The 144179-nt window shown below is 44.9% G+C and overlaps 1 protein-coding gene across 1 annotated transcript; it reads right to left on the reverse strand.

Moving 5' to 3' along the window:
- Window positions 1-49561: 49561 nt before the first annotated feature.
- LOC144781719 (N-acetyllactosaminide beta-1,3-N-acetylglucosaminyltransferase 2-like) lies at window positions 49562-116894 on the reverse strand. The gene is made up of 2 exons (XM_078660695.1): window positions 116628-116894; window positions 49562-52400 (listed from the first exon to the last, which is right to left on the reverse strand). The coding sequence occupies exon 2, from the start codon at window positions 52389-52391 to the stop codon at window positions 51189-51191; it is 1203 nt and encodes a 400-aa protein (XP_078516821.1). The 5' UTR covers window positions 52392-52400; window positions 116628-116894; the 3' UTR covers window positions 49562-51188.
- Window positions 116895-144179: the final 27285 nt, after the last annotated feature.

The raw sequence follows: 144179 nt of genomic DNA on the forward strand, positions 1-144179 counted from the left end.
TACCAGGGTGTGGACGTGACCTGAGTGAAGATGGCAGGCTGGGATGTATAGCTGAAAATTCTGTCTTAAAAAAGTAGGTCCTATACCATGAGTAGCTTTAAAAGCTATACAGAGAGCTTTGAACTCAATCCGGCTCTCCACTGGTAGCCAGTGTAACTCTTTGAGTACCGGGAAGCCAGATTTATGTTTTGGGATGTTCAGCAAAAGGCGAGCAATGGCATTTTGCACAATCTGCAACTTGGCCGAGCATTTCTTTTGAAGATTCGTGAATAAACCATTACATTAGTCGGCTCTAGATAACACAACAGCCGAGATCACTAGCTTCCGCAGGTCCACTGGAATAAATGGAAGAATACTTCTAGGTAGTTTTATTGTATCGAAGGAGATGGATGTAACTTGGTTAGCATGGCCTTCAAAGGAAAGCATGGAGTCAAACATTACTCCGAGATTCTTTACCTTATTTTAAGGACTCGGTAACGAGCCCAACTTCGTGGGCCAAAGAGCCGGAGACCAAAAATTAGTGTGTTTGCCAAAGAGTAAGACTTCAGTTTTAGTAGAGTTCAATTTCAGACAATTGGTGGCCATCCAGTCTTCAACCTGGCGAAGACGCGTATGGAACTGTGCTGCTGTGTCAGCCGGTGAGCCTGTCACTGAGACCAGAATCTGGCTATCATCTGTGTAAGAAATAGCAGAGAAGCCCAGAGATCTAATTAGCCTAGCCAGTGGAGCAACATAGATATTAAAAAGAGTAGGGTTCAACGAAGAGCCCTGTGGTACTCCACATGGCAGGGTGAAATGCAGTACTTAAATTCTGATAGAGCAACAAACTGTTCCCGCCCGGATAGAAATGATTTAAGTAAAGCTAGCGCTTTCCCTTTAATCCCAATCCCCTCCAAGACTTCCAGTAGTTTATGGTGGTCCACAGTATCAAAAACGGCAGAGAGGTCAAGCAGTACAAGTGCTGCATTGCCTCATGCATCAACAGTCTGTCTGATCAGTTCGGAGGTCGATATTAGTGCCAGTTCGGTACTGTGGTGCTTTCTAAAACCAAACTGAGTGGCGTCCAGGAAGGCGTGCCTCTCAATATAGTCAGATATGACACTGTTCATGGCTCTTTCTACCATTTCTGCAGGAAAGGGGAGTCCGGAGATAGTGTGGTAATTACTAGGATCTGCCCCATCTAAATTTGCTTTCTTTAAGAGGGGGAGATAGATGCCAATTTCCAGTTAGTGGGGAAAATACCAGTGGAGAACATTTGATTAAAAATTGCAGCCAAATGAAAGGCAAAAGCTTCTGGTAGAAGGTGGAATATTCTGGGGGACATGGATCCAGAGGGGAGCCGGATTTGGTAAATAATAGTAGATTGGTGACTTCATCAGTAGTTTAAGAAGGAAAAGAAATTGTACATGTTAATGTTGGGACCAGTGTCTCTAGTATGTATTTTCACAATTGACTTTTGTTTAAAGTATCACAAATTCGTACAAATTCACCATAACATTGCTTAATGTTGTGAAATTAAGAACAAGTGGGCATATGTAGGCATATATACAGTTTCTCAACACGTATATTTACATTTAAATTTTGCGCAGTAGCGCTAACTCGTACAAATGCTCCATATCACTGCATGTTATTCTGTGACTAAGCCCAAGTGGGCATTTACAAGCTTAATGCGTATTTTCAAAATCCTACCCACTTTCTTTCTGTACAGTGCTCAAAACGTAAAAAAGTAAAACCAAACTTGACATACAAATTACATAAAAATCATTTTTTGGGTTCATGGAGGACACACTCTAGCACATATGTGCGCAAAATTAAAATGTAAATATACGTGTTGAGAAACGGTATATATGCCCACATATGCCCACTTGTACTTAATTGCCCAACATTAAGCAATGTTATGGTGCATTTGTACAAATTTGTGATGCTGTAAACAAAAGTAAATTGTGAAAATACATACTAGAGACACTGGTCCCAATATTAACATGTACAATAGCATAATGAGGCGATGTATGAATTAACATTTGGTGAATGTGCAAGCAGTAGTAAAAGTACAATAGTTTAATGTGTGTAAGATTATAGAAATGCATCAATCTCAAATGATTTGGGGTGCGTTCTGGTACAAAAAGAATAGGAAAATTATAATCACTATGATTGAAAACAATCATAATTTATGTAAAAACTACAAGTCTTTCTTCACTATCACTCAGGGTGGTAGTTGTCACTTGATTGTACACAAAGAGAACTTTAAATTGGTGATTGTGTGTATGCCTCGGCATTGGTGAACAAGGCTGCTGGGCAGCCGAAATGCGTTAAATGGTGGTTGAATAAAGGCTTTCAAAAGCAACTTCACGTGGCGTTGCCATCTTTGCCAAAGGGAATACTTTGATATATATATATATATATATATATATTTCTGCTTCCTTCTCACGCCAGACCCTGCACTCCAGCACGGGTGCTTGTTCGCGGAGGGCATGCCCCGCAATCTATCCAAGCTTCCAACTTCTTATTTTACAAAAGAAGAAACAGCACTCTCGGGAGGAGGATCAAGAATTTTATTAGACCCTCTGAGCACCAGACGCGTTTCGGCTACTGCCTTTGTTAATAGTACTATTGACAAAGGCAGTAGCCGAAACGCATCTGGTGCTCAGAGGGTCTAATAAAATTCTTGATCCTCCTCCCGAGAGTGCTGTTTCTTCTTTTGTAAAATAAGAAGTTGGAAGCTTGGATATATATATATATATATATATATATTCACTGAAAAAAACATAGGTTTTAGGCACGAAATAGTTAGAAATTAGCATTTAAAAAACCTTAGTAATTCATTGAAAAAAACATAGATTTCAGGGACGTTATAGTTAGTTGGACATTTCACTCATACAAAACCATAGAAATTCCCCCGTTATAGTTAGTTCAGCTAACTATAACTCGCGCCCCCGCAATGCACATATCACATCATTCATGACATGGTCAGTGACATCACTGATGACATCACAAATGACATCACTGATTACATCATCCACGTGATAATACAATGCATCTCCTCACACTGTAATATAACCTTTGATACACCCATTCTAAAATATAGACCACCATTTTTGAAACCATAGACACACCAAAACCAGTTACTACATACCACTCACTGATTCTTAGGTCTACACACACATCCACTCATTCACCCATACAATAACTCATACATACAGTCACTCATCAATACAACACTATCATATGCACTCATACACCCATACAGACACTCACACACCGCCATGGAGTTACTCACACACCTAGTCAGTCATGCAAAGAATCAATCACACTCCCATTTTCTCATCTATACAGTTATACATACACTACTTCATTTATTCAAACATACTAACACATACTTACTCTCTTATACAATGTTATGTTATGTTATGTTATCTTTGCTTATATAGCGCATGGCTGCCCCAGCACCAGGAAGTCCCAGCGCTTGCAGACAAACCAGGCAGCAATCACTGATACAAGTACACACTCATCCATACAGCCATATACCAAATTGTATCCCTCACACTGGCGAAAAAGCTTCTAAGCTTGTTGCTGCTGCTGATGGTCATGGGTTCAAAGCCTGTAATATCTTGGAGGGCGAAGCCAAGCCCAAAGCTCCTACTATAGCTCTGCTTTGTTTAAAGAGATCCAATTAAGAGTCAGGGTTCTTCCATAAATGCTAATTAAAATGCATATATTCTAACAGAGCCTGCAGATGCCAGAAATCCCTGCAATGTACACGGAGCATACAGGGGAATCTGCTGTGTCCACCACTGCCTGCATTGATTGTTTGGGAATAAAAAAAATGGTCCGTGACCAATGCTTAACCAAGAATTAAATTCAATTTAGCAATGTGTGTTGTGTACAAATTAACAACACTAGTATCATATACTCACAAGTTTCTTCATGCATGCATTAAATACCTCTTTATGCATGTACATTTCAAGAGAATACTCAGACGAGAAGAACATTTTTTAGCCCAATTATATTCAAAATTATATCCACATTTATTTTGAATATGTATTAAATTATTTTCAATAGACATAGGTTGCGCGCAGAAGGGGAAAAGGGTAGTGGAGTAGTGGTGGCGGGTAGTGAAAAGTGCAAATCATAGGATTAAGAAAGAACAGATAGAGACTTTTGATACACTGGTAAATAAAGACCAGACAATGTTGACCTGTCCAATGGTAGACTTTCATTTACATGTACTCTGTAAATTGGTATATGCACTCAATGCATTTTTAAGATATAGCAGATGGATAAATGGTACAGGTCTACGCTCTTCCGAATCCCCCCTCTTTGCATCAGTCGAGTCGAAACGTCGACGCTCTTCCCAACTAGACCTGTACCATTTATCCATCTACTATATCTTAAAAATGCATTGAGTGCATATAACAATTGGGTCCTGGGCACTGAAAAATGACATATGTCTTATTAACATGTATCATATCCTATTCCCAAATACATTTAAGTTAGAGTTTCCAGCTTACCTTTCCAAACCATTCTAGTGTGAAGGGGAGCCGCGACTACCCAAAGATAACCCCAAGTGCTATGACTCTCCAGTTTGTTTCTCAGCTTTTCCTCCTTCAGCACCCACAAAAAGGGTGTTGGTGGCTCATGCAAAGCTCTTGTATGGAAAGTTAATGAATGGGTCTTCAAAAGCAACATCAGTGAAAAAAGGAACATGGGAAACTCAAAAAATCCCAAAAATGCAAGTACAAATAAAATAAGTTTGGGCTTTCACAGTGTAAAGATTTAGGCCCCTATGTGTAAGTTGTGCGATTTCCTTTTAGGAAATCGCAATTTAGATTTCCTAAATTGCGATTTTCTAATAGCGATTGCAACTCCTTTGGAATGGCTATTAGAAAATCGGAATTTTCTGTACATTCCAATTTGCGATTCACAAATAGCAATTTCTTTGCATTACCTATTTAGGAACGGCAAAATTGAAATTTCGTACATTTGGGCCTTGGTCTCCTGCTGTAGAATAAGGGTAACAGGTATGTCAGTCGGAAAGCAAAGAGATCCATATGATAAAGACTCCATTTCTTTGTTATACTGGAGAATAAAGGTGAGTTCCGTTTCCTTTCACTGGAATCCTGAAGAAGATGAGCGTTCCAGTCCACTATAGTGTTCTGTTTGCCTGAAAGATAAATGGCCATCACTGATATGTTCTGGGTCAGACAAAAGTGCCAAAAACCTTGGTAATTTCTGCAACACGGATTTTATGCCTTCAAGGTGGTTGATATGTTGAACCTCTGAGAAGTTGTCCACTTTTAGAAGAATACATCAACTGGTCCACTGAGGGGAGAAGGATCCGTTTGCGAATGGTCGTGTCAATAGTTTGAGCTGTGAAGGAAAACTCATAACTTTACCATATACCTCCCAATGTCAAGTTCCTGCAACTCCTGCAGCAGCTGAGGCAGCTCACCTCTAACTCTCTTACCATGTCCAGAAGGAGGCCAAAAACAGCCCTCATCTCAACCATCGAGGTGATCCAGGCACCACTGTAGTACTTGATAAACTTCTGCTTATAAACTAGGAGACCAAGCAGTCTGGCAGGTCAGCAAAGAGTGATAGACTTCTCACTCAGATCTTTGCAAATCTCCCTTTTTATAACTTGGACCTTGTGAACAGGAAGATTTAAGGTAGCAGAGACGGAGTCTATTGCGAACCACAGAAAGGACATTTGTCTGGAATGGTTAAAGTCTGACTTGGGAAGATTCAGGGTGAATCCCAACACTTCCACAAGAGCATTAGTCAAGTTTAACTGCTGTTTTAGTAGTTGTGGATTCGAAGCTGTGGTAAGAATGTTGGCAAAGACAACTGGCTGTCAAAAGCTCTACTAATAGCTTGAGAAACTTGTTGAAATACCAAGGAGCCGCTCAAAGCCCAAAGGGGAATGATACACATTCGTAAGTGGTCCTCTGCCATTGGACTTTGGAGTAGCGTAGAGACGTTTTGGAGATGTTTGCAAGAGCTACGACTTTTGGAACAGGCTCTTGACCTCATCGATAAGGCGTGGTAAGAGGCAACTCACAAGTGATACAAATCGGCCAGGAACAGGTGGTTATGCTGGTGCCTGGAAAGGAGTCTGGATTCCGTGGCAGCTGATATACCAAGTATTTCTAACTTTCTAGCATCCTCTCCTCTGAAGGATTATCATACAGAACAATAAATGCATACAAATTAGTCATCTCTGCTGGTCACGTCCCTTTAACCAACAGGCCTATTGGAGATAACTCCTTAATTTCCAAACTCTTAAGAGGTATCAGACCCAAGTTTACTAGCTTGTGGAATGTTTCAGAGTTTTTTTTAATTCCTTCATAATTGGCCTAATAACTCTTTCCTGTTTAGGAAACAACTCTGCTAAATTAGCTTTGCTTCTGTGTTTAGTTTCCTGTAAAAGTGTGCCTGATGTTCTAAGTTGGCTAGTAGTTAATTTACCCCAGGAGTTTCCTTAGTAATTTGCAAAAGGACCAAATTGGCCACCACACGTCTCTTTTCTAGATTTTTGCAAATTATGTGTGGCTCACTGCTTTTAAAAATATGAAAGTGTCACCTCACCTTTGAGATCTTTTCCTACAGGACAACTATTGATGTCTCTAATACATCCCCATGGCCCTGTTTGTTACCCAACTCTCTCTCTCGCTGGATCAAATATATTTTATTGGAAGTAGGCACTGACACCTCTATGTTTGGTGCCCAGTGTTTAAGATGAGCAATGGCTTCAAAATCTTTCAATGTGCGATGTCATTTGGAAGACATTATTTGCATGATGGACTGGTCATCAGTTTCAGTTTTTAAGGAGTTCTGTTACAAACCAGTAAGTAACACTTTTTGCATGATTGTTGATAAGCTTTCAATATCCATATCCAAAGCCTCTGGTCCCAACATAAAATTGAATATTATATAGCATTCATTAACAATAATTTTCAATTCTATTAAGGAAACAGAGGCAAGAATTATCCCACCCAAGATGTTAAATTTGTTATTTAATCTGTAATAATAACAAATTGTCTGTTTACCCTACCTGTAATTACTGACTTAATTATATATGAATGGATGACCACTTAGGGCAAGATGTAGGTGGCCAAATACCGAGCGCTAATGCTGAAATTCGCAGAATTTCAGTGTTTGCGATCGCTATTTGGCTGCGAGCAGTGTAGGTGAGTTTAAACCTACTAGCAAAATAAGGAATCGCAAAATTGCGATTCCTTATTTTGCTCTTGCATTTAAGGAATCATAAATTACGATTCCTTAAATACAATGTATGTAGCACAAAAGAAAGTGCACTTTAGCCTTAAGGAATTGGTAATTACCATCAACTTCAAGTTGGTGGTAATTAGTTATTTCCTTTAAAAAAGCACTTTTTGCTTTTTTAAATGTGCCATGTGGCACACATTCATGCCCTTAAGGAAAGTATGTGCGCCACATGTGCACACATGCACATTCAGGGGTGCAACAGGGTGTCCTTTTGACACCCTGGCACCCATTTGCGATTCTTTAATAGCGAATCGCAAATAGTGAATATCTTCCAATTCATTCCTATGGGCCTCCTAGCCCATAGGAATGAATGCTATGATTACGTATGGTAATCCTCATTACTCTTAGTCCTACTCGTCCTCGACCCAGTCATTACTCATGAGGTATTCCATAGACAGGAAACAAAACAGGAAACGCTTTTAGGCTCCAACCCCCTCCTGCCAGGTGCTATATCATGCCCAACCACCAGAAGCACATACTGACACACCAAGCAACAAAGGCCTGGACAGGGAGGGAGGGTGGGAAGTATGACTGGGTCGAGGACGAGTAGGACTAAGAGTAATGAGGATTACCATACGTAATCATAGCATTACCTCTACGTCCCTCGTCCTCGACCCAGTCATTACTCATGAGGCATACCAAAGCAACGCCCAAACAGGCCTTTGGCAACCCTAACACAGCAAAACACAGACCAGACACAAAGGAGTGCAGCAAGTGAAAACTTTAAATACACAAACAGAACTCAGAGCGGAGGGGGAACCCCCACAGCTTGCAACACCCCACTACCAAAATTGGTCCGGTCAGACAGGGCACAATTCAATCGATAGTGCCTCACAAACGTGGACTCGGAGGCCCAGGTACCAGCACGACAAATCTCATCAAGAGACACACCATGGCAAGCAGCCCAGGAGGCAGACACGCCCCGAGTGGAACGCGCCTGAACACCCGCCAGACAAGGCAGACCAGCACCACGATAGGCAAGAGTGATGACAGCCTTAATCCAGCGACCCAAGGTGAGCCTGGAAGCAGCTTTACCCTTACCAGCCAAACCAAAGGTGACAAAGAGAGAGTCAGAAGAGCAAAACACCCCAGAAGGAGCCACATAAATGGACAAGGCACGCCTCAGGTCCAAAGAATGAAGCAACAGCTCAGAAGGGGAAGAAGGAGAAGGGCACAAAGAAGGAAGAACCAGCTCCTGAGAGGAATGGAAACGGGAGCGGACCTTGGGGACAAAACCAAGATCCAAAGAGAGCACAACAGCGTCATCCAGAAAACGCAAAAACGGGGGGGAACAACGCAGGGCCGTAAGCTCCCCCAACCGCCTCGCAGAAGTTATGGCCACCAGAAAAGCCACCTTGTAGGACAGAAATTTAAGGTCCACAGTCTCCAAAGGTTCAAAGGGGGAAGACTGCAAAACACCCAACACCAGCGAGAGATCCCAAGGGGGGACCAGAGAACGAACAGAAGGGGTAGAAAGAGAAAAACTACGAAACAGACGAGAAACCAAAAGGCCATCTGAAGTAAGAAAAGAATCCGGGTCCCGGAAGGCCCGGATAGCAGCCCACTGGCCCCTCAAGGTAGACACAGCAAAGCGCTTCTGAAAGCCATCCAGAAAAAACTGAAGGATAGAAGACACAGGGCAAGAGGTAGGAGACAAACCAGAAGAGGAACACCACCCCGAGAAGGAAGACCAGTGCTTCGAGTAAGAAGACAAAGTAGACGGCCTACGAGAGGCCTGCATCACAGAAATGATGTGGTCGGGCAGACCACGGACCCCAAGAGACAACCGTTCAACCTCCAGACCGCCAAGGAGAGGGGAACCAGAAGAAGGGACGGGGACCTCAGAGGAGAGGGGTAGCGGGGCAGAAGCCAAGGAGGGCCCACCGCTAGGCCCAGCAGCAGAGGAAACCAGGACCTCCTCTGCCAGTGCGGAAGAACAGCCACCACCTGAGCCCCCTCCCGCTGAACCTTCAGCAAGAAGGCAGGAATCAGAGGAAAGGGAGGAAAGGCATAAAGAAGCCAAGGAGGCCACCGGAGAGACAAGGCATCCACTCCCCAGGCACCCACCTCCGGAGACCTGGAGCAGAACAGGGGAACCAGGGCATTGGACCGGGAGGCGAACAAGTCCAGACAAGGAGTCCCGAACCTCAGGCAAAGCAAGCGAAAAGTCCGGGGAGCCAGGCACAGGGACAGAGACGAAGGAAACCTCCGGCTCAAAGAATCCGCCACCATGTTGTCCACACCCCAAATATGCTGAGCCGACAGGGCCAGAAGATTCTCCTCCGCCCAGTACGAAATGGAGCAGGCCACCAGGTTCAGGGAAGAACTGCGGGTCCCGCCATGGTGATTGATGTAGGCCACAGACACCGTGTTGTCCGATCTCACCAGGACATGGCAACCCCTCAGACGAAGATGGAAAAAGCGGAGCGCGGTCTCCACCGCAGACAACTCCCTCCAGTTGGATGACCTGCGAGACTCCGACGGGAGCCAACGAGCCTGAACAGCCCAATGGTCCAGAGTCGCCCCCCAGCCGGAAGCGCTGGCATCCGTGGTCACAACCAGAGGAGGAGGCAGATGGAACAACATCCCCACTGAAAGGTGGAAAGGATCCAGCCACCACTGAAGAGCAGACACAATGTCCAGAGTCACAGGCACAGGAACCGCATAATCCAGGACAGGAAAGGGAACCCACCGCTGCACATGCCACAGCAGAGGGCGAAGATGAACCCTGGCCCAGGGCACGGTGAAGACAGAAGCAGCCATGTGGCCCTGAACCTCCAGCCACTGAAGGAGGGGAGCCGAGGGCCGTGACAACAACTTCCTTAGCAAAGACTGAAGGCGACAAATCCGGGCCTCCGGCAGGAACACTTTGCCCAACACAGAATCGAACACAGCACCGATGAAGGTCCTCCGAGTGGCAGGCTCCAGGTGGCACTTCGGCAAGTTGATTAAGAACCCGTGATCCCTGAGCGTAGACATGGTCAAGAGAAGGTGGCGAGACATGATCTCCAGGGACGGAGCCTAAACCATCCAATCGTCTAGGTACGGGAACACCAACACCCCCAGGAGATGGAGATGGGCCACCAAGGGAGCCACCACCTTGGTGAACACCCTGGGGGCGGACCGAAGACCAAAGGGAAGGACGCAGAACTGCCAGTGCTGGCCCTCCAGGCAGAAGCGCAGGAAACGCTGATCCCTCACCGCCACCGGGACGTGGAGGTACGCATCCTGGAGGTCCAGAGTGGAGAACACCCATCCCACTTGGATCAGCGGGATAACCTTCTGGAGAGTCTCCATCTTGAACGGGATCTTCCTCACGAACAAGTTCAGACCCCGAAGGTTGATGACCACCCGGAATCCTCCCGTTATCTTCGGCACCACAAAGACGATGGAGTAGACGCCCAATCCCCTCTCTGCCAGCGGAACAGGGACAACTGCAATCTTGCTGACAAAAGAACGAACCCCGTCCGACAAGGCCAGACGGCGGGATGCATCCCGAGGAGAAGGGGTCACCACCACCCCGGAGGGGGGGGGGGACAGGAACTTGATCCGGTAGCCCCTTAACAGGACATCCAGCACCCATCTGCCGGAGGTCGTCAGGCGCCAAGCAGGAAGGAACAGGCGGAACCTCCCACCAACCAGGGGCGGACCACCAGCGAGAACGTCCCCCAGGCTGGCATAGTCAGGAACGCTGCGGACCAGATCCACCACCCCTCTGGGACTTCTTCTGAAACTTCCGTGGAAAAGACCGGCCAGCGCCATGCTGACTCTGAAACGACGACTGTCGAAATCTGGAAGGCTGGCGGAAAGACCTGGCACCAGAGAAGGAGGAACCCCTACGGGGCGGAAGATCACGAAAGGATAAAGAATGCTTGCGCTCCTTGAAGACCTTATGCAGTTTCTCCTCCAGCGAGTCACCAAACAGACGGGCACCAGTGAAAGGCAGCCGCAAAGCCATGGAACGCTGGGCCGCATCCGTCTTCCAATCCCTCAGCAACAGGTTACGACGGGCAGCCACAGAGGAACCACAGGACATAGCAGAAGCCCTCACAGAATCAAAGGCGATCTCGGACAAGAACTCCGCCTGGCGCTCCATAGGCTCCAGTAATTCCAGGATAAGGCGTTTAATCCTATCATCACCAACCCCCTTGGCACGCTTCACAGGAGGAGGAGATGAGGACCCACTGGAATCCGAGGAAGATGGAGGCACAGGAGAGGAATGCTTCCTCTTGCGAAGATGCTTGCCCATGACTAACCAAAGCACAAAGCAGGACTGAAGGAAAAAAACACAAGAGCATACACAAAGCACCCCCCAGAGGTACATATATATATATATATATATATATATATATATATAAATAAAAGGGCACACCCCAATTAACCCCCCAAAGGGAGGACCGGGATAGGCCAAAAAAAACGCGAAAGAGAGCCCCAGAAAGCAAACAGGGAGGCAAGGCCCCACCCCCCCACCAACCAACAGGCCAGGCCGGAGAAGAGGGAGGGACAGGAAACATAAAAGTGCAGAACAGCCGCGCGCCGCAACCATGCACTACTGACCGAATCGTAAAGTGGAAGGCCCACGCGGGAAGCATGGGTGCCGAAAACGCCCAGGGCCCGCGGCGGTGCACCAAAAATCACCCCAACTACCGGAGCGCCCGGAGCCCACCCGGGCGTCCGTCCATTGCGAGGTCAGGCAGGAAATGCTCCACAGCGCATGCGCTAAACAACGCATCGCGAGAGGAGGCCGGGAAGTCACAGAAAGAGGAAGCCCGGCCCCAGGAAACCGGGAGGACAGAGCCGGCCGCAGGGACACAGCGAGCACCAAACGACCCCCGCCCCCACAGCACAGAGGACGGGAACGGGGGGCAGAAAACGGAGAGGAGGGCGCACAGAAAACAGCGCTCCCAAAGTAAGCATCCCACAGAGAAAAACACCCCCGGGCCCCCACAACCACAGAGAGGCCCGGAGGGAGGGGGAGGGGGGAAAGAAACACCCCGGGGAGGAGCGGGTAGAAGCAGACCAGCGCTCCCCACCCCTACCTGGCAGCAGTGCAAGGAGCCAGAAGACATCAGGAGCAGGAAAACCAGGAACGAAGCCGAAGAAGGAAGACCAGAGAAGCCCAGCAGCTCAGGTCAACCAATCCAAGGAGGAGACAGGGAAGCCCAGCAGCCCCACTCCAAAGAATCCCACGAAGGTCCATGGGAGCCTCCCAGAGCCCAGCAGAGGAGGAACCTCAGGACAAAGATGGAGGTAAGTGCCCGGCACCCACCCCAGCGTCTCCCATCAAGTAATCCACCGACAGGAAACAAAACAGGATGTGCTTCTGGTGGTTGGGCATGATATAGCACCTGGCAGGAGGGGGGGGTGGAGCCTAAAAGCGTTTCCTGTTTTGTTTCCTATCTATGGAATACCTCATGAGTAATAACTGGGTCGAGGACGAGGGACGTAGAGGTTATGGCTAGGTAGCCCTTATTAGCGAATCTTTGGTTTTTTTATGAAGAAAAACGTAAGAAATTTTTTTTTTTTAATATTATATTTGTTATTTATGTATGTTTTGCAAATACAACTGTAAAATTCAATGAAAATGAAATATATATAAAAATAATGAAAAGGAATTTTGATATGTGATGAAAAAAACTGAATAAAAACAAAATATATTTTGAATAAAATAGTGTACCCGTGTTGATTAGAAATGATCTTTTGAAAATATTTGAACAATGTCGATTAATAAGTAAGGTTGTGGCCGTGAGGGAATTATTTTGTACTAGGAGTTATTTCATCAACAGATTCAGACTTTGGATCAGTACCTCGCAACAAGAAAAGGAAGTTTACGTAAGCATTTGTCTGTTTATATGGATGCCAGCCTTATGATTAGTGGGTGGTTCTCTTTGTTGATGGTCCTGTTTCTTACCCAACTCTCTCTCACTGGATCAAATATATTTTATTAGAAGTAGGCATTGAAATCTATATGTTTGGTGCTCACTCTTTAAGAGGAGCAATGGCTTTAAAATCTTTCAAAGTGGGAGGCCATTTGTAAGACACTATTTGCATGATGGACTGGTCATTGGTGTCAGTTTTTAATAAGTTCTGAATGTCTGTTAGGTTAGGGAGCTCCCAGTATCATTCCAAGGTTTGGCGGGCTATCACCATGAGAGGGAGTTGGAATCAATTTGGCGTGACAATCGCTCACAGCTCCTCTCTGGCCCTGTTAAGCCAAAATCTCTACACTCTGCACATGTAACTTTTTTGTACCACATGGCCTCCCTGGAACATTACCAGCACTGTTCTAGATATGGGAGAAATCAGGTGTTAGGGAGCAGCTCTGCGTACAGACTAGGGGCTAGATGTAGGTAAATCTAAATTACCGAATCATAAATACCGAATTTTACCGATTCGGTATTTATGAATCGGTAACTTAGATGTAGATAAAAAATCAGTAATTTTTACCGATTCGGTAAGATTCGGTATTTACCGAATCGGTAAATACCGATTCCGTATTTGCTATTGAATCCTATGGGCCTTGAAGCCCATAGGATTTATTAGCAAATACCGATTCGGTATTTACCGAATCGGTAAAAATACTGAATTGCAAAGGGGGACAGGGTGTCACTTTGACACCCTGTTGCACCCCTGTAACTGGCTTGTGCGCCATGTGGCACACATACATGCCCTTAGGGCATGTCTGTGTGCCACATGGCACAGGTGTACATGCACAGATGTGCATGTACACAAAAATTCGTAATTTACCATGCAATTGTATTGCATGGTAAATAACGAATCCTAAGCCCTGTTGCAATGTAAAATGTGCTACCTACATAGCAAAATACATATTCGGTAATTTTACCGAATGGTAAATTTACCGAATCGGTAAAATTTACAGAATCGGTAAATTTACCGATTCTGTAATTTTACAGATTCGGTAAAATTACCGATTCGGTAAAATTACCGAATAGGTACGTTTTTTGAGCCCCTACATCTCCATAGCCCTTTACCGGTCGGAAACGGCCGAAAATCGGTATTTTCGTCCGTTTCCGACCGCTAAAGGGCTACCTACATCTTGCCCTAAGGGTCATGGGCACCCTTCCCTAGCAGGTTGGTGTCGCATGTGGGGTTTAATTTTCTTGAACATTAGGTTAACCAATTTCATGTTATTTATTGAATCAATTAAATCAATGTCCTGACGTAGGCAAGTGATTGATGTGGAGTTTATGCATTTAAGGCAAAGGAGATTGCATTTTCTCTCTTTATGCTTCTCTCCCACAGGTCAACCATACATTTTGTAGATCTTCGTTTGCACAACAGCTGCATTGCAGCAAAACTAAGCTTTCAACATAATTCCTGGAACCAAAACTACTCCAAACCATCTAGCAGGTTAAGCGTTTCCTACCTTGGAGACATATCCAGATCAATCTTATATATTGCTTAATTTCAGCTGGTGCTTTCTGGTGCTTGCCACAGGCACTTAATCGTCAACACTGGCGCTTATAGCGCAAATTTGACCCAAAGGTATTGGAGCGCTTTTCATGAGCACCAGTTAAGGGCCCATTCCTTTTTGGTAGGCATGAGTAGATTAAGTGATTTGTACGGTTTAATTTGGCAATTTATGAAGCGCAAACAAATGGCCAACGCCGTCAAGGCACTTAATGGAGTTAGTCTGCAGAGGAAGGAAAAAAGAATCCTAAAGGAGTTGTTACAAGGCAAAGAGCCAGGTCTTCACGGTCTTACAAAAAGGCAGGTGGGCTTCGAGGCAATAGATTGAGTAAGGAAGAGTGTTCCAGAGCTTGAATGCAGCCACAGCAAAAGCTCTACCTCCCCATCTTGCCCTGCAGAACTTGAGAATAACCAGCAGATTTTTCCAGCAGAGCCCATTTGTGTAAATAGTATGTATCTTTGAGACAGGTTCTTAATTCCCCCAGGGCCTATATTGTGAAATACATTATGAACAATACATAAGGCTTTGAAAAAGATTAATTTAGTGGCTGGAAGCCATTGCAGTTTCTGAGTCGCAGCAGAGACTGAGTGAAATTTAGGAAGATCAACAATGAGTCTTGCTGCCGCATGCTGGACGAGCTGCAGCTTGGATATGGCTGTCTTATTAATGTCCAGGTAGAGTGCATTACAGTGATCCATCCTGGATGTTATCAATGCCATGGCCACTTGTTTGCATGCAGAGAAGAAGAGAAAATGAAACACCTTCCTAAGGGTCTTAATCACTGAGAACCCGGATGATACCGTCCTGCTAACCTTGAGATTGAAGGACAAGATGTTTTCCACCAGAACAAGATTTTTGCGGTGTCAACATGCTTGGGAAGTTGACCCAGCATTTCCGGCCACCAGGAATGGGTCCAAAAGGACGGTTGACTACCAAATATCAGAACCTCAGTTTTATCACCATTGAGTCTGATGTCGTTTTTTACCAACCAGATGGTCACAGCCTGCATGTAGTCCTTACAGTTGATGGCGGAAGCCTCCATGTCCTTCGTAATAGACACAATTATTTGTGTGTCTTCAGGATAGGATAAAGCCTGTAACCCAAAATATCTAATCAGTTTGGCCAGTGGGGAGTCATATAGGTCAAACAGTGTGTGGCTCAGGTATTAGCCTTGAGGAACCCCACTATGAGAGCAGCGTAGAACTGGTCCATCAACATTGTGTGTGATCTATCCATCAGAAAGGATTACAGGAGCTTCAGGGCTGAATCTGTGATCCCAATTTTGTGCAAATGGTCAACCAGCCGGATAGGAGAGATGGTGTCAAAGGCTGCAGATAGATCCAACAGGATCAGCACTTCAGCCTGTCCAGCATCCACCATGGAACGTGTGTGATTAAACGCAGATAACAGCGTGGTCTCAGTCCCATAGCTACTCCTAAATCCAAACTGGGACTTATCCATCAGGTGTTGTTGTTCCAAATAAGCCACCAACTGGATATTTAGATGTTTCTCCAAAATAGTACTCGAAACCGGCATCAGAGAAATGGGCCGATAGTTTTTCAAACCTGACGGGTCCAAATACATTTTTTTAAGCAGGGGAATAACGATCGCAGTTTTCCAGCTTTGGGCGCAACATCCAAAAGAGATAGCCTTATTAAGAGTTGCTGTAAGGTGAGGAATCATGATATCCGCTCCCAACTGCATCAGTTTAGGAGAGCAGAGTTCAAGTCTGGAGCCTGATTTACCACTTCAAAGAAGCTGTTCAGTCAATTCGCGGATCAGCGTGGAAAAGGCGGGAAGAAAGGAATCCCTAGTCTTGAACTATAAAGGGCTAGAGGCTGCATAGATATTCTCTTGAGCAGAAATGGAGGGATCAGAGTTAGGACTGTGCAAGGTAGAGTAGATATCCAGTACTTTGGAGTGAAAATATTTTGACATACCATTACAGAAGGTATGAGAACTCTCTCGGTAGTGCCAATAAAAGATCAATACATTTGAAAAGATCTCTGGAAGAGTTGGCAGATGTCATCTTCTTATTGCAGTAAAGAGCTTTCTCTAGCCTAATGGGTGCTTTATATTCTGCTGGGAGGTACTTATAACTAGCTTTTTCGAGCGGTTCATAGCATTTCTGCCATGCATACTCTTGGTGGCGATAGGCTTGTCTAAGTATTCTTAGCTTCTTTGAGAAGAGATCAGCCTCTTCCTACAAACATAGGAGACTTTAAGCAGCAGTGCAAGAGAGTCAATGGCTAGTGTGAGCCTCGAAGAAAACCAGATTAGTGTTGTTATGGTCTGTCCAGTAATAAGTCTTAAGAGCCCGTAAAAATAACTAATGTCTTTCCAATTCCTTTTGAGCACTTTATTGCTACCCCCATGGTCAGTTTCGTGTGTAGTGGGAAAGGAAAGGGAACATCATGGTGGTCTGACCAAATGAGGGGAAGGGGTTCATCAACCCTAAGACAGTGGCCATTGGAGAAAATGCAGTCACAAATATGACTTGCTTCATGGGCAGCTGTTCTTACTATTTGTTCAAGTCTACAGCATAACAGCATAACAGCATAACTTTCCAAAGTTTGCTGTCTAAAAAAGAAAGCAAAAATCTCCCATAAGGGGGAAGTTTGATTTCCCATGATAGGGTTCAATTAAGCGAGAAAACTCCAAGGTGAAAGGGGACCTAGGTCCCGGAGGCCAATAGACAAGAATTCCAGAAAATGATTCAGTCGGGGGAACTTTTAGAGAGAAGTATAGTGCTTCACCCTGAGTCGTAAGGATGGACCAGTATAAAGAGTTTTGTATATAATGGCCAGTCCCCCCTACTCTGCCGGTTCTGTCAAGTCGGGTGATGGTGTAGCCTGGAGGAATGAAATCCACCAAGTCAGGGCCCGATGAGTCCTAAGCGCAGGTCTCCGTGACGAAGACCCGTCCGGCTCATGGAACATTAAGTCAGCCACCTCAATTTTATTTTTAATCAGCAATCTGGCATTAATGTGAAATCCAGGGTAGGTATTCTCGCCCACAGAAAAGGGGAGAGAGGTGACCTGAGAGATTGTAGAACCCGGTACCAAAGGGGTAAACTGAAAGTTGCTAACAGGACAGCAGATGACATTGTCAGTCAAAGATTCTCCAAAGCTAAGGGGGGAGTGACAAGCAGCAATATTACCCTGTTTCCACACTTTGAGGAGCTGCTCTCTGGAATAGGTAAGGGTGGAGGCCTTTCCATGGTAAAAGAACTAGAGGTCCTGGTGCACGGCGCAGTAAAGGTACAGACAAGCTAGCCTTTGGTGCACCAGAGTCGCGCCCGTGGCGCGGCCCTCCAAGCATGAGAATTTATATCGTTCCCCCCTATCACAAGTTTTTAAAACGACAACAATGGTTCTGTTGGGGATCACACTTAAATCGAAAGAGGTATTGAATACATGAATAGAACAATATATCAGGTGAAGGATATATCAGAAAACAAACACTGACCACAATGGAAGATAAAGGTGAAGCTTTAGTATTAACCTTTTAGCAGATTAATTCAAAATGCATTTGACAAGCTGTCAGAAACAAACCACACAAGGACTGAATATACATTGAGTGAGTGAGTCGTGACTGGTGACTGAGTGCTCAAAATGATTAAACAAGAACCAAACTAATCATACATATAGACGAAACATTACATCAAACGTATCCACTGTAAATTACAATAGTCTAAGACGGATAAATTATTTCTTTAGTTCGTTGAGACTCTGTATGGATGGATACATAGACAGAACGTCGACGTTTCGACCATAGACGGAATACGCTGATTTATGTGCATCTATGGCGGGTCTTCATCAGGACTGCAAGGAGGTAGGACAGCCTTAATAAAGGTAGGTGTATCATCCGACCGTTCTTCAACTTTGGGGAGGAGAATGTCAGCCGACAAACTCCAAAGGCATGAATGGCTCAAGAATTTCTTGTATACTTATTTGCAATCTTCAATTCCAGCCGGTGGGAAGATCGTGTGGGGTGGTGCCGCCGTGGCGATCACTCTAGCGGCAGCGGGGACGTCTCAATCCGTCTGTGTGATTCAGAGTCTGACCCCATACCACGAGGCTGCTAACTCAGCCAGAAGTGCACCTGAATATAGCAGTAAGGCTCCACTTCCCTCCACTCAATTGGCACAAAACGGCGCATCAGACCGGGAAAGGGGCATAGGTAGAATGAACTTAATTAAGAAGAACACACCAAGAGTGCTAGTCCTTAACAGTAATGCAACGCAATTAAAAAGATTAAAATACTCTGCTTGGAGCATAGATCACACATGAGCACACAAGCAGCATACCCTCAGGCTACCCGATAACTGATTTTTCCAGAATCAAAGGATGTTGAGCCTACACAGAGACTCAAACCAGGTTCCATAGCTTGAGAGTCATCAGCTCTGCCCATTACGTCACATCCTTTCCCCATTCGCAGGGTTTCATGGTTAGCAGTTGGCTCTGTTATAGGTGACGCTCAGTGGAGCAATGGGCTGGTGCAAGCTGCCTCCTGACAAAAGCCCCGGCACTTATTTTTTCACAAGTTAACCACTTATCTAAAGTCACATATTGCACTACAACAACAGTACACTTTACACTCATCTGCAGGCACAATCGTGCGTAGGACTGATTTGCCTATGGCTGGATCCAAACTGGAATGGCACGATGAGCAAAAAAACGATGGATCTAGGCCCAGATCTCTGTACTGGGCTAAATGTATGACATTGTTCTGCATTCTGTCCATAAATTGTTCTTTTTGCATTTGTCACCCCGAGTTGGACAGGTATGCCCAGATGTGAGTCCCGTGCTCTCCATGCCACTGGAGTTAAGCTATCCTGGCTGATGAGGGTTGAAACCCCGAAACCAGTCCTAGGATGCTTGTTTCCAGTTCCGGGAGAACCTGGCCTGGCAGTTCGGGCTGGGCTGTTCTCATTGGGCGCAGGGTCAGAACTGATTTGCATATGGCTGGATCCAAACTGGAATGGCATGGTGAGCAAAAAAACTATGGTTCTAGGCCCAGTTCTCTGTACTGGGGTGGCTGTATGACATTGTTCTGCATTCTGTCCCTCAATTGTTCTTTTTGCAACACAATTGTTCTTTTTACAACAATCATGCGTACAACATGATTCAGGTAGCTGCTGTGTAAACTTGTCTTATGTCTCCAAGTATATATTAAAGCTGCTCAGAATTTCATTTTGAAAAAATACTGTAGAAATACTGCCTAGATAGCAGACAACTACCTCTACCTCTGCTGGCATAGCCTGCCTTCTGTCCTGTTCAGTAGGGTTGAGTGAGTTACTTGTTGGGAAATCTCAGACCCAGGCCCACATTGGCCACCAGACGTGTCTCTTTTTCAGCTTTTTGCAAATTATGTGTGGATCACTGTCTCTGACAATATGAAAGTGTCAACTCACCTTTGGGATCTTCTCCTACAAGATGTTTATTGATGTCTCTAGTACACCCTCATGGTGCTATTTCTTACCCAACTCTCTCGCTGGATCAAATAGATTTTATTGGAAGTATGCATTGACACCTCTATGTTTGATGCCCAGTCTTTAACACCTTGGCTGCTAAGGCTTTTCCCGCTGGGTGCTGAAAGCTCCAAATTTGCCTTGTTCATGACAAGGTCAGCTCGTCATAAGCACAGGTCCAGTAAACTGCATGACGAGCTGACCTTGTCATTAGCATGGAAGTGGTTAAGAAGAGCAATGGCTTCAAAATCGTTCAATGTGGAAGTTCATTTGGAATACATTATTCGCAAGATGGACTTGTCATCAGTTTCAGTTGTTTAGGAGTTCTGTTGCAAACCAGTAAGTAATTCTTTTTGCATGGTTGTTGATAAGCTTTGAACTTGCATAATCCAAAGCCTCTCGTCCTGACATATTATTGAATATATAGCATTCATTAACAAGAATTGTCAATTCTATTAAGGAAATGGAGGTGAGAATTATCCCACCCACTAGGTTAAAATTGTTAAATAAACTGTAAAAAATAATTGTCTGTTTACCCTACCCATACTCACTGCACTCATTATATATGAATGGATGGATGACCACTTAGAGGTTTTTTTCTTCGGTTTCAGAGCAGAAGGAGTCATTTCATCAACAGATTCAGACTTTGTATCATTACCTAGCAATAATAAAAGGAAGTTTATACAATCATTTGCCTGTTTATATGGAGACCAGCCTTAAGATTGGTGATGGATCTCTTTGTGGATAGGACCTGTAGTTTGATTTCATTGAATTATGGGTATTGAAGTTTGTGTCTTTTTATACCCTTCTTTCTCTATAAATATTTACATGGCTGCTATGTGAAATAAAGTAGAGGAAAGGCTGCATACCCCTTATTTATTTATTTATTTATTTCGCATACTTTTATAGCGCAGACCTGTCACCCAGAGGGCATCCTGGCGCTTTGATCAGAGAACCCATCGCACCAGACTAGAGCAGACGCGCAGCCATTACTTAGGAAAGAGATGAGTTTTTAAGGCTTTCCTGAATGGAAGATAGTCCTTGCAGCTCCTGAGAGTGAGTGGGAGAGAATTCCACAATTTAGCTGCCGCCACTCTAAACGAGCGGCCGCCCATCCTCACTCTTTGAAACCTGGGCACCACTAGAAGGTGAGCCGATGACGACCGCAGAAGCCGTGGGGCAGAATACCATGCAAACATGTTTTGTAGTGGAAGGGGGCCTAAAAGGTGAACCGCTCTAAATACCAAACAGGCCGCTTTGAATTGGACCCGTAGATCTACCGGGAGCCAGTGCAAGTCACGAAGCGCCAGAGTAGAGGAGCTGGATCTGGGACGTGAAAGGGCCAGTTTGGCAGCCATATTCTGCACCCTCTGCAGTTTCCCAATCAGATTTTTTGGGGCCCCCAAAAGGAGGCCGTTACAATAATCCAGCCGACTTAAAATAGTCCCGCGGACTACCTCCGGCCTGGATCGAGCAGGAAGCAGAGGCAAAACTCTGCGGAGCATGCGGAGCAGCATCATACATGTTCCCGTGGTTTTGTTAACATGTAGGTCAAGTTGTAAATTAGGGCCGAACATGACCCCTAAATTACGGGCTGACTCCGATGCCGACACCGGTTCGGAAAAAGTGCTGGGCCAGAAGTCGGTGGGTAAAGCCCGCGGGATCCGATCCGTGGAACAGTGGAGCACCTCCGTCTTCGAGCTATTAAATTGCAAAGAATTTGCTTGAAGCCAATCCGCTGTAGCTGCCATGCAGCGATGGAAGGTGTTCAGCGAGATTGCATTGCTTCCTTCCAAGGAAAACACCAGCTGAGTGTCATCGGCATAATTAAATGCCGAGACCCCAAAAGATTTTATTAGCTGGACAAGTGGACGGAGGTACAGGTTAAACAATAACGGGCTGATGGCCGAGCCCTGTGGCACCCCCTGTCCGATTTTCCTTGGCTCCGAGCTGAAAGGCGGAAGTGACACCAACTGTTGCCTGCCCTCGAGGTATGACATTAGCCAGTCTCTGGCCCCCTCGCAAATCCCGCACTCTTCCAGCCTCTGAACCAGGGTCCGATGGCAGACCGTGTCGAACGCGGCCGACATGTCGAGCAGCACCAGAAAGGCTGCCCGACCACTGTCAACACGCGAACGCAGGTTATCCAACACGGTCACAAGTGCGGTCTCCGTCCCGTGACCAGGTCGGAAGCCAAACTGGGCCTCATCGAACCACCCAATGTGTTCCAGATAGCCGGAGAGAGAGCGAGTTACCCATTTCTCCAAGATCTTGATTGGAAAGGGGAGCAAGGAAATCGGCCTGTAGTTGGAAAGGACAGCTGGATCCAGGGTTGACTTTTTTAGCAGAGGCGACACCACTGCTAATTTCCAGCAGCCCGGAACAGAAGCCGATTCCAGAGATTGGCGACAGATTGAAAACAGAGGCCCTTGACTGTGTGTCCTTAATAGAATAGAAATGTGTTGTTCCCAAATGCAATACAATTTTCAATTACCATTCAAGTGCATGCACTTTTGCGTTCCGCACAGGTGCACAATGCCCATTGGGAAGCCCAAACCTCAAAAAAGCGACGGGGAAAGCAGTGCATCTGCTCTTCTGCCAGCAAGAATTCCCCACTCCTTCCTTCACCCTCCTTACCAGTTCCCTCCAACTGCATCTTAGAACACACTTTTACCACAGTCCCCTGCACACGGTTACCATCTGAAAACAGCTGGCGCTTAATATGTGATTTAAACCCCATACCGAATACCATCAGGTAAATTCAGGTCTGCAGAGTCATTCGCAATTCATTCAGGGATATCTTGTAATTGTACAGTACTTGTGAGTTGTTACAGCACAAACCGCACCGGTTTTCCTGTCTCCAAGGTGCTCTGGCATTCGTTTATGCTGGCTACGCCCACAGACACACCCTGTATGCTGCCCTTCTAAGAGGATTGACCAGCGCGTCTGCACAGTGCTTCTTGCGCTAATATCCACTATACTGCCACACCGGTGCCCTTTTTTCCCTGTAAACTGCATCCAGGGGCCATCATTTGGCGGTGCCTGGCTCCCTTATTATCGCACCATGCTGGGTGTAATTGGCTAATTGTAATGTTTGTATGCTTTCAAATTTTTCACTTTTAATTTCGTTTTTGTTTTTACTTTCGCTAGTAGCCCCACCTGTAGAAGAGCCTACAGGGGTGAGGAAGGTTGTTTTGTTCTTTTGCTCCCCCGTCCCCCAGCCCCGGTTTCCCACCTTCAAGGCCCTCTGGCATTCGTTTAGGTTGCCATGCCGCCGTCCATGTCCACAGCCATGCCCCAGCTGGCCATGCTCCATATGCTTGACCTCTTAGGGGAATAACCAGCGCGTCCATGCAGCGTTCCCTGCACTAACATTCTCTACTAGACTGCCAAACTGACACCTTTGTTGGGTTGGTGGACACCAGATTGCTTCATTATTTTTCCCCCACCTGTTTTCTCAATTCCAAGGTGATCTGGTATTCATTTAGGCTTGCCACACTTACAGCCACACCCGTATGCCAGCCTTCTTAGAAGACCAACCAGCGAGTCCAGGCGTGCCCCTGGCATGCCAAAGGCTAGCCCGTCTGTGCCTGTACAGCACCAAGCACCAGTACATTTGTCCTCCCAGAGGCTTACCACAGGCTCCGGCAGCCCCCTCGTTGTGGGGGCCCCCTCAACACACAGTACAGTAATTGTCAGCAAAGTCTGTGCACCACGCTGGGACTTAGTTTAAATGTTATGCTCCATTCCCCTCAAATAAATGAAATACTACATGGTGTGCCTCAGGGTGGGGCCAAGGGTGGGGCCATGCTTTATTGACAGCACTTTCATAGTGACTGCGGTAAGTAAGTACAGTAAGCTGTTATTATATTTTGCTGGTCTCCAACTCGGAAGACAGCAGTTGGGTTGGGGAATACATTTTCTTGCCCCAGTGCTTTTCTGCTGCCACAGGTTGTGTCTCTTGCATGTACTTGTTGCAGTATATTGTGCATGATTCATCTGTAGTGCTGCACCACAGATTTGATAGAGGTTAGAATGCGCTGTTATTTGGCTCCTTTGAGCTCTCAGAGGTTTTGGTCCAGGTTGGGGACAAGCATCTCTGTGATCTGCTTTGTAGGGGCGACAGCTTGTGAGATTAGGGGGAACAGCTCCTGTAGTCAACACATCTTTATAGCTTCCCTCCAGCCCAGAGAGCACAGAGGCACGTGGAACCCCTCACCTCAATAGTAAAATTACAAACACAAAAGTATTTGTGGGAGTAACTCCTTTCACAAGTCAAAAGCCAACTATTGTGAATTGCACAAGGGAAACTGTCACGCGTAAACTACTTCTATAAAACTGTGTCGCTGTGTATGAAATTCAAACGGGCCCTGTCTTCAAATAACAGTCCAGAATTTGTACCCGCGGGCTCACTGCCATGCACTGGTGAAAGTTTACAAGGTTTTGGAATTCACAATATTTTCATGGTTACATCTGGAAAGTAGTTTCAACTTCCCAGACATTATTCTCCAAAGGTTTTGTGAGCTCCATTTTTCATGCAAGAATATACAAAAGTATCTAAAAAAAAATAAAGCAAGTGCAAATGTGGTTGCGCTTTATTTTTTCTCCACGGGGAGAATATTTTTCCCCAAGATGAAGCCCCTTCCCCGCACCCACACCATTTCTTTGGAGTGGAGGGTCTTCACTTCCCAGGCTGGGAAGGGAGTTATTCATCCAGCTCCAATCTCCCACTGTTCCCAGAGTGAGATGCAGCCGGTTTGTGGCCACTAAGTTCGCACCATTGAATGCTCACTTCCTACATGCAAATACATTTCTGAGTAAGTAAGTCAATAGAAACAACTAATTTAAGAGATATAAAACGATTGTCCCATTCAAAATGTGTTTTCTGCTCTAAAGAAACATTTTAATTCACGCACGGTGCTGTAGCCAACTTGAGCCAGAAGAGACATCACGTTTTTGAATTTACAGTCTAAAGCTTTTTAAAGACGTGACAATGGCCTCTGCAGCTGTCCTGTATTTTTTGCGATATACCAAGCTTTCTTAGGCAAGGCTTTTGCTATGCAAACATTTTACATGCAGCTCAGTCTAGCCTGCATGCAGCCCTGGAAGGGCATTGGATTGATTGATGTGTTTTTTTAGTGGAGGAACCAGTGACTCCGGTCGCTGCAATAAAGGGAAGGGGGTGTGTGGGGTTCCTATGGGGGTTGTGATGCACTGTTGCTTTTTTTGGGTTGCTTGCTGCTTATTAGGTCCATCGGAGCGGGTCCCCGCCTCTGTATGTGTAGGCAGTCTTTTGCTAGGGCCTCCTTTGCTTTCCCCAGGTCACAATTGCTGCCTCTTATTAAGTTGCTATTACTGGATGAGAGATTGTTGCAACCAATTAAGGGCCGATGCCAGAGACGTTTGAAGGCTTGGGCAATGTGGGCTCTAGCCTAGGGCTCCAGCCTTTCAGGGGGCCCCTGATAGAACCAGCTCTGTTCTGTAGAGTCTTGCTTGCTTGATGGCTTTGAATGATTCTTAATCAGATTGATTTGAATACCATTTTCCTTTGCCTTATTTTCATTGTGGGTGATATGTGTGTCCAGGGCTTTAAGTGGGCTGGGTCCTGGCGGTGCTGAGCACTGGCAGTTTTTAAAAGGCGACCTTGAAACAGGTCCCTAACGGGCTCTGTTTTGCGTACTCACACTGCTCACTTCTCACTACTGGAGAAGTTATTGCATGACGTCATGCCAGGTGAGCGTTGTAGGGTTAGGGAAATCCTTTAAAGAGAGTCATTTTCTCTCTGGATTTCTCTTCTCTTTTTAAAACGCAGGAGCAGCAAAATCATTGTGGTGTCACCAGAGCTTTAAGTGGCAGCTTTTTCAATATTATATACAACAAGCCATAGTTGTTACCTATTTATCTTATGCAACTAACAACCATTGACAAAGCCAATATTCCTGACTTGCTGTAGGTATGATGTTACTTGTATCATATCTGGATGCAATGACAGAAACAGCAAAATACAAGTCGGGTGGCACACTATGCTAAGCACAGATTTTTAGCTTATGTGTGTTTAAACCACGTCCTTAATTACATCGGCCACACCCCTTTGAGAGAACCTCTAGTTTTTTCATCCCACTTAAAGCCCTGTGTGTGTGTCTATTACATTTTATAGGGAAATGTTGTTTTTATGTTTTATGCAACATACATAAAATAGTTTCTTTAGAATCAAATCATGACCTCACATATGGGAAATGGGAGTGTGTCACAGAGATTATTTCTAATAATATTAGCAAGCAGCTGCTGTGTTACAATATTGAAAACACACATCGCTGTCCCTGAATATTACATGTAAACACATTTAGAATTTGGACAAGTGGTTTGTGCTCTGTCAATAACTTGGTCAAACAGGGCATAAAAAGCTGAAATAGAATCATAAATGCAAAACTGTTCCTTACAGGGGCCCCCAAAATATGCTTGGCACAGGGCCCAGAAAATCCTTAGGATGTCCCTGATGCCCCCATCTGCGAATATGATGGCCCCAATTACCACATGTGCTGGCACGTCTAGGCCCATGGAAAGACATTTTATGTACAAAGTTCAGAAAAAAAGGAAATTATAGCAAAGCTACAGAATGTGTAAACTCTGTATAAGTGTTTCTGAGGTTATATGAAATGCTACAGGCACTGTACATCAGTTCTCTTTGTAATACAAGTGTGCTCACATCACATTCCCTCGATGTGAAATATTACCTTAGGAAAAGAGCATAATGATGCAGAAATGAACCCTACATCAACAGATGTACTTCATCCACACATCTCGTAGTAAATAAAGGTTGATGAATTCTGATTTGCCCAAAATTCACAGAATTCAGAGTTGGTTGAACCCACAAAGCCTTTTCCAAATGCGACATTGAGGTTTGTGGGTGTGTGACATGGGGAGTGGACAGTCTGTCATTTATTTTAATATGTCTTACACTACTCTAACATGCAAGATAAACTGGCAGTATTCAGAAGTACCACACACACTATTGATTGCACTAACTTCCTCATTCGTAGACTGCTTAATGTCAAAATAGCAAATATTTCATGTCATCAAGAATAGTACCTTTAATGGATGGTATAGCCCTCTAGGGCTGGCTATAAGGATATAGTAATCCCAAGCTGAACTTTTGGTTGGGACAGATCACAACACAGTCGGCTTTACCATTTAAGTCCCCAATAGGAGTAATGGCTATTCTAATTTTCCTAAAACCATAAAGAAGCACCCCTGGCAGAAAGTTGATGGTGCAGGATTGGATCAGTTATTAAACTAACGGTATCCAGATTTAAATGGAAACATCGATGTTGCCATCAGCAACTTTACCAATTGGCTGGAATCAGCCTTGAGGCACATACCTTACAGAACTCTTAAATGCTTCTGTAAATCCCCCACTGCCCCTTGCTATTCTTCTGACCTGAAAAAGCTAAAACAAAAATGTAGAGCATTTGAAAGAAAGTGGCAAACTGACTATAGCGAAGAGAAAAAAGCACAGTATATAACTGCAATAGATGCGTATAAAATACTGATCGTGGCTGAGAAATGCAAATATTTTACAGAAAAAATTTGTTCTGCTAAGGAATTGTTTAGGACAGTTATTGCCATAACCAACCATAATAAAAAACAATCTTTTCCAGCTAAACAAGAGTTCTGCAACAGGCTAGCAAAATACTTCCAGGCAAAGGTATCAGTGATTTACAACAAATTTTTCTCTCTATCTAATGGGCTTTGCTCAGACATGACTTCAGGTTTCATTTCCTCCTCCCAAGAGCCTATAAATGATGCAGTACCAAGCCAGGTTCTTTTGGTCCATTTCACCCCCTTTTCAGAGGACAGGACATTGAGTCTTTTGGAGACCACCATATCAGGAAATCCACTGGACCCTTGTCCACCTTCAGTCCTGCATTTGGTATCTAATACGGTGGCTAAACAGCTTACTATAAAGGTTTAATAAAGTTCTGACATCAGGTAATTTCTTGGCGGAATCGAAACAGGCTTCAATCTGCCCATTGCTAAAAAGCCTTCTTGGACCCCAGTGATATGAACAACTATAGACCTATTTCCAGACTACCTTTACCAGTTTATATTCTGGAGAAAGCACTCAATGCTGACCTCATGGCTTTTATTGATTCTCATAGCATCTTGGACTCCTCTCAGCATGAGTTTAGTTCTTCCCATTATACCGAATCTGCACAGCTGGTTACCACCGAAGAGATTCGGAGACAGGGGTACTAGGGGCAAGGGCTGCACTGATTTTTTTCAACCTCTCTGCCACGTTTGATGCAGTGAATCACCCGCAGTTAATCAGCCGGCTAGAGGGGATCGGGGTTAGAGGCACAGCCCTAGACATCCTTCGTTCTTTTCATGCATGTAGGAAACAAGGTGTGACCTTAGGCGAGTTTACCTCTGATCCTTTCAACTTGCCATGTGGGGTACCTCAGGGCTCCTCACTTTTGCCCATGCTCTTCAACATCTATGTCATTCCTTTAGCCAAACTTATTATATCTTATGGCTTCGCCATTGTGTCTTATGAAGATGACACACAAATTGTGATATCCATCTCCTCAGATGTCAATGGCGTAGCCTCCAAGTTTAAGATTATTTGTCCAACAATGTTGCCTGAATGCAAGAAAATTGTTCAAAATGGAAGTCCAAAAAAACAGAAGTTATGCTCTTCAGCTCCAAGAACTCTTTTTGGAACAACGCTTGGTGGCCTTCCTCTGCAGGCGCTCTCCCCTGTCCAGTTCAAAAAGTATAATATCTTGGGGAATGGTTTGATGAACAGCTTTATTTTTCAGACCAAATAAATAAAGTGACATTGTCCTGCTTCCACCTTCTTAGGACTTTGAGGAAGGTTCCTTTCATTCCTGTAGACATGCATAAGTTATTTGTTGTCGCGCTAGTCTTGTCACAAATTGACTCCTGCAATGCATTTTATCTGGACATACAGAACAGGCTACAGCAATAACTTCAGCCACTTAAAAACACAGCTGCACACCTTCTTTTGAAGATTATGAAGTTTGTCTCAATCTCCAAAGGCATGAGTGGTCTTCATTGGTTGCTGGTGACCGAAAGAATCAGATTTAAGGCCCTCCGCATCATCCACAGAGCCCTGTACAATGGAGATACTGCATTTTTTTAGAAACAACTCTCTTGGCATGTGCCGATTTGGAACTTAAGATAAGGCACTGCAAAACTCGTAGCTGACCCTAGAATCAGGAAAAGCAAGATGGGGAGGGAAAAGCTTCTCTTTTCTGGCCTGCCAGCTGTGGAACTCTCTGCCTTTTGCTCTGAGATCCCAGCACAACCTATCTTTCTTTAGAAAACTAGTAAATACGTGGTTTCTTTTTATTTCCTCTCTGTAGTCGGATTCCTAATTCTTCTTCTGTTCTTTTAGCAGGAACATGTAGCGCTAAGGCGTCTTGCCAATTGTGCTATAGATCACTTTTTTACTTATTTACTTACTGGCTGGTAATTACTTGGGTTGTTGCAGGGATTCTGTTTGGAAACAGAACTGTGCCTTTTGAGAACAGGACGTCAGAATGTAGAAACTGAGCCTCTCTACTACATCAGTACCTCTATGCCCAAATCCGACTAGCTCACAATGCCTCATCTGAACTCCTAACCTTCCACCGTAACAAATAATTTCAGCAAACCTAGAACATGAACCTCTAGTCCCCAAGGGAACCGTGGAAACAGGTCATAGCCTTTGCTTCTCATTCATGCATGTCCCTAGTATAACAAGAAAAGACACAAAGGAAGTTTACAATATATTTATTGAAACTATAGTAGTATATTTTGAAACAGGCGTGCTGCGATTAGTAGACAAATACAACTGAGCACCGTAATCCACAATACTAGAAGACTGTATACAATGAAAAGCCCAGCCATTGAAACTAATATATCTATCTAGGCCTATCCTCACCATTTGAGCACAGGGATATATTAGTGATCTCTTAAATTAGCAGCGGACCCCATACCTGGTATGAGTAGTTAGGTGGTTTGCATCATAGTGTAAACAAAGTTTAAGCAAGGCTGCTGCCTCTGTTCCAAAACTGATCTCTCTGCTGTAATTATCTCCACTGCTCTCCAAGGAGCTGAGACACAGTTTATATGAGGAGAGCTATTGTGTTAGAAAACTGCAGCTGTGCGCCTGAGTTCAGTCTAAAAACATTAGATGTTGCTGACCGGGCACAAGAAAACAGTACACTATGTTGTTCGACCTTTTAAGAAATGTTCAGACTGAATCCGAAGACGAGTCACTGAATAACATATAATATGCGCAGCATATTTCTAAAATAATATCCCGTCACAAAAACAAATATATTATGTATGGCTGTGCAAAGCAAATGCAGCCTAAAGTTACTAATACAAGCAACTAAGGGAGAACCAAGGTTGGTCCAGAAGAGGAAATACTACATGGCGGAGTTTGCACACTGGCCAATACTGTGAAACTTGTAAGCATAGCTATAGTGGGCTACTTAGAGTGCCTGGGAAAAGATCAACAGGGATGAAAGGTCTGGTTATCACGTCCCATCACATCTGAAAAACATATTTCTATTCCACTTGAAAGCTTGTGTTCTTAATGCTACAGTAATTTCTAGATTGAACTATGCCAATGCTTGCTACATTGATTTTCCTGAATCATCTATTTTAAAGCTTCAAGATTTTCAGAATATGGCAGCATGACTTGCCATGAATTTCAGGAAATTTCATAGGTTCTCCGAGGCTCACCATAAGCTGCCCTGGATGCCGGTTTCTAAAAGGATCTATCATAAGGCACTCCACTTTGCCCACAGAACCTATTATGAAGTAGGGCCCATGCTGCTTATGTGTTAGCTTCCAAATCTGATCCCTTAATTTTAGACATTTCTCCATTCTATCACTTCCCCGAATTAGAAAAACTTGGTGGTGGCTGGTTTAGAGCTGGAGATTTCATCTCTATTGTTGCTTCCTCTAGTTGGAACAGTGGCATAATGAAACTTGAAGGGCTGCCCCTGCGAAGTACATGGAGCCACCCGGCCCACCACCTACCACTTTGCCCCACCGCCGAAAAATCTGGTATATTTTGATTTGAACCCGCCGACATTTAATGAAATGCTTCTATATTGCCTTGCTCAAAGTTCTAATGAGAAAGTGGCAAAACACTCTTAACATTTAAAACTAAGCCATTTGTAACATTGTCAAGAGCAGATTATTTATCTGAGACAGCAATCAGAACAATGTCAAGGAGCGGTCCTGTTGTCTCAGTAACTGCCTATAGCTGAAGGACAAAGAACAACTATGTAGGGTCTGAATTAGAATTTATATTGATGGACAATAACTTGAAACTGTTCCAGCAGCTCTATGGAAATGATTGTCATCATTAATGCCAACTGCTGAGAAAAATACCTGGAGTGTTTTTCAAATTTAAGGAAGCCAGGCAGTGTTGTGTTCCATCATTACCACCCACTTGACCTCAGGACTCTAAGACACTATGCTGGGTTAACATTATTTACATTCTGTTACTCCCTCAGGAGTGCCCAAGATCATTCAACTTATTTCTTGTGATTTTTCTGGAAAAATAACATAGGACATGGAAATTATTATCTCCCGTGTAAATGATAAATACTTTTTTTTTAAACATGCATTTGATTATAATTAAGGCTTTGTTACGCTGCTCATCTGGTTGTACCATTCTTGATGACATGAAGCATATTTGCTATTTTGACATTAGGCAGTCTACGAATGAGGAAATTAGTGCAATGAATAGTAAGTAAGTAAAAGTAAGCTTTCAAAATAATTCCTGGCACCAAAACTATTCCAAAAAATCTACAAGATTAAGCGTTTCCCACCCCGGAGACACATCCAGATCAATTTTAAACAGTGCTTAATTTGAGCCGGTGGTTTCCGGTGCTCGGCACTCGCACCTCATCGTCAACGCCGGCTCTTATAGCGCAAACTTGACCCAAAAGTATTGGAGCGCTTTTCATGAACACCAGGTAAGGACACATTTATTATTGGTAGGTACGGGGAGATTAAGTTATTTGCCCAGAATCACAGGGTGTTAATCCTACGCAGAGACTCGAACATGGTCCCGCAGCTCGAAAGCCAGCAGCTCTGGACATTATGCCACATCCTCTCCCGCTTGTAGGGTTTCATGGTTAGTAGTTGGGTCTGCTATAGGCGGTGCTAATAGGAGCAATGGGCTGGTGCAAGCTGCCTCCTGACAAGAGCCCCCGCATTTAATTTTTTCACAAATTAACCACTGATCTAAACTCACATATTGCACTACATCAACAGTACATTTTACACTTAACTGCAGGCACAATCATGCGTACAACATGACTCTAAGTCAGGTAGTTGCTGTGTTAACTTGTGTTGTGTCTTATGTCTCAAAGTATATCTTAAAGCTGTTCAGAATTTTCTTTTGGGAAAAATACTGTAGAACTACTGCCTGTATCTCAGACAACTACCTCTACCTCTGTAGGCACAGCCTGCCCTCTCTCCTGTTTAGCTGAGTTCACCACGTTGCTTGCTGGGAATTCTCAGACTCCTCCCCCCAATATGGACTAGAATGCACCACTGCACACAAGTGGATCTTTCTGATGATGGAAGTAAAAATGTTTTGTTAGCTCATTATCATTTCACAGAACAAACTTTCAGGAGTTGCCAAAAAGGGCGTTTGTCTCGCAATAACTTTCTAAAACGCTTTATATTGAAATCTGTGGAAGCTGCTATTTGGCTGTCAGATCACTCATTGCCTATTTTACAGATCTTTGCTGGTACACTATAAACATTGTCAAATTCACTAAAACAGGTTTATGGTAACCTTATCTGGTTTGACCAAAGTTTGAAATGCCAATTTATCCCTCTGTATCGGCTCTAAGGATAGCTCTGCCCCATAGTTTGAAGTGTTCCCCCCCTCACCCCAAAATTTGTGTCTGGTTTGCACCTCGTGCTCCATGCGTTTCAGTGGCTACATTAGAGTGCGACATGCCTTTAATTAATCACATCACACCGATATGATCGAAAAATGGCATGCATCGATAGCTGTGTGGCAGACGCAGGAAATACAAAGGAGATTTTCAGTTTATTTATTATTAAATATAATGCAGCTCTGTGTATGTACTTAGTAACATGAAAGTGGCATTTTCACTAAGGCCGCCATGTTGTACGAGCACAGCATGCCTAAGCTCCTTTGAAAGTATTTCTGTCACCATTTGAATGTGGCAGCCATGGCTGAGTCAGGCCGTCTTATATATGCATGAGGACCATGGGTGGTAAGCAGTGAGGCCGCTGTAGAGATTTCCTTTGCATGTTGGTGGCCACAGATTCGGCTTTAACCCCCTGGCTGCGGCCGGAATTCTGCACCTGTGCAGCACATTCCGATTGCGGGCGTGGTCATGACGGCTCCCGGCCGTCATCAGCACACGCCCACCGTAACTGACGACAACCGGGAGCCGTCATCAGCACCGAAGGGGTTAAAGCAGAAAACTCCTGTGACTCTAAATAGCTAAAAACTAAATGAATCGATGGCTGTTCTGCAGGCTGAACCAAAGTGTGCACGGCATTGCTATAGCATAACGGAAATTGCCGCCCTCCTACGATGCCCCCCCCACCGCAGAGGTACGAAAGTACCCCATAGCTCACAGACATTCATTGGCCTCGGACTGAATGTGGCCACTTGAAGGGTTGGGCTGCAGGAGCCTGTGATACACCCCTGGACATTGGCAAGAAGACGAGTCACCGAAGTGGGTGGTTGGTCCATTCTGTGTTTGCGGACTGCTGAACAGAGCCAACATTTGAACAGCACTCTGAGCTATGGCTAAACGATGCTGACCTAATTCCTATTTATGTATCAAATTATATATATATATATATATATATATATTTTTTTTTTTTATTTTATTTTAAATATAAGCTTTTTTTTGTCGCTTACAAAAGGCTGGTAGACAGCTAAAAGACCTAAAAAAAATTAAAGCACTCCTCCAGACAGAAGCAATAATATATTTTTTTTAAAACCTAGATACTGAGAGGAATGTCCAGAAGGCTGTGGAGATGACCCTTGCTTACCAAAGGGATAAGAGGTTTCAAAATGTGATTAAAAACGGTGTATGAACGACCTTAGTCATGGTTGAAAACTGCTTTAGGTTTTTGCATTAGTGAACTCCTCAGTCGTGGTGTGGGTGGAACAAGATCTCTTCCAAAATGGTTAATATTATCTTCAGGGCTGCAGCTATGGAGAGGCCTGTGAGGGCCGGGTCGGCATATATAAATGTTTGCGCCCCACTCCCCCAAATGAAACGGGCTGCTTGCAGAGTTTCAGGTGGAAAGTGTATTTATTTAAATGAAGTGGATTCACCTTTGAATACATATAGCAACCCACTAAAGAAAAGCAGAGGACCTGCTCGTCCACAATGGGTGCTACTGTTGCCGTTTTGGGAGTGCAACTACTTGACAACGCAGAAGGGTCCTTTTTTTTTTTTTTTTTTTAGTTCAATAAGTTTATTAGGATTAAACGAGCATACAAACATTTGAATAACATAAAGGTGATACATATGAGGGAAAATATGAATTCATCATGAGTTATTACTGACATATAATATAATGTGGAAACCAAAAAACCGTGATCCAGATCAGAGGTATCACCATGGGGTAAAAAAGAGATTTGAGAGAGAGAAGAAAAAAGAACAGAAAGAAACAACGCAGAAGGGTCCTAAGAGCTTTCCAGTGTGACGTAGGGTTCATCTGAGTTAGAGGTGCATTCAGGGCTGGCTTGAGTGCTGGTGGTGCCCAGTGCGACAATCATTTTTGGTGCCCTCACACTCCATGACCGCCTCCTCGGATTCTCTAACTGCCACTGGGCAAAAGTGCCCCTCATCTCCCCAATCATAAATTATTGCTAAACACAGTGCCCCAGGGTTGGATTGGTATCAAAAATCGGCCCGGGCATACCAAAACAAAGTGGCCCACATTTGCGTATTGCCTTTCTGCACAACACTGCTTCAGCAAAGTTGTATAAAAAAAAGGGGGTGGGGGGCAGGTTTTATTAACTTCACTTAGATAAAAAGAAAATGCACAGATGAGTTCACACTGCTGAGCCATACATGAATGAAAGTGAGACCACTTCTTCCGAGGCCCCCTGCCCCTGCTGAATCAGCATACATTAATGGGCGGCGTCAGCTTGGCAGGGTGGGTAATCGGCATTGTCCGAGGGGCCTCAGGCAAATGCCAGCTGGTTGGCCGTTTTTTCACATGGAGATAGCATCACATTTGCCTGCCCATGGGCTGCTGCAGCCTTAGAGGAAGATAGGAGCCCATTACAATTAAGTGCAGATAATGTCTGGCTTATTGTCTTATGGAGTAAGACAATGAGCCAAAATGAGCAGGCACTGCATGTGGTGGGTCTTCTCGTGTCCGGAGTCTCTCAGCATGACAGTGAGGCCACTGGGAGTGGATGAGCTCTTTTTGAGCATCACAGTTAGCAGTAATATTACCTGGGGGTGGGGTGAAAGGGGCTATACAGGTAGACAGATTATGTAACTATGAGGGGACTCCTGTTCACCTGAAAAAAAAAAACCGCATACAACAAAAATGAGCAAAAAGAAAAAAAAATGTTGACAATACAAAACTTTTCTTTTTAAACATTACTCTAAAAAACGTTGATTCTGGGCCACAATGACAAAGGGAAGGGAAAATAGACATAACAAGGTAGTAACAAAATCACTGATCACTGGCGATAAAGGTATAATCTATAGCTCACTATGTAACATCCTGCATGTAAATCTGGACAGACAGCGCTTAGAGACCCCTGTGGTTATAACGCGCCATATAAATTAAATAAATAAATAAATAAATAGCGGATCGACTGCCTCGGCCAGTAACAGTAGGATTCCGAATGGTTATGTTATTTATCAGACCATGGGCATCCAATAAATTCCTTTCCAAGATAGATTTAGAAAGGATTGATCCTGGTTTATCACAGTTGTCACTAACAAAGTCTACCAAAGTAAAGAGGAACAATTGTCCCAAGTTTTCTGGAACAAAATAACATGAAACAATGTAATGAAGTCTTCCCATAATGGATCAGTGCATTTTGGATTCAAGCTCCCGCCCAGGTAAAAGTATAAAATTACATTAAACAAGATTGGTAAACACATCAGAATCGCTTGTACACATTAGTCATAGCTCTAAGATCACCAGTGATGTTAAAATTGTTTGCTTGTAAAAACTTTATTTCGGCCGTTCAGGCCATAAAAGTGCATAAAAGACAATTCCCAAGTATATACACAATGTATACAGCAATTACATTTTCATAGTGTATGCACGGTCAAAAACACATACTACCAAGTTCAGTTTCTAAAAACAAAAAAAAAAGAGCCGGACAAAAAATTGTTAATAGAGTTAATATTAATACCAATAGAAAAATGTTCCCCTACCGAGGTATCTGAACAAGACAGATTATTTGGACAGAGCATCTAGAGCAATGATCGATGCAGATCTACTAAGGAATGGCAAGCCAATAAGTAGAATCTACACCTTCTAAAGGGAAAAGAAGAGTTAGAAACGGCAGTTGTTGATGACGGTTTTTATCACAGAAGGAATTTCTTAGGTCAACGGATGTTTTGCCAAACCACTGGGTTTATAAAAAAAAATGCGTAAAAACTTTTTCTATTACGTTGATCAACACAGACCCGGGCCTGAAATAAGTGGTATCATATTAGTATCACGAAAATTAATTATTACAGACATTGTTGCAATATTTAACAGATCCTTCAAATCCATCCAACCCTTCAGACAAAGGCAATGTTATCCGCCAAATGAGTGCCCACATCGGTCTGTTTCTGTAACCAAGGAAGAGTTTTATTTTTCAGTTGGTGAAAATACTTTTTTTCCCAGAATCTAGGGAGTGAACATTGGTTAAAACTATAACAAAGAAAGCTGCAACAGAAAGTAAGTTTACTATAACAGGGTTGCAATTACTACCCTCTTGGTAGTAGTGGAAATTGAGGTTATTGCTACAAGCAGCGCAAAATTAGAATAAAGACACGTTTCTTTAGGTTGCAGCATCATAGCAGACTTTATAGTCTTAGGGGACTGCCACAGTCAAAGGCCCAGACCGAATGTGTACATTAGGTGGGGCCCTTCATGTTATTATACCAGTAGAGCGACTAGTCACGCTATCAGTTTTGGCTTCTATTAGGGCCAACCATTGATGAAGGCAGTCAAAAGATGGTTTAAATGCAGCGAATATACTGGATATCAGCTTAATCTATCAACATGACCCTCAAAGCTGCAAACTGGGTCAGTTAGATAGTGAAAGTTAAATCAGCATTAAGAACATCAGTAATTACTATAGAAGCGTCATAGCCCTATTGAAATACCTGGTCTAAAACCACCTAGAGACCACCTTCTTAATTTCGATACACAGGAAACACAGGGTTTGGGGGACAAATATATCTTCCTGGGGTCTACACACGAAGATGTGATGTACTTACAATATTTGAGGAACCCTCTGTGGTACCAATACTCGTCAAGAGCTACTGAGGCATTTCTTTCTCAGGAATTTGAGAGCCCAAACAGCCAGTGCTAAAAAAGTATTGTTTAGAGCAGGCAGAAGGACGATTCTTGAAACAAGTTGTATTAGTCAATCCTCCATCTCATTGTTCACCTGGGGCTTGCCTAATCTCTCAGACCATCTCACCGCCTCACAAATGTGCCTTCTCATTTGTAGTCCTATGTGAGACAGCACGCTCCTGGCAGACTCTGCCTTGAGGGTCTGCCTGACTTCTGGTGTCTTGTTCTGGGTCTCTGCATACCGTTTTGGTCACTCTCCTCAGGTATGCCCTCATTGGGTCAGCAAGGACAACCTCCATCATTGAGGAAATTCCTTCAGTCCACACCCCAGTGTCGCTGCATCACTGCTATCAACTGGTTGAACTTCCTGCTGTGGCTTCAGGTGGAAGCACAGAGCACACCACCCTGCCTCTTTAATATCTCATGTGATATCCTATGACCCACACATTTCAGGTCACAATTGCTTAGCACCTCCGACTCGTCTGTTTTCAGACACCACACACAGTGGAGTTCAGCAGTACGACTTCTTTGATGGCAGTTCCCAATCTAGATCAGCATAGGGGGAGAAAAATGATGGTCTGGAATGCAGCCCGAGTGACCACCAGTGGCTGAGAAGAATTCAAGCATTCTTTCAATCGCCTTATAGTTTTTATCTGTAGAAGCCCCAAGTGTGATGGGTGTGATGGCATGCTCTCTATGACCAAGGATTCAAGTTATACTTCACCGACAAGACCAAACTAAGTTGAAACCGGCCTGAGGTTACTTGTGTTCCCATGTGGAGCAGGTTTGACCGGGATTAACTGTTCCGACTGGAGCAAAGACTGATTTGCATTTGTAACTTCACTGTCTCGAGTGGCGTATTGGGTGAAAAAGAATGGTCTGGAATGCAGCACCGATAGAGCCCGTTGAGGTTAATTCAAGCATTCCTCCAATCACATTGTTTTTACTGTTGAGTGGCGAATAGCACCAAAGCACATTTGCTTAGCTCTACAACATGACACACATTTATTTCTGTAAAAAAACACAAAGAAAAAAAACAAGCAAGCATTGGCATAGCCAATAGGTCTCGCCTTTGGGCCTTATAAGTATTTAGTTATGCAGCACAATATCCTTCATGCAACATCAACTGTTGCATGGCTAAACACTTATAAGGTCGCAAAGGCGAGACCTATTGGCTATGCCAATAGGTCTTGCCTTTGGAACCTTAGCAGTATTTAGCCATGCAGCATATTATCCTGGGTGCTACAACATCTATTGTTGCTTCACGTCACTGCTGAACAGCCACACACAACCAAGGATGAGCTTTCGTGCTATTTAATTCCTCTGTGAGTATTAGTGCATGTTAAGATTTGCACCTTCACCCATTAATCCTCACTATATACAAGGAAGTTCAGCGGTCTGCAGAACTGTAACAAGCAGGGATACTGGAGAGCTTCGAGGCTGTGCAGCGGCACTCACTCTGTGTAGGAAGCTGGTGGTAAAACAGGAGTTGAAGCTACACTACTGCAGCTCCATGGCTATATTACCTTCTTTATATTTACACCTTCGGTGGCCTCAAATCAGTGATCCACATTCTAATATAAAGATCTTATTGAGCATTTGATGCTGGCTGAGCAGGGTGTGGGAGGTGAAGGAGTGCTAGCAGAGACAGGTGGGAGGAATGTCAAGGGTGTTTGCTCCCTATGGCTTGCTGAATAGCTTCCCCCCAATGCTTGCAGCAGTAAAGTTTTACAGGAGGCAGTGGTTGCGGGAGAACTGGGCAGCAGATGGCAGCTGCAGTGGATGCTGGGCACTGCATGTTGAGTAAGTGATATGTTGAACATCAGAGAAGCAGATGGGCACTCTGAATAGATAGAAAGGCCTGTGAAGAATGAGGCTAGCCCTGATGTGAGGTATAAACGGAGCATCTCAGCCACCACTGCTAGGGATGCTGGGAGCTCTAAATGTTAAATGAGCAGCAGAGCGGCCGGCGAACATTCTGAATGGAGGGAGAGTAAGCTCTCTCCTGTGGCATATAGGGTGGTTTTTGTATTTGTGCAACTCAATAACCTCGTCATATATATGCTGAAATCACACTGTGCACTTCCACAGTTACTCACAGGCAATGAATAATTATATTGAGAACCATTAAGTCTATTATGCGAATTACACTTGTGAGTTGTCTGTGTGAAAACTATAAGTACGGTATGCCCTCGTGTTCAAAAGTCATGCCAATAGATTGCTCGCTGTATTTTCCATACCTTTTCTGAAGGGATGCGATGGAGTTTGCAGGCACAGCACATGCAGCCATGGCGTCCACTCCGATTCTCAGGTCCCTCCTAAACATTTTCTGTTCGAATAAGTTTTCCTCAAGGGAAAATTAGGAGTAAATCATATTATGGAGAAAACAAAAATCGGACGGAATACATACACGCCAATATTTGGGAAATGAGCTCTGTTAAAACAAAAAAAATCGCCTAGGGTTGTCCCTTGAAAGGCCCATTACAGTTTACCTAATTGGAGCTGGTAAGCTGATCTGTGACGGTGCCATCCAGGGCTGGCTGCACCGAGCACCGGGGGTTTCCCCAGGAGGCTGGAAGGGTGGGGGCTGGTTTTCTTACTGGGGGAGGGGCTGTTTTGCAGAGGTGCTACAATAGCATCCCCTAGTCGCAAAAGCAGCAAGCAGACATTGCCAGCCTCCCGGGGGCCAGGCTGGGCTTTGACAGGGGCTGGTCCAAGAAAATTGCCAGGGCTCCTTTGGGTTCCCAGTCCGGCCCTGGTGCCATCAGCCGTCTCATTGCCAGCTGAAGAGAAAATTAATTTAAAAGAAGAGGTGGCTCTGTGCAGAGTGACACTTAGAAAGACCAGGCAGAATAAACAGGCTGACTGTCAATTATTGGTCAAAGGAGTAAACTCAAAAAATCAGTTAGGAGAGCCTAATTGCATCCAATTCAGTCATGCAGACTGAAAAAAACCATATCCCTTAAGACGCAGTTTCATTTTCAGTACGAACCAGAGAGAAAGGGAAAATAATGGTGGCTCTGGAGGAAAAATGAAAAGACTGCATAAAAGGCCTGACAGCTCCCTTTAATAGGCCGAAAGAGCAAACAGAGTGGTTAGGATGGAAGCGGTTGACAGTCTGTGATGAAAGAAGTGACACGGAGGGGGGTTAAACGAGAGAGAGATATGTTATACTATGAATAAAATGACACTGCGTGAGTGAGAACGCTGTCGGGGGCAGGGAGGCTGCAGAGAAGAAGGGCAGTGTGTGATGAAAGGAGGGCGGGGTAAGGAGCAGAAGAGGCCGAGCGCTGTTATTGTTATACCATCTTCTAACGGCTATGATGTGCTTCCGGGAGCTAGCTGATGAGTAGAAAGCAGGAGGGAAAGTAAACAAGCATTGGCATAGCCAATAGGTCTTGCTTTTGGGACCTTATAAGTATTTAGTTATGCAGCAAATTATCCTTGGTGCAACAACATCAACTGTTGCATGGCTAAACACATAAGGTCCCAAAGGAAAGTCCTATTGGCTATGCCAATGCTTGTTCCTTTGAGCCATAGTTCGACATTATTCAGTGATTTTGACAGGACTCGGTGTCCGTTGATAAAATGTCTTCATTGGTGGCTAAGTGGAAGTGAAACCGCTGATAACTGGCCGCTACGGTGCAGCGTTTGGTGAGCAGCGAGACAGGAACGCATCTCCCCGCTGCACATAACGGTTAAGGAGCACGCCTTTAATATAACACTCTCCGAGATGTACCCGAGGCGGTAAGATAGACGACCGCCTTAAGCAGCTTAAGCATGCCTTCATTGGTGTTTCAGCATGCCAATGTAAATGCACTAATAATGTTAGCCTATATAAATATTTCTTAAATATTCATACAGTATGCTTGTGTTTGTAGGTTCACTCATTGCTTTAAACATACAAAAATAAGTGTATTCACACGAATATGTCTCCTCTGTATGGTTACATCGGTCTGTTATTTTGTGGTTAAGTTTGCACTGTCTAAATCTACATGTACGCATGCATACACACATTATATACATATTTACATCATTAAAATATGTAGCTTAACATGTTCAACACTTTGATACTGTCATGCCTTGACCCTCCAAATTATCCTTCAAGGCACAAGGGAATGAATAAGTAGAACCATCGCATTGAATATAAGAGGAGCAAAACCTTAAAAGTTTGAGAGATATGTTGTAGGTAGAAACACGTGTGAAGAGAGATGGAGGGTGGTAATATGTTTGCATTCAGAGATGCTGTAGAGTTGTCTGTGGTCGATTACCAGTGCTTTATTTGTGCAGATGTTTGCTTGTGTTTGGCACAGACACATTAAAAAAATAAAAATTGGCACATATTCACGACAGCCTGTTCCAGCCTCAGCCTATTTTTTTAAAAGAGCGCAGGAGCAAAGTGCTTGCAATCTGATATGAATTAAAAATACACAAAAATGCTATAAAAGATAAATCAATTTTATTCCCAGGCTGCACTGTAGGGGATAGCCTGAGCTTAAACACGTTGATCAATTAATAAGTCTATTCTGGTTTTTAAGGCACGGCGTAAACAAAAAACAAATCTAACGGCTAATGGTCTCCTATGCAGACCTAATAAAAAAATAGTACTTCTAATTGAATGACAAACAACAGATAAAGTCAGTAATTACCAGGTTCTCCAATAAGTGGCACAATGCCAGATGCAACGTATTTCATGTAATCATGGGTAAGAGTGGATATTAGCTAGGTCATGGCGATGCATCCTGTCTCGGCCTCCCTGATAAGGGCCTAGTAAACAAACCTGTACTAAAAGATGGGTTGACAATACATGTGTGACAGGAAAAACGCGCAGTATGGCAGCCTGACATATAAAGGCGAATGCTAGACACGACGTGTGGTCAGCGGGGAGTATGCAGAGGGCATGCGAGTAAAGCAATGATCAGAAATTGGAGTGTGGAAACTATGTAGTGAAACGTTGGGTGCCCAGGACATTAGTAGGACAGAAGACAGACTGGCCGAGTGAGTAGGGCAGTCATGGATTCGTGAAAAAAGTGAATGCGCGAGTGTGGCGCAACCAGGGTGCAAAAGGTAAAGGTGAATGGATCCCGGGCAGAGAGAAAATGAAAATAAAACGGTGCTGGCAGACATTTGTCCTCCTTAACACGTGGGTGACAGACAGTAGAAGCGGAGCACTAACAAAGTGTGGAAAGTAAAGAAACAGAAGGGCAAAGGGAGTGGAGACGACCGCTTTAACCGTGCAGGCAGGCAATGGACTTCCTTGACATATGGGTTACAAACCATATATGCAGGGAGCTCACCGGGTATGAAAAAGTGAATACACAGAAAGCAAAGAAACGTAATGGAAAGTGTAACCATGCAGGCAGGCAATTCTCCTTCTTCACACATAGGTTACAAACAGTGTATGCAGGGCGCTTAGTGTGGATAAAAACCGACCAATGGCGTGTGTGCTCGGCATATAAATAACGTGCCAGCAGGTAAGACCGATAAAATGTAAAAATATACCGTAACCTGGAATTAGGGACCAGAAACAGAGAAGAACTGTTAAAAAGGTGTTCGGCCATAAAGCACTGCAATGCCCGATGTAAATGCAGGATCGTACACGTGGACGGCAAAGGGCCATGGACGGCAAAGGGCAAGGTGCATCCGATAGGACCCGTGCAGGGCGTATCAGGATAAATACCTTAAGCAAAGTTAGTCAGGGTCCAGGACCTGGATCCAAGGTCAGAACCAGCCAAGTGACCGCAAAGCATCCTATTTGTACTAATATGCAACGCGGGAATCCAAGTATAGAGACAGAAGAATGACGGCCGGGGGCGTGCAGTGGCTCGTGGAAACCGGGATGAATCCACTCTCTATTCGTCCTGCGTGGGATCCATATAATAGAGTCTCAGCTAGCATAGCCCCCCCTGTGCGGCAAAAAAGGGGTCATGAATGGGCTAATGTGAACAGAAACGGCAGTGAGACCCGTGATAAGATGATGTAGGGGGCAATAAAAAAGTTTCTGCAACCAACATGACCATGTGTCGAAACAAATCCAACAGTCAATGAAATGAGATGTGGACAGCCAAATGTAAACAAAGTGTACCAAGCGCTGTTGTAGTGAAAATGGCGCTAGGAATCCCCAGCACATACATAGATGTGTGTAGAGGTTGAACCCACACTGACAATGTTAAGACAAGCGCTAAAACACAAGTGCTCTTTGGTAGTTGAGGTTCCTGTGACCAGAGTTCCCAAAGTCATGCCAGGAATTAGGTTTCTCCATGTAATGAGACAGAGGGTAGGCTTACTTAGAAAATGGGAAAAGCAGGGTTGGGAGGGAGGCGTGGATCGGCCCTGGGAGATCAAGTACCTCTGTAGGCACGTGGGAGAGGAGGTCACAGCAGATTAGGCGAATATGATCTAGGAGAGCAAAAGAAACAAACACTGATCTGAACAAGCGCGTAGAGTGGCCCCTGCTCTACCCCGCCCACTTCTCCAATGAGCACGTGGAAGGGGGTAGGAAGAGCAGAGAGCAAGGGGGTGGAGGATTCACGCGCTGTAAGGCTTAATGAGCCATGAAAGAAAGGCAGATGGCGGCTGCACGCGTCCCTGCGCATAACAGCAAGCTTGAGGCCAGCAAAAACCTTTGGTAGCACTTTCAAAACCCACTTACTAAAAGTCTCGCAGAGCAGCGCATGAGCTGGCTCAGGAGAGACCTAAAAAGTGCAGGGTATCACAAAAGGCAAGAGTGTCAAGGGGAGATAAAAAGGATGAAAGTGCGCACAGTTTGTTTAGGGAGACTGCGATGACAGGTAGAAAAGAGCCTTCAATGAGACATAAAATGCCCCCCTCCCCCCAATTGAACTCTGTTGTGGAGACCTGAGCATTACCAGAGATAGCAGAGGGAGTAGCCGGGTGTTTTTCAGCATGTGACACTATCACGCCTTCAGAGGACAACGAGTAAGGATATGGCAACACTTTAAAATCTCCATGTCCCGCCAATAAATCCGAATTGAAACAAATTGAGCTGAAGCGAATTACGGTAATAGAATTTAAAAAGCAAACTTCATGGGCTGGTAATATGAATTGTGCAGTTATTTGTCATTGCCAAGGCGTGGAGCCGTGAGCTGTAAAAATGAAAAGGCGGCTGTAAGGCAGCACTGGGGTGCAGGACAAAGGGGGCCAAGCAGCGATGTGCTCTGGAGCAGAACAGAAGGCTGGGCACGGGCAGGAAGCTGGTGGGAAGAGCTTAGTCACGGTCACAGCTGCACAATTAGGATATGTGAAACAAGCCGTACAACAATGGCGCAACCAGAGGGGCTACAGGTGACCTGGGAAAAAACAGTGGAGTCCACCAGGACGTGCACACATTATATATTTCCCGCGCGAAAATAGAACAGGACAGACAGGAGCAGAAGCAAAAGGAGCAGGGGTTTGAAAAGAGGCCGGGAAGGGGGGGTACAAGAGGCTGGTAGGTGGGACGGGATCTGATAGGAGGGGAATACAAGAAGCGGCCCAACAGAACAGAGAGCGGGTTTAGACAAGCCCGCAAGTGGTGCGTGATAGAAATACCTCATACAGCAGCACAACCCCCCTTTGTGAGCGAGAGGGAGTGAAGGCAGAGAAGGTGGAGTGGAAGAGCATAGGAATCACACAGCAAAACAAGCATTTGTAATGTAAATTAACAAGGAAGCACCTCTGGTGTGCGATGTCCGCGCTCTGTAAGGGGTCCCGCGAGCAATGCACTTAATGAGCCATGACGAGAGGAAAGCCAGATGGCGCCTGTGCTCGTAACCGCACGCTTTAGGCCACACAAAAAGCGTGTGGTCAGCTTTTTGAAGCCCACTCACTAAAAGCCTCGCCAGAGCAGCGCATGAGCTGACTCAGGCGAGACCTAAAAACAGGAGAGCAATACAGATATCTGGTAAATTCCAACACTAGGACACCAAACCTGAAACTTTTGAACATGAAGTGAGAGGTTCAAACTTCTAGCACACTACAAATCATAAACTGTGTCCACTTATTTGATAAGAGTTTTAAACTACCACAAAAATACAGAGGGAAAATAAGTGAATCTGTTCTCTGAACACTTTTCACTTAGCTAGTATTTGCCTTCCATGTAGGATCAAACATAGAAAACTTTATTTTACAAACAGATCTGGTTTACACGCATGTGAGTTTGAAGGATGGCAACAGTGGCCTAATAATGGTACAATGAAGCCAAGACTACCTTTGACTTATGTTTTCAATTTGAGCCGGACAGTCTGATAACAAAAAAATATTGTTTTTGTAACCATGGTCTGTCAAACAACGGGGATACGATTAGTTGTACACTAAATGGTCTGTCAAACAACGGGGATACGATTAGTTGTACACTAATTGTTTGATGGGGACAATTATTAGTAAAGTAATTGTTCAATATGCCTTTCTTTCTGGCACAAAGGTCCCAGATGCAACCATGGTTTTTGACACATTAGCTACATAGTATGGCAGTTCGGTTTTAGGAAAAAGTACACAACATTAATTTGATCATTCAGGTGAGTGTGCATATCAACAGAATGAGCGCATTTAATGAATTGGAAACATATTTCTCTCAACTACTAGGATAATGACTTTGCGTTTAAAATAGTGATTTGTTTGGATCAATTAGCATGAGGAGATTTCAATTTTATTAACGATCTCAATATAGGACATTCATTTTTGTCCATCTTTCTTGAACATATTCAAAATAAGGAGAAATAGACGCAAGATTCATTTTATTATGTACAAACAGCTGTTGAAAAATACATTTAATACAGGGAACATACAAACAACAATGTTCAGAAAATAAACAACGTGAACACTGAAATGACTTGTCTGCTGCAAGAGTTATAATGCAGAAGTCACAAGATGCTAGCATTTTCGTCGATAGACCAGGAACTAATTGTCGTCTGTGAGAAAGAGGTTTTATTTGAACATTTAAGTTGCAACAAATAAATAAATACGATACAAATGTAATGAACCAGTCCATAACATCAGCAAAATTACAAAAACGTGGGAGGAGGAGCCAAGCTCGCGAGCGTAATGGTCGCCTTTTAGCTCGGCTCCCGCAGCCCTCCGGCCTGATCGTATATCCTGTACCTTATCCTGTCCGGAGACGACAAACTATTATGGAATTGGAGACGGCACACCTCACTTGTACTTACCATCTGGCCCGGAGGTTTTGACGTGCAGCGGCTCCGAAGTTGTGCCCCTCGCAGGATCGGGGCCTCCGTGGAACCTAGACCCGGACCTCGCCTGTGGGATCCGACGTCTCTCGGCCCCGGTTGAGAGAGTGAACCAATGATGAGAGCCGTTGTGCGAACATCCCGGCGTTCCTGATCCGGGCCTGCCCTGGTGGCCGCAAGGCTGATGTGGGTGAGATGCACCGGGGACTGATTCTGTGAGAGGGTCCCCCCCGCCGCCACGGTTTCCGGCGGCCCTGGACCTTGGCGCCCGGACTCTGCTTGTTTGGGGCGCTGGTGCAGGCGGAGACCCGCGTTGGGCAGACTTCCTTTCTACACCAAGGCTGCCATTGCTGGAAGCCTCCCGGAGCTCTGTAAAGTCCTACATTTTGGAACTGTTATTGAGAGTCGCGGAGGGTGGCGACTGGGCTGAATTCGCGAAATGGCGGCCGACCATCTGGAACTGGTATCGCCTCGTGGCGGCGGGCTTGGGTTGCCTGATTGCGCGGGGGTCTGGTCTGGTGAGCGGGAGCTTACCCTCCGAGATATCCTGGAAGCCCTGCGATCCCTGCGCGCATTCCTGGCCCCAGATGTCCCCGTGAGTCCGCCACGACCTGCCGCCATTTTGAGCAGCCGTTTCTTCTTACCTCCCTTTTGTTTCGGAGACTCCATTGCTTCGCCCCCCTCGACTGCTGCGAGTGTTGCCACCGCTGATCGGCGATCATTTGATGTGCCTGGGACTTTGCAACTCCCTGCTTTTCTAGGTTCTGACCCCAGAGACTTGGACGTTGTGCAGCGGCCCTGTTTGGCTGGGATGCCCGGAACTATTGGTGGGCTGCCGCCTGAGCCTGTACCGATGGCTTCGCATTTGTCTATTGCGGAGAACCCCTCGCTTTCCCACACGGCGGCACTGCTCTCCTGCTCTTTATCACCCGTGCTGCGATTGCTGGTGCTTATAAACTCTCTATTCGGACTTTTGCTCGCTTGCGGACCGATTTCTCCTCCTTGTCCTCATGGCGGAACAAATTTATTTCGATTGTGTCCTGGTCTTGTATTGAGTAGCTCACTTTACATTGTCATGTTGTGGGTGGAATCTGTGGTTCGTAAGGGTTGGGGGTGATGTGCGTGACTCCTGGGGATTCTTGCTGTACGACTTTGTGGCGCGATTGTTTGTACCCATGGCGCGGTGGGAGGTCCTCTCTAAGTTTTATGGTGCTTGAAATGGTGTCGTCCTGGTCTGGTTTTTGCTGCGATTGTTTGGTTGGGCGGAGGGCTGCGGCCGACCGTATTGATTCCTGTTCTTATGCTCCTCCCTCCTGTTTTCCTTCTTTTTCTTTCTGTTTCTTTTTGTCTCATTTTTCTTTCTTTCTTTCTCGCTATATTTCGGGTTCTGGTTTAGGGCGACAGGCACGCTGTTTGAAGGGTGGGCCATAGCCTTCTGCAGGGGTGCAGGGTGGGTTGGGTGGGTTGGGATCTATTTGTTGTTTGTTCTATGGCCCTTTTTGTATCTCTTTATAGTAAGGCCGCGTCTGTTCTTGCTTCCCGTGGTATGTTCGGAGTGGGGTATGAGGCGTCATCGATTCTCCTCTTCTGGGTTGGTTACGTTTCGTTTCGATTGCTGTACCCTCCTTGTGATGGATGCTCCTGTTTTCTCCTGTACTCTCGCCACGGGACTCCTGTTTCGACGTGGTCCTCTTTCCTTCGTTTTGTGTTTTATTTCCTTTTATTATTTTTCTGTTTTGTCCTCCTCCCCTCCCCCTCCTTTCCCTCTTTTTTTCCCTTTTCCCGGTCCCCCTCCCCCCCCTTTTTCAAAGGTTACTATGATGGGTTCGTTTTGATGTGGTGTTTGTCCGAGCCCTCTGTCCTGGTTTGGCTGTGGTTGGGTGGTGGGCATGTAAAGATGGTATTGACCGTGTGTCGATTATGTCTAAGATGTCCCTGTTTCCCGGTGTGTACTATATTGCCTCTCCTGTATTGCGGCCCCATGCCCCCTTATTGTCGCTGAGGAGGGTTGTGGGACTTCGGACGCCTTTATATTGAAAGTGAGCCTATCGTATGCCTAATCCCCATATTATAAAATTAACCTTTTTTTGCTCCTGTTTGTTGGCCGTCTGGTTCCTAGGTGTCTTCTCCCCCCTTTTTACGATTGTTTTGCCTTTGCCTTTGCTGCTTGAATCTGTGCTATTTGCCTTGGAACCGGTGACCGTTTTACATATTGATGCCGGCCGATTCGGTTGTAGGCCTCGAATTGTATATCCTTTTGATGCTTATAAAGGTTTAAAAAAAAAAAAAAAAATTACAAAAACGTAACTACACTTCTCAACATAAACATATTTTAAAAGCCCCATGAGACTAGCAGTAAAGAGCGAATCAAACCATCTTCTTGGGCAGAACACCATATTTCACAGAGGAAGCGCCTGCCAGAGGAGCAATTCAATTTGAAGATACTTGAGAAGTATTTAAAAAAATAAAAGGAGAAAGCTACTTTTATTTTCACAGTTTAGAGCAGAACCACTGACACTGGGGAGCTCAGACACTTGTGGTTAGTGAAGTCTTTGGCTACGTTAAGGGCACATACACAAAAAAAAGCATACCATGCACCTCAAAGTCATTTACCACTACTTTAATACATAAAGTAAGGTCTGTGGGGGCAAAATGAAAACCACACAAAAAAGCCTAAGTGTATCGATACATTAACAGTCAATATCAAAAGAAATGGTTATTTGTCGCAGAAGGCGTGGTACATGAAACTGCACAAAGAAAGAAAAATCAACATGTTCTTTAAAATGGAACAGTACAACGTACACAAAGTACAGTAATCACCTTCAACGGATCACGTCTGAAAGTGAACAATCTCAGGAGAACGGATAGGAAATGGATTCTTTCAGTGACCTTTTTTTATTTGTCTGGCAACCTAGTAGCAGTAGAGCCCATAGCACAGGGAAATATGAAGGTGGACTGGTCCACATGGTAATGGGATGGTTTCCCAAATGGGCTGATTTCCCAACTCTCTAAGAAGATTTTTCCCACATATGCCATGCCACCTTTAAGGACAGCATATCTTAAAATGGATAATTTCGTTTACAGAGTTAAACAATCTGAGACCCCCCCCCCCCGTGCATGTACAAAAATCCAATGTGCAATGGAAGAATAGTTTCACACAAAACCAAACATCTGCATACATTTCAGAGAAGGGTGCCATTATTTCATCCCCACTACAGACTGAGGATGAGCATCGACTTGAGAATAGTGACCAACATCAGCACCTGTGAGTAGAAAAGAATGATGGACTGAGTTTAAGGTGAATGGTGGGATGATCAGATTGTGCTTTTAATATGCAATACTATTGAAATGTTAAGTATTACTGAGCGCAGCTGCTCCATTCCAAGGGAATGAAAACCAAATAGGCTATTGTAATAATGGCTTGAAGAACCACTAAAGCCATTTAAGGTTTTTTGATACAGAAGTAGGCACAATTTTCTTTAACATGGGTACTTCGAGTTATTGTGCAGATTAAAAAAAAAAATCACTTGTGGGGTTTGTGATGTGGAAAAGCTTCAGCTGGTGTGTGAGAAAAGCTTCCAATTAAAGATTTTAAAGTTATGCTTCTGTGTAGACAGAACCAAGAGGCTCAGAGATGCAAGCTTTATGGTAACGAATTGCATGGTCAGTCCGATTCCCCTTCATGTCAAGGCTCAGTTGTAATCCACATGCGCAATCAGAAGCGCAGCAGTCAGCCTAATGACACTGTAATGGGAAACTTAGGCCAGTTCCATCTCAGACTCCTGTGCAATTGGGGTTCAGGTTGGAAGTAAGCTCCCAAATCATCCCATATTCGAACCTGGCATCTGAAAATAAATTTCCTATTGCAATCACCAGTGCTGTCAAGTCCAGGTGCCAGTCTAACAATCCTTTCACAAGTGAAAGCTTCAGTTTGCTGTAGAGTGGTTTTTGCTGCTCCTCTGACAAAGTGGGTGAGACGTTAAGTAGAACAGTTCTGCTTAGCATGGTAGACCCACTAAACCCCGCCCACCTTGCCACCTTCACACAGTCATGACAAAATCCTCAACTATTCTTGTAACTCAATTGTGTCCACAATGTCACAGACATTGATCATCATACATACAGTATCTGTAATAGATTTTCTCACCCCTAAAAGCCCTTGCTAGTAAACATGATAATCCTGTGGGACGAAGTGGTTACTGCTGGAGTTTGAAGCACTTAGATCAAACAATAATCATAAATCACTAAGTGAACAAGGCAGAGTTGGGTCATTGACCTCCCGCCACAGTCTGATAGTCTCCTGAGGTGTTCTCCTGTGTATCATGATCAAGTCTCTGTAGGTGCAGAGATTCTGTTTTTCCTTCTCTGAAAAATCAAAGGTCATAAAGCCATGATGGATCTGCGGGTCTACCCCGATGGCCTTCAGGCACATGCCCAGAAAAACATCATCAATGGGAAACAGCATAATGTCTTGTGTGACACGGTGGAGCCGACTAGCCATATCCCGTGTGAAGAGGAGCCCACCTCCACCTGCATATGGTGGGTAGTTACTTTTGTAGAAGCTTTCTGGGATAAAATACTTTAACTTGCGATCGCGTATGGGTTTGGCGTCCCTTATGACGTTGCCCACAAACAGATTCTCTTTCTCACTAGCATTCAGACCTGAAATGTACTTAGAGAGACTGTCTGTTGACACAAAAATATCTTCATCACCCTTGAAGATGAATTCCACTGTAGGGCAGTTACCCTCTTCCAACCATTGGAAGAAAAGAATATCCTTAAGAGTCAAATTGAAGAAGGTATCATGGAAGTCCCATAAGAGGATGTCCCCATGCTTGCGTCTCTCAAAATCCAAAAGAATAGTCAGGTTTGGGTGGCCTCCCTCTGGGTCCTGTCTGCCCAGAAGAAAGACAGTCTTAACTGTCCAGTTACCAACCTTGCCACTGCTTCCCCAAGTGTCACGAATAGCCTGTCGTTGATTAAAGTTGCCAACTTGAGATTTGATGGCCATAAGAAGCTCAGGTTTGTGATGACAAACCTTTGGCGCATCTATGAGCAAGGAGTAATTTCGACAGTGCATGGACAGAACAAAATCCTTCATGTGCTCTGGGTATGAAACAAAGTCATGGATTTTGGAGGTGGCGGACCTAAATTGGTCACTGCAGCTTTCTGGCCAAGTGAGGTTCAATACTTCAGTAGTATTCTTCAAGATAGGGTTTCCCCGCCTATCCACATATAGAGTTAGCAGCTCCCACAATGGCAGCTTGGAGAAATCAACCTTCTGCCACAGGTTGTCCTTCAGGGTAACAAATTTGTCCTGTCCAGCACTCTTGCTGCTGCTCTGCTTCTTGGATAAAGACACCACAGTGTACACAATAATGTTCGCAGCAAAGAGACATGTCAACCAGACGTACAGTTTAGCAATTCGGACACTCATATCTTGTGCCTACAAAGAAGAAGAAAGACACATTTTAGACAACTGTTGCAGTTCCAAATGAGTTTCATATATTTAGGTCCATGAATATTACAGTTTTACAGCATGTCTTCAGTGTACCCAGTATGGCTGCCTTACATGCAGTTAAATAAAGACTGGAAATTTATATAAAAAGGTTAATGAGAACAATGCTACATTATGCTCAGATAAAAAGTAAGGTAACTGGATGTATGTTTTCAGAGAACTGGCATTCAGAAGATAAGATTTTCATTGCACATCACAAACAAGGGGACTTATCAAACAGTGACTGTGACAGCGAGGAAAATTTGTTAACTCGTTAAGCATTTTTTTAAAATCACAATTTAAGTTTTTATTACAAATACTGTCTATCCCTGACCCATTTACTCCAGTGAAATGTGATTGTTAAATGGGAATGCGAGGAATTGCCCTTATTCGGTACTCCAAAACAACCATTATAGGCACCCTTGCCTACAGCCTTGGGACCACACACCAGCATCTGAAACGACATGACAGATTTATTGTCCCACTGGCCCATCGAGTACAAGCACTACACCTTCCTCGAGAACCTCAACTTTCACCTGGACAACCCCACAGACACCAACTCCACCAACCTCCTGGAATGAATGGACAACATTAGCATCACTCAGCTGGTAACAGACCTCACAAGTCCAGCATGAGTGAAAAACACACATGCCACAGAACTCACATGGACAGACCACTCCATTGTCCATCATAGAATCACTGTGTACCACCTCCAACTCCCCCCCCCCCCCCACCTCCTTCCACAGCTGGAGTAAAGTGACACAGACTTAATGGATGGACGCTCTCAACACCACCCAGCCGGACGCCGCAACCAACCTTAAATGGCAGACCAGAACTTCAACACCTGGATTACCAACGCCACAGACCTAGCCGCCTCATCAAAACAGTCAAAAACTGCAGATCCACCAAAGATGCCATCTGGTACATACCAGAACTCAGGACAATGACATGCAGCTGCAAACAACTGGAGAGAAGAAAACTGCGCAGCAGCAGCAGAGACGCTACAGACCGAGCTACCTTCAAGTCATCCCTCAACGAATACCACCCAGGACACGAAAAAGGATGCCCTTGCAGACTGCATCAAGGCAAGTGGCAACCACACCATGGAACTCTTCATCATCGCCAGAGAGTTATACTACCCACAAGCCACAGAGAACACAATTCCTCCTTCACAGGAACTCTGCAACGATCTAGCGTATCACTTTGACAAGATATTTACCATCTACAAGAACTGTGAGCCCTAACTCAACAACCTCCTCACTCCCACGGAAGCTTCACCTGACCAGCAACTCACCGCAATGGGAACAGCTCACCACACAGAGCACCACAGCCAACATGAACTCCATCCACTTGGGAGCACCCACAGACCCCAGCCCCCACCGCCTCATCATCCTAGGAAGTTAAGAGATCAGCCACCAACTTACCAACATTCTTAACACAATCGCCACAGCTACCTTTCCCGACGCATGGAAACATGCAAAAGTCAGACCTCTCCCCAAGAAATCCTCAGTCGACCTGCGCGAATTCTACCACCCCATCTCGCTGCTCCTTTTCCCCCGCCAAAGTCCTGGAGAAGGCCATCAACCAGCAACTCACCGAACACCTGGAGGAAAAACAACCTGGAGGATGCCTTCCAATCCAGTTTCCGTGCCAACCACAGCACAAACCCTCACACACTACTCGACAAGGGAGAATCAATCCCCTGATTCTCTTCGACCTCTCCGCCGCTTTCGACACAGTATCCCACCACACACTCTTCAAGAGGCTGCACAGGAATCAAGGGAGACAAACTTAGGTGGATTGTATCATTCCTCATGGGACGAACACAGAGAATCAACCTATCTACCTTCACCTCAAAACCCACAAGCACCATCTGCAGCATTCTTTACTGGACGAAGGTTATCACGATAATCCAAATAAGATGGGTTCTTCTAATAAGCTTTATTGGAGACACAACCTGGCGTCAGTCCTTCACAAGATGCCAGGATCAACTGCCCACCTTGGAATTCCTTTTGCCCTACAATCTATAATGAACCTCCAACATAGAACACATGCAAATGGAGTGGAAATTATGATGATGTACTTGCATCATCACACATTCCTTATGGTTCGTCAGACCAACCCTCTTCAACACCTACATGACTCCTCTAGCCGTCATCCTCAGAACCCACAAGCTCATCATAGCCTAAGCAGATGATACCCAGTTCATTGTTCTCAGCACACCCCACCACCACCAACACCATCCTCCACAAAGGCATGAAGACTGTCGCAGACTGGATGAAGAACAACGGTCTGAAGCTCAACAATGACAATACTGAAGTGCTGATCTTTGGCAACCAAGCCGCTCTCTGGAATGCCACCTGGCGGCACACTGAACTCAGACCCATTCCCACACCACGGACCATCCGGCAACCTCAACATCATCCTGGACAACCAACTCACCATGAAACGACAGATCAACACAGTCTCCTCCACCCGCTTCAACACTCTCCGCTTGCTCTGAAGAATCGTCAAATGGACCCGCATAGGCACGAGAAAAACAGTCATGCAAGCCTTAATTACGGGCCGGCTGGCCTACTGAAATGCACTTGATGCAGGAACCACTACTGAAGTCACAGGAAGGCTCCAGACAAAACAGAACTCAACGGCAAGACTGATCATCAACCTGACAAACTGAACCACTTTACCCTACACCTGAGAAACCTCCAAGTGCTACCCATCCAGAAAAGATGCCAATTCAAGTTACTGACACACACCAAGAAAGCCCTCCACGACCAAGAACCTACGTACAAGAACCACCGCCTCAACTTCCACCAATCATCCAAAAAGCTTTGCTCTGCCTCCCTTGTCTTCGCACAGACACTGTGCATCCGCCATAGCTTCAACCACCTTGCGAACAAGTCCTGGAACACTCCAAATATCACCCTCGCTGATGGACTTGAGGAAGACTCAGGACCTAGCTTTTCAACAAAGCCCAGCAACTCGGCACCTGGATACCTTCACGGGTGAGAAGTACTAACCGATTGATTCCTTGGTCACAACGTGTGCAAAGTCAAGTCCTTCCTCAAAAGCCAATTTGACTCCTTTAGTTTTCAAGTTTTATCAGGTGCAGTTAGGTAGGTTATGTCTTTCAAGTGGGATTCAGGGAGTTCAAGTTTTAAGCTGTGAATTCATAAAGCAGTATCTCAAATAGTACCAATTTTTTCACCTCAAGGCATCAAACGTATACCAATGTAGTTTAGGGAATCACTTAAATAGTAACCACTTGCCAAAATGTTCACCACCATCTCACAGTTAATTACTATACAGACACTAGAAGCATACAAATACTACATTAAATAGCTATTTGATCATGTGCAAAGACACCCTCACAAAATACACCACAATTCAATAACACTACATCAACACATTTCATCAACCCAATAATTTTGATTTAGTTTCCTCAATCACCTGCCTTAAAAACGTGCTAGTATTCTTCAATGTATGCACAACATGAGTATTCGATAATAAAGTGTTTATTTCAAAATTCGTTTTACTCCGAGAACAGTAAAGTACATTCTCGCTTTGCAAATATGGCAAATGTCACAACTTTAGTCCTCGTGTGAGGCAGCAGTTATCAAATGGAGGACTATGCAAAGGATTGCAATAAGAAATGCACTTCAACAGCGATGAACTCAATATCCCTGCTGTCATGTGGCCTTACACATTGTCCAAGGCTGACAAGCTGCATATTTACAGCCACAAATTATGTTAGCATCAATACTTCATCCATGTGCAATTCACAAGTCTTAATTATTTTCTTTTTTCTTTAATGAGTCATCACATGAGACAGAATTTAAGCTTTTAGGGTTATATGCTCCTTGCATGCAATACACACTTTGGAGCCATGGCATTAGTAGTTCTGTGCATTTTAGTTAGAATCTGTCCCTCCTTCAAGTAAATAAATCCCAATACTCACTGCAGAGTGAACAATCTCTCCTGTTCTCATCACATTCATATGGTTTCTGATGACTCAGACTTCAACTTTGTCTAAGACATTGAAATATTCAAAGGATTGTCAATATAGCTTTTCCATGTAATCAGATCATCATTTGAGGTCTATATTATTATTAAAACGGTCTGAACTGGATACAAACAAAATATAGTGTCTTCCTAGAAACATCATGCAACGTTCCTAGGGAACTTCTTTTATGTTCCTAATATAACAAAATACCCTAACAAAGTTCAATAGACATACTCACAAAAACAAACGTTCAGCCTGTCTCAGGCAGATCAAAGAGACTTTTGGACACCTTAATTACTTTATATGGGGCTACAGCCATCATGCTCTTAAAAATAGGTTTTTATCCATACTTACTGAATCTACTTCAACATATCCAAGTATAATTATATGGAATTCATCCAGCTATTTAGAGCAAAACGGTGATCCCATCTCAAAATTCCTCTCAATTGAATACGGGCCTGACACGCAGTTTACATGCGTCAAAGAACCTTGCAAGAGGGGAAATCTTATTAACAATCACAATCCTATCAAAGGGCCCTCCTATATTAATAAAAAAATAAGTCTACTGACTGAGTTTAGGCAAGAGCCACTGGATAGTAGTAGTTGGTATACTCAGTCTATACACACTTCCAAAGTTACTTATCTGTTCTGGCAGCAATATACATTTGTAAAGTGAAATAAAATGGTTGGGCTGGCTTACTCTTTGACCGTTTCAGGTTGTCTTGGAAGTCACTATAGCATGATGACTGGAGGAGTGTGGCTCACTGATTAGAGCGGCAGACCCTGATGCAGAGGTCTGGCCCGGGACCAGGGTTCAATTCCCGACGTGGCAGGGTCCTGAGCCCAAAATGTCCACAGACTCTATAATTCTCGCCTCGGTGCCTATTCTAATCATGGGGTCCCAAGCTGCAACTCTGGGCAATAGTTGCTTAATCTCCACTACGGCGCCCACCCGCTGCGGGATGCCTGGCTTTCACCCTGGGGATAACCAGTAGGGGTTATCTCACAGGGAAAAGCCAGGACAGGTTCCCAAGGCAAGCGCCTTGATGCCTTCGGGTGATACGTGCGCTATATAAGTCGCAATACATACATGACTATATGGAAAAAGACAGAGTGAGATGGTAGTGCCAAGATATCGATGGGCAGGTTGACAGGCCTACCCCAATCAAGGTTCGATACCAAAGTCATGTTGAGGTCTTTAGCAAACATAATAGAAAATGGATGAGTTGATGTGGTTGACGGTAATCAAACTATTTAGTAAAATCAGATTGTGGCATGCTTAGGTTCAGCAAAAGTCATGCAAAATGTTAAAGGAACACCCTCTGCAGGTAGGCTCTGGTCGACATGAACCGAGTAAGAAGAGTTCTGATAACATTTAAAGTGTTAATTCATAGTAAGGCTTTAAACTTGCAACTTTAATTGATTTTATTTAACTATAAGTACCACATTTTCAGATTTTCACTTGTAGGGCTCAGTTGCAACAATCACCAGCAAAAAGATTAGTGGTTTTAAAAAATACAGAATACAAAGCCTGTTTCATTAAAAAGGTTTCTCTATGTGAACATTTTACAAATTATGATTGTGATAATAAACTAACTTAAACCTGGGATATAGTGAGAGAGGTGGGCGAAGTTTAGCACAGCCAGTAAGATCATTGTATTGAACAGCCAAAACAGGCACCAGCTTATTTATTCATTGTTCTTCCATGTGTAAGCTATGCACATTTTCATTGCTGTATAACAAAGTTCAAAACAAGACAATTTTAACAATCTAGAATTGTTTATTAACACTTAGGGACTGAATATGACCATGGCAGTCTGGGAACCGCCATTGCTTTCTGGTGGTCCAACATTCCGCATGCCTGGTGGTTCGACTTCCCGATTATGATGAGGGTGGTGAGACAGTCTCCAGACTGCCACCACTGCCAAGATCTGAGCACCTGCATTGACAGCAGTGGGGACAATGTCAGTCAATGTTGGCGGTGCTGGCATGGGCACCGCTGTGGAATTTATGACCTGACTTTCTGCCTACCTTTTCATGGCAGGGACCCTGCCACAAAAAGGTGGGCAAAAGTTCATAAAAAGAGAACCATGGCGAATAACCCCATGTGGACTGTGGCCGGGGCCCATGTTGTGCCTCCCTAGGTCAGTCCGGTTGGTGCACACACTGTTTGCCATGCACAACATGTGGCATGGGAACAGTGCGCCTGACTTGCAGGAGGCGCAGCAGTGCGGCTGGCACTGGCTTCTGGCTCCCTCCTAAAGCCAAAGCATGCTGCCTCTCCATGGCCACTGAAAAACCGCTAGCACTTTAAAGAACAATCATATAAACAAAAAATAATCTAGAATAGAATATTCACAATATAGAAATGGTTCAAACACAGAATCATCTTCCTCTTTTACATGCTGCTCCTCACTCAGAAAAGTAGCAGTTGATTTTCCTTGTTTGTTGTACCCTTATTGATGTTAATTAACTGACTGTTTGGTTTACAATCCATGTAAAGGACTCCTTTGACCAACTCTATTCCTTCTTTTCTGCTATTTGTTTTTTTTCCTAACTTCACCTGGTTTATTACTGGCTTTGCTATCACCACTTAAGTTAGTATATGTCTTATATGCCTTAACAGCTTTTGTTTCGATCACTTACTTGCTCTTACTCTTTTGTTTCGGTCAGGATCGCTGTAACACCACCATCCCTGCTTGGGTTTGACAGAGTCAGTGTGTTGGGTCCCGGGGGGACTTGGCATGCGCCGATGTCCCCCTGGGATGGTTCGCACAATGCGACCTCCCACGGGAGGTGATTGGTCGGTTGGGGTTGTGGGAGGGGCCTAGCCGCGCTCGGGGCGGGAGCGGGAACAAGACATCACTCGCTGCGAGTGAGGAGGGCGGCGTGTCGTTTTTGGTGTCAGCTAGCGAACTCCTGTCAGAATTTGACTGGAATCAGCTGGACAGCGGAAACAAGTGGCGGAAGTCGTTTTGTCGGCTGGAGTGTGTTTTCCAAGTCAGTGTGGTGTACATTCTGACATTCTGTGAGGAAAAGTACTTTTTTCCTGTGAAGAAGCCCGACGATGTCGGCGGAAGAAATCGCTAAGGAGGCAATACAAGCCTTGGTGGCGGTGGGGCGCACCGACCTCTTACGCCCTGGAGCTCTGGAAGAAAGAGTTTTCCCAGAAAAACGGCCGCGTCGCTTGGCAGCTGAGGGGGTGAGTCGTGCGGTGGCGGCATGAATGACAGGGGTGAGCCACCCCTCAGAGAAGATTGGTGAGACCTCTGTGGCCCCCTTTAGATCACGCAGAGCGCGCTCCGCAGGCAGGAATCCTAGGGGGAAGAGAGCGACGCTTCGCTCTTCCTCAGCCCCGGTTTTTGTGAGGCAAACTCAATTGGTAATTGTACCTCAGGGCAGAAAGAGAGCAGGAAAGCGTGGTGGAAGGGCCGGCATGCCATTGGTAAATAGGCAGCAGCATATGGCATTGTTAATGAATCCCATGAGCGGCAAATTTTGCCAGGAGGACAGTGTGGCTCCGCAGGTGTCAGGTGTTACTTTAAGGCAGGAAGCGGTTTGCCCTGAAAGCATTACCACATTGTCATATTCTGTGGGTGCCATGGACAGTCATGTGGATATCGCGCCTGATGTCTGGGTGGGGGAGCCGGCTACTGCGCTGGTGGACTACTCCAGTGACAGCGACGAAGGCAGTTGTCAGGAGGTCTCGTTGAGGGATGCAGTTGTTGAAAGGTGTGAGACAGTGCCACCTGCTATCGGCGGTCAGACACAGGAGAGAGCAGGATTTCAAAGGGTATTGCTGCCCCAAGCTAGAGGGCCCCCAAAAGTAGTTGGAGGCGTGGAGCCCTGGCATGAGGAGGACATGGAGGACTCTCAACTCGATGAGGATCAACAGGGTGAATTGGGCCTGAGGAGCTGTGGGGCTGGTGACAGTTCTTATTGGGGGGAGGGGTTGAGGGAGAAGGTTGCTGTACTCAAGGACAGTGATGTGGTGGTGGTTTATCCGGAGTCCAGGCCACCTCCGCGTTGCCCTCAGGTGCAGTTTGATTCGCATAAGGGTCCGCATCAAGGACAATGGGTGTGGGTCAAACATGTAGACTTTCACAAGAAGGTTTTATCCAGAGCACAAGGGTCCCAGGTACTTGGTAAGTTAAAGGCGGTTCCTCGCTGGAGCGGCGGGAACTTGTCAGCGGACGCTGATCACAGGTCTTTGGGTCAGAGTTCAGCTTCTGGTTTGGCACAGTGCGTCTTTTGATACTGTTCATCAGCTCCGTAGCGAATCCGGTGCGGATTTTGGGGCATCATCGGCCGGGCGCTCAAGTCAGAGGCCTATGTCCAATTGGGTAAGTTATGATGGCGGCATTGGCGATGGCGCAATGCCTAGCACTAGTGAAGATTTACATATGGTTCAGGATGATTATATTGAATTTGATGAAAATGACAAAGAAAATGTGGATAACTCCAGGGAATGGGTGGCAGGGGCGGCTTCTGGGTGGGGCGGGCATGAGTTGGGAGTCAGGGGGGGGTGGTTATCTCACATCTTCTAGTGTGTTTCAGAGAACTGGTGCGATTTTCTCTGCGGATCGGGGTCGACGTGGCGGTCATCAGCATCATGGTCTGAAGGAGTTTCAACAAAGGGCTTCACAGTTGCCATCAGGTAAGGAAGACTGGTGGTCTGCGTGGACGCGGCCTCGAGTGGGCGGCTCAAGTGTGGAGCCAAGGGAGTGTGGGCCTGACGGGAGGGCGTCGGTGCAAGGTGGTGGGGGTAAAACCTCACAAGAAACAGCATAGTCAAATACAGAGGGGTCTGGGGGTCACTTGGAGCGGGTTGGTGGTGCTAGTCCTGCCTCCTCTGTGTCGGGTGCGGTTCAGGGGTGTGGTCGCACCAAGTTACCTTATATGGGAGTGGCCATGCCTCTGGGCATGCATTTGTCACAGAGGACAAGACAGAGAATTTGGAGTCACGACTACATAGACGTTTTCCGTCTATTGCATAGGGACTTGCAAGCTAGGGAGGGATCAAAGGAGGAGGAATTAGAGTTGTCTCGCCGCACCAAAGTGCCGAAGACCATCGAAAAATTGGACGGCCGCTTTTATCATATATGCAAGTGTTTATTGTGAGCAGTATCCAGAGCGGGCGGTGGCAATATTTAAGTACATTGATCTCATCAGGAGGGCACATTTGCAGGCGGGAGGCTATGCCTGGTTGAACTACGATGAAGAGTTCAGGGCTAGAGTGAGCTTGTTCAACGATAAACCATGGGGTGAGGTGGATCAAGAGCTGTGGCTCCAATGGATGTCGGGACATCAGGTATCAGCTACAATACATACAGCTAGTGGTTTGCCCATCCAGTATCGGCCCTTTCTCCAGCGTCCCGCTCCATTGGGGGCGGGTGGGTCGGGGAGGGGACATTTGCCTGCCACAGGTGCGTGTTGGGGATTTAACAGAGGTACCTGTGTCCGTCAGTATTGCAGATTCAAACACGAGTGCGCCCAGTGTGGGGGTCGTCATGCCATTTTCCAGTGTTTTCCAAACCAACACCAGGGGGAGCAAGGAAGAGGGCAGAGAGGCAGGGGATCCATTTCACCTCTTATACCAAAAGGCGCATACTCCAGTTAAACTTCAGGTGATGAGGGATTGGTTAGAGGAATACCCGGATAGGACAGCGGCAGTTAAACTACTTTGGGGATTTCGGGTGGGTTTCAGGATTGGATACCAAGGTCCTCGGTTGCAGCGTTGGGCCAATAATCTAAAATCTGCAAAGGAATTACCCCAGGTAGTTAGAGTTAAGTTGGCTAAGGAGTTGGAGCTGGGCAGAATAGCAGGTCCTTTTAGTAGCTGTCCATTGTCCAACCTAATGGTCTCCCCTTTGGGAGTCCTACCAAAGAAAGCCCAAGGTGAATTTCGTCTCATTCACCATCTCTACTGGCCTGAAGGACATTCTGTAAATGATTTCATCTCCGCAGAGGACACGGCGGTGTCATATGCTTCGGTAGACGACGCCTTGCGTTTGGTACGCCTTGCGGGTGTGGGTGCCCAACTGGCCAAGTGTGACATTCAGGCGGCTATTAGATTGTTGCCCATACACCCGTTGGACTTTGAGCTGCTGGGTATCTATTTTGAAGAGAAATTCTATGTGGATCGAGTATTGCCCATGGGATGTTCCATCTCTTGTTCTCTTTTTGAGATGTTCAGCACCTTTCTGGAATGGTGTGTGAGACGCAAGTCTGGGCATGAAGCTATTTTCCACTACCTGGATGATTTTCTGTTTATTGGTCAGGCTGGGAGTGGGCAATGTGCTAGAGTGTTGGCATGTTTTCAAGAAATGGCAGGCGATTTTGGTGTACCATTGGCCCCAGACAAAACAGAAGGCCCTGTGTCACAGTTAGTCTTCTTAGGCATCGAGATTGATACGGAGGCTATGGTGGCTAGGCTGCCCTTGGCCAAGGTGCAGGAGATCAGGTCATTTTTGAGAGAAGTTCTGGGTGAAAAGAAATTGCAACTCGGACAGGTTCAGCGGCTTTTGGGGTACCTCAATTTTGCATGCAGGGTGGTGAGAGCAGGGAGAACCTTTTGCAGACGTCTTGGTCTTGCTATGTCGGGGGTTTCTTTGCCGCATCACCATGTAAGATTGTCCAACAAGGTGAAAGAGGATTTGATCATTTGGCTGAGGTTCTTAGACGAATTCAATGGTGTGTCAATTTTGTTGAAGACGACACTGTGTGGCAAGTCCAGATTTTTTCGGACGCGGCAGGGGCTCAAGGCTTTGGGTTGTTTTGGGAAGGGCGCTGGTGCGCTGAGAGTTGGCCGCAACATTGGTTGGAACAAGGGCGCAGTATCGCCTTCTTGGAATTCTTTCCGCTACTAGTGGCATTGCAGGTGTGGGGAGATGAATTCAAGGACCGTTGCGTGTTGTTTCACATCGACAACATGGCAGTGGTAAGTTTGGTCAATGGGCAGAAAGCAAGAGATGTGAGAGTGCTTCAATTACTGAGAGCTTTTATGTTGCAAATCCTCAAGATGAATATTGTTTTTAGAGCCAGGCATATCCCTGGGGTGAACAACTCAATCGCCGATGCTCTGTCTTGTTGCAATTGGCAGAAGTTCCGGTCTTTGGAGCCAAAAGCAGACAGAAGCAAGACGGCGGTTCCTCCGACCATCTGGGACCTGGGGGAGTGAGGATTGTGACACCGGTGGAGCAGTCTATTGCTAAATCCACGCGCAGTTGTTACCAGCAAGCGTGGTCGGAATTTGTCAATTATGCTTTGGCACACGAACAGGATGGCTCAGCAGTTGAAAATGAACAGTTTGTTAAAATTTGCATTGCATTTGTATGATAAAGGTTTGTCGCATACCACGATTTCCGGCAAGTTAGCTGGAATCTCCTTTTATAGTCAATTATTGATGGGTAAGGAAGTTCAGATTGGGTTTTTGTTGAAAAGGATGCTGAAGGGGTTTGGGTGTACTAGGGGTGCTGTTAATTCTTTGAGGGAACCTATTACTTATGATTTGTTACGTAGAATCTTAAGTGTTTTGCCTAGCTGTTGCTATGATGAATGGGAGCTAGCCAGGTTCAAGTTGTGTATGATCTGGATGTTCTTCGGGGCTTTCCGGATTTCGGAAATGTTGGGTTTAAGGAACCAATTGGGGATTCAGACATCGGACATTCGAGTGGGGAATGGGGAAGTCTTACAGATCAGGTTGAGACAGTCAAAGACAGACCAAAGAGGGGTGGGAACTTGGATCAATTTGAAAACAAGCGGGGTTGCGGGTTGTTGCCCTGTGGGGGAGTGGGATTCCTTTTCGAAGTCTGGAGTGTTCCGTGCTGGGGTTATTTTTTGCCACGAACAAAGGGGACAGTTGTCTGGTTTTCAGTTTTTAGGAAAGGACTTGCATTGGTGGGTGTTAATCCTCAACTCTTTGGGACACATTCCTTCAGGATAGGTGCGGCTACGGAAGCGGCTCGTTTGGGATGGGGGAGGGAGGAGATACAGCACATTGGGAGGTGGAAGTCCAATTGTTGTTATAGATATGTTCGTTTATAACATGCATTTCTGCCTCGTATTTTTTGTAATTGTGGGTTTTTGCATCATAGGTCGAGTTCTGGAATTCCTGCGGAAAAAACGGACATGGATTGTGGGCCATTCATTGATTAAATGGGCATCAGTTTTTGCAGAACAGCAAATCTGTGGAAGGGGTTTGGGTTTGTATGGAAAAGATCACGAAGTTTTGTGGAAGGGTGTGGGTGGTATGAGGTGGAAAGACCTTTTCCCGTTACTGTCAAAAATGGCTGCTGAGTGGGGAATTCCGGATCTTCTCATTATACACCTGGGTGAGAACGATTTGGTGGAACCGTCAGGCCTTACCTTGATAAAACAAATTAAGTTGGACCTGGCAGTGCTGAAACAAAACTGGGTTGGAACAAGGGTTGCGTGGACTGGTTTTGTTTACAGGCACCAATGGAGAGGGGCGAGGCTACACTCAGCGGTGGAAAAAGCCCGCGGAAATTGAACAGAGCGATGGCAGTGTTCTGCAAGGCAATGGGTATCACGGTATTGGTACATGAGCATTTTTCGAGTGAGATGCTCCATTTATTCAGGTGCGATGGGGTACACCTGTCGCAGATGGGTCAAAGTTATTACCTAATGGAACGGGATGTCCTGGCAAAACTGTGGGGGGTTGATCTGTGGTGTTCTCACAAAGCAGTTAAAAAAAACTAATAAATAAATAAATAAATAAATAAAAGCATTTTGTGTTTGGTTTTAAGGGCGGGTTTTTTGGGTGGGGCAGGAAAACTCTGGAGGTTTTCCTGGGTGGCGTGTTTTGGGGGATAGGAGAGTATGGAGCGGACATATCCTTTCTCTCTGGGGGGTGGGGGGAGGGTAGGTGGTTAAGGGTAAAGAAAATTGGAAGAAAAACTTTGGTTGGGATATATATATATATATTCACTGAAAAAACCATAGGTTATAGACCATATATAGTTAGGAATTAGCATTTAAAAAACCTTATTTTACTCACACAAAACCATTGAAATTCCATATATAGTTAGTTGTACTAACTATATATCGCGCACCCGCAATCCACTGCTGATCATGTCACATATTACATCATTCATGACATGGTCAGTGACATCACTGATGACATCACTGATGACATCTCAAATGACATCACTGATGACATCACTGATGACATCTCAAATGACATCACTGATGACATCACTGATGACAACATCCAGTGACTGTATGTTTCTGTAAAGTTAAAATATGTCTTACGTATTGAAGAATGAGTGGATTTAGAAGTGTCTGGATGAAGGATTTATTAGGTGCATGACTGACTGTATGAGTGACTGATTAAATGTGTCTCACTGAGTGCATGGGTTAGTGACTAAACTGTCTTAATTTGTGCATCATTATGTCTGTTGTTCTGTAAACTGCTGCATGTGTTGATCAGTAACTATATGAGTAACTATATGGGTTATTGGTTGATTGCCCAAGTATTTGTATGGGAGACTGAGTGTGTGTGTGGGTGGCTGGGAGGTGTATAACTCTGTGCATAGATGTGTGAGCAGTTGATTCACTAGATGTATGGGTTCAAAAGTGCATGTGGAAACACCTGTATGGGCGGTTGACTGTGTGCATGAGTGTATTGGTGAGTGAATGGATATCTCAGTGCTACATGTCAAAGTAAGTACATATGTAAAACAAAGTACATGTGAGAGTTGGCATATATAAATAACTGTGCATGAGAGCTAGTGAATGTGTGAGTGGCTGTATGGATCATTGTGAACTTGTATCAGGGATTGTATAAGGGAGTAAATATGTGTTAGTATATGTTTGAATAAGTAAGGTGTGTATAACTGTATAGTTGAGGAAATGGAGGTGTGATTGATTCTTTCCATGACTGACTAGGTGTGTGAGTAACTCCATGGATGAGTGACAGTCTGTGAGTGTCTGTTTACACTGAGTGTATCTAAGGTTATATTAGAGTCTGAAGAGGTTCATCGTATTATCACATGAATGATGTCATCAGTGATGTGATCAGTAATGTCAAATGAGATGTCATCAGTGATGTCATTTGAGATGTCATCAGTGATGTCATTTGAGATGTCATCAGTGATGTCATCAGTGATGTCATTTGAGATGCCGTTAGTGATGTCATCAGTGATGTCATCAGTGATGTCATTTGAGATGTCATCAGTGATGTCATTTGAGATGTCATCAGTGATGTCATCAGTGATGTCACTGACCATGTCATGAATGATGTAATATGTGACATGATCAGCAGTGGATTGCGGGTGCGCGATATATAGTTAGTACAACTAACTATATATGGAATTTCAATGGTTTTGTGTGAGTAAAATAAGGTTTTTTAAATGCTAATTCCTAACTATATATGGTCTATAACCTATGGTTTTTTCAGTGAATTTCATTGGTTTTTTAAAAGCTAATATCTGTAGCTGTAAAATGTATTCTTCTTTAAATCCAAAAATATATTTTATATGTTTATTAATAATTTTTTTTTTTAATATTTTTTTTTATTCGCTCCCGGTTCGCGAACCGGGAAGCTTCCCGTTAGCTCATCTTGATGCCGCGACCCAGTCCGCGAACCGGTAAACGTTCCGTTTGCGCAACTGCCGCGTTAGAAATCAACATCGTGACGCGTCGCGGAAGCGCGACGTATCACGTTGTCGCGTAATGCGTCTTATGACGCGCCGCGTTAGCGCACCCGGAAGTGCTCCGGTACGCGAACTGAGACGCGAAGCGCAGCTCCATCTTGTATCTTAATTCAACCGAAACACAAAATGGTGGACTCCCGTAACGCTTCAGGTTCGCGTACCGGGGCGCTCGCCAGTTCGCGTACTGGGGCGCTCCCCGGGAAGCGCTTCATCAAAAAAAGGTGGGAAAGTAATTTACAGAAAAACGACTGGAGACACTTTCACCAAATATAGATTAGCTCATACTACATACCAATCCCTATCATTTTCACAAATTTGATTGAAATTCCATTTAGCCATTTAGCCTGTAGACCTCTCTAAATACCGTGAGGTAAATTACTTCACAAAACACACCTGAAGTGTTGGAATTGACAACCAATGAAAATGTTACTTTCATTTTCTACTTTTTTTACCTGACATTTGATTGGTTATATACCTGAATATATATAAAGGAAGAGAAGGAAACACAGCCATTTTGACTACTACTTCTTGTTGTACATTTCAATTGGATTTTCACTAATCACTTCAACTTCTTTGTAAAGGTAAGTTGTTATTTTTAAAACTGAAGTATATTGTGCACTATAAGTTAATATGGTAAACTTTTTCTGATAGTTATATACTATCCCTCTGTAGTAGTTATAGATTTAGATAGACTTCTCTGTTATAGTTATGGATGGAGTAAGGCTTCTCTTGTATAATTATGAATTTACTTACGTTAAATCACATACACTTTTTTATATTCCTACTTCCACTCTGATACTATACACTGCCCAAAGATAAATTCACTGATAAAAACTGCCTATCTAAAATTAATCCCAACAGTGCCCTATCTCTACTAATATATTTTTTTTTTAATCCAAATTTCAGGCAAAATGGAAGTCGAACACAAAGTTTCATTTCAAATTGTCCTGCAAGAGAGCAGCCAAGAAATAATTGATCCAAATTATATAGAATTTATGGATGAAACTTGGGACCAAGAACTACTGCAATGTGTGCAAGCAGTAGATGACCTTCAAAATGAGGACATTTTACACCCTCAGAGATTACAAACTATGTTCAATGAAAATAATGACATTTCAGACAGTGAAATGTTAGAAAGTTTATTAAATTTTGAAACACAATCACAATAATAAATAATTGCTTAAAAAATAAAGAAATTAAAAAATAATCAACAAAACCAACAATCAATTAACATACAGTATTTGAAAAGTCTATCATTCTTTTTTCCTTATAGTACGCTCCCCAGAACGCTTCCCGGTTCGCGAACCGGGCGCTCCCCACGCAAAAAAAAAAGCCTCCACATCAAACCTAGGGGGTCAGGGAGGATCTACTATGCCCCCTTATGGTCATTTCCCCCTTTGTTTTGGCCTCCTCTTGTCTCTCGATCCTACCGAGAGACAAGATGGCGGCCGCTCCGGACTGTTTAGAATGTTGACAGACACCGGAGAGCCAATCAGCTTCGCGAAGTTCCGTTACGCGTCAAGTACGCGAACCGGAGCGCTGCCCAGAGCGCGCTTACAGATATATATCTTTTTTTGAACGTTAATTTCTCAAAATCCACTGGAGCACATATATTGAGACCTAGCAAAGGCACATCGGGCTAACAGTCCCTACAATTTTGCCAAGTTTCGTGCAAATCCATTCAGCCGTTCGGGCTAAAAGTGAGGCCAACCGCCCTATGGAAATTAACATTGGAAAAACACGTTTTGGGACCCCCCTTTTTTCTCGGCCCCCCCTTGACGAACCCCCCCCCCACGGGCGGCTCAGAAACAAAATGTTCCATTTTCCTGAAAATTTCAGCCAATTCCGTCCACAAACGCCAAAGTTATTAGACATAGAATTTTCAAAAATCCCATAGGGAAAAAATCCTAACTATATATACCTACTGGCGACCGCCAGTAGGTAATATATATATATATATATATATATATATATATATATATATATATATATATATATATATATATATATATATATATATATATATACACACAAAGTTTTGGAGTTTTGGAAAAATGAGGAAATCATTGGGGAATGTGATGGAAAAACAGTTGTGGAAAAGTTTTGGGAAAAAGGTACAAAGGTTGGTGTTTTAATTGCGGAGTTCTGTCTTTGGCTGTCCTAGTAATAAAGTGACCTTTTATGCTTTGAACAGAAATGTGTGGAGTGTCTTTATTGTGCGATAACATTGCCCAAATCGCAGCTTTTCCACGCTCCTACTGCGGCTGCAATGGGCCTCTGATGCCTCCCCCAAAATCTGCACCATATCTGCCTCACAAGGGAGTTGGAGCAACATAATTTTAGCTTCACCCCTAAACGTCACGGAAAAGTAAATCTTCATGTGCATTTAACACTTTCGACACCCAGTGTGTATTAACATCATAAATGAGTGGAGTATTCAAATGTATTTCTGAAATGCTTAATCGTAGAAAGTTTGAGATTTAGTAACGTACACATATTAAAGTTAGAGTTAATCATGACATAGTAGTTCCATGTCATGACACAGGGGCAAGGATTATGCTATTCTTTCTCCTTTAATTTCAACAGCAGCCTTTTTAAATAAAACAACAACCAATACAAGGACTTAATATCCTATGAAGCCCTAGGAAACCATAACGTTAACAATAACATCTCTTGTCCAAACAGGCATCTCCTGGCTCCATAACTGTTGTTGACCCTTGCTGGACTCGCTGCTGCAGCCATAGTCAGTTAAGTTTCCTCAGAGTTGTAGCCTGATTCGGAATTAAGGGTTTTTATTGCCTATGTGATATTAATTGCCTGATTGTTATTTAATAAAGAAGCTTCCGCTTCGCTTGCGAAGCCTGCTCGGTCACTCCTATGTGGCCGCAATTGAATTTTGTATTGGCGGGATAGGAGTGCGCTGCGGTCTGCCAGCCACCAGAGGGCGCCCCTCCCCACGTCCTCCAGGACGCTGGTCTCTCACCTAAGGCGGGACGGAGTGCGCATCAGTTGCAGCCATTACCGATCATCTCCATCTGCGTTTGCTGTAGCGAGCTGATCTCTCCAACCAGCCTAGAGTCACAACACTCTTCGAGTGACTTTACAGGCTTCTCCAGCCGGAGTTGTGTTGGCAGACCCAACCAGGCTGTGAATAATTATCTGCCCGTACAAACGAACGGCGCTTTGTCTGCCTAGGTCATACAGATCATGAACACTGTGAGTGGTCAGGGACTTGGGCCCCCCTCCCCCTTCTTTTAAGGCCTGCGCACGTGCATGGTTTCAACCCTACACGCACCCCCCTCTCCTACTCCCTTCTCAGGGATTTTGAACTTCAGTTTCCAGCCCAACCATATAGCCATCTTACCTGGTGGGTGGCCACCATTCCACTTACCTGATTCCTACCTCTAGCCCTCAGATCCCCCGGAAAGTTTTCTACAATGGAGGATTTTGACTACTACTATGAGGAGGATGATACCCAGTACTTTCCAGTAACTGATGACTATTGTGACGTGGTGGATGCCTCCATAGTCAGGGCGGTCCCAGAAGTGGTGGTCCCTTTGGATAAGAGACTAATGAATCTGGTACATAAGTGTCTGCAACCCCTCGACCCCAGGAAAGAGCTACCCGAGTCTTTGGCCCCCAAACCTCCGGAGCAGGCCCCCCCTCTGAGAATCTGCGCAAGTGCCCGCACCCACAAGGGTGGGGACCTGGACGCTTTGGCTAGATTGAAACAGGCGTTCTTTGACACCAAGCCCCACCCCCGCACCAGCAGGCAAAGCCCTGCAAGACCTTCCGCCCCCCCAGCAGACAGGGATCGACTGCCTCTTCACAACTCTGACAAGTCCCCGGCAGGTCCGATGGAGACTCGGACAACGACCATTCCTGGCGCCCCTCTCCCTCCCTGCCCCCAGACCGACGCCAGTGCATTTAATCCCCATGTGATGCCCAATCGGATCTCCTGGATCCGGTGTAGATCCTACACCCACCCCCCCAGTCTTCAGAGTGGTTCCCCTGTGAGAAGGTAGCCAAATACGTGAAAGACCCTAGACCGGGCGTTCCGCTCCCGCCTCAGGGATGAATGTCCTCGCTCGTCCCTCGACGGTAAAGTGGCAGTCACCCCAGAAATGGACGCCAGGATAGCGATTTTCCTGACTAAGTACATCAAGGACCCGAAGAAGGGCATCGAAAGGTCCTGGTGGGCCTCTCAGGACAAACGGTTGGATATAATGGGTCCCTTGGCAAAGATCTTTGATATGGCGGAGGACGCAAAGGCGTGGAGCCATGATCCGGCCAGATGTCATCTCAAATTTGGCGCAAAGACCTATAATATTCCTGGTAACGGCAACTGCGCTATCTCCACTGAGAGGTGCAGGTTGCTGTGCATCAAACTTGACGCCAAGCTAGGTGAGCTAGCCAGGTCACAAGCAGGCCAGGTGTCTTAGGTCGGGCTCTTCGGCAACCAGTTTGTGAAAGAGCTCAGCAAGTTTGTCTCCACCTTCAGCTCGCTGGACAAGGCCCAGTCCACAGTGAAACACATTTTCAATGCGCAGGTTTTCTGCGGGGCCAGCCGTGATAGGGGCGCTCGGCTGGCCATTCCTCACAAACAGCTTCCGGTAGAGGCCAACAGTCACAGAGGGGACAGTGGCAGGATTAGTTACGCTTCGGGAGCTTCTACTCACCAGGTGCCACTCCTGGCACAGAGGTTGTCGCAATAGTGCCCGCGGCGGTGGAGCTCCGCCTCCCATGGGGAGTTATTCACTTATCACAGGTCGTTGCTTGGGGGGCAAGTTGGCACAGTTCATAGACAACTGGCAGGCTCTTATCACTGACGCTTGGGTGCTTCAAACGGTGCAAGGATTCCATATAGAGTTCCACGGCTCCCTCTTCCAGTTTTACCCTCCTACACCGATCCATTTCTCCGGCAGGGAATCTGCCCTCATCCAGCAGGAGTTGCAGGAACTCTTTTCTGTTCCTCCCCCCATCACTGGGGATTTTTGAGCAATTGGTTCTTGGTGCAAAAACAAGACGGGGGTCAACAGTCGGTGATAAACCTCTGAGAATATAACAAGTGGTTGGTCTAATGCCTCTTCAAGATGGAGGGCATTCACCTGCTCCGCGACCTCTTGCGTCCCAACGACTGGATGGTCTGGCTAGACCTCAAGGACCCTTATGTCACGGTCCCACATTTTTCCACCATACCATCGCTTCCTCCAGTTTCTATGGCAGAGCCAAACATTTAAGTTCACCTCTCTTCCCTTCGGCCTGTCATCGGCACTGTGGTGGTTCACCAAGGTTCTGCACCCGGTGGTGGAAAGGTTGAGAAAGCAGGGTGTCCGGTTGATTGTGTATCTAGGCGACATGTTGTTCATGAACCAATGTCCCCATGCGTTGTCTCAGCAGTTGCAGTCTGCAGTAAATTTCTCCCAATATCTGGGATTCGTGATCAATCAGGCGAAGTCCTGTCTTCTGCCCTCTCGTTCACGAAACCTAGAAAGGTAATTGATTGACTCGGAGGAAGGAACATCGAGCCTCCTGTTCCTGAAAATGGCAAAAATCTATAACGCAATACGGCAGATTCTACGGAAACCTCATACCTCTCTGTGCAGCATCGCCAGGGTAGTAAGTCTTCGGTCAGCCTCGATCCAGGCCCTCTTTCCGGGCCCCCTTCATATTTGGACCCACTAGAGACTCAAAGCGTAAAACATGCACAGGGGTTTAACATACGCCCAGCAGGTACCTCTTTCAGAGGAGGCCACGGAGGAGCTTCATTGGTGGCTCTCCCACATGGGAGGCAGGGAACAGACGGGCCATTTTCGGCTCCAACCGGACCAGGTAGGTCGTTTTTTCAGGGGGGCATCTCTTCCATGCCCTCGGAGTTAATTTTATAATAAATCCATCACGGTCATCAGTGTGGATTAATTATGCTGCAATGTTTAATACCAAACTTCTCCATCTTCAGTAAAGCAATCATGGAGCTGTGGAGTTTGTGTTGACAAACTCCCAAGCCCATGTACACAAATGGCTTCATTGTATTTACAATGTCTTTAATAGCACAGACACTGAAGGGGCATATTGCTCATGCAGCAGTGGGAGAACATCCAACCGACCATATGGAAGTAATTATTTTCAAACAGGGAGTCGCTTTAGTGTCCCATTGGCTGCTAACATGTACAGAGGTTCACTCCTTAACTACCCGCACTATGATTGCCCAGCAGGGAACCTATTTAATGTCCCAATCATTAATCACTTTGAACCGCTGTCTGATCTGGGGTGGGTGGATTGACAAACAAGGGATAAAGCTATAGTGAACAGCAATGAAAACTCTCTGTCTACTTATGCAACGCCTTTACAAGCGAACTTGGGGCCATTGATGACCAAAAAGGATTATTTACCTGTAATCCCACATATAGCCCTCGGTTGTGACATGCCAGCAACTATAACTTGTCTCTCGGGTGGGTTGGCTAAATCACCTGGGAGCACATGTTTAAAGTTTGTAACTTGGAACATTGCTGGCTTAAGAAACAAAATCGATGATCCGATTTGGAGAGATTTCATAGGTGCAGCCGACATTATTGGGCTTCAAGAAACATGGGACACAGGAAATATCCTCAGCTTAGATGGTTATTCTACCCACTTCATCCCTGCAGTAGCATCCAACATGGGGAGGGCGAAGGGTGGGCTGGTCATATTAATTTCTGCTTCCACCCCTGGCACCCATACCCTACTGGCTACAGGGTCGCCATACTGTATGGCAGTACAAATTGCTCGCAAAGGGGCGGGCAATATCTTGATTGTTAATTTTTATACTCTTATGATAGAGCCACCACGACTGATCACCTGGTCTTGTTAAATCTATTCTTGGCAGATTATAGGGAGATTAATAATAATCTTTGTTCCATTATAGTTCTGGGCGACTTTAATATTCGTGGTTGCCCGGATAAATGTCTGTCATTAGACCAACTAGGTCCCTTAGAGCAAGGTGATACTCACTTTGAGCACTTCGCACAAGGAGATATTCTTGAAACAATCCTGGCAGACAATGGTCTGATGCTCCCATCAAGGGAGGATGAGGAGATACCCACCTTTAAAGGGCAGGGAAGCCAGTCGGTTATTGATTATATGTTTATTAGTTTAACGCTGGTGGACAAGATACGTGGTTACTCGGTGGTTTGGTCACATTATTGTGACCATAATCCTGCGGTTCTTAGTATCACTGATTTAATCAAAAAGCCAGAGATAAGCCATAATAGGACTAATAAGTATGACATGCGACTGATAGACCAAGCTCGCAGAATTAGATGGAATAGAGTTGTACCGGAAGACTTTTTAAATAACCTTTTTTTGAGAGTAGGAACTGAGCTCCATACTTGTATGAATTTCCAAGCAGTGAATGAGGAGGTCCTAGAGGCTTACTCAAAAATTTGTACCCAGGTCGGAGTCGATCTTAGACGGCCAGGCAAAATAAAAGACCCCGTTGGAAAGGGCTGGTTTGATCGAAATTGTTCACTAGCTAATCAGAGGCTAAGGGCCGCTCTGAAATGTAAACCAGTTGATAAACCCACCGTGACTTTATTAAGGAAATCTTATAAAAATGCCCTGGAATCTAGGAGGCGAGAAATTAGGGAAGCAGCCTGGGAAGAATTAACCTCCATAGATGTGCTTAAGAATAGTTCCAAATTCTGGGCCGTCGTAAATAAACCCTTTTTTCATGATCACTGTAATAACCAATTGGACTGTGGTATACAGGAACAAGTGTGGTGCTCTTATTTTAAGTCAGTCTATGAAGGGGAAAACTCAGGGGAGGTGGCTATACATACCCCCATTAAGGATTCCTACACCTTAGTGGTCACTGAGACAGAGGTGGCAGACGCCATCAGGAAGATGACAAGTAATAAGGACCCAGGCCCTGATGGCGTTCCTGCCGACCTCTTTAAATCAGATGTTAAGACCTGGTCTAGAGTTTTAACTAATGTTTTTAATAGGATATGTAAATCAGGGATCCCTATTACCTGGTCTAAATCAGTTATCGTACCAATTTTTAAAAATGGTAATAGAGGGGAACCAAGTAATTATCGCCCGATCTCACTTATTGATTCTGCCGTGAAAGTTTTAGGTCGAGAGGTCTTATGCAAACTTACAGATTGGCTGGCTGAAACTAACACTCTGTCTGGGCTACAATTTGGGTTTAGGAAGGGACGAGGCACGATAGATCAAAGCCTCAACCTTCAATTACTAATTGGAAAGTACACAATTGCCAAAAAGGGCACGTTATACTTGGCCTTCATGGACCTTTCCTCGGCCTTCGACCGAGTGAATAGGTCCAAATTGTGGGGGTTGCTCCTGAAGTTTGGCATTGACGAAAACATTGTGCACTTTCTTGCAGATTTGCATAGGGACCTCTCGGCCACAGTCAGATATGACCGTTTGGGTAACTGCACGGGTAAGATCGGGATTACAAATAGAGTCAGGCAGGGTTGTATTTTAGCCCCCCTATTATTTACCCTTTATATTAATGATCTAGGTGCTGTTTTAAGTGATGCGTGTAAAGATATACCGAGGGCAGGCAAGTATCTCATACCGGCATTACTCTATGCCGACGACGCCGCTCTTTTAGCACACACAGCAGTAGGGTTGCAACGCCTTTTAAACTCTTTTTTTTTTTTTTTTGCAAAGACCTTTATTGCGTCAATTGTTTACACAGCGTAATGCCAACAACCCAACGGGCTGGCCGCTATAGCATATGTTCATTCTCAATACCGCATCGTAAAATCTTTGATGAAATTATCAATAGTGTACATTGTAATACGGTGCAACAATAATGAGGTGTGGCACCCGTATCAGTTTCTCAGGAGTTAACGGTCTTTGGTTTTTCCAGTGTTTATAACAAAAACAAACAAAAGAACTGTTAGGAACAATCATATGGTCATTTATATATCAATACTAATTGCGTTTAGACATCTCTTCCAGACTTCTCATGGTAGATTCCCCCCCAGTCTCGGTACCTTCCCTAAGGGTCGTGTACATGTGCCGGTATGGAAGCCCTCGGTGTGGTGCTCCCCATATTCCCTGCCCCTCAAGCTTGCGTAACAATGCGTAAAGATGCCCTTCTCCCATCCCCTGGTCTCTCCCCCATCCTAAAGCGCACCCTCCGTTAGCCCACTATCTCTTCGTCTTCCGACTCATCTTGGTCATCCTCCGGTAAGGGGTCGCAAATCTCCCCTCTATATTCATTCCATTTGGTCCCGATTTTATTCCATTTTTTCGGGCAGGCACGGTTAGAGTACACCGCCCTCTCTGTCAGCATTACCCTATCCATGTTTAAACACCACAGTGATTTGGTCGGCACTTCCGGAACCCCCCAGCGCTGAGCGATATCTCGCTTTGCCACCATCAATCCTATTGTAACCCAGAGTTGTCCATATCTGGAAAGGTCTGTAGGTTCCCATACATTTAGAAGGCATCTCTTCGGTTCAGGTAATAGTGCAGTTTCTAGTGTCTGTGAGATTGTTCGCAGTACCTGTTTCCAATATTCCTGGATTCGGGGGCAATCCCATATGGCGAGATAGAATGAGCTCTCCTCCCCGCCCTTTTAAACTCTTTTGCTGATTTTATGAAAGCGCTGGATCTGAGTGTTAATTTTTCTAAATCGCATGTAATGATTGCGGGGAATAGAGGCAAAAAAATAAAGATCTTGCATCATGAAGGGAATGTTCTGTCTAGGGTTTCCAGATTTCCATATTTAGGGGTCATTTTTTACGATAATTTCACATGGTTACCCCAGCTGGTTGAGTTCACCTCTCTTCCCTTCGGCCTGTCATCGCCACTGTGGTGCTTCACCAAGGTTCTGCACCCGGTGGTGGAAAGGTTGAGAAAGCAGGGTGTCCGGTTGATTGTGTATCTAGGCGACATGTTGTTCATGAACCAATGTCCCCATGCGTTGTCTCAGCAGTTGCAGTCTGCAGTAAATTTCTCCGAATCTCTGGGGTTTGTGATCAATCAGGCGAAGTCTTGTCTTCTGCCCTCTCGTTCACGAAACCTAGAAAGGTAATTGATTGACTCAGGGAAAGGAACAACGAGCCTCCTGTTCCTGAAAATGGCAAAAATCTATAAACGCAATACGGCAGATTCTACGGAAACCTCAGACCTCTCTGTGCAGCATCGCCAGGGTAGTAGGTCTTCTGTCAGCCTCGATCCAGGCCCTCTTTCCGGGCCCCCTTCATTTTTGGACCTTCTAGAGACTCGGAGCGTAAAACATGCACAGGGGTTTAACATACGCCCAGCAGGTACCTCTTTCAGAGGAGGGCACGGAAGAGCTTCATTGGTGGCTCTCCCACATTGGAGGCATGGAACGGACGGGCCATTTTCGGCTCCAACCGGACCAGGTAGGTCGTTTTTCAGGGGGGCATCTCTTCCATGCCCTCGGAGTTAATTTTATAATAAATCCATCACGGTCATCAGTGTGGATTAATTATGCTGCAATGTTTAATACCAAACTTCTCCATCTTCAGTAAAGCAATCATGGAGCTGTGGAGTTTGTGTTGACAAACTCCCAGCCCATGTACACAAATGGCTTCATTGCATTTATAATGTCTTTAATAGCACAGACGCTGAAGGGGCATATTGCTCATGCAGCTATGCCCTCACCTGTGGTATGGGGCGCCTTGCCAAAGGGCTGTGAGGCCTGCTAGAGGGGTGACTTACCAAATGCTGTAGGCAGTGTTGGTGGGCATTACACAGAGGAATGTGTGCCAGGTCTACTACTGGTCTGCATCACAACAAACAGCCTGTAATGGTTTTATTTGGGGGGAAAACCATAAATTACTTCATATGACCTATGCACGAAGGAGTTTCCTCTAATAACACAGAAGAAGTATAGGCAAGCCACCTTAGAAATCATTTTAATCAGGATAGAGATTTTTATTTGGAGACAGAAACTGACAATGTGATAAGAAATTCTGTCAACAATAAATCACTGACACTGCATAGGAGCAGCTGCAATCAAGAAGCTCTCACACCAACCACAAATGAATCAGTGACAAGCTTCCAAAAAACTATAAGGCGCCAAATTAAAAAGGGAAGAAAGGGGGGGGCATGCCAGAACGGAATTCCGCCAATCCTTTATATACAAGAGGAAAATTAAGGGGTGGCAGCGCTCGCGCAACTATTTTTTTAAATAAAACATTTTAACCCCTTGTATGCGGGGTGGATTCCCCTGTTGTGCTGGGGGGCGCGCACAGCGCCCCGGTGCTCATAACAAGCTCAGCTCGTCATGAGCCACGGTGCTCATGAATAGCTGAACTAGTCATGACCACACCCGTTTGTGTAGAACGTTCGCACAGCAGGGAAATTTCCCCAGCGTGCGAGCGTTCTAACGGTCATGACGAGCTCAGCTCGTCACGAGCACCGGGGTTCATGGCGAGCTGAGCTCGTCATGAGCGTTCAAGGGGTTAATAGACTGCCCAGCTCTTGGAATCATCTGTCCCATTTTTTAATCTGGGGACAAGTCTCTTCCTCAAAATTATAGACTAGTTGCCCTTAAGGATAACGAGGCAAAATATTTTGCAGGTACACTTTTGAAACAACTGCGGGCCTGGGCCGCAGAGAAATCCCTAATTCCGGTTAACCAGACCGTCTTTGTTAAATCGGTGGGGACAACCACCAACATCTTAACCAAGGGGCATGTTAATAGGTAAGGCTGAAACAACTAAAATGCCGATTCACTTTTCTTTTATAGCTTATAAGGCCGCTTTCGACCATATGAACCGGAACATCTTATGGTCCAAATTGAAGAGATGGGGAATACCAAGGCCACTGTTAGACCTGCTGATCAACCTGCACACGGAGACATGGATCCAGATAAAGTTGAGACGGTTCACTCCTGTCAAGACGTATAGCAACAAACAAGGGTCTTAAACAGGGCTGTGTTTTAGCTCCCACACTATTAAACTTGTTTTTAGGGGACCTCATCCCGATCCTTAACAGCTGTAACTCCCATGCACCAAGATTAGGAGGGCTACTATTACCGTGTCTTCTCTATGCGGACAATATAGTCCTAATCAGCCATACAAAAGTAGGGTTACAACATCTTGTCAATGCAACACAGGGATATTCGGATGCAAATGAACGGATAATAAACCTGGAGAAAACACAGACAATGACAATCAGTAAGAAAAGGAAAAAGACATACACCTGGTTTTGGAATAATACTCGTATTGAGGACACATTGGTATACAAATATCTAGGAGTAATTTTCGACAACAGTGGCCAGTTTACTGTTCAGAAAACCAGCATTAGAGGTAAAGGCCTTGCCTCAGCAATCGCTTTAAAAGCATTAAACAATAAACTCACTGGTCCGTCTCTCCTGACTCCGACACAAGTAATATGTGCCAAACTGCTGCCAACAATAACTTACAGGAGTGAAGTACAGAGAGGCAGAGATGCCAAGATTTTGGACAATACAGTCACAGCTGCTTATAGGAATATTTTTTGCCTGCCCAAACAAACCTCACTGGCTCAAATTAGGCTAGAGTTTGGCGTCCAGAAACAGCTCCTGGCAAGACAGGGGGCGTACATAACTGCTTGGGACAAAATGCGAAAAACCAAACAAGGTACCTTAAATGATTATCTATGGATGGAATTAGAACACCCAGCATCACCAGCAGCTAGGTATCGCAAAAGTAGCCTGGCGAATCTTGACTTATATCAGCTTTGGGATACCCCCACAAGTCATGCAATGCTTAAAAAGATGGTCAGGAAAACATTTAAACATCTCTCATGGGTTGAAGAGAAGGCATCCCTAACGAAAAGGTCACACGGCTGGATGATCCTGAACTCTTATTTCACACAAGCACCGCAGAGCTACCTCAAATTTGGGCTATTCAAAAACAACCAAAATGACATTTTTAAAGTATATGTTGGGCCGGTTACCCTGAAACTGGCACTTCCCACACTGGTTAAAAAGGACAAGGCGGGTTCCCTCTGTCGCTTATGTGGTACGGTGCCTAAGGACAGGCCGCATTTGTTGTGTTACAGTGACAAACTGTTAGAAGAACGAAAGCATTTGCTAAAATTCCATTTTAACCAACGATGAATACGCTCATGAAGACAGGCAGTTATTGCCTGCTTCGCACCCCATGATCCTCAGTTGAACTGTAGTCTTGTAAAGTTTATGAAGTCAGTGGAGAAGAAAATGCCAAGATTTGATTCTGAATTGTCTTTTAGATAAAATCACAATACAATTTATATCTATTTCTAATTATGGTTGTCTAAAAAATTGAGATTTTATGATTTTGAATTGAAAGGAAAAATTGAGGAGTGGGGATATACCGTTCTTTTGCATTTATATGTAATTTTAATGTTTGTAGTGACATACTGTCTTTGCATGTAGACACAAGTTTTAATGTTTGTATTGCAATGGTTTTAATTAACTATGCAAATAAAAAAAACGATTAAACTACTAAACTGTAATGGGGGGTGTGGTATGGAGGTTTTAAGGTGCGGGGTCTCAGACGGTGGCAGAATACATGCTGCAGCCCTCGGAGGTCTTCTCTGGTCACAAGGCCCTTCGGTACCAGAGGTACTTTTTTTACTAGGGACTTACATGTGGCCCAGAGGTGTGCCAGTGGTGGAAACAAAGGTACAGTTTTGGGAAAGAACACAGGCCCTGGGAACCAGATTGGCAAGGACCCAGGGCACAATCAGTCAAGTTAGCATCAGTGATCTGGCAAAACGTTAGGTGGTAACCATACATAAGGGGACACTTTCCTACATTGAAAAAGTACAACCCATGTCACTACTGCAATAGGTTGGGGCATTAAAAGCGGGAATGAGTCTTAATCCTGCAAATGAGGTCAAATCAAGGGTTAGCACAGTTTAAGAATAATAATTCCATGCAGGTACAGAATTTGCAGAGACCAAGGTCTCAGAATTTTAATGCATCTCAGGATCCAGTGACGCAGGTTTCTCAACCCCGATGCCACACCAAGCTGCTAATGGTCCTAGCTTAACATTGAATTAGGTCCCGAATGTGAATCAGAACACTTTTCAGAATAACAACCCTTACAAACAGTATCCCATGTTGTACACTGCTAATAATTACTGCATCGGTCAGTCATCCTGACAGTGCCTGAGGGGTGAGGAGGATTGCATGCTGGGCGCAGTGCTGGAGGTAGACCAGAGAGGCAATTTGTGGATGGTAAAGTGAATGGCCACACCGTACTATTCTTGGTTGATACTGGTGCTACCCATTCTACTGTGAGAAAAGTAGAAGTTCCACACCTTCCCCTCTCGGAAAAAAGAACACAAGTCATAGGCAAAAAGGAAAATGCCCACTCCAGTAACTGAGGATATGCAGGTGAAAATAGGGAATTTTGAGGATAATCATCAATTTGTGGGCTGTGGTTCAAGGCCTGCGAGTCTGTTGGGACGAGACTGGTTGTGCAAATGGAATTGTACCATTTATTTTACCCTGAAAAAGTATAGAACTCCAGGCTCATGATGAGAATGTTGCTTTTAAATTGGCCAATCAGAACCTAATAATTTTATTTATTTATTTTGAAAGTTTTATATAGCGCGAACAAGATCTTTGCAGATAACAGAGCGCTTTACACAGGCAGGTGGGGGGGGGGGGGTAGGGGAACAAGAGGGCATAGTAGGGAGGTAGATCATCAAGTTCATGTACATAGCAAAAATATTACGTATAGTACAGGTATGAGGTAGCATGGCATAGTTGGAGCGTAGGTCATCAGAACGATGTAAATAATACAGAAATATAAGTCAAAACACAAGTGCATAGGAATATATAGGCTATATCATAATAAAATACTGGTAATACTGTTCGACGCAATGTAAATCAAACAAATTGTTCAAGTGTATTTAGCCATAAGGATATTTTTGACTTCTTTCTTAAAAAGAAGGGTGGAGGAGATGAGCCTCGTTTGAGGTGGAAGTGCGTTCCAGATCCTGGGCGCCATACCAGAGAAGGAGCGTTTGTAAGTTTTTTCCTTCCGGAATCTTCGCGGTTTCAGCAGAAGATTGTTTGTGCTCCTGGTAGTTCTGGACCCGCCGGAAATTGTCAACTTATGAGTGAGGTAGCTGGGTGATTTCAGGTGTATAGCCTTGTGCGTCATGCAGGCAATTTTCAGCTGTATTCTGGATTCAAGGGGCAGCCAGTTCAAGGATTTGAAGTCAGGGGAGATATGCAAATGTTTTTTTGATCCAGTGATGAGTCTTGCTGCCGCATTTAGTGACGCTCTGAGGGGTGCAGTTGTCGTAAGGGGGAGGCCGCAGAGGGCCACGCTGCCGTAGTCCAGAGATTACTGCCTAGGTCAGTCATCCTGACAGTGCCTGAGGGGTGAGGAGGATTGCATGCTGGGCGCAGTCCTTGAGGTAGACCAGAGAGGCCATTTCTGGATGGTAAAGTGAATGGCCACACCCTATTATTCTTGGTTGATACTGGTGCTACCCATTCTACTGTGAGAACAGTAGAAGTTCCACACCTTCCCCTCTCGGAAAAAAGAACACAAGTCATAGGCAAAAAGGAAAATGCCCACTCCAGTAACTGAGGATATGCCGGTGAAAATAGGGAATTTTGAGGATAATCATCAATTTGTGGGCTGTGGTTCAAGGCCTGCGAGTCTGTTGGGACGAGACTGGTTGTGCAAATGGAATTGTACCATTTATTTTACCCTGAAAAGGTATAGAACTCCAGGCTCATGATGAGAATGTTGCTTTTAAATTGGCCAATCAGAACCTAATAATTGAACTGTTCCCAATGATGACGAATGAAGAATTTCCCTTGGATCTCAGAGACACAGTGAGGTCAGAAGTCTGGGATTTTTCAGGAAAGGACATTGGATTCAAAAGGAGTGGAGCCTGTCCGGATAAAAGTTAAGCCAAATGTCGAGTACCCGGTAACCCCGCAATACAATTTGACCCCTGAAACGATTGCTGGGATTGCTCAGGTGATCGAGACAATGATTCAACAGGGTATATTAAAGGATATATAGGGTATATTATGTATACCCTATAAGGGTATATTATGGAGTCCATGTAACTCACCCATTCTGGGCCCCGTGGAAAGTACTGCATAGTCCAGACCGAAGAAAGATAAAACAATAATGTGGTCACTTGTTGCCATGTGGTACCAAATCCAGCTGTGATACGGTTTCAGATTCCATGTGAGGAGGAGTGATTTTCTGTCATTGATTTTTGTCAAGTCATGTTCTTCTCCATACTGTTGCACGAGGACAGTGCGTTCCTTTTTGCTTTCCAGTTTCGCAACCGTGTTTTGGCATGGTGCAGAGTCACACAAGGGTATACGGAGAGTCTATCTTTAATCCGATCCTTAAAAAAAAAACTGGAGTTCCTGCTCATGCTTGAAACTCAGTGTTGGTTCAGTATATTGACGATTTGCTGGTAGCACGAGATACCCAAGAAGCTTACAAGAACCAACGCCATCGCATTATTATACCACTTGGATGAGAATGGCCATAGTGTCCACCAGAAAGTTGCAGTATTGTTTGAGAGAATTCTATACCTAGGACACGACATTGAGCAAGGTATCACAAAAGAGAATCTCTGCAATCATGCAAATTATGACACCAACACAGAAGTATGTCAGGATGTTTTTGGGAATGGTGGGCTATTATCGCCAGTGAATGACCAATTGTTACCTAGACGCCAAATCTTTACAGAGGTTAAAACACAAAGATGCATCTGATCCAGTACCTTGGATAACGACTGTTTGGTTGCCTACCTACAGTTGAGAGAATGTCTCAGCCACACCCCGGCAAAAGAAGTGCCTGATTACAACAAAGCGGTTTCACTTTTCTGCAGTGAGCGGGAGGGCTGGGCTCCCTCAGTGCTTACACACAACCATGGAGGTGCCTCTAAACCAGTTGCCTACTTCTCAGTCAAATTAGATCCAGTGGCTGCAGCGTTGCCCGTTTGTCTCAAATCCGTGGCCGCAACAGGTGTCAGCATAGAGAGGTGTGGGAGCATTGTAATGGGACACCTGACTGCATATGTTGCCCATTCAGAGTACATTTTGTTGACCAGGACACACAGCACTTTACAGACAACCGCCTCATGATGTATGAACAGGTCATAGAGGCTGCTAAAAACTGAACGTTGAATCACTGTGCTGTTCTAAATCTTGCTACACTGTTACTCCTGCCTGAGAATGACAGTGATAATGGTGAAGTGGAGCAGGACTATCGATGCCACTGAACTAAGCACCAAGCAGAGACCAGACAGAGGGTGAGCCACTACCTAAATCTGATTACGCATGGTTTGTGGATGCCTCATGTTTACGAGACCATGAAGGAAATTTGAAAAACGCTTATGTAGTATGTACCGTTTCAAGAATTGTGGAAGCTGCTTGGCTTCAAGGAGTATTCTCCACACAAGTGGCCGAATTGAGTGTTCTTAATAGAGCATGCGGTGTTTCAGACCAGCTAAAAAGGTGACAATGTTCACTGATAGTTTTACTTTGGTGTAGTGCCGGACTTTGGACAGTTGTGGTCCCAAAGAGGATTTATGACTGCATCGGTGTCTCCCAATTGCAACAGTGAGCAAGTGAGACAACTTTTGGAAGCATTGCAAATGCCCGCACAAGTTGCAGTCGTGAAATGTTCTGCATATTCAAGGGAACCGATGTGACAGTTGGCAACAGCTATGCCGATTAATTCTCATGGTATTGTGCCTACAATGCTTGTACATTTAATAGAGAAAACACCAATGAAGGAGCAAATATAACAGGACTACAACCTTTGGTTACCTACTGTTGATACTTGGGAGGAGATTAAGACATTGCAAGAAGTAGTTTCAGAGCAAGAACCGCAGTGTTGGATTCGAGCAGGTTGTGTTAAGAGAGATGACAACATTTGGATTTCTGGAGATGGGAGGCCTGTGCTGCTAAATAGCTTTTGACCACACACAGCTAGGCATTATTATGGCCTGATTCATGTAGGAAGGGATGCCATGGTCCAGTTATTTCGCCAAACATGGTTTAATCCCGGATTCAGATTGATGGCTGAAGTGTTGTGTCATAGGTGCATTAAGTGCCAGCAGATGAATGTGGGAAAACGGATTGCAGTAACACTGAGTGATATAGGGGGATCAGGAGGTCCATTTAACAGAATGCAGTTGTACTTGATCGAGATGCACGTGTGTAATGGGTTGAGTTAAGACCTGGTGACTGTGTGCATCTTTTCTCGTTTTGATGAAGCTTACCTGACCAGAAGGAATGATAGTCTCTGTTTTTGAGGGAACTCATACCTAGGATTGGAATTCGGACTCATTTTAGTAATCAGTTTCTAAGAATGTTCTGTGCAGCACTGCAAGTGGGGCAGAGCAGGTTGCGACCTGAATAGTGGACCAGGTCAATGGCATTTGAAATCCGGATTGGCTAAAGTGTGTGCTTCTTCCTCCGTGCAGTGATCTGAAACTTTTCCTCTTATACTGATATGACTTCGCTTTGTTTCTGATCAGAAGACAGGTTTTGTCTCCCCATGAGATCATCATGGCCAGGTCTATGAGATTGCCAGATGTGCCTGCGAATGCGCTTGTGAATATTATAGATTACATTATTCTTGGTTGTTGTAGTGCATTCTGTGTCTAAAAGATTGAAGCGACCAAAGTACCGCCTCATCAGGAGAAGTGCCATGACCTTAGTCCTGGCGACTGGGTCCTGGTGAAGAAACGTGTAAGGAAAAGTTGTCTGGAGCCTCGCTGGCGTGGTCCCTACCTGTCACCACGACTGCTGTAAAGAGTGGAGGTCTCCCCAACTGGGTGCATGCTGCCATACTCGCAAAGTTCAGTGCCCCCTTGATGATGTAACAGCACCTCTCCCAGAAGAGCCAGTAGTGGTTGATAGACCACAGGAGCACGTTAGTCAAGCTGTAGGGACCAGTCCGAATCTGATACAGTGCTTGGTCGGTCTGAGGGGGCTCTGGATGTGTCAACAGTTGGAGCGGAGGCAGGAGAGCCTTATCCTGTGGTGGTGGATAAGTCAGAGTTGGACCCCAACAACAGGACTAGTGCAGTAGAACTGCAAGTGGCATCTAAAGAATGTCGGATGAGAAAACAAAAAGGGAGACTGAATTTGCCAGTAGTGTGTGAACTCCAGCTCATTCCATAGAACTCTGAGGATTTTGATTTGAGTGACAGAGAAAGTGAATTGACTGTACTCAGGAAATCTAAATGGGCTAAGGTACCCTGTCGAAGGTATTCTTCCCTGAATGGAATTATTCTACTGCAAATGACAGAAAAAAACCTGGGAGCCCTGAGATAACTGTGAAAATGTAACTGAAACTTCGGGAACTTAATCTTCAATTTGATCTTACTTTTGAGCTTCCTTTGTTAACAAGATTAATTGCCTTGAAGCACCTTATCCTGGATGTGGCTGAATTTCCCCTTCTGGATGCAAGAGAATTCCCTGTGCTTGTCAACAAATTGAACCATTTAATTCTGGAGCTGGTTGTAAATGAACTTGTCGAATTTCTCATCAGAGGGATTTAAATAGACTTTGGAAAAGAAACTAGAAGAGTACAGAGGCCTGAGTTACTGAAGAAACGTGCGTTGTCCTTTAGAAAAACACAGAGTAGGGTTAGGGAAGTCTCATGAATATTTGTAAATATCAATTTGCTACATTCTATACAAAGTTTAGTTTTGCTGTTTGCACAGGTGGAGATTGATGGAGAAGATTCTGTTGCAGACATTCTCCATCCAGTGGTCTGACGCTTAGAGAAATAATGGCACCTAACTTTTATATGCTTAGACTTAGGGGATGCAGTAATAGTTGTAGTGGTGGTATTAATGGTCTTACTTGTAGGATTATATTCACCTAAATCTAGTGCAGTGGGGGATAAGTCAAAACCCAAACCATTACACGTTACTGAAGGTAATTTTTAATTCACTAGACGATCAGGACTTACACGTACGTTTATCAAAAAGAGATCACACTTTAAACGCCTATACTAGATTGTTTTACGAATACGTTGACACTGTAGATGCAAGGGACTATGCCTCTGTATGCAGTTACCCGAATCGGTGGATAAAGGTATAACCTATCACCATATACCTATCACCTTGTAGACTTCTGTGGAGTCTTTTCTATGGACAGGGTCATTTTCAGAATTAATAGTCGAACTATGATTTAGTTCTCACATAAATTCCTATGTTCAAACACCTAAATGAACCTGCATATTCTCAAAAAAGCGAAACAGTCAGACAATATTTTTAACTGTTAGAAACCGTAGATGCTGCTTATGCCCAAAGACATAATTTGACTTGCCTACTGACCCAAATTAAGAAGAAATTTCTAAACCTAGAACAGTGATATGCCACTGTGCTAACAGGGATGCCTAAATGGCCACAGGAAGAGATGGACCATCAGACAGCAGGGACTATGGGAGCATTTACTTTAGATTGGCAGCATACAAGGAAACTGTTGGCGTAGGAGTTATTCACTTTTTCCCACAAATATGTTCAAAGCTAGAGCTAGATGGGAATTATACCCAGATGGGGAGGATCCTGTGACTCCTGAAGTTTATTTCATTTGTGCAAAGTATGCTTACTTTAAATTACCCAAACAATGATTTGATACTTGCTATTTAGGTGTAGGTTTCCCTAAAATATATCATGTGGAGAATTCCAATCATCCTGTGTGGGAGCAGAGGAATAGGCCCAAACAAGGAACTAGCGCTTGTGAGAAGTTGGCCTGGCATATGCTGTCCACTATTCTAGTGGGCACCTTGCACCAGTCCAAACGACCCTTATTGATGGTAGGTTTAAGACAACCTTTATAGAAAGCTATCCTAGTTGTAGCTGCGGAGAACAGCCTTCAGGCTAGTCTTGAAGGAATGTAAATTTAACGACAACAAGGGACCCCAAAATAAGTCAGCAGGGACCATGGGGAGCATACTTTTTTTACAACAACATCGGTCCCCAACATTGAAAAATTTCAACACAAGGATAAAATATAGACAGAGTCAATCTATATTTTTAGAAAGGCATGTCCAGCCGGACAGTGGTCTTTCAGAGATTTTACTCAGAATATACGTATTCAAATCACATAGAAATACCTTCCAACAATCAACCAGTGTGGACCACAAGCCTGTGTCCAGTACTAACAGAGCAGGTACAAAAAGGGTTGATGTACACAGCAAAGAAGGGCTTTGTAAGGCGAAAACACGTTACTCTCTCAACAATACAATTGTACAGAGTATTACAGTCATGCACTTGACATTCAGTAGTAATCACAATTCGGTTTCAGTGCATTTAAGGTCGACGGCGTTTCGGACCCCTATTAAATTTCAGGGTCCATCATCAGGACAGATACAATGAAAAGCCTTAGGGTAATTAAGCCTCTTAATGCCTAAAAGGGGGGAAGAGGAAATATTTACATTAAGTACAAGAACAGCGTTTGCATGATAGAGAACATTGTAAGGAAACAGTGACTTACGTGTGACCAGTAGACGGCGCAGTACCAGTCATTAGTGTCAAGTGAGCTATGGTGATCGGTGCATGAATATCCATAAGGTAAACCTAATGTGCAGCCGTGATGAGGGCGGAGGTACAGTAAATCCGGTAGTGAAAGTGTCCAGTGAAGCAGACAATGCAAAGAAGCCCGACGGGGCTCAGAACAATACCGTACTGACTGAAAAGGGATTATCTCGCAGTGAGGGAGTGACGGCTGGTAACACGAGTCCAGGCGCTAACCAAAACGAGATGCGTGATAGTGTCGGTTTACACGAAGTAGGCGTGGGGAGTCAAAAAAGCGGGACCAGACGCTCACCGGGAAACCTCAAGGTATAGAGGCTGAATCCTCGGGTAGCGGAATTGCACGCGTTCACCCTGGGCAGGCGAAAGAAAATAAATGAGAACAATTCCGTACCAATTATCACAAGTGCGCGGGAAAAACCAGGACGCGAGTGTCTGACTTACCACAATCGGGTGACGGGAGCCGCGGAATTCAATGGAGTCCGTCGGCTGCCAGGATACCTGGTAGAAGGGGAAGGAGTTACCAAATTGAATCAAAACCGCGGTTTAGCACGGATAGGGAGGGTGGGGCGGATCTGCTTACCGGGTTAGTCGGTCTGGAGATGCATTTCCTGGCGTGCTCAGAGCAGAGTACTGCAGCAAGCAATAAAATAGCTTCTGATTGGTCCAGAGGTGGGGCATGAAAATAGATGACGGACTCCCATAAGCGCCATCTTGGGACAGTGAGGGTGAATAGTACAAGGTGACATGAAAAGACAGTGACGTGCTTTAAAGAAAGGACAGTGACGTGCTCAAAGAATGCATGTAAAATACATTTTTAAAGTAGAATACAAGTCTGACTGCAGACAGCACCAAGTTCTTGATAAGTGACATGCTTAAGAAAAAGCATACAGATAGTGCAACAACGATACATATTTACACAGAAGGATAGGTCTGACTCCAAACAGCACCAAGTTTCAGATAAGGGCAGTCCATTCATCTTGAAGGTTTAGCCCAGAGTTGAGACTATCAGTCTTCAAGATCCATTTGAGTTCCTCCCTGTTCAAGAGGCGTGTAAGATCACCACCCCTGGGTGAGATGATGATTTGTGAGATCACAGTCCAGCGGATGTCATTCTCCGAATGTCCTTTCTCCAAGAAATGTTCTACCAAGGGGGCGTTGGGTGTTTTACACCTGATGCGACTTCGGTGTTGAGAAATCCTCAGCTTGACCTTCTGCTTAGTTTGGCCCACGTATATCAGGTTGCAGGGGCAGAAGATGGCATATACAATGTTCTGACTATTGCAGTTGGTAAATGTTTTAAGTGCATTTCTTACATTGTTGTACACAAATTCCTTGCCGTCAATTGAAAAATCACAAACAACACACAACCCACAGCGGGCATGCCCAAGGAGTGGGGGTAATTGCCAGTGATCGTGAAGAGTTACATTTCTAGTAGACGGTAATGCTGCCCTCACCAGTTGGTCCTTTAGATTTTTGTTCTTCTTAAAGGCAAACAAGGGGGTATCCCAATTCAGTACCCCTGAGTTTAGAATGTGCCATTTCTTTTTTACACATTGTCTGACCCGGTTGGAAACTGGGGAATAGGTGGTGACACATACCAATTTTTCAGTTGTTTGCTTAAGTTTGGGTTCAAGAAAGGTTTCGCGTGGACAGTACCAAGCTCTCTTCATAGAGTTCTTAATTAAGCGTCGTGGGTACCCTCTGAACTGGAGTTTCCCTGATAGTATGTTAGCCTCACAGAAATAATCTTCCTTTTTATAGCAATTTCTCCTCAGTCTCAGAAACTGGGAATATGGCAGACTGTCCCTCAGAGCCCTGGGGTGACAGCTATCATAACGTAACAGTGTATTTCTCTCCGTGGATTTACGGAAAAGGGAAGTGTATAAGATGCCTTCATGATGTTGAATATTTAAATCAAGAAAGGAGATATTACTTCGACTGTGAGTAATCGTAAAGGTAAGGCCATTGCAATTGAGGTTCAGCCAGTGCAGGAAACCATTGAGTTCAGGGATAGTACCACTCCAAATTAAGAAAATATCGTCTATATATCTCTTCCAATTTTTTAATCCCTGGTGGAAGGGGTTTGTGGGGGACAAGATAGTGTGTGTCTCCAACCAGTCCATGTACAGAATCGCCAGGGTGGGGGCAAAAACAGCCCCCATAGATGTACCCCGCACTTGTTGGTAATACTGTGAATCGTACATAAAGAAATTCTGGGTTAGACAAATTTCTAAGAGTTGAATAATAAAAATAGTAGGAACTCTGTGGGGGCTGGGTCGGGTGTTAAGAATGCTCTCCATCACCAACAGGGAATCTCTCTGGGGTATGTTCGTGTACAAAGACTCGACGTCTAATGTACAGAGGGTCTCAGTTTTAGGGTCAAAAGCATGATTTTCTATGATGTTTATCATATGCATACTATCTCTAATATAACACTGGGTTGTTGGTACAAAGTCTTTTAGAAAATGGTTGACATAGAGGCCCAGTGGTTCTAAAACTGAGCCACAGCCAGAAACGATGGGTCTGCCTGGGGGTTTGTCTAGTCTTTTGTGGATCTTTGGTAAAGTGTAAATCACTGGTATTCTGGGATTGGAGATGTTCAGGAAGTCGTATTCATGTTTGCTGATGATGCCTTTAGACATCACATCTGTTGTAACATGCCTGATCAGAGTCTGCAGTTCCTTTGTTGGATTACAAGGTAACCTACAGTAATGATCGGTATTAGAAACCTGACGTAGTAGTTCTTCTTTATAATTTTCAATGTCTTGTAGGACAATCCCACCCCCCTTGTCTGCAGGTTTAATTATTTGCTGATTGTTGTTTTTCAAGGTAGAGATGGCATTCTTTTCTTCAATCGGAATGTTAAAAGGTGTGAAGAGATGAGATTTTTCTAACTCAGAAATCTCTTTAAGGAGCAGAGGAATAGGCCCAAACAAGGAACTAGCGCTTGTGAGAAGTTGGCCTGGCATATGCTGTCCACTATTCTAGTGGGCACCTTGCACCAGTCCAAACGACCCTTATTGATGGTAGGTTTAAGACAACCTTTATAGAAAGCTATCCTAGTTGTAGCTGCGGAGAACAGCCTTCAGGCTAGTCTTGAAGGAATGTAAAGCAGCTTGTTTTACCGGTCTATAATCTCATGAATGATCAAATGAAAGGAGAACCACACCAGGTATATATATGTATATAAAATATATGTATTTATTCTAAACACACCCCTCGTCTCTTTATGAGGCTAGAGGCAAAATTACAATACAATTACTTAAATAGCACACAGTAAATTAGCACAGTATACGTTTTGCCCTAGGGGCCTCACAAACCATATACTAAGAAAGTGGTACAAGAACCACGAGGGATAGAAGCAAGGCGTAGAGCCTGTAGAACCGCTGGGGCAACCAGGAACCACCCAAGGTAGGGACGCAGGAGACCCATGGGGGACGCGTGCGGTGTCTAAACACAGCCGTGAATCACCATTGACTTCTATGGAGAAAGTTAAAGTAAAAAATGTAAAGGATAAGGACACTTAGGAATGGACTACGGTAAAATCCCTTTAGTACTGGACACTTGGAGAGTCAAGAACCATGGGAGCACCGGGTGCATAGGTGTCTTTCCGTGTCGGGTTTCGTCATCGTTTCCAATGGAGAGCTGCAAAGAGGTGCTGCAGGCGACCAGATGAAAATTGTCCGGGTGGATCGGAGATCTGAAGAACCTGAAAGCAGAGAGGACAGAAGTCTGGATCACTAGCCAGTGACCAGGAAGGCGACAAGAAGATGCCAGCCGATGTCGGGTGATGTAGGTGAAGGTGAAGCTTAACTCTTCAGCCACGAGGTCCAGGAGTTCCGGTCCCACGTCTCTCGTGATGGCTAGAGGTCTCCGCTTTGCTGGAGACTCGTGTCGGCCTCGGAGATGTCTTGAAGTCCGTGTCCTGTGTCGCATATTCTTCGGGATCCGGTGGGAGCCTCGAAAATGCAGACCAGCAAGATGCTTCTTTGGTGCCCGTTTGAACATGGGAGTCACTCCTTGACCCCAAGGGAGATTTCTTCCGTCTTCCAGTCGAAAGTCCAAGATTTATGTTTCAGAGTTTCGTCCAGGGTAATCTAAAGTCCTAGGGACTTAGTTCCTATACATATATTAAGTTTAGGGGTTGGACTAACTCTAGGGTCCCACCTACGGGAGAACCTGGGGAGGGGGTGGTTACACCCCTTCCCCTTTGTCTAGTTTCACACCAGAGTTGGGGCTGAGTGCCCCAGGAACCGGTTTGAACTGGGAAATGCACGGGGACACCTTGTGTGCCCCAGGCACTATTTGGAAAGCATTCAGTGAATGCAACCCACCCTGCCCCAATACACTAAAGCCTTGACAGGAAACCTATTGTCCAAGCATTCCCTGCCGGAGTTTCGTCCAGCAGCAGGAGGTCAGACTCGAATATGTAGCAGCAACATCCATTTTGTGATGCTGGGGCTCTTTAAAACTATTACCGGGTAAGTAAGTTTGTACACGTCTTCTCCCTCTAGAAGGGTGGAATTCTATCCCTGCCGCCAGGACTGGCGGGGTGGGTAGGAATCCAAAGTGTTTGACAACAAACACGACATTTTTTGATGCAGCCATTCCAAAGTTAGCATTTATCGCAAGGTTATAATGCACTTCAGAGTATATGGTCTGGCTGTATCATAGAACAGCTATAAGGAAGGGATTCCGAAAACTGCAGAGGGGGCTCAGCTCATGCTTGGGCACCCTCTCACACAAAACTCTGCCTTCAGGATTGTCAAGGCCTGCCATAGGAGTGACTTATAGGTTTATGTGTGTGTGATTATATATATTTTATCTAAGTTAGGGGTACAAGTGCCACCTTACCCAGGCTGCAGTAGCAGACCTGTGGTGCCATTTTGGAAGGCTTCCCAGGGGTGGCATAATACATGCTTCACCCCCTTGTAGGCCTCTGGGGTACCTATGCCCTTGGTACCTAAAGAACCATCTACTAGGGACTCACATGGGTAACCCAGTAACCAATCTGGAGTGTACCTAATGTACATGCAATCAATTTAGAGAGGGAACAGCTAGGCTGGGGTCCTGGTTGGCATGGCCACAGCCAGACTAAGGTCAATAAACCCCATGGAACACAGCAAAAAGCGGGGGTAACCATAGTAAGCAGATCCTACTCTTCCTACAGTGCTGGAAAAATCATAGGAGATATTTCTGGTGTCATAATCCTGATGGTAGGAATAATAGTGAACAGTAGTAAGATTAGAAAATTGGCTGCTATAGTGGACAGGCTATCTACTAGTCCTTCTGGAGCTTTGATGCTTATTGATTCTGAAATGGTTGCTATTAGGTCTATGGTTTTGCAGAACAGACTTGCGTTAGACATGCTTCTTGCAAAGAAGGTGGGGGGTAAGTCTGTTGAAAGTTTAGCAGTGTTCTACATATATTCCAGAGGACAGTAAAGAATTTCAAAAGTATATTATTACTGACTTACACAAAGATTTGAAAGGTTTGATGGCAACAGGTGCATGAGAAGACATTGGTAATAGATTCAGTGCAGTAGACAAATTGTTTGGAAACTTGGGAAGTGGAATAGTGGGTTCTACATGAAGCCTCTTGTGATTAGTGCTCTGTGCAATATATATAGTTGTGCTCTTTAAGGTGTACCAGAGGGTAAAGGCAAGTGAGGGAGTTACAAAGAAGGGAGTGGATGTAGAATTGGAGAAGAGTCAGAGTAAATACTATGATTACATGAAACGTCTGGTGGGCTCTAGATGAAAAATTACGAAGACCACACGGTTTTAGTCAGCTTCACCTCATAAAAGATTGTTATCATGATGTGAAGGCTTGATTCGGCATGAGAGGGTGGGATGGAGCAGCGTAATTTTAGCTTCACCCCTAAACATCACAGAAAAGTATAAATTCATGTGCATTTTACACTTTATATACCCATTGTGTTTTAACGTCATTAATGAGCATGGTGTGTTCAACAGTTTCTGAAATGTTTCATTGTAAAATGTTAGGAGATTTATTAACGTACACATATTAATGTTAGAGTTCATCATTAAATCTTAGTTCCCGTATGCATTCACATGTATACTTTAAGTTGCGCAACATTTAGTTGAAATTGCATTAGACATGTAATCACGATAACTGCTTAAGTTACCCTCGTAGAGTGTGACTGGATGTGCACGTATATCTAAATGTCGGGTGCACATCTGTTTTACTAAAGTTAGCATGACCGGCGGCCTTAAGCCTTTGGGCTTCCATGTTTTACCTTAGATGTGAAAGTTTGCTTGACTTGCATGTTCTCTCCTCAGCAGGGACAGTTTTGAGGCTTCATTAGTTAGAGAAAGGTATTTTGTAGAGATAGTGATTATGGGAGGAAATCTTTGGAAAGAAGAAGGAGACATGCTAACTAAGTAGGAGACCAATTCACATGGCTGAAACAGACGTTTCAGCTCAAGGTGGTCTTAATGCTCCAATTGGAAGGTGGGAAAATTGTAGGATGTAGCCAATTTTTACAGTGAAAATGATGGAATTTTACTGGAGATAAAGACATAGAATGTATATATGTTAAAAGGTCTTTGCATTGTTAGCTATGAAATGCTTTTAGACTTTGAGAGGTACAGACCTACGCCTATATTTCGCATTGTGTGGCTTTATCGTACACTTTCCCCTTGACTTGAAAAACCTGTACTGAAGTCTCCATTATGCGGACACCGTTCTTGCTTCCCCGATTTAAATAGATTTTCCCTGAGCCCTAGTTTAGAATAGGGTGTAATACATTTTATTAGATATCCTCACGTATAGGCAGGAGGATTGAAACTTGCAGTCTAAATATCACATTTGGTTACTCATTTTCTGCGTTGCAGCTACCGAACACCTCATAAGGTTCCTGTTACTGAGGATAAATGTCGCTCAACCCTTTGGATTTCCATTAGTAAAAAAAAATGTACAATAAGTTTCTGCGACTCATTTATATCAGATTGACTGAGTCTGTAGTAAACCTTTTAAACTTTCCTCCAGGCTCAGACGTATTGTGTGGTTGTGAAGACTACACTGTAATCTGAATTTAAATTTATGTTAACCCCTTTAACATCTCAGACTACTAGAACAATCTATAGACAAATGGTAAGAAAGGCCCAGTGCCCTCTTACAGTCGAGCAAAAGCGAAGCAAGGCACTCTTCCCATTACCACCGAACCTGCCGGACACATCTTTGCATACGATGCATCAGCAGCACTGGGCGTTTAGAGTAATATGTTATGCAATAGCATAAAGCCAACCCAACACGAGAGTTCGCTGTCATCTTGCTTTGGGCTTAGCCCCCAAGTATTATATTGATCTAGGCTGCCATTTTTCGAGACCTGCGACGCTGCACTTTGGCAATGGACAGTTACAGTATCTCTTCAATCAGCTGAGTGGGTGGTAAAATCTATGCTTTACCTATTGAATTTCTTTCATCCTGGCAATAGACTAATAGCTTAGTCCCCTTTGAGCCTATCTGCCTCCAATAACCTTATGTCAGACAAAGACAGAATCTCCCGAGATCCCCGAAGAATAGATTAACAAGATTATTAAAAAGCGTATTCAGCATGGAGATGCGAAGCTGTGCGTGCAAGACCACTGATAAGGTCAAACAAAAGAGAAAAAGTAAGAAGGGTTCTGACAACGAATATTGGTAAATTTCAGAAGGTAACTAACTGATAATGGAGAAAAGGGAGACAAGAAAAGAAGAAAAAGACAAAGCAAATTGGGAAAGGGCACATACCCTTAAAAAGAGTGGGAGGTCATAGGATCTCAAAAGAGAACGGTGCCCTATGCGGCATATTACCTAAAAAGGTGTGTCTGATGTGGCAAACAAGGAATAGGTGTCTAGAGTGTAAAACATGAGCTGGATACTCAAGAAATTGAGTTTGTACAGGATAAATTCCAGAGAGATGAGGAACAATATGATAAATACATACTTGACCTCCAACAGGAGGATGATGGAGTTGATGACCTATTTGTTGATGATGTTGTTTCTTCCAGGTCCAAGGACACTGTTAGGAACCCTTTGGGAGAAGACATTTTCTCACCCGATAATATTAAACACCCTAGAAGTGCAGAATGATGGCCCTTAGAACATGTGGGCAATTATGATTCCACTAGAGAAGGAGGTGAGGTATGTGCACAAGGCTAAAATGCTCCAGACCAGGCATTCACAATAGTGTCTGCCCCCCCCAAATCTAGATCCCAAACTCATTACCTTTCTATTAAAGATGAGCAGGGATCCCAGGAAGGGGTTTGAAAGATCCCTCAAACAATGCTAAGATCGGCTCATGGATGTTGTTGGCCCACTGGCATGAATCATTGACATGTCTGAAGAGGTAAACATTTATGGTATCCCTTTGTACCTAGAACTCCCGAGACACTGGAGCCAGCACGCTATGGTTCTTCTGGGTAACGCTAAGGCAAGACTTAACGCCGAAAGACGCAAGGCTGTCCTGATGAAAATTAACCCCAAGATAAGATTTAGCTGGCAAAGAAGCGAAGGAGAATCAATAAAGGCCTCTTATTCGGAGAAGACAGTTAAACCCTGGGTAAATACGAATCAACCTTCACAGCCCTTGACAAAGCTCAGAACAGTATGCACTGAGTCTTCAGTGGAGGTGTTTTTGGTAGGGCCTGCTGAAGGGGACTTTTTGCTGGCCTCAGTTTTCAGAGTTCCCAATTGTTTAGCTTCCAGCAGACAGACTGTGGTAGAGGCTATCAAACCCGTGCAGCACCTTCCTCCCCCGACTCCCCTAAGGGGATAGTTAACAGGCAGTAAGCCCTGAGGCCAAAGGTCCTCCAGATACCAGGATAAGCGTAGGTGGTTGCCTCAAACATTTTACCCATGAGTGGGAGACTATTACTCAAGAAACATGGGTTTTAGAAACTGCCCAGTATTTCAGAATAGATTTCACAAAAACTCCCTTTCAATATCAATTCTGATGAAAGGGGGTATTGCAGAGATGAAAAAAAGAAGAAAAAGGTTTTTGGAAGTACACTCTTCCTAGAAGAGAAAAAGGACAAGGGGTGGAGACCCATTATAAACTTAAGGGATTTAAACAGATTCTTGGTGTACATACACTTCAAGTGGAAGGGGTCCACCTTCTAATGTTGCCGAAGAACGACTGGTTGGTAAGGCTATATCTGAAGGATGCATACTTTAAAATCCCCATGGCAAAGGGCAGTCAGCCTTGCCCTCAATTCGCCTGGTTGACTATATTCAGCACCATGGTGCTTTACCAAGGTGATGAGGGCAGTGGGGTCCTATTTGAGGGAGAGGAGTGTTCAGGGACTGTGCACTTCGTTTTTTGGCCAGGAGAGGGAGTAAAGATATATTCAAACAATATTGCCAGATTTCAAGTTAGTGAGGCCTTTACCTGCAGAAGTCCAAAGTGTAGATTGAGCCTGTCTGTCTCCTAGGAGAGTCTGAACAGGAGAAGCAGCTCTGGCCAGCAAACCTGGTCTGAGGTCGCCAGGACCTTATATGGTCTGCTAGTGGTTGGTACATGTGTACTCTGATTGGTGGTTGTATCTGATGTTCCTATTGGATTAGGGTTAGTGTCTTCATTGGTTGGGTATTTGAGGGTTCTGATTGGTTTCTGGGTCTGTGATTCAATCAATGTAGGGTTGGGACTAGGGTTGGGATTTCTATTGGAAGTAGGGACTAGGGCTTCCTATGTTATTGGTTGTTGGGAGTAGGGCTAGGGTTAGACCTTTAATTGGAAGTAGCGATTAGGGCTTCTGGTGTGAGTGGTTGCTGGACTAGTTGTGGGACTAAGAGTAGGGTTAGACTTTCTATTGGAAGTAGGGACTAGGGCTTCCTGTATCATTGGTTGCTTGGACTTGGGTTGGGAGTACTGGTAGGGCTAGGGCCTCTATTGGACGTAGAGATCGGGGTTTTTGAACTGATTGGGTGCTTGGACTAGGGCTAAGATTGGCTGTAAGGTCCTCGTCTCCTATTGGTTCTAGATTTCAGGGCTAGTGTTGTGATCGATAGTGTTAGGGCTAGGGTTCCCATTGGCTGAAGGGGTCACCCGAGGACAAGGGTGGAGAGGACAAGGGTGGAGAGGACAAGGGTGGAGAGGACAAGGGCGGAGAGGACAAGGGCGGAGAGGACAAGGGCGGAGAGGACAAGGGCGGAGGACAAGGGCGGAGAGGACAAGGGCGGAGAGGACAAGGGCGGAGAGGACAAGGGCGGAGAGGACAAGGGCGGAGAGGACAAGGGCGGAGAGGACAAGGGCGGAAAGGACAAGGGCGGCCGCCTGTTTGAGCCTGTTCGAGACTGACCAGGGCCAGGGCCAGAAATGCTGCCCATTTTCCCATTTAGCAATACCCAGCCCACACCATCCATATCCACAAACTTAAGGTACGTATGGATCTATATAATTATCACTTTCTTCAAATTTAACATTTCCAATGCACTACCCTATTTCTCAGCCTATACATCTATCAATATATCCTCTACGTCCACTCTCTCATTTATCCCAAAGCCCATACCACTACTATGATCCCTAAAATAACCCTTTCTTGACTTTCTCCTACTCTACCCCTCCTTGTATCATCCGACACCTTTCTACTATACCTATCCCCCAAACCAAACCTTTCTAAACTCTTCCCTCTGACTCCTCCTCTCCAAAACTCCTTTTTACTCATCCAAAAGCCTCCTACTGCTAAGACCTAAAAACAAATCAAACAAAAAATAAAATCCATCACTCTTTTATCCCCTCCACTATCCTTTTCAATCAAAATTAACAGACTAACATGTTTACTTCTCAAATTCCATATTCAACTATACTAATTCACCACTAATGCTTTATGGGTTCCGGAGTGGCGTGCTTCAACACTCCATCAGGGGTAACAAGTGCTATATGAATGCAAACCTTTTTTCCCCTTTTATCCCTCCGCTATCCTTCTCACTCCAAATAACGGACTAATATCCATGAATGAGATTACTTTCATATTTCACCATACTAATTCACCACCAATCCTTTACGGGCTTCAACACCCCATCAGGGGTAACAAGTGCTATATAAATACAAACTTTTTTTCCTCCTCTATCCTTCTGCTATCATTCCAAATCCAAATAACTGACTAACCTTAAAATGTACTTGCATGTTTCACTATACTAATTCAACACTAATCCTCTATGGGTCCCGGAGTAGCGTGCTACTCGCCGAAAAAGCGCTTTGACGCCTCGTCAGGGGTAGTAAGAGCTATATAAATGAAATTACAATACAATATGATCATTTATCTAGACAACATTCTGATTATGTTCCAATGTCAGTGTCAAATCATGGAAGATTTGGATATGGTCAAATCCCTACTGGAAAGGCTGACATTCAATGGTGAACACAGAGAAATCCATCCTTATCCCTTCACACTCCCTAGAGTTTGTTTTTAGACTTCACAAGAGACACAGTCAACATGGTTTTGCTATTACCCATAAAGAAAGTGACCAAGATAAGGAAAGAAACACACAATGTACTCAAAAAGGAGGTTTTGACTAGAAGAGAGTTAGCTAGACTAATAGATCTATAATCATCTTCAAATGAGGCAATTTTCACTGGTCCTTCATACTATGGTGCATAACAAAGGGTAAAGGTGAGGACACTTTGGGCAGGATTATGGTATGGAGACAAAATAACCCTAGATCAAGAGGCAAAGATGGAATTGGTTTGATGGTCAGAGAATTTCGATGCCTGGAATGTTCGTGCAATTTTTGGGATGTTCTCGGTATTTCATTTTGGAGTATGATGCGAGGCTATCTGGCGGGGGTGCTCGCTTGGGTGCACAGGAAACTGGTAGATTGTGGTCAAACAGAGGTTGCACCACATAAATGGTTTGGATTGACAGCAGGTCTTTATGCGATGAGTTTCAGACATTGTTTGCAAGGCAGCGTAGTATTTTTGAAAATGGACAATATTTCTGCTGTGGCCTATATAAATCGCTTAGGAGGCACAAGATCCCTTGGTCTATTAGATTTAGCGCCAAGCAGCTCTGGTTATTTTGTTTAGAACGCAAAATCAATTTAAGGGCAGAGTATTAGACTGGGAAGATGAATGTAACTGCAGATTGGAATTCAAGATTTTTAAGAGATTACAACAACTGGAAATTGAACCAAGATTGCTTTAGGAAAATAGACCCGTTTTGGGGTCATCTGGAGATAGACCTTTGTGCCAGCAGACTGACTTTTCAACTGAAGTATTACAGTTGGATGCCAGCTATATGAGCTCTAGCTGTAGATGCGTTCCTACAGAGTTGTAGGGCGGAAAACTCTTATGCATGCCCCCCTTCGCAATCATTTGCAGGGTCTTACAGAAAGTGAGACAAGAGATGTGTGCTCTTATACAGTCAACTCCATTCTGGATCTTGCAAGTATGGTTTTCCAATGGTTTAGGAACTCTTGTGAAATTCCTTTTTACTTTCCTGCTATGGAGGGTCTGTTGAGAGACGTAGATGGAGGGGAACATCCTCTAGTTCAGACAGGGACTTTGAGCCTTCTTGCTTGGAAAATATCACAAGATCTTCAGACAGGTCAGGCCTTTCGGGAAGAGCCGAGTAACTGCTCGAGGAATCTTGGGCTCCGGAAACCCAGCAAAGACATGAGGGAATCTGAAAGTTTTGGGTACACTGGTGCGTGGAAAGGAACTTGGATCCCATGGAGGCACCTATAATAGAGGAAGTTAATTTCCTGGTTTCGTTTGTCTACTGCCACCACATCGATCACCTAATATGTGAGGCCTTTGCTGTCTTTGTTGTTAAATTTCTCAAAATGGGGCGCAACTGGATATGTGCAATACCCATTCTTTATTGTCCGTAAGTGCTGCAAAAGATTCCTTTATGGACCTATAGGATAGTGCTGCCCACGTACCTCAGGCCACACGGGCACTGAAGCACGTAGACAGCAAAATCCGTTTTACAGGTAAATTTACCTCTGATGTTTCTCATATCTCTCGACAGCCCAGGTCTGCATTTGGTAGTATTAATTCCATAAAGGCATGCCTTACACTTAGGACATTTAAGAAACCTATTTTTTCTAGTTAACCAGGTTTCTTTGGGTTGCTGCTGTTTCAAGGTGTTTCTTACCAAAATGTGTTTAAATGATTTCACACGTCTAAAAAAGTCATTTGCGGCCTCTGTAGCACTACTTTACCCAGTATAGGATCGTTCTTGATTACGTGACAAATGGCAGTCCACATCCTCCCGGACCTATCATCGCCTTCACCACCATTTCCCACCGCACACTAGCCTCCAGACTGTCGGCATCCAAAGGAAAGGCCCTAGACTGGATACACTCATTCCTCACAGGTAGAACACAGAATAAGACTTCCGCCCTTCCTCTTAAAATCGACAGAGACCAGATGCAGAGTACCCCAAGGATTCTTCTTCAGCCCCACCCTCTTCAACGTCTACATGGCACCCCTCGTAACCATCGTCAGAAACCATGGGCTAAACATAGTCTCCTACGCTGATGACACCCAGCTCATCCTACCCCTCACCAAGGAACCCGACACCACGAGGCACAACTTCCAAGGGATGAATGCGGTCACAACCTGGATGAAGAACAGCTGCCTAAAACTCAACTCAGAGAAAACAGAAGTCTTCATCCTCGGCTCCACCCCTTCCGCATGGGACGACACCTGGTGGCCCTCTGCCCTCGGAAACCCACCCACCCCAACAGACCATGCACGTAACCTGGGCATCATACTGGACTCATCACTCACTATGAAAATCGCAAGATCAACGCATTCTCCTCTGTATGCTTCAACACCTTCCCCACACTACGCAAAACATTCAAATAGATACCCTCGGACTCCAGGAAAAGTCACCCACAACCTCATCACCAACAGATTGAACTATGGCAACACCCTCTAAGCTGGAACAAAAAACTCCTCCGCAACCTCCAGACCATCCAGAACGCCGCAGTCACACTAATCCGATATCCCACGGCACAACCACATCACCCAACACCTTCGCGACTTCCATGGTTAAAACTTCCCTGCAGCTCTGAATCGGGAGTCCCACAAGACTTGGGACTGCTGCCTTCTTTCTCTGGCTGACCAATGGTCAGCCAATGAGGGAAGGCAGCAGTCCCTACTTCTTCACAGACTGGGATGGGGTCAGTGAGACTGCGAACCCTACCCCACTCTGTGATGAAGTGTCACTGATTGGCACTCAACCCTGGGTGCTACAGGGCTTAAAACTGAAGCACCCAAGTGTGTGGGAATTAGTGAAGCTACCCCTCGTCACTGAGGGGGGAGGATCTCAAGGACCTTAGCTGAGTGGAGGAGGTCACACCCACAGGAGCTGTGAAATCCTCAGCCCAGCAAAGTTCAACTCAGGCAGCCAGGAGCCTGCGCATTTAGCGCATGTGTAGCTCCTGGCTGCCTGACCTGAAAATTAACAGTGTGTCAGGCCGACTTTTGCTCAGCCTGACAGACCCTGCTCTTGAGTGGCAAAAGGTGAGAGGGCGTGGCCCCTCACACCTAATGGACCGGCCGCAGCTGAATATAGGACCGATCAAATTGAGCAATTCCAGAGAACGGTCACCAAAATGTATGTGACAGGATAATATCTGCATAGGAATTGCTAGGCTACAGAATTAATTTATGTGCTGCTATGTTACCAAAAGGAGGTACTGTGGTCACAGAGCACGTGTAATCATGCTCCACCATCAGTTATAATGGTGGAAACACCTGCCTTGCAGTAGTTAACTGTGCCTCAGAATACTTGCCTCCCAGGTATTGCGAGTATACAGTGAGCCTGTGATACGGGTTCTACATTCCATAGATCGCACACCGAGATGCCTTTGGTCATATAATGCAGCACAGAAAAAGCAGCAAATTCCTGTAAAGAATACCTCCCATTACTTAATGGGCATAGAAGAACTGTCTTCTCTGTGTCCTTCACTTTATGATTCACACTCTTTCTTAATGTACATGTTATGCCTTCCAACTGCTCTCTCCTTCTGTCTCGCACTTAGATGTTGGTTTCCTGCCATCTACAACTTCCAGTGCATATATATATTCCTACTACACACACTCGGTTTCTCTATTACTCAGTCTCATTCTCACGTATGCGCACTCTATCACTTCAGCTCAGTATCTTTCTGAAGCACTATAATATACATCATGTTACAACTGTGTAGCATGGACCTCATGGTAATGGTGTTAGTAGAGAGATTCAACCAGGTATTAAAGGATTATGTGGTGGAAGTGCACAAGATGTGGATGTCCATGGAGAAATGTGCTGAGAGAAAAGTTATGGATGTATTGCATCACACCCCATACAGATACTTCAGTGAGTCTGTTAAAACTGCTTAAGGGAAGAGACTCAGTGTCCAAGTTGTGCCCACGGTGGTTCAGGAAAATATGTGGCAATAGCAAATGTAATTATGATTTGGATCATGTAAGAAAAAGGGTAGAGAAGAAGCAAAGGAAGTCTAAGGAGTGGTATGATTTGAAATGGAATGTTAAGAAACCCACATTTGTTGTGGGGGATTGGGAGGGGATTTTCAGACCAGGAACAATTCGCAAATGTGAGCCTAAGTATGGTAAGGAGATGCAAGTCATCAAAATACTCACCAATAGTGTGATTACTAAAGATGGAAAAGTGTGGAATGTCACAAGAGTTGCTAAATGCAAAGGCATGATGAATCAAGATACAGGAGATCAGGTTTGTATGGACAAAGTTGTGATGAAGTAATGCATTCTATATTATAATTAAAAGAAATCTATTGTATGGGGTGCTGTGAATGCTCCCGGAGACTGTTTTGGACATGAAGAGGGTGGGCGTGAAGTAAGACAGCTGGACTAGTGAAGTCTTGTGTGAATCTGTGGCATCAAGAGTGAAGCATATGGGATGAAACAGGCGTCCTCCCAGTAAGTTTAAAGATTTAGAGTAGTTTCAGCTACTGCTTGGTTTATTAATAGGTTTTTTGTTTGCGAATTCAAAGGAGAAAGATGTGTATCATAGTTAATTACAGTTGTATAGATGTTGTAGCGAGCTGTGTTGTCAATGTTTACCTTGGGAAACAGTTGCCACTGCTTCCTCATTGGATAGTAAAACGCTTGAGGGTAGTAGCGCTTCTGTCTGCATGGCAGTAGGCAGACGGTCGATGCTGTGCTGCACTAATAAAGAAGTCTACACTTACACCATGGAAGCTTTTTTTTAGCAACACTAAATTATTTTGAGAAAAAACACAAAACAAAACCACAAGGTTTATCCACTTTGGTTCCTCATGGAAAAATGCGTACTGATCAGTCAAGCAGAGGTGACAAATAAGGGGTCCCAAAAGTGTCATTTCGACACAATAATCTGTGATCCCGGCAAGCTCAATTTGCGACTGGGAATTCCTGCCCAGAAGTCATTCTCACTATTCAAAGCAACTTCTCAGGCATTCCTTGGTCGTTTAGTCCCGATGATGATCACATAACCTTTGTTGGGGATTGAAACGTTGTTGACACCCATATCTTGACTCCTATTTGTATTATTAAATTATGCAGAGCATAAGATTTTCTTATTATTGTGACTAATTCGACAGTTTATTCTTACCACTAAGTCACTTTATGCCTGAGGTATGGAAATCTGCTGATTTCCAGTTACCCCGTCACGTTCAGCTCACTTCATGTTTTCCGTATCAATTGTGTTTTTAACCTTGTTAATAAACTTGTAATATCTTTTGCATTTAACACATCCAGACCCAATCCTGATTTCAACATTGTGCCTATACCTTCGTATTCACTTCTGAAAGGGACCACCGTCTCTGATAATTCACTACTACCCGTGGTCCCTTTCGACTTTAAGGGTTCCCTTGTTTTTTGTTAACAGCCTCCTAATTGGCCAACACAGGCCAAACGTCGCTTTTGTTCGTTTCAGGGACCAAGCACAGATTGATTCAACTTCTTCAGTGACCGTTCACTGCTCCCAACGCGATTGGGGTACTATTGATTTCTTCAAGCCAATATGCCCTGTCTGGCACTCAGTCCCTCCTCCCCGCACCTCCCTCATGTTATTTTCCCTATACCCACTTCCTCCTGCTGTCCTTAATTATTTTTTTGTTGCCTCTGTTGCCACTCAAGTGCAGAGGGAAAGTATATTGGCTTTGGCAGTGCATGTTCTTTCAAATTCTAGTTTGCATAGGTGGTTCTCCAGAAGGCTGTCACAGCTTCAGAATTCAATAAACTTAGCCGTGTGTAAATATATTCACTCCTCTGGAAGAGGTGTGGAGCCGCAGCTAGGGCGACAGACTCCGGAATCTGGGGATCACGGTTCGATCCCTGGCACCGGCGGCAGATTAGCCCAGCACCATGTGACTCTGGGCAATAGCTTGCTTAATCTTCCCGACGGCCCCCAGAGACCCTTACGGGTGATTGTGCGCTTTACAAATGTGGATTATTATTATCATCATTATCCTCAGACAGTGAGGCCTGATTATGATCGCCTTCTCTCTTCAGAAAGAAGAGGTGGCTCTGGAAGGTGCGATGCACCAGAGTAAGCCTTTTATCCCCACTCTTGTCTCACAGGCAGGCACACATTTTATGAATTTAGAGGCAGGTCAGAGGTTTTACTTGTCTCATATTTTCTGTATTCAGCTTATTTAACTAAGCAGGAGTTAAAACGTGTTTACTGGGAATGGGTTTCGAAACGTGATCAATCTACCCAAAAACCAGGGAAACTAACAGAGGGATTCTTTGAGCACAAAAGCATCTGCAGTCTGGAACCCTATCTTGACTTCATCCAGGTACCTAGGGATAGGTCCCTGTACATGCAGATGAGATTCGGAACCCTGCAAGTCAACATCTTAACCTCACAATGGAAAGGACCAAACCATGTCCCGGAACCCTGCCCTAGTTGTGGCCACCCTGAGGAGTCCATCGCCCACCTTTTCCTGGCATGCCCGGCATATAAACACGCCAGAGAAAAGTGGCTTTAACCAGTATGCAGGGCACTGGACTTTATGAGCCATATTGCGGCCCTGCGTATTTTGAAAACCGACACCTCTTCTTTGACAATAGTTTGTGGTGTAGCCAGATACCTGGGGCGTGCCTGGCTAATCAGACAAAAGCACCGAGACAATTGTAAGGCAACCACAATTGCTTAGGACAAGGAACCCTGGTTCTGTTCTAGTGTACTTATTCCAAGTTGGGGAATTATATGGCTTGAAACCTCCATTTCTTCTGTAATGGGACTATTAGACCTATGAAATTTATGACTATTCTAAAGACATGTGTCAATTTTACGAACTTTTTACTGTACACGATATTTTATTATCAGTGTTGAATTTTTAGTTGTGTTTTAAAATTTTGTTTTATAATTCTTCATTTTGTAAAATGCTTTTATGATAAATCTTTTATCGAATAAAGCCTATCTATTTAACTTGTGTTTGTTTCTTTAACGCCGGCCGCGATTTTGCAGAAGTGCAGCACTTCCGCAAACCGGGCGGGGCCGCGTCGGCCATTGGTCGACGGCAGCACTGGGGAGGTAGTGCTGCCGACGGCAATATGGAACGGGTTAAATGATAGACACTTCACAGAATTGTAAACAGATTCCGTACAGTTGCGGCTTATTATGAATGCAAGTACAGTATTAGTGTTGAGTCGTGTAAGCTTATGTGCTTGTTTCACACATCTGGACAAGTGCAGTGTGGCTCAGTTGTGGCCGGCATGACTCACAGGTGGCGGGGCGGGTGCAGGGTTGCGCAATGAAGAAAAAATATATATATACATTTACCTTGCCGCTGGGTCCCAAGTCTCTGCTCCTTGCTCCTGCTCTCCTCGTGGGACTCAAGGGACAGGAAGTCGGGAAGAACAGCCAGGCTCCCCAGACCAATCACAATGCTGCAATGCAGCATTGGGATTGGTTTTGATTGTCCTGGTTCGACGCTCAACCAGGGAATGGGGGCCTGGGCATGTTCTCCACGTAGGCTGTAATGCAGCCTGTATGGAGAATGGGGAAAGTGTGCATGACTGGTTAGGACGGCCCAAGAGGGCCGATCAAACCGTCACTGCGCACTTAGGAATGGGCAAGCCACTCCTCTTCTGTCCTGCTCCGAGATCAGAGCAGGCTCACCAGCCAGCAAAGGAAAACTAAAATGATAACTCAAAGTTATCATCATTTTTATATTTCCTTTACACTGCTCAAAAGCAGAGGGGTGATGCTCCTCCACCCTAGCTGAGGAGCCGCCACAGTGTGGCTTCTCACCAATCGTGAAGCAAATGACCACCTGAATGATAGCGAAAAAGCCTTTATTGGATCCCCTGTTCTTCCACTTCTGCATCTCTTTACAGAGGCATCTTTTCCCATGTTGCCTTGTATGCAGCCACTGCCATTCAGGCGGCTTCAAATTGCTCTACGTCATATCTCCCAGCAATGGCAAGTCCAGCAGCCTGTGTTTTCCTAGTGCTGTCTCTTGCGCGGCAGCATTCCATATTATTTGCAAAGTTTCTGCTGCTCCAGCTCTTGTGGGAGGTTTTCGTCAAGAAATCTTTTATGCCACCTTGTCAGCCATGAAGTGACGCAACTGATTGTATCATACCTCTAGTGTCAGCACACCAGTCACCTAGTCGAGCATCACAACTCTGGAGTTTTATGAAGCTTTCTCTGTGCCTCTGGAGGCACAGTAAGCTGTATTAGCAGTTTACAGAGTATACTAAGAAACTATGTTCTGTACACTATTATTTTTTTTATTTTTGCAGAGTTTTATATAGCGCTAACTAGACCCGAACCGAATTAGGTATCAGAGCGCTTTACATAGCTCCAGTTACGGGACGGACACACATTAATTTTAGGCACGGGGAGATTAAGTGATTTGCCCAAAATCACAGGAAGTTTTGGCGTCGTTACCGAGACGCGAACCCAGATCCCCAGGTCCGAGGTCGAGCGCCCTAGCCGTGCCACACTCAACCAGGCGAACTGAGTTGCACTCATGGCTAGTGCAATTACGTGAGTTTACTGCTCTTGCATTTTACGCATTAACAATGTATTTGCTGCAATTGCCACATAAACCATCAGCATATGTAGATTTTTACAAAAAAATTCTTTCTAGATCAGACTGATATGAATTTTCTAAAAACACTACTGCATATTTCCTGCGCAGTAAAGGCTCTTTGTAAAGGTTAACTGGTCACCTTTAAATTTGCCGATTGCGGTATTAAAATGTTAAATGGATACTAATGAGATGAAGCCTTACATTAGCACAGCTAATAGATCGTGCATATACGAGACCCATTGGCTTTGCCAATGCTTGGTTTTTTAGGGCTCACCTACTAGTACTAGCCAGCGCATGCGCTGTCTGTTGCAAGACATATTTAGGTTACAGTGGCTTAGACTGCAGCCATTTCTCATTATTGGACGGCTTCACTGTCACTCATTAGCTTGCTTCTTATTTTTTTTTTTTAGCTTGTGTGAGCTTTCCTTTCCCTTCTTGTGCTTTTCCATGCACTAGAGCTTGGATGCATTACAGTCAAGTTACATTGCTCACTTTCTCAGGTGCTACTTTCTTCTTTTCAGTTTGCTCACTTTCTCAGGTGCTACTTTCTTCTTTTCAGTTTCTCAGGTGCTACTTTCTTCTTTTCAGTTTAACACTCTAAAGTTGTTTTCCATTGGTCTCCCTCGAGCACTCCGGCCCCCCTCTGCTGTGCTCATATTGCCCTCTCCGTGTGTGTGCTTCTCCCCGCTCCCTTATGTGATACACTCACCCTCTTGATCATCCCCCCACATTGATATTTCATCTACTTCCCTTTCACCTGTGCTTCTTCCCCCAGCACCATGTTCTGCTCACTCTCATGCGTATGCTTCCACCCCTCTCCATTTGTTTCCCGTCCTGCACCCTCTTTCTTGCTACCCTCATTCCAGTGGTGCTTCCGCCCACGCGCGACCTGACAGATGCTGTGTTGCTTTCCTCCCTTAAACACCCCGATGTTGCTTACCCCCAGATTGCCTGAAACAAAACCATACAAAGATCTAGTAAATGTTGAACCAGAAAAAAACAGTTGCAATTGAAGTCCCTGCAAGGTCAAAGATTTCAATTCTGCAGGAATTCCAAATTTCATCTTTTGGAGGATGATAATTTTACACTGGTCCGCTGCTGCGAACATATCATGTTTGCACGGGTCGATTGGTTCTACTTGTGCTCGACAACCCCTTCCACCCACCCTCCATTTTCTTGATATGCTCCCCGTCCACTCTTTCCTGTCCTTTCCCCCAACCCGCCTACTCTCTTCTGCTCTTACCTTCTGTGATGCCTCCCCGCCCCAACCCACTCCACTGTTAATTTGGGGAACACCTTCATTAACCCCCCCCCCCCCCCCCAAAAAAAAAAATCACTGGATAAATCCGCTGTTAAAGTGGGACAGTTGTTGGAGTGGGACACAATCTTATGCCCCCCCGCCCCCCCGCCACTAAAATGCACTATTTCTACTAGTGAACTAACTAGAATTGTGCTCCCATCATGAACTGCTTATGACCTCACCTATTCCATCACTCATGACATGTTAAATAACATAATGTATAACCTAACTCATAACTGCCTCAAGCCAGACCCTGCATCTATTCAGCCATCAGGACTTGAACTCAATGTCTATGCTCTGGCAAGGTCCCAAACCCAACCCTCTGCAAGCATCAAATCTCAACTGCACAGGACCTTTAGCCATACTAAAGACAAGTTTGACAGGGCGTAGGCTGTGGCTAGGGACTGTGCCGACTCCTCCACAAGTGGCCAATGTTTTCCATGAACCAACCTCAAACATACACAGTTGAGTGGCTGGGCTGACACTGCTGCCAAGCCGACCTCTCTTATGTGCATCACCCTTCAGCTACTACAGTTTTTAGGTCGCCGCCTACGAGACAGCACAGCTATCTGGAATTCAAAAGGCATCATTTCAGAAAGTTTACCTGGGTATGCATGTCACCCGTGGCTTGCTATGGGCTTTGTGGTGTGTAACTCAAGTTTTCTGACTTTATTTGCTTTAGGCTGTGCAGCTTTTGTTTTTCCCTCCCCATGCTAAAGTCGTTTTTACAGTATTCTTCCACAAACTCGCTTACTGTAACGAGCAGGCCTTTAAATCTTGTTCTTATAGCGTCACATTTGATAGGCATTCAAAGAGAGTTCTAATATCAAGCTGTGTTTTTGTATGCGCCTGGTGTTTATTTTGCTTTTGGCTGACTTCAAATTGAGTGTGTTTATAGGAAAGAGGACTGCAGGGTACTTTCTCCATGGAGCCTGCTTCTGCCCTGTTTTAAAATGTTATATTAGACATAGCCATCTTCAAAGGTTCTTCATCTCACTAACCATTTGCATCTGTTTTTGCAAAATTCCTCTTCTTTGGCGAATCCATTTAATTTGTGAAACTACCTTTTCAAAGGAACAAAGTACAAAACTGAATTTTAGTCTCTGTGTCAGCCGAACATATGGTGATCTTGGGCAATTTACATTATTTTTGGCATATTCACTTTCAAGTATAATAGAAGATCTTTTCACAGGAAAGAGCCTGTCACATTTTAACACAATTTATCAATGCTTGGTTTTCACTGACGTGTAAAGCATTTGCTTTAAGACAGCTGTGGCGACTCGTTTTAGAGAGTTGAATAAGTTTAAAGACACTTTTATGTAAGATTGTGAGTTTATGCTTAGCTACACAACAATTATGTATTCGGTATGCAAATGTGCATTTTTCAGCACACATACATAACCAGATATAAACTATTTCCTCATGTGTTCTTGCAGGCACTAGGGTTATGATTTCAATGGTGCAGCAGGTGCACTGGCACAGGGGCCAAAAGATCTAGGAAACCTGCTGAACACTGATTATTGCTATATGTTACTACTAAACAAGAAGTCACAAGTAGTTTTCTTGCAGGCACTACGGGCATAATTTGAATGGCGCAGCAGAACAGGGGGCCAAATGCTCTAGAAGACCCACTGAAAACCAATAATTGCTATATTTTACGACTGAACAAGCAGCCACAAGTGCAGTTACCTTGCAGAACTAGGGCCATGATTTGAATGATGCAGCAGGTGCAGTGGCACGGGGGCCAAAGGGTCTAGCAAGCCCACTGAACACTGAATTGCTACTAAACAAGCAGTCAGGAGTGGTTTCTTTTTTAGTTCTTTTGTAACCATTGCACCCAAAGTACCATATAACCTAAAGCATCACTAGTGGACTGTTCTGTCTACCTACAGCTTAAGTTACATTCAGTGCATTTATAGCCACATTTTTTTAGTTTTTGTATGGTCCAAAAATGCTTCTGAGTGTGGCCACACTAAGACCTTGGCCAGGGCATTCTATAACATCAGTACTTCAGCTGTTCGATACCAAGAATTGGCAAAGCCAATAGGTCTTGCCTAAGCAAGATCTATTGGCTTTGATGATGTTTTTTTAACCATATTAAACAGTGGTGCTAGCTTCAGTGCAGCATAACTGAAAATAAAAAAGCACTATAACGCGGACAGCGCTGGCTGCGTCATACAGCTTTTTTTTTTTTACATTACTTTCAGCCATTTACAATATAGCTCAAAAACATTAGCAAAGCCAATAAATCTTGCATAGCCAACACGTATTGCCTTTGCTTGTTTTTTTAAGTGAACTGTACTTTGCAGGCAGGGATTTATACAATTATGCTTTAATACTAAAGAAAAAAAATGTCCAGCAATGCACACTTTTGATGGCTAAAATCCAGGATGCAATTAAAATGTCACAAGTTACAATGGGGACATTTGGAGGCTATGTCTGAAGTGGATGAAAAAAAATTGTGTAGTAATGTAATTGTAGGTGCATTAATGTACCGCTAACTACCCCCGACGAGGTGTTGAAGAGCTTTATGCCAGGCAGAATGTTGCTACAGTGCCCTAGGTTTGTGGCGAATACGCTTTTATGGGGTATTGTTCATTATTGGGATTAGAATTGTACGCCCAAGCAAAACCCATTACATACATTCACTCCAATGTATTTGTGGCACATTAAGCGAATAGGAGGTATGTGTGCTCATTTGTGATGGGGGTATGAGAGTTCATGCAGATAGTTAATAGGGTGCAATAGTTGAGTGAGAAGATGGAGGTGTTAAGTTTCTGGGGTATGACTTTTAAAGAAGCAGAGGTTGTGATCTTGAAATAGTTGATGGCAATTAGCAGAAATACATAAATAGAAATTAACCCAAACATGCATGTGACTTAGCAAAAGTTGTGGTCAGCGAGAGAAGGCATGCAAAGAGCGGAAGGGAAGATGATTTCCAGGCCAGTTTTCATATCGAATTTTAGAAATACAGCGGATGCTTTTCTTGAAATAGCATGCAATTTTGAGGATGCTGGACGGTAGAAAGAACAAGCATTTGCAACGCAATAGGTCTTGCATTTATGAGAGTTTGAGCTAGTGCATTGTAAATGACAATGCCTTTTATTTAAGTGTTGTTTTTAGAACAGATAAATAAAAGGCATTGTCATTTACAATATCAATAGCTCAAACTCTCGCAAATGCGAGACCTATTGCGTTGCAAATTCGTGCTATGATTATTATTTTAAACCGTTGGGAGAGCGTGTCCTAGCAGGCAGGACAAAGCTATTTAAGAAAATAGTGCTTGTTGGCTATAATTAAAGCCTACCGAGCAACAACACACGTAACAGGGGATGTCGCTATGGGAGCTTACAAAATGAGACAAGGCGGTACCAAGAAGGGATTACAAAGTCTTTTGGTCAATGAACAGTCACAGTTTACAGTGGACAATGACAAGCCAATTGTAGGTGGAATTTCAAGGCCCTACCTCAATACAGCATGCCTTGCAGAGCAGCGCATGCGCCAGCTAGGCTCGACCTAAAAATGACTTGTGCGGGAAAATAGTGCTGTGTTAGGCTCTTTTGGTAGGCACTAGAATTAGGTTGAGTGAAATGATGGAGGAGGCGTTACGTTTCTGGGGTATGACTTTTAACCGCATGCGTGCGGCGGCTTTTTTCGCACTGTGCGGCTTTTTTTAAAAAGCTGCGTTACATGACGAGCTGAGCTCGTCATGAGCATGGAAGGGGTTAAAGAAGCAGAGGTTGTGATCTTGAAATAGTTGGTGGCAATTAGCAGAAACACAAATAGAAATTAATGCAAACATGCATGCGACTCAGCAAAAGTTGTGGTCAGCGAGAGGAGGCATGCAGAGTGGAAGGGAAGACGATTTCCAGGCCAGTTTTCATATCGAATTTTAGAAATACAGCGGATGCTTTTCTTGAAATAGCATGTAATTTTGAGGAAAGAACAAGCATTTGCAACGCAATAGGTCTTGCATTTATGAGAGTTTGAGCTAGTGCATTGTAAATGACAATGCCTTTTTTTAGAACAGATAAATAAAAGGCATTGTCATTTACAATATCAATAGCTCAAACAAACTCTCGCAAATGCGATACCTATTGCGTTGCAAATGCCTGCTATGATTATTTTTTTTAAACCGTTGGGAGAGCATGTCCTAGCAGGCAGGACAAAGCTATTTAAGAAAATAGTGCTTGGAGGCTATAATTAAAGCCTACCGAGCAACAACACACGTAACAGGGGATGTCGCCATGGGAGCTTACAAAATGAGACAAGGCGGTACCAAGGAGGGATTACAAGGCCTTTTGGTCAATGAACAGTCACAGTTTACAGTGGACAATGACACAAGCCAATTGTAGGTGGAGTTTCAAGGCCCTACCTCAATACAGCATGCCTTGCAGAGCAGCGCATGCGCCAGCTAGGCTCGACCTAAAAATGACTTGTGCGGGAAAATAGTGCTGTGTTAGGCTCTTCTGGTAGGCACTAGAATTAGGTGAATAGTCTGTTCAATGCTAGACCACAACTTCAGTAAAGACTGCTGATCAGTTCAGGGATTGCAAGTGTAAAGTAATGGCTGGACAGACATTGGAACTATTGAGAGCCTTAAGCTGTGCTTACAGTAGGCAATAACCTCAAGATGAAAGTAATGTGAGAAAATAGAAGGGCTAATAATGTAAACATTAAATAGGAAACTCTGCAAATGCTGAGTGGGTTACTTCTGACAGTCATCCTCAGGTTTGGCTCTGTATCAATTACAAAAGTAAGTGGGATGCATTTTGAATGCCTCGAATTTGACATTTCATAAGGGGGAGGGTGATGACAGGTTCCAAATACAGTGGAAGTGCATTGCCTACTTTGATGTAGCTCAAAGGTGGCAAGCCAGGCATAGTGGAGGAAGAGTGTGACAGGGCTCCCTTCAGAAATTCAATGTAGACTTAGTAATCAAGGGGTTGCCGATTTTGTATTTGGAGGTGCTTACTGTTGAGGGTAGTGAGCATAGGGAGCCACATACATTTGTCATTGTACTGAACACCTTCACTAACCATAAAGTCCCTTATTCTTTTTCATATGTACTCAACTTTGTGACTTTATTCAAAATGTTGATTTATAAATCTTTCATTTACCAGTCTTTTGGTGAGGACAAACAGGATTAATCCACACGAACGTTTCACACTGTTAATGTTTATAACTTTCTCCACCAAAAGACTGGTAAATATAAATGAAAGATTTAGGATTCAAAATGTGCAAAATCAACATGATCAATAAAGTCTGCTTGTTCAGTATATGTGAAAAAGCATACAGAATTTATAATTAGACTGCCTGAAGTACTGGCCTTTCGTAGATGGTAGTGGTAAGACATGGGATCCTTGTTGTGCATGGCGATTAGGACCCCTTAGGTGACATGCAGCCTCCTGTATTCCTCGACTACAGTTTCAGTTGGGTTAATAGCAATAAAGTACAGAAACCTCACTTCTCTTTGTGCCTTTTGTTTAGGGTGCTCCAGACAACGGACGAATCTGCCGTGAGGGGGGTCAATACAATATTGCCAAATAAGCAAGTAGTGCCATTTAAATACAGTTAAAGTGAAACGAAAAAATTACCAATTAGTTCTAGAACAGTAACACCTGACATTTAAGGCACAGAGAATGTGGCAGCATGTTGTTTAAAACAATCAAGTTTTAATTTTCATGCCTTCCAACGTTTGATAAGACTAGAAGTCATTTGGAGGAAAACAATCAGGCTTTACTATCCTCATTACCTTGCAACAGAAGAAAGGGACGACATTTTGAGTAGTGAATAGTTGAACTAACATCCTTTTTGCCTCAAAAAGTAAGGTGTGTTGGCAGGCATCCATATAATCAAACTAGGAAGGATGAAGCTATGACGTTTGCCGCTCCGTGATCGAACTTGTGGCCTACAAATATTTTGCTTCCCAACTTAGTGTTGACTCATCTCACTTCCTGTCGTCAAGACACCACGCCTTACCACTAATGAGATTTAATTTAGCAACAAATGTGTTCTTGGGGTTGTAGACACGAGTGCGTGCCTCTGCTAAACCAATAGGATACGAAACCTGTGAACAATAATTTGTTATAGTAATTGCCAGGAATGGAAACACAGTGTCCTATAATTACGACACTATGGGGCGAGGACTCCGGAGTAACCACTTTAGAATATAATCTAGTCTATACCGATGCTGATTTTTTTCCGCAGATGAGGGTGAGACACTGCCTAGAACACATTTGGAACATGGCGTACTAACTAACTTCAAATCCCAGCTTCGGCTCAATATCCTGCGATTCTGGGGACATATCACTAAAGCACTTGTTACGAGGTTCTCACTACCACCGAGATGCAGTAATCAATCAAGCCACTGTAATGATAGCAGTAGCCTACCTGTACCGAAAGAGAACGTAACGTGTCTCTGCCGTAGAGCTATAATGCGCCAGGGTCAGGCTCGCACCTTGAAAACATTAGACATTAACTATTCTCCGATTAGAAGCCTCGCTGTCTCACTACCCTACGCTGTAACGCTTTTTGAAAATATTCCTATTAATAATGAATCAAAGGAGGCGTTTATTAGAATATACAAAAAGAGAGAGAGAAAAAAAACACAGGACTGCCCGACCCTCTCACCATGCTCGGCTATGGAAACTTAGAAGTATGCTTTCACTTTTAACTCTTACCTACAAGAGCGCGGGGGACTTACGGTCCCCAGTTCATCACCTTCGGGACCGTTACCTTGAACTCGACCAGTACTCTGGAGAATAATGTTTATGCTCCCGATAGTGAGGTTTGTTGAGGATATTCAGCTTCGTGGAAGGCGGATGTAGGTGGGCCACTGACGCACCGTCCGGGGCTGAGGTCCCAGGGGGCCGAATGACGCTGGCGCCGCTCACAAAACGTCGACGAGGCTGTAGTACCACGCACTTACCACAGTGTTGCCTGCTTCTGAAGGGACAGGTTGAAGACCCGAGGAGGGAGGAGTTTAGAATGGAAGACCAGGTACTTAAAGAGACAGCACATCATTCTGCTCCGGCAGTTTCCGTCCGGTTCGTCGTTCAGAGCTCCTGCGCCCCAAGGCTGGGTGTGCTTTGGCCATAACAGGGTGTCGCCGTCGAGAGCTCGGGAATGGGTGAGAAACTCGCTGGCAGGGGGGGCTGTTGCTAATAGAACCTGCTCACCCTGCATTTTCCTGCTAAATGGTTGTTTTGTTTTAGACGAGAGGTCATGTACCTATTATCTGGCTTAACACACTCTTAAGTAGGGTGGGCGCCAGTGCTTAATTTGAACCGCCGGTGGTTGCTGATGGGAGACACCGGCACACATTTTTGGGGACAGCACTTATATCCGCATAAAGTAATTCAAGCGAGCGAGAGGGAAACGCATTCAAATAGGAAAAAGAGTTAGAAGAGAAAGACAGAAAACCAGTTACATTGTGAGACAGCGGGAACCGGCAAAAATTAGATAATGGGGCGGAGAGTCTCTAGTAGTGGAGTAAAGATGCATGATGTGAGTTTAAGGCTACACAGCCTTTGTCCTCGGAGCGCCGATGTTTAATTGCAAATGTATTTATTTATTTATTTGTCGTAATTATATATCGCAGACTTTACCCGAAGGTGTCAGAGCACTTCACAATAGGAACAGAACTGATACATGAGAACATTACAAGTGAACAAAATACAAAAGCAAACGTTACATTAAATGAAGCAATAATGACAATCGTGAGCCAACAAAATACAAGAGGTAGCAAACGGTGCATTAAAAAGTGACAATCGCAAACCAACAAAATACAAGAGGTAGCAAACGGTGCATTACAAAAGTGACAATCGTGAACCAACAAAATACAAGAGGTAGCAAACGGTGGATTACAGGAGGAAAAAGTGACGTGTGCAAGTTACAAAAGCGTACAAAGTAAACAGAAAGGTATAATACTGCAATATATGGAGGGCCCTCAAGCACAAGAACAAACGTTACGTAGGCCATGGTGGCACTTGTGCAGGTATTGAAAATAAACAAATGTAAGAGGTAGAAAACAGTTTGTTACAAGAGAAAGTGACGGGTGCATGTTACTCACGAGTACCAAACACAGGTAGAAAGATAATACCGCAAAAAATGGCAGACTCTCAAATCATAAGAACACACTGGGAAGACACTTCCATAGTCATGTACAGTAGATTTTTCTATAATGGAAGGGCTTCCTTCAGATAATAGAGGGCATGGATTACATTTGGAAGTGTCTTTGAAGGAGGAGAACTTTGAGGTTAGTTTTGAAGGCCTGGGAGGAGGTGGTGGTCCGGAGCTGCGGCGGAAGGGAGTTCCAGATTCTCACCGCGTTGCCTGAAAAGGATTGTGCCATCGTTCTTTCCTTCTTGAAAGTGGGAGGTTCAAGCAGAAGATTTTTCGCATTACGTGATGGTCTAGAGCCTCCAGAGAGTTTCAGTTTATTCGCCAGGTAGCGAGGAGAGGAGGAGTGCAAGGCTTTGTGGACGATACAAGCAGTCTTGTAGATAGCTCTCGCCTCGATTGGAAGCCAGCGGAGGGTGGATAACATCGGTGTAATGTGGTCGCTTCTTTTGGCCCCATAAATCAAACGAGCTGCTGAATGGAAAACAGATTTAAGGGTGGACAGGTGGGATTTGGGGAGGCCAGTAAGAAGAGAATTGCAGTAGTCCAGTCTGGAGAGGACCAGCGATTGCACCAGGGTTATAAGGTCCTGCTCCGGGAAGAAGCGACGGATTCCCCAAAGAAGGCGCAGATGGTATCGAGCAGACTTTGCAATGGAATTGATGTGGGGGGTTAGATTGAGTTTTTTGTCGAGAATGATACCCAGGGATTTTGCGCTGTCGGCAATGATGGGTTTAGTGTTCAGTAGATTCAACTGATCCATCCATGATTGCACCGGGGGAGGAGAGATTGAAGAGGAGAAGAGGAGGAATTCGGTTTTGGAGGGATTCAGAATCAGTTGAGTAAACATCCAGTTATGAATGGAGTCGAGAGTAGAGCTTAGGATAGAGAGATCATGGGTGGAGGCAACCTTGAGGTAGATTTGAGTGTCGTCAGCATAGAGATGATAGTGGATCCCGGATTTACTTAGGAGATTTCCTAGTGGTTCTAAATAGAGGTTGAACAATGTGGGTGCAAGTATAGAGCCTTGAGGAACACCTTGACCTACCGCCACAGGAGATGAAAGACTGTTCGCTATTTTGATCATTTGTGATCTATCAGAGAGGAAGGAGGCAATCCATTTAAGCACAGTGCCCTCCATACCCATTCTCTGTTTAAGAATGTTGAGGAGGGTGTTGTGATTGACAGTGTCAAAGGCTGCAGAAAGGTCCAGGAGAATTATAAGACAGGACCCCCCCCGAGTCGAGGATCCTCAGCGCGTCATCAACCACTTGCAGTAGGGCTGTTTCAGTGCTGCAGTTTTGAATGAAGCCAGACTGGAAATTGTCAAGAAGATCATTGTCCTTGATATGACGAGAGAGTTGTTTCGCTACACATCTTTCTGTAATCTTCGCAAGAAAGGGTAAGTTAGTGATGGGGCAGAAGTTGTTGAGGTCAGACGCATCAGCAGTTGGTTTTTTAAGAAGCAGGGTGACCAACCCAGTTTTGAAGGAGACAGGAAGGGAGCCTTGATAGAGGGAGAGGTTGACCAGAGTGGTCCAGTAGGAGAGGGAAAGGGTATAAAAGTCAATGGCAATGGCACTGGGGAAGGGGTCCAGATGATGGTTAGAGGGCTTTGTTTTGCGGATGCACTTGAGAAGGGCATCTTCAGATATGGGGTCAAAGTTTTGCCAAATGGCTAAGGATTTGCACTCCTCTGGAGGGGTAGGATGAGCGACCTGATCCACAAGTGGTTTCACTTTTTCATCGAAGAATATAGCGAAATCCGCTGCTCTCTTTGCAGAATCCTCCAGCTTAAAGGAAGGGGGAGAGCAGTCAGGACTCTTGATGAGATCAAATAGTTTTTTGGGTCTATTTTTGGCTGAGTCAAGGAGGGTTTTGAAGTGCGCCGCTTTCCCAAGGAAGATGTGTTTGTGGTACTTGAATCTTGCGGAGCGAAGCGCGGACAAGTTATCGGTGGAGGGCACTTGCCTCCATTGTTTCTCCAGGAATCAGCTGCTTCCTTTCTTCATAGAGGGATTTGTTGAACCAAGGTGCTGAGGGGGTGGGCCTTAACCTTTTGCTTTTGAGTGGAGCGACGTTGTTAATTTCATCTTCAAGAACTCTGAGGCATTGGGAGGTGAGATCGTCAACATCTAGGTTCGGGTCTAGCCTTGGAAGTGATAACAAAGCTGATTCACAGAGAGGACCGACATCAATATTTTTAACATCACGGAACCAGGAGATAGCCCTCTTGGGTTGGCCAAGTGTTATAGCGTGTGATAGTTGAATAGAGAATGGGATGAGGAGGTGGTCAGACCAGTCTACGTGAATAGGGGTAGTGATGGAAAGCATGCCTGCTTTAGAAACAACAAGGTACAGGAGTGAGTCCTTGGAGTGTGTTGATTCTGTGCAGTGTTGGATGAGATCGTTAACAGAGAGGAAGGTGGCCAGGGAGTTTGCGGAGGAGTCTTGCGGTGAGCCCCAATGGAGATTGAAGTCACCCACGAAGGTCTGATTGTCACTTTGCGAGTATTGGTCACTGATGAAGTCAGTGAGTTTCTCCAAAAACGAAGGGCCACTACGAGGCGGGCGGTAAATGACATGGAATCTAAGGGGTGAACGGTGGTGCACTTGTAGCTCAAAAGAAAGGCATTCAAAGGTGTGGAAGGAGCTGATAGGAGAGGCCTTAAGTTGAAGGGAGTTTCTAAAGATGACTGCAACACCTCCCCCCGTGTTGTCAGTTCTGTCATTCCCAAGTATAGAATAGCCTGTAGGTAATAGGAGATCAAACATAGAATGCAAGGTATCTTTGAACCAGGTCTCTGTGAGGAAGAGCATGTCAATATTGTGGTGGGTGATGGTATCTGAGATTTCAAGTTTGTGTTTTACTGCAGATCTTCAGTTGTGGAGCAGACAGCGCAGCTCTGTCAGGACTGTTTTGGTGACGGGGGCACTTGGGCTCTGAAGGGTGATCGGGATGTTGTGCTTATGAGGGGGTGCTCGGGAGGGTTTAGATGGATGCTTGGTTCTGACAGAGGAGATGGTTGGAATAGTGTAGATAGTAGGGTTGCTAGGGTATGCCGGTTGAGGAAGGGCGGCGTTCAAACGCTTGTGCGAGTTAACAAAGTTTGCAGACGACTGATTGAGCTTGGCTAAATTGAGGTGAGGGGGCGAGGTGCATCTCGTGGGAAGTTGGGAAGGAGAGGGGGTGCAAGGAAAGGTGGAAATCTTAGAGCTTAGAAGTGAAATTGCAGCTGTAAGCTGGGAGATGGAGGTGATAAGGGAACCTAGCTTATTTTCCAGCGAGAGTAATGCAGAGCACGGAAGGTTGGGTGGATCGATGGAAACAGGTGGGGGTGGGATTGGTGGTGGAAGGCAGGGAGAGGTGGGGGATAGGAGGTGAGTTGGGGTGTAAGGTTCAAAAGTGGGGAAAGGTGGAGGTCGAGAGCGGGAGTTAATGAATCTGAGGTTAAGGGAGAGTTGCCTTTGTTGGTGTTGCAAGAAGGAGAGGAATTAGGGATAACTTTAGGGGGAGAAGGGTGCGGAACACAGCGGTAGGGAAGAAGGAGAGGGGAGGACTGTGTGGAGTCATGAGAATGAAGGAGGTTTGGGAGGAAAAGAGGTGAGGTGGTTGTGGAGGGCATGTCAGGTGGGAGAGGAGGCTGTGAGGGAACGGGCATCTGGCAGAGTGGGGGGTTGAGAGAAAAGGAAGTTGGGGAAAGGAAGTGGTACTGTTGGACCCGAGGGAGGGAAATGGACAGGATTACCAGGGGGGAAAGGGAGTAGCATAGCATTGCTGGAGGAGTGGGAGGGAGGAGAGAGATGCAGTGGGATTGAGGCGAAATCCGGGTGAATAACGAGGGGAGGGGGAGGTGGACAGGAGGTATGGAAGAAGGGATAAGGGGAGCGTGGGGAAAGTTCACTGGGGGAGATGGTTGGAGGAGAGGTGGATTAAAAAGGGGGGTGACTGAAAGGAAAATGGGGGAGGAGAAGAGATTGGAGTACCGGGATGATGCAGATTGAACGAGGAGCGCATTAGCTAGCGGTGAGGCTGAAGTGAAGTGGGAGGGGGCATATTGTGAGGGGGGAGGAATAGGAGAGGAGGTCACAGGGGAGGGGGCTGGAAGAGGGCCGACCTGTTATTCTTGAGAGTGCAGCCAATTGGAGTGTAGGGGGGTCAGGGGAGGCGAGAGGGAGTAATGGGTGGAGCTAGAAGGAGAGTCGGGGGGAAAAACCCGGTCGCAGAGGAGGGTAGTAGGGAGGGGAAGAGGTGGTCAAAGAGCCAAAGACCGGTGTCATTGCCTTGGATCATGACAGTACCATTGTTATAGAGTGAGATAGTGAGGTAACCGTTGAAACACGTGGAGGGGGAGATATTTAGCTGTTTCCCATGAGGGATAGAGGAGGAGGAGGTGACGTTAAGGGAATTGTAAAAGCTGGTGGACCAAGAGGAGGTGTCGTGAGTGAAGAAAATGAAATCATTTTTGAGCCTCCCAAAACCACTATTGTGAAATTGATCAATAAAGAGGGAATCCGGGAAACGTTCAATAGTATTGTGCTTCAATCATTTTGTTGCAGCTTTAGTCAGGCTGGGAGGATAAATGATTTTGTAGCAATTAGTTCCAACCTTAACTCGAGTGGTGGCCATGATGGGAAAATGTGGCGGAGGAGGGTGGGGGGGATGAGAGGAAAGTGTTACTGGAAAAGCAGTGGAGAAGAGAAATAAAAGGGCATAAAAGGGGCACATAATGCCAACATTTCAGGAGAGCAAAGTGGGAGATTTAAAAAAAAAAAAAAAATCGGGAGAATGGGGCTTTGAATCAGGTTACTGGCGTGTATGATGGGCTTTGGAAGTGTGCTGTTGTAGGATCGGACATTTGAAATGCAAATGCACGTGTTTTTCTTACCTTTCAGAAGCATGGAGCATAATGGCAGGCAGAGAGGATGATGCAAGTGTTGGGCACTGGCCTGGCAGGTTGTTGGCAGTGCATACACCCCACACCCCCCTGTGGCAGCCTGGGCTGAAACAGCAACCCCCCCCCCCTTCAGTACTTCGCAGGTCTTTAAAATACGATTCCCTTGTTAATGACGCTTTGTTGGTTTCTCACCCCTTCGAGAGCCCCTGCATCGCCACTCTTTGCTGGAAGAATTAGCACTTTACACAATACCAAGCCCTGTCAGCTGAAACCCCCGAGGAATCGGGTTTTTGCTTGTAGGAATCGGGAGGCAGGAGACTAGCCTTCAAATCGGTAGTCTCACGCCTGAATCTGGAGGGTTGGCATGTCTGCAAACATATTCTAAAGTAGGGTTGGTGCCAGTGATGAATTTGAACCGGTGGTTGCCCGTGGGGCCCACTGTCAGGCGCGCAACACTCATAGGGCTAAAAGGGCTTATAAATAAATCGGAAAGATGGAGGGAGAGAACGACAGAAAAGCCCATAGCTGCCAAGGTTTCAGATTGCCATGTGTGACATTTTAAAAATGTGAGTGAAATTATGAGTGACATTTCAACGACTATGAGTGACACTTTCTCGCGAGCAAAAATCATGCAATGAACACAAGGGAACAACTGTAATAACACCATTGCTGGCAGTTTCAAAACCCACAATGGAAATAATCATTCAAGAAGGCCGAGAATGGAAAGTGATGTTGCTTAGACATCTTACTCTAGTCTTTAATACATCACTTGCTTCCGGTTTCAAAGTGTGACAACGTGCTGTTTTAGAGTGAGTTTTTTGTAACATCTCTGTACTACAGTGACAGACTTGCTCATGACATTGCTAAATATAGATTTACCTTACACCTCACCTGTATCTGAGTCAGTGCTACCTCATTAAACAGAGACCTGGTTACAATACATTTGTTTCCACATTTAGTTGCCACTTACTTTTATCTTGTTGTGTACCAATTTTGCATGCATGAATGCACGTGCTATAGATTACTATAGTGACTAAAACAATGGACTTTAAAATCACTTACTTAGAGTTGTTCAGAGAGTGACAACCCAACTGGTCACTGCAATGCTGTGCCCCAGCTTGCGTCGATGTGCACTCTGCCTCTTCACCCAGGCTACTCGCCACTAGAGTCGATTCTTCCTGGCCCGGCCCCGACCCCCCCCCCCCCCCCCCCCAGCGCGGCCGCTCGCAGTCGCTGGCGGCCCAGCTGACAGACTGCCGGCTCAGCTGCCAGGTGCCTCTTGGAGTGTTTTGCGTGGCAGGCGGGCGACCATGATAGTCTATTTTTATTTATTTTATGCACTTTTGTTTAGCGGGGCGCAGGCGGCCGCGGCAGGCGGCCATGGCGCTTGAGAGAGACAGCGTCTCGTGCGCAACCTGCACTCTCTAATCCCCCGCCGCTTCTGCACTTGACTTCCTAGTTCCTCGGACGTGACGGCACTACCGCGGCCTGCACATCCGGATTTAATCCCGCCCCCCCCATGGGCGCCACGCGGTGAATAACAGCTCCGAGCTGCAGTATCGACTCAGAGGGCAGCCTGGCCCCCCTGCAGACTGTGAGGAGTCTGAGAGTAGCCGCACGCCGCGCCTGCGCCGCACCATTTGCGCATTCTAGTTTCCAGGGCACACAGGAGTCGGACAGCAGGCAGCTCCTGGCAGAGACTGAGATACATTGTAGCGCTCCGCTCTCAGATACACAGAGCTGAGAGCTGCAGTCTCAGTTAACTGTTTAGGCACTCGGACTGAGCAGCACCTCTCTCAGAAGAGAGAGCCCGGGCACAGGAGCTCCGCTGGCGCGCCTGGCACAGGTCGAAAATGCGTGACAATGCATTTCAGTGCGGTGATGCGGATCACCGCACTGAAATGTGTGAGCGTCACACCTGTTGCATGACGCTTGGCAGGACTGAAAGCCGTCACAATTAGGGGTGAAAGCAGGATCCTTCAAGAGCGAGATAAAAAGGCAGGGAGCGCCTGGTAGTGGATTAAAGCATGAGGTGAATTTAAAGCTATGCCGAAATGGGATCCCCGGCTGGCCAGGGCTTTCGCCAAAGTCAGTCAGAGACCACCACACCCAAGTCAGGGCAAGGGAGTTACACGCCAAGATAACCCCTACTCACCCTCTAGGTAACGTGGCGCGAGCAGCAAGGCTAAACTTGGAGGCGATGTAAGTTAAGTATTTGCGCACGCACCCCAGCAACAACCCCCAGGCCCACCACAAAGGAAACTCCACACAAGGTTATATAAAAATAGCCTTTGTATTACACCAAAACACATTAGATAAAACACACACTTTATAATGTGCCAGGGGCACGGGCAGAATTTACAGGGGATATGTACAAGACAGGGCCACCTGGACCACTGTCAGGAATCAGAAGTAGCACTTTCAGAAATAGCACTTAGTACATAGAATATAGCACAAAATAGCACACAACCAGTAATCACTGGTAACCAGGACCTCACTAGCACCACCTGTACTAGGGAGAAAACAACCACCTATGTATTACAATACCTGTAGGGGTGTAAGAGGAAAACACATGATGCAATGCATAACATTCATTCAGAGGTGTAAAGGCACATGACGCATAAACAATACATTCAGAGGTGCATAGAAAGTACAATTGCGCCAAACTCACGTAAGTCACCACCTGTGACTGTCCCTAGGCCCTCTGGCCTTGTTGGGGCTAGGACGCCCTGTGTCCAATGTCCAGGGTCCTAAACGTAGCAGTTGCCCACAAAGTGCTGGGCAACTGGTGCAGACAATGGGCCAATCGAGGGAGCCTCACAGGCTCTGGAATCAAAATGCCCCTTTGAGCCTCGCTGGGCTCTTAAAACCATTGTGGCGCTTTTGAGCCTCCCTGGGCTCACAAAACGAACGGCACCCTCAGAGCCTCTCTGGGCTCACAACAAGGTGGGGCCTTCTGGGGCCACTCCACCACAGACACCAAATGCCCTTCTTGAGCCTCGCAGGCTCCAACAAACAAATGCCGCTGTTATGAGCCTTTCTGGGCTCTTGAAGCAAGACAGAGGCCCCCGTGGCACCTCGTGGTTGGAGCCTCGCAGGCTCTGAATACAAAATGGCCCCCAACGTTGGAGTCTCCCCTCCTGGGGACTCGAAGTGCAATTGGGGCACCTAGAACAATGTTGGAGCGGCCCTCTGATCAGGCGGGGCCGCTCGACAGTCAGGTTGCACAAAGCTAGCACAGCCCTGGGGGGCGGGACCGCGCTCCACCCTTCCGCTCCCTCAGCCGGTTTTCCACTTACCGGCTCTCGGTGGGAAGGTGCTGCAGCTCCTCTGTGTGGCTGCGATGGTGGGGCGGCTCCTCTCTCTCCTGCACGCCGGGCCCCTCTGCAGGCGGGCCCTTCCTCAACCGGTCCCGCTTCTGGGGGCCGGGGGCGGCAGGCGGGGGAACCAGCACGCTCTCTCTCTGCTCCGGGCTTCCTCTTCTCCTCGCGCTGGAAATGCGGAGGCGGGACTTCCGGTTGCTTCCCCCCCGGGGCCGCGCACGGATTGGCCGGCCGGCCCTTCACTTCCGGGTCACCGCGGGCAGCGCGGCGGCCCGATTTAGGCAGGCAGGCGGGGGATGAATTTACCGAGGGGTCGCCTCCCTCGAGGTAAATTATCAATCAAAACGGCGGCAATGTCCCGGGCAGGGTGGGCACCTGCCAGGGGACTCCAAAATCAGCAAAAGCGGCGTGGGCAGCCGCGGAAGGACAACGACAGCGCTCCCAGCGCTCAGCTGATAAGCAAAGCGCTTCTGAGCGCTATGGCCGCAAATAAAGCGCTTCAAACGCTTCAGGGGTAAGAGAAAGCGCTCTCAAGCGCTAAGGGCCACAAGGAAGCGCTTCCAAGCGCTAGAGGCAAAGTTCAGGCCCCAAAGTCCGTGTAGGCAGGCAGGGGGGCAGGGCTGGGCCCAGAGCCAGCACACTGGGTCTCCAGGCAGGGAGACAGTCCAAGTGGCGGTCCTCTGGCCCAGCGACAGCAGCAGCAGCCCCCTCAGGATCCTGGAAGAGAACAACATCAGTGGGGACACAGCCCCATTTTTATACAGCGCATTCCTTTGTCTGAGGGTGCAGAGTGGGGGCGGAACCAGTCGCAGCTGGTTCCTGAGTACTCTGTTTACCTCAACCACCCTCTCTATTCACTGGCAGGGCTTGGGTCATTAGACACACCACAGGGGGGCGGAGCCAGCATTGTGTGGGGAAAACCCAGCCCATCCAGGACACAGGTACACTCCTCCCACACATCACTCATGCTAATCTCCCACTCACCACCGGGCAGACCCATCCAGACTTCCTGGAGCCTGGCATGCCAGCCAGCTCCAGCCAATCACAAGCCAGCACCCTCACAGCACACGTACAGCCATGTCTAGAAATGGCGCTTCGCTACTAGACGCATACATGCTGCATACACCATCTCGCAGCATTCACTCTCACGAGTCCACACATACCAGACTCAAGCCTGTACACCCCACGCATCAGGAACTACCAGGGACACATCCATTCCCCATGCATTCCTATGGGCGGGCAGGCCTAGCTCAGCACATGCACTCAGAGTGCGCACGCACTTTCCACTGGGACACAGTGAAAGTGCGCAGAATCCAAAAATCACCATCTCCAGGTCACCATTTCAAACAAAAAGTCTAGGGGTGAACCTGCCCTAAGGGCCAAAGTCCAACAGAGTGCCTACCTTTAATTGCACCAGTAACCAGCTTCTCAGCTCAGCTTTGGGCGCTGACACTCAGGGGCAGATTTACAAGCCCCTTGCGCCACCTTTGCGTCACTTTTAACATGGGAAAAGTGGCGCATCGGGCTTGTAAATCTGCCCCTTAGTCTTTTACAAATTAAGCACTGGTGAGCACTGTGCTTAATTTGTGTCAGTGGTTGCACTGTAGAGTGCACAACGCCTTATCAGTGGTAGTAAGCACTATATAAACCCAATTTACACAGCTAAACTGCTTTTAGGGAACCTATGAGTAATTACGTCATCAGACTTTAACCTAGTTCAAGAGAGAGAGAGACACTTAAAAAGGAGGAGGAAGAGAACTTTTGAAAAACTGCGTGACAAAGAAAGAAAGTAGGAATGAAAAAGAACCAGTAAGAGACATAGTGTGGATGTGTGGTGAAAGTAAGTGGCATGACGTGAAAACAAGACTAGGTAGCATTTGACGGCGCCAACTATGTACTCCTAAGAAAAACTTAGGACCCCTAAGTGGCATCTACATTTTAATCTGTGCGACAGAAAAATCTCTTGGGGAGAGGATATAGCGTAACGGCCATAGCTGAAGACTTTGGAACTGGTAACAAGGTTCGAGTCTCTGCATCGGCTCAACATCCTGCGATTCTGAGCAAATCACTTAATCTCCCCATGCTATGAAAAATTAATGTAACCTTGTGTAATGTGCTGCTCATGAAAAGCGTGCCAATAGCTTCGGGTCAATTCGGCGCTATAAAAAACTGCAACAAAAAAAAAAAATCCCTCCAGCATGTGAGCATTTTGTAGTGTTGCAGCAGTAAGTGGTTACTCACTGCTGGATAACTCATGTTAGTGCACATATTCAAAGCCCGAGTACTGTGGAGATAACTACCTCCAGTGAAATTTGCATGGTAAAATGTGCAGCAAGTGCTGATACATGCAGAATTTGGTGTAGTAAACCCCATTTTCCAATAAAAACCTCGGTACCATAGGTGTTTACCACACCAGGAAAATGCTTTACCTAGGACTGTTGATTCATATCGAGTATAATAAATATTTCACGCCATCCGTCCACTCATCATCAGTTCCTTACTCTTTAAGCATATGTCTTTCTCTGCAGGTAAGAAGAATGAACAGGAAACCCTTACTCCTGGAGGTGGAGGATGTTCTAAACCACAATTTAGTATGACAAAGTTAAAAAAGCCTAACATATATGTCCAGTATGTGCGTTATTACAGTAGAAAAACACATTATTTAACAGTTAAGTCAATAGTTCAGTTTCAAAAGAAGATAGACACACAAAACAAAGTATTAACACTTACTGGGCTGAACTAAGACCAACCCACCTTGCTCCTTAGCAGAAGTTGCTAGGTTTCTGCCAGCCTAGATTTTAAGACCAAATGTTGTACTAAGGGGCTTAGTTTGGGTTGATTCTGGGAACTTTGATATGATTCCGTTTTCTAGTTCTTAACAGTAGTTAAAGTCTTGCAAATGAGTTGAAAAGGTGGGCAGGTGATAAAGATGCCTGAACTACGGACCTAAGACAGCTGAATAAAATATATCCCTCCAAATGGGTAAACCTCCGTTACAACTTGTATTACATTTGGAGGAATATGTCACTTTACTTCTCATGCGTTTACAGCGCAGTCCATTACACCACATTTTTTACTCCTCAAAATCTTTTACAACGCAGGGCTTTACACCGCAAACCATTACAACGCATTCCTCATTACAACCCCCCAGTGGAGTTAGAGTAGTAAATTGCGTTGTAATGGATAATGCATTGTAATGTAATACGTTGTAAAAGATTTTGCGGAGTAAAAAATGCAGAGTAATGGCACGCATTGTAAACGTGTGCAGAGTAAAGTGACATATTCCTCCAAATGTAATACTAAAAAAAAGAACACCCAAACAACCAGGATACCACCCAACAAAGTCTCTAGTGCTCCACGTAAGCAAGTAAGTAAGTAATGCTTTATTGTACTTGGTTATTTAAAACCTTTACAATGTAGAAAAGAGTTCCGGTCAAGTTCATACATATTAGACAATAAATCCATCAGTAAAAATCATTCTTAGACAGCAGCATCAAAGTTAAAATAAGGTATGAATTCAGTTAGACCGCCTATTTTACAGAGTAAGATGTGCAGTAAGTTGATCCTTGTTGCCAGCAGAGTGGTGATGTAGTAAAGTGCCAGTGCAATAAGAACATTTTAGAAAGTGCCACTTCAGTAAAAACATATTTGAGTTAAAAAAGAAAAGATGATTAGTCATGTTGACAGTTCGGGATATCTCTGTAATGTAGTCAGTGTTATTCAGTATAGTTCAAAGTGGCTGTTTGCTTTCAGCACTGTCCTCCACCTAGTGAAAATCAAGGCTTGGCAGGTAGCAACATGAGGTTTGGGTAAAATTCAGGGGCCTTGATTATGGCCCTTCTGCTTGAATTGGACCAACAGATGCAGCATGTTATTCGTCCTCACTAAATGTCTGGCGCAGGCTAGACCATAGTGCAAGCGTGCTTTAAATCTCGATACTCAAGGGGCTGATGCGATTAAGTGCGGTGCGGTGTTCTTGTGCGATCTCAGCAGATGGTTTAGTGGAGACTGGATGGTCCATCTGTTGGGTCCATGGCCGCTTGCATCCTAGGTGGGCTGCTAGTATGTTCCTCTCTCTCAGTGCTACTATTGTCTTTCCTCATGCCGACATAATGCCACCTGTTTCTTTGCCAGTGCTAGCTGGTGCTTACTCTTTGAGGGTTAGAGTGGATTGATCCTCTCGTCCTTCGCTGTGCTGCTAGGTTTTTGGCTATCCTTCAGGATTTTAAAGCGGGGTTCCACAGTTTTGAAGAGTTTTACCATTCGGCTCCTCAGTTGGATGTCGTCGCCTTTGAAGCAAGCCAGCACCGCTTGCCTGCAAGTCCGTATCCTGTGGTTGTTAAAAAGTGGTCTCAAGAGGGATCGACATTCTTGAATAAGTTAGCTGCAGATGACGATGAGATATAGGTTGTTCTCTTTGCCGTTCCTGCAAAGTCGGCATTTTGTTGGTAACTGCAGGCGTAATCACGGTGGTAGGTGGGCCGCGGACGGCAGTAACCCTAGGCGAAATTTCAGGAACTTCTCTTTAGTTTTTTTAGAGAAGCCTGTCTGTAGATAAGCTTGGGGCGAGAGCTTGATGTACGATTGAACTGTAAGCCAGCCGTGAGCACGCTCTATCAATATCAAATAGTATCAGGTCAAATGTGCCAACAAGGGATTTTATTTAAGGAGTATGATTTCTGATTAGTTGTGTTAAAATAATTAAGTAGTTCAATGTAAACAAATCTTGAACCAGCAAATAATTAAATACATTTAGATTTGTTTAGATTGAACTACTTAATTATTTCAACACAACTAATCGGAAATCATACTCCTTAAATAAAAATCCCTTGTTGGCACATTTGACCTGATACTATTTGATTCGCCCAAGCCTCCAAGGGTATATTGGGTTCTCCCACACTATCAGTTTATTAATATCAAGGCAGCTTTGTCCTGCAACAAGGATTCTTTTCGGAATGTCTTATTGACCATCTTTTTGAAGCCTGCTGGAGAGCCTGGGAGTTCCCATAGTTGCCGTAAACCGAGGTGATCGATAGCGGCCTACAAGTACAACCTTGCTGGGCAAGTTTCTTTATCTTGCAGCTCCTTCCACAGGAGAGCATTTAATGTTTTTGGGTCTCCCCTGCTTACTTTGTGCCAGCTTATTATGTAGGTTCCTTTACGTGCCAGCTCTTCTTTTGGTTTATACAAGAAAACAATGGTTCTGGTGGCTAATAGACAAACAATTATGGTAATCAGTATGCACAATGGCAATGAATATTGTAAAGGCCCTATTAACATCAGAGGGCAGAATGGACACTTTACACAGTTTGATCTTTGATGTTTTAATAAATACACAGTTAAATAGTATAAGACACTTTCTTAAATTAAAAAAGCGCTACACTTTGTGCGTTGTCCCCATGTGAAGCATGGAACCAAAACAAGTGTGACTATATACAGTGTACAATTTACAAAAAGGTTTCCATAGACCAGAATCGACCATTCATTTTGTGCAATTTATCAGGAGCCTGGGTGTATGGTGACACTGGCTGTATGCCGGTCTGTTCTGTAAGGGTGTAGATGACGTTTCGACCCACTAGGTATGGGGGGTCTCCTCAGGACTGTTTTTGTGGAGACATCTAAAAAGGATAAGGATAGCATTAGGCCCAAGTTAACGGCACATATGCGAGAAACTAGAGAGGTGCCATGATTAAAGGCAATTAAGCTGGATCTTTTCGATATATTAAACGGGCTCTTGAAATGCCCTGCTACGTCCGTAGCAATGTATTTCCAGAATATTCACATCAGATGATTCCGAGTGCTGCATGGAACAAAATCCCGTTTAGAGGGATATTTTAAAAGATTTCTTGAAAAATTGTTTGGGAGGGGCAAGGGACACACTATAGAGCAGTGCAGATATCTACTTAGTCCTATGTTTGCAGAACAATCTCCGACTTTTCGTGAAGGCTGGTGAATGAATTAGCTGCCTCCGAGTATTGGAATCCGGCTCGTGGTGCGGTGACACCGGGCGCTTGTACCAGACAGCCTTTTATAACTCATTTCCTGCTTCCCGCGTTTCCACGAGGCAGGAAGTGGAAGGAGCCCTGTCATTCGGATAGATCTGTGGATCGGTATCCGGTTGTCATAACAACGGTGACGCGCCTGCCAATGTGCGGCATGTACGTCACTCGTTGTTTCACTGCGCGCTATCTGTGTACGCCGCTGTCGTTTTTGAATGTGTACTACTGCTCCGTGATACTCACGATGTGCGGCAATGCTGTCTGGATAAAACAGACAAGAGGGCATGTACATCACTAGTGGCCATCTCCCGTGTGTGCATGCGATTCCTGTAGTATTGAGGTGATGAAGCAAAGCTTCGCATCGCGACTTGCTTTAGTCATGAACCTCGCTCATGTGTAATCAATTAATAATTTGTACGTCTTACTAATCTTTATTTCATGTTTGAACGTAATAGATGAAGCTTGCACATGTGTATTATTAATACAATTAATTCGAGTCTATAAAATGGCCGCCGCTTTGAAATAGCTTCTGCGCATGCGTCAGTCACACTCACGTGTCCTGACGTGTTTGCAGGCTTGGAGGGAAAAGATGCGCATGCGTAATACATAGCTTTGGTAATAACGTGGTACTGCTCGTGCAGTCGCTCTTGTGCCAGTGTATATGTTGCTAACCCGTAAACTGCATAGTATATTTTTATAATGATAAGTTCAAAGTACAAAACCAATGATGTGTTTTCATATTGTCACTTCTATGTTTTAATTTGTTTTCGCTTACTTTTCATGTATCCTCGACTCGGAGGGGTGCTGGGCTGGGGAATCCATCTTGGAGGGTGTTTCTGCGCAAACTCGCCAGGAGCCATCATGGCATTGAACGGAGGCCAAAGAAGGTTGATACCAGAGCCACCCTGGGAAGCTGTACCTTCGCCCAGCAGCATCATGATATTGTTCTATTATGTTGCTAAAATGTATTCTTTCACTGTATTCTGCGCGATTTTCTCATGGGAACCCCAATCTTGCTAAGCGGTGCCCAGAGATGTAAATAAGGCCTCCAAATAGTCTGTTCTGATTGGTGTGTTACCCAAATCCTATCTTAGGACCAATCCAAATTGAGGGATTCTGACACTTTGCAACATTTGGGGGGTGGTACACCGTCCCTAACAGTATATCTACCCAGGGTTCACCTAGGGAAATTGTCCGACTTGTCTGGTTTAGCTGACCTGTCACTGACCCAACGCACTCAATAGGTGACTGAAGATACAGAGCACTGCGGAGTACTCTGTCTGAAATTGACCATAGACTAAGATTTTACTAAACCTTAAAGTGCTGGCGGAGCACTTTGCTGGGAGTTCGCTGATCCAATCGGGGTCGTGATCGATAGCTGCAGAGAGGGTGGAGCGCAGGCGTTGCTTCCAAACTGCGGGTGTGGTCCTGTCCTGAGCGTTCCTGTCCTGAGGGGTTCCTGTCCTGAGGGTCCTGTCCTGATCCTAATCTGGTCTTCCTGTCCTGGGTGTCCATTCTGCACCTGCTGTCCATTGAGGGGTATCCTTCCTTGAGGGTTTCCTGTTCTTAACTGACCCGTGGCCAGGGTTTGGTTTCCACACCAGTCTAGGTAAATATTGCTCCGAATCTTTCAAACTTGCACCTTTCTATTTTTCTGTCTTTTGCTTTAATAAAGACATACCTTTGCACATGTTAATTTTCCATGCTTTTGCCGCAACCATTTGAAACGTAAAGTCATTGCATATTTTCATAACGTGTTCCCATGTTACCCTACCTGTTAGAAATCATATTTTGCATTGCAGTTTGTCATTTCCTGATATGGTCTAGGACTTCCATACTTAAATTGTCTAAAGAACTTTTGCCTTAAATCATAGCGTGTCTCTCTCCATAGACTCTCCTAGTTGTATAAATGTCCCGAACTCCTGTCTCATTGTTCTGAGAGAATTCTAGAATACCAGTCCTAATCGAAGTCTGTCCTATCTCTAATGATTCATCTTAAACGTTCTAAATTCCTGATCCTTCATTTGAACTGTGTCCTGATTCCCTTAGATTATAAATGGTTGCTCTGACTTATTTGCTATTTAGCTACGTTCTCTGTTATTCTGATTATCGATTGCTTACTTACTATGAATTTGATGTTTTCCGAATTTTACTAAATTAGATAAAGACTTTTTTAAAACTTCCAGTTGTCCGTGGTCATTTACAAAGGATTTTTGAATGTTATTTGGGTTGGTATTTTGCTGCCTTTCCTTTACCGCTAGCTCCCTGATCCATTGTGGTCATAGGTACCCGTGTCGGTGGATGGTAAGTCGGGTACGCTGAGGAATAACAGTAGGGAATTCACACAAATTGGTAGTAGAGCGTGAAGTCACCTGATCAATGTATATGGTGAATTGAAATATATGGGCCCGAAGCCGGAAGCGGCGAAAATATTGGTCGGGTGACCTCGCGCGCTCTATCAGTTTTTCTGGTAGCAGAGGTATGGTTAGGGACTAGTTAAAGGTTAGGAAGGACTAGTTGGGCTAGTCAAGTCGGTAGCTGCTAGTATATTGATGCTGCTATAAGAGCGGCCGTTCCGAGGGACCTGATCATTCTCTTGAGAATACGCTGCTTTTGAAATTTATGAATTGTTTGGAAATTGTTATTCTTGTTATTATATTGTTATATGTATTAATCCATGCGTTTGTAAAACGTCTCCTTCAGTGTTGTCAGAACTCCCCGGGGAATTGAATGGCAAAGTGGTGAATAGAATCCATTTGCCTTGAGGTCGCAGGCTCAAGGAAAGTTAGGTGCAGGTTAGGTACAACCAGGAAGCACTAACTAGGGTTTTTTTCTGAATACGTGTGTGAATAAATGTTAGTAACGAGGTTCATTGGCAAAATTCCAATAGTGGCGTAACCTAGTAAGGGTCACATCGGAAAAGTAGCAGGTTCATCGGAGCTTGTGTGAAAGCAGAGGGGTCTGCTGGGAAACCTTAGACTCTGATATATCCCGGAAAAGTGGATGGGTCTGGGGAAATAACAGGTTCACTGATGCTAGAGTGAAGGGTAGGCGGAAGAGATCTCCCCGCAGCGTATGAAAAGTAAATGGAAGTAGTTTACTTGCAGTAAAACAAAACTCCTTTTCTGTCTAGACACTTGAGCACTGTGGCGAATGTGTATTCGTTGTAAAATAACATAGCACTGAGCACTTTTAGAAAGAAAGAAAGAAAGTTTCCGTTACCTTGTGAAGGGAGGGAGTCAGCCGCGAAGCGTCTGACGTCACTCAGTGCCGCGCTGGGATTGGTAGAAACAGCGGGCGGGTAGCGGGGCGGGAATTGTGAAGGAGGGGTGAGCACCGAAGCGTGAGAACTGTCTCGCGAAAAGGCCGCGCACCCATTGGTCGAAAATATTTGAACGCGTGCACCCCATTGGTCGCACGGAATTGCAAGACGCATTCTGATTGGAGGTAACTTTGTAAACAAAGTTAAGCGTAGAAATCGTATGTGGCACTCGTATTGTCCAGCGACTAGACCTGATCCAAGGGTTTGAAAGGGATCAGTGGAAAGCCAATAGATACGATATTATGTACGGAACTAAGAGAAAAATGTCCCTTGTAAATAAGGTGAAGAATTACTTCAAAAAGGACCAACCGATTTAAACAAGAGAGGGCCTTATTGTTCCACCACCCAATACTCCCGCCTCTTTCATGATGTTTGACCGAGGGTACAATACCTGTGTGTGGTTGGAAAATTGGGTAAAGTACACGAAAGATGACGGAATATTGGCTTTTCCGTTAGACGGTACTTTCAATGGTAGGATCTTATTTAATTTGAGAACCCGAATGAATGAATTGCATCCCAGACCGAGACTAACGCAGTATGAGGCATTAGAGGAATGGGAGATTGAGGCTTTCGAAAGAGAGAAACCCCGAATGGACAAAGGTCTGACCAAGTGGTACCCAAAACTGAAACAAGAAACCAGGGATAAAAAGATGAAACAGTGGAGACAGAGCATGATTGTTGAGGGTCTGTTTCCCATGATGCCAGCATGTAACCCTTCTGCGGGAGAGAAAAAGACAGAAAAGTGTAAGCATTGGGGGGCCCTTGGGGAGTCAGACGATGAATTGTTAGATGACATCTTTACGAGAAGTCCGCCCCCTTATAATGAGGGAGCCCGACCTTCCAGTGCAGGAGAAAATCCCCGACGTCCCTCTATTAAGGAGGAGGACAGATCCCTAAGTAGGGGAGGGGGTTGTCAGATACCGCCCTATTTTGAGAATCCTGGACCTGCGGAGATGAGGGATATATATCCTAGAGTGCCCGTGAGCCAGGAGGAAAAATATTCCTGTGAGTTTTTTTCCCCAGACCGCTTTATGAAAACGAAGAAAAACCATCAAGTTCAGGAATGCCCTTTTTACAGCCTCCATATGAGGAAGAGCGTAGGTCATTTGGCACCGGAACTTGGTTCCCAAAACCAATTTATGGTGGGGGACCGAGTGAAACGCATCCTACTGCCCCGAGTTTTACTCCTCATCTGACCCCACAGATAATACCTGACAGAACATTAGGAAGGGTACTGGATGAAAGGGAGCAAGAGGCTCTAGCTAAACAGAGAACAGAAATAATTCAGAAAATCTCCCAGTTAAACACCAGTCCTGAGGCTTTGACTATCCCGGTAACAATTGGACCAGTGGTTCCGTTATATGGGAATAATCAGGGAAGTCCAAACCCTCCAGTTATTACCCCAATAATGGCACCACCAAGACAGGAACCCATAATCATAGATGATCAGTCCAGTGAGTGGGAGTCTGAAGTTGCGTTCTTGGACCTGCCAAACAAACAGACCGGAAAGGGAATGCAGAAGAGGCCTAATCCTTTTAATACGAAAGAAATTAAATTAGAATCAACGTCCGGTACTAGGAGTGTCTCTCTGGTAACTCCGGAAGAAATTGAAAATTGGAGTCGTGAATTAGAAAAACAGACTCCGCAGACGAAACCTTTAGACCTCTACAAACTGAGGATAGAAATAGAGGAATTAATGGCAGGAAATGTGGGATTAGACAGATTAAATACCTACTCTGAAGAAGAGTTGCTGTTTATGTGTAAAAACCTTACCAGAAGTACCAGAGTGCTCCACGAAAAGCTGACAGACACTGCAGCTAGTATGGGGGTAGATATTTCAAGGTCCAAGCCCTTGCAAAAACCTTACAGAGCTGATTTCTCAGACAAAGATATAGAGAACCTGAATGTGTCAGGGAAAAAGTTGCAGATTAAAGAGTTGCTAGCAATTCTGCAAAAGTGGGGAGATGTGGAAAAATGGAAAAACAGGTGGGCACGAAAGAAGGATGAGGCTCGATCCAGACAAGCGACCCCTGAGTTCGCTTTGAGAGAAGTAGACAAACCCGAACAGTTATGCCCCATGCGGGAAGTACCAGGTGGAAGGTATGTGCACGTTCCATGGTCCAGACAGGATATTGTGTCCTTTACTAACGATTTCCCGAAATTGCGTGAAAAGCCAGTTGACTGGTACAGACAGGTGGAAAGGTTCGTAAAGGTGCAAAAATGCCTGTGGAAAGACCTGGATGGGTTTTTCGACATTGTGGTCCCGGTAGATCTATGGACCGAGTGTAAAATAGCCATAGCCTGGCCTTGTGAGGAGTACCCGAGGGACTCTAACACAGGGGAACCGTCGATTGAAGTGATGAAAAAATATGAACAAGTAATTCAGCATTTGAAAAATAAGGTGCCCGCAAAGGAAACTGATTGGACCAAGATAGATAGAACCACGCAGGAAAGAGACGAGACAGTGCACTCCTATTATGAAAGGCTGTTGCAGGTGTTTAAAACATACAGTGGTATAGATAACATCGAGATGAAGGATATGACGCATTTTATTTACAGGTTTGTAAATGGTTTAAGGCCTGAAATTTGTCAGTGGATAAAAGATAACAAAATTTGTTGGCAGTCCAAAAAGATAGATGAGGTCCTACGGTATGCAAAATACTGGGAGGACGAGATGGCAGAAAAGAAAAAGGCTCTAAAGTAGAAGGTTATGTGGGCTCAAGTGAAGCTCGCAGAACAGCAGGAAAAAAGTTGAGTAATATGGCCAAAAACACTCAGAACCAAGGTCCTGGGGGTGGGGGAGGAGGTAAGCCCCGGCCCAAAATGAGCAGAGAAGAAGCTATGAAGAAATTTCCCTGCCATCAGTGCGGAGAAATTGGACACTGGCGAAACGAGTGTCCTTATTTGCCAGATGATAACCCCCAAACACCTGATTTAACTCCACAGACGCAGAAAGAAAGACCAAGAAAGACTCAACCACAGGTAAAAACGATTCAGTTGCCCCGAGCACCAAAGCAAGTATATAAGGGAAAATCCGCGGAGGGTGATGAGGTAGAAGTCTGGGAAAGCAATGAGAACAGAAATGCAGCAACTTCGCAGTATTTGCTAAAAGATACCTTCCTTTGTGATGACCAATACTGACGGGGCCTGAGAGGGGAGGACGAGGAGTGCGTACTTGGCGCCTCCTTGCCGGTAGACCAGTCCGGACCATACATTGAAGGAAAGGTTGACGGAAATGATGTCACTTTTCTGTTGGACACTGGCGCTACCCGTTCTACTGTGAGAACAGTGGACGTTCCAAACCTACCCCTCTCGGGAGAAGCCATCCAAGTAGTGGGTGTATCTAATCAATTGATTAGTACTCCTGTTACCGAGCCCATGGAGATCTCAATTGGAAACTTTAAAGAAATGCATAGATTTGTCGTTTGTGACACCAGTCCAGTGAACTTACTGGGACGTGATTTGCTGTGCAAAATGAACTGTACCATCTTTTGCACACCAAAAGGTGTTGAAATTCAGACCCCAGATGAAGATGGCATTTATAAATTAATGTTAATCAGACCTGACTCAGAAATTAAACGAATGACCATGCAGGATTTGCCCAAAGAACTCCAAGAAGCAGTGAAGCCAGAGGTATGGGACTTTACTGGGAAAGATGTAGGGTTAATGAAAAACGTAGACTCCATACAGATAGCAATAAAGGACAATGCAGTATACCCCAATACTAAACCCTACAGAATGAATGCAGAAGTGAGAGCAGGTGTTACCCTGGAAATACAGAAATTGTTAGAAGGAAACATCATACAGGAAGTAATGAGTAGCCCATGTAACTCACCGATTATGGGCATCAAGAAGCCTAGTGGCAAGTACAGAGTAGTGCAGGACCTAAGAAAGGTAAACAAGATAGTGGGTCCCTGCTGCCCTATTGTCCCGAACCCAGCAGTGATTCTGTATCAGATTCCCTGGGATGCGGAGTGGTTCACTGTGATAGACCTGTGTCATGCATTCTTTTCCATTCCCTTGCATCCAGACAGCAAATTTCTTTTCTCATTTGCCTTCAATGGTCACGTGTATGTCTGGAACAGGGTCCCCCAGGGGTACACAGAGAGCCCCTCTATCTTTAATCAGATCTTGAAAAAATGTTTGGAAACTTTGGTCCTACCTGGAAACTCTGTCCTAGTGCAATACATTGACGACCTCTTGGTGGCGTCCAAAAGTCATAGAGATTGTGTGATTGACACCATTGGCCTACTGAATCACTTGAGTGAGAAGGGACATAAAGTGGCCCCTGAAAAATTACAGTTCTGTGCAAAATCAGTAAAATATCTGGGGCACCAGATAGAGAAAGGCGTCAGGAAAGTAACGTCAGAAAGAGTAAGGATAATTCAAAAGATGCAGTTACCCCGTACTCAGAAAGAAATCAGAATGTTCCTTGGAGTGATAGGATACTGCAGGCAATGGATTGTGGGATTTGCAGTCCTAGCTAGGCCCTTGATTAAAAATGACCAAGAGAGGAACACCGGATATTGTACAATGGGATGATGAAAGCTTAACAGCCTTCACAAAACTACGGGATTGTCTGTGTACAGCCCCTGCGTTGGGAATGCCAGACTATACCAAGGAATTTGCCCTGTTCTGTGACACTCGTGATAATTGTGCATTGTCAGTCCTAACACAAGAACATGGCACCACCAGAAGGCCTGTGGCCTATTTCTCTGCCACCCTGGATCCAGTGGCTGCTGGATTACCAGGATGTCTGAAAGCAGTAGCTGCTACCTGCACAAGTTTAGAGCAGAGTGAGTCCATTGTCATGGGACATCCTGTAACTGTGTATGTTCCACATGGAGTGGTAATTTTACTGACCAGAACGAAAACTCAGTATCTCACCCCTAGTCGGCTGACTAAATACGAGAGGATTCTTGTGGGTGCTGCAAATGTAAAAATTGTCAGGTGCAGTATTCTGAACCCCGCCACTTTACTCCCCGACCCAATGGATATGAAAGATGGGGAGGAAGATGAGCATAACTGCATTGATTTAACAGAATTCAGCACAAAACCACGCCCAGATATTAAAGAAACACCTTTGCCTATACATGACGAGGAATTGTTTGTGGATGGTTCATGCCTAAGACATGAACAAGGAGGCCTGAGTGCTGCCTATGCGGTAGTCTCCTTAACCAAAATTGAAGAAGCAGGTTATCTATTTGAAGTAAAGTCTGCACAAGTAGCCGAATTGATCGCTATGATAAAAGCTTGCAAAATTGGGAAAAACATACGCCTAACCGTGTATACTGACAGTCAGTACTGTTATGGAGTTGTGCATGACTTTGGCCAATTGTGGCTACAGAGGGAGTTCCTGACTTCATCAGGTACCCCTATTCGAAATGGAAAAGTTGTTCAAGACCTTTTAGAGGCAATCCAGTTACCAAAGGAACTGGCAGTGGTAAAATGTGTTGCTCATAAAAAGGGCATTGACACTGTATCATTGGGAAATGATTTCGCTGATCGAGTGGCCCAATGGTGCGCCAGAGATCGATATATCATAAATCCAAAACGAGGGGGGTCCGGAACCAGCTGCCAACTTCGAGTGTTTGAAGAAGTGCCTACATGGGATGAGGTGAGAGAATGGCAGCAGGCGGCACCCTGGCAAGAGAGAGAGAAGTGGAAGGAAGACGTGTGTAGACCAAGACGTGAGGATGGTGTCATCTTGGGCCCAACTGGTATGCCTGTGTTACCTAGACACTTACTTGGTACAATGGCGAGATTGATACATGAAGGTTCACACATTGGTAGGGACGCCATGATTCTAGTGTTCCAACAGACTTGGTACAGTAAAAAGTTCAGGAAAGTAGCAGAGTCCCTCTGCCAGAGGTGCCTGCCATGTCAAAGGATGAACGCAGGAAAAAGAACAGTGGTGGAACTGGGAAAAATTGGGAGGTCAGGGGGTCCCTTTGTGAGAATACAGGTTAATTTCATCACCATGCCACGTTGTGAAGGGAAGCGATATGTCCTTGTCATGGTCTGCCTATTTTCAAAGTGGGTGGAAGCTTTCCCTACTCCCCAAAATGACGCACTGACAGTAGCTAAGTGTTTACTGAAAGAACTGATACCTAGGTTCGGGGTTCCAGTCACTATTGAATCAGATAGAGGCCGACATTTTCAGAATGATGTAATCGACGAACTCTGTAAGGCCTTTGGAATAACACAAAAGCTTCACTGTGCGTATCGTCCAGAGGCTTCTGGAATAGTGGAACAAATAAATGGAACTATCAAAAACAGATTAGCAAAACTGTGTGATGCATCTGGCATGACCTGGGTGAAGGCCCTGCCCTTGGTCCTGATGGGACTCCGAAGTGTTCCTGACCGCAAGACAGGCCTAAGTCCTCATGAAATCCTGATGGGAAGAGTGATGAGACAAGCATGGGTACCAGGAAGCAAACTGTTGAGTATTACTGATGATTTGGTGCTTGAATACTGCAAGAGATTAGGTGACCAAGTGCGTTTTATCTCTCGCCAGATCGGAGAAGACGCCATCCTCAACCCAACGACTCCTCTCCATAGACTGGTCCCTGGGGACTGGGTCAAGATAAAGAAGCATACTCGGAAGAGCTGCCTGGAACCCAGGTGGGGAGAGAAGCGTCAGGTGATCCTGGTAACAACCACAGCAGTAAAGTGTGCAGGGGTTCCACATTGGATACACGCCAGCCACACCCAGAAGGTATTACCAGACGAGGAGCCTGAAGAAGAAGGGTGTCCAGCAGAGGACTCTGCAGGAGCCAGACCAGAGGTAGCTGACGACGTACAGCCCAGTACCAGTCGAGCTGCGGGATCAGCGGATGTTTGTCCAGGAGTAGTTGATGACGAACTACCAAGAGTCCAGCCTGCTGAAGGGATCCAAGAAGTTGAGCCAGAAGTAGCTGAAGACGAGCTGCCGAGCATATGGCCAGAAGAGTGGATACCATTGATTGATCTCACCGAAGACCCCATCAGAACAAGAGAGCGACTTTGGGAAGGTAGAGAGTGGACTAGAGAGGAAAAGCAAGGCACAGGCGAAGGACCTCAGACTCTTGAGATTCACATCAAAACTGAGGAAGGAGAAGGTCAGACAGGGACAGAACAAGTGATTGATACTCCTCCACTGACTCCTGATGTCGAGAAGGGACAGACTAGACATAGAATAATAGTTCGAGCAGAAGAAAATCAAGAGATCGAAGTGCTCGAACAGGATCAGATAGGATTAGAAGAACGTGTTCAGGAAACAGAAACAGAGACATTTGAAAAGCAAACACAAAACTGTCCTGAACAAGGCCAGATTAGTAACCAGGCAGAAGAAATAGATGCTAGCCCTGGAACTAGTCAGATAGAAAAGGAAGAAACTGAAGCAGAATTGCCACAAACTAATGACAACAAGAGGGCAAGAGAAGAAAACGAAGTCCAAGTGCCAACTAAAAGACTTAAGAAAAGAAAGCACATTGAGCCTGGCTTCGTAAAGAAATTGAGGCTAAGGATAAAAACGGTGGAAGAAAAACGTGCAGAAGAAAGGAGAAGTGCTCGCATAGCAGAGCAACAAGAAGGTACCTCCAAAAGAAGGAGTGATCGAATAAAGAAACAAAACAAAAGGTACAAGTCTCCTGAATGGACGCTCGTTTTGGAGGAATTTGAAGACCTTGATATAACTGACGAGAGCGACGGAGAACCAGTCGCTGAGTACTCTGCTGAAGAAGAAGACGAGCCACCGTGAATTTGCACAAAGTAAGCTACTCGTGTGAATACACAAAGAGGGGTCGAGAAACTTCTTCTGAGCCAAAATGTCTGATTCAAGCGTGAATGGTAGACCTAGTCGCAGTTGTTGCAAAACATGCTGCAAGGTATGTGTATGTAGTATAGTTATACTGATATTAGTTTGGATAGGACTAACGGTGTTCATTCCCTTTGCGGTGAGAAAAAATACTAATATTTACCCTACTGAAATTGTAAATACTGACAGTGAGGAGCTGACAACACAGAGTGTAGCAAGACATGAGAGAGCACTGAAACAAACAAAACGAGACCTAGAAGCATCAGATGAAGGAGGACTACATTATCATGGAGTTAAAAACAGGACACATTTAAATGTTTTTGCAAACTTGTTAATACACTATGTAGAGACTATGGAAATTGAAGATTGCTATGTCTGCATGAAGCTACCTACATCTGTGGCTGAAGGCGTGACATACCATCACCTGCCCCTGACATATGGAATATCCTGTAGCATTTTAGCAAGTTTATTTTACAAAAGAGGACCGTTACAGTACTATTACTCTAACAATGACGTGATCTTTTCTGAACTTCCTATTCGTGGGAATCTGAATCCTGTACATACCAAAAGTGACGTTACTCGGTATATGGGCGAATACTTCCTGACTGTAGGTAATATCGACATAGGTGACGCACACAGAGATAATTTGACCTGTTCTTTGCGTGAGCAGGAAAAGATGTTCCTGAACATGGCAGAGAAGAGGAGAATAAAAATACAAAGAAAGGCAGATGACGAAAAACAGAAAAGGCCAAAATGGGCGGAAAACATGGA

This window comes from Lissotriton helveticus, chromosome 9 (genome assembly GCF_964261635.1).
Source record: "Lissotriton helveticus chromosome 9, aLisHel1.1, whole genome shotgun sequence".
Classification (NCBI taxonomy): domain Eukaryota; kingdom Metazoa; phylum Chordata; class Amphibia; order Caudata; family Salamandridae; genus Lissotriton; species Lissotriton helveticus.

What these genes read in the sequence shown, in the direction of transcription:
- LOC144781719 (XM_078660695.1), bottom strand. Translation starts at nt 52,391, where the DNA reads ATGAGTGTCCGAATTGCTAAACTGTACGTCTGGTTGACATGTCTCTTT.